Genomic DNA, 139,118 nt, shown 5'->3' on the forward strand with positions numbered 1-139,118 from the left:
CAAAAGACCTTATTCGTACCAGGCATCAGATTACAAAGTTTTATGCTCTCAAGTCACAGCTGCAAGGAGTATCTCTTCGAATTCAGGTAGATATCTGTTTATTATCTCTGGTGTAGTGTAACTGTTGTCGAAGTTGGGTTAGCCACTAGATGATTTTGCAGGGGGATATGTGTGCAAAAGCACATACTGTTTTAGACAATCGAGAACAGATGAAGCTGTGAGAGATTTTCTCAGCAGACCAAATTTTCCAATTGCCATCAACCTCAGCAACTAATTAGTATTTCTCACAGACTTTGAAATCGACCCAAGCGATGGGAGAAGCCATGAAAGGAGTCACTAAGGCGATGGCCCAGATGAACAGGCAGCTGAATCTGCCTGCACTGCAGAAGATAATGCAAGAATTTGAACGGCAAAATGAGAAAATGGAAATGGTCAGCGAGGTGATGGGAGATGCTATAGACGATGCCTTGGAAGGAGACGAGGAAGAAGAAGAAACGGAAGAACTCGTGAGCCAGGTGCTCGATGAAATTGGGATCGACGTTAATTCAGAGGTACCTTTTTCTAAGATAAATTTAATCACCTTCCTGTTTTCTATCAAACAGTTTGGTCGGGGACGATGAGGGGCTTGTTTATTCCCGTTATTTGCAAAACGCGATGAAAGAAAAGTTTCAGATGCCCCATGCATAAAAATTAGTTATTCCCGCAGAATCCGTCCCCTAACCAAACAGCGCAGGAACTACATGCTTTGCTTTTACTGTTATGCATCAGAGAACTGAGAACCTTTCATTTTCTGTGCTAATAAAACACGCAGCTTGTCAAGGCCCCTTCGTCGGCGGTGGCTAAACCAGTTGCAGCTGGGAAGGTTGCTCAAGCGGAAGGAGCCGCGGGCGAAGACACCGGAATAGACGATGATTTACAGGCAAGGCTAGATAATTTGAGGAAAATGTAATCTTTATGTACTCATCTGACTCGTCCGATGAAACAAGCCAATAAACTTAGCTTCATGTACCATAGCCATCACGAATTATTTCTCATAATATTACTCCCATGCTTGCTATTTTAAGATGCGTGTACGAAGTTTTTCACTTGGAATTCTCTCATTGATCGCATTTTCTTTTTATTTGTTTCTCGTGTGGGATGTTCTATTCAGTTTTGATGTGCAGGGTACAGTTTGAACTTTGAAGGCATGTTAATTAGTGTGTGAACCAGTTGTATATGTACAATAGCATGCTCACAGAATTGGTTTCTTGCTTTAGAGATACAACTAAGGCACCTAAATATAACTTCCCCTCTCTCTTTCTCTCTCTAGAAGTTCAACTGAAACGCTTGCGATCGGCTAGCGTAGTAAAACTGCGCCCCCTGTCGACCCTGTGCCTCCAAATCTGAATGGCGACTCGATGCTGCTGCTCCGGTGAAGGAGCAGTTCCGAGCCACTGGGTAGACGGGAGCTCGACAAAGCGGGCAGTTCACGTGAGAGAAGAGCCACATGTCGATGCAAGCTGCATGGAACAAGTGCTTACACCGCGGCATCCGCCTGACATCTTCTCCATCTGCAAAAGCCGACAGGCAAACCGAGCACTCGCCGTTCGAGTCATTATCGCAGCAAACCCCGCACTCACCGGCACAGCCGTTTGAGGCATTATCGCAGGGCCGATCAATCCGATACTTCATCGCGGGAATTCCGTGCGTGATTTCGATCTCACGCGCTTCGCCGGTCGAGCCGTCGGCGAACCCCAGGCGGCGTCGGAGGCTTTGCATTGTCGGATGAGAGGTGGAACAGCAAGCGAATGCGACGATGTTCGACAGTATGAGGAGGACGGCTACCGCGCAGATTGTGATCGTGAAGTAGTAGTAGATGGGGGATGAGTCCCCTGAAGAAGTTGAAGAGGCCATTGAATCTTACGTTTAGAGAGAGAGAGAGAGAGAGAGAGAGAGAGAGAGAGAGAGAGAGAGAGAGAGTATCGCATATATGTAGGTAAGGAGAGAGGGGAGTGGGAAAAACGTGAAGGGTACGCTGATTGCAACTGAGCAGTGGGGACACGAACAGTAGATTGATACGGCTTCTTACGGTGTTTATATCGCATTTTTTGAGTACTTATCCGTGCTATAACAATGGTGTGAGAATCACGGGGCCCTTGAATTAGGGCCATTTATTCACAGGCAAATTAAATTTGCTGGTCTAAGTAGATATCATAATAAGCTAAATTAGAGCTTTTGCCGTAACAGAAATCATAAAATGTACGTTACATACGTTAAAGTTGTCTACGCTAGAGATTCGATAAAAATAGTATTATTAGAGAATCCGTAACTTACTACGCTTATTTTTTATTAATCTTCTGGCGTATATAATGTAAAAGCTTTTTATTCATTTTATAAACTATTATTTAAAATATAATATGAACTTGTCTACACATCAATAACTTCTAAGCGAGTCTTTGTGGGGGTCCAAAAAATAATTAAATACAGAGTGGAGCAAAAATGTGAATTCGTAAATGGTTTACCTATTTTCAAATTCACCATGCTCATACACGTTGTGTATGCATTAGAGCGTTGGAACAGAAGCTAATTAATTATGTACGTAGATCTGTTATCTTAACTTTTCCTCAAATGCATGTAACTCCCTCACTTTATTGGCAAATAAGTAATAACATCCTTTGAAATGTAAAAAAGCTCTCTAATTATGCACATAATAATATAGCATGTGGAAAGATATGAAGAGGGAAAAGAGAGAGAGAGAGAGAGAGAGAGAGAGAGAGAGAGAGAGAGAATTGTGTATTGGAAGGGCATGCATTGTATTTTGTACGTACGTAGGTTGCGTTGAAACTAATTAAGGCAAGTCCAAGGAGTTTCGTGCATGTAATATAAATTTTACTGCTTCTTCTGTGAGTAGTACGTATAATGTCAGTGATTGAAATTAAAGAAACTGGTAAAATGCATGTACGGACGGCCTCTTTACATTTTTATGTAAGCGTTAACTTGCACTTTGGTCGTCCATTAATTACTTTTTAAATAAAACGAATAATTAATAATAATATAGGACTCCTATGTAGACCTTAGAAACTAATGCACTGTATCCTTAGAAATAGATGCCTTTAATTATGAGTTGAGAAGGTGATCAAGTGATGTATTGATAAATTCATGTAGCATTTTTTGCATAAATATTGACTTGTACTTGTATTTGCATGTTGAATTCCTAGTAAATAAGAGTTGAGATTACATGTACAACAGCCAGAGGAAACTTAATTTCTCTCCAAATTATAAAATAAAATAAAAGAGAAATTCATCAAAAATGGAGGAACTAAAAGAGAAAGTTAATTCAGTTTGTACCTAATAAGGTAATTGTACTCCGCATCACTTAAACATTATCAATTAAGAATATATATATATATAGAGAGAGAGAGAGAGTTGAGCTGGAATGCTATTAGTAGCAAATGGACTCCGTTGTCATCCATTTGTTTTCGGTAATCGAGTCTCCAAATTGACGATCGACACCGTTGAATATGATCTATACTACTTGGAGCATGTAGAAACTAAATTTTAAATTTTTTTTTGCATCATTGGCCTAATGATCAAAGTGTTTCAAAATTTATAATTTTAACGATTGATACGTGACGTTTCTCATTTAATGGTGTAAAGATATTTAAATGAGTTGAATTTTGGTTAGAAAATTCTTTAAACTATAAGATTTATACTCTTGATCTTGATTACAAGACTCCTATCATCACTTTTTAAAGAATATTCATTTTCGATCATTCATTTTTATGTCCACTTGATAGATAAGAGAATAATATCGAAAAGTATAAAATTTGATTTTTAAATATTTCAAGTGGTATAAATCATGTTCAACGATATCGATCGTCGATTTAGAGACTCGGTCGTCGAAAACAAATGAGTGGCAATGGAGTCTTTTTACTACCGATAGTATTTCAGCTCAACTCTCTCTTTCTATATATAGAATTAACAAATGAAATATGATCGAGCGTTAGATTTAATGATAGAAAATTTGACAGTATCAATCACTTGGTATTATCGACAGTATAGTAACCTAACTTATATAGATGTATATAACCAAAATTGAGCGTGCTATAGGATGGCGGCCGGAGGCGGCATGCGGTGCGGCAGCGAATCGCCGCGGGCCACATGGCAGGCGCGCAGCGGCGGAGGGGCTATCTCGGCGCGGCACACGGGGCAGCTGGTGCGCGCGCGGAGCCACGCGTCGATGCACGCCACGTGGAAGCAGTGCGCGCACTCCGGGAGCACCCGCACGGCCTCGCCCTCCTCGAAGTCCGCGAGGCACACCGCGCACGTGCCATCCCCCTCCCCTTCCCCCTCGCCTCCCCGGCTCTTCTCGTAAGGCACCGCCGCCGCGGGAATCAGCTGCGCGGCGCTGCTGCTGCTGCAGCTGCATGGGATCTGCTGCTGCTGCTGCTGCTGCTGCATGGGACGCTGCGCGGGGGCCGGAACGCGGCTGCGGCTGCGGCTGCGGCGGCCGTTGGGGCAGCACGTGGCGAGGAGGCATCGGCAGAGGGCGAGGACGATGCCGACCGACATGAAGCAGAGGAAGGTGATCAACACCGGGGCCACGTACTTTGGGTTCGCGCGGTGGTCGCGATCGCCGCGGTGGTGGTCCATTTCGGTTGCAACGGCGGTGCCGCCGAAACGGAGACTGATGTATCAGAGCTAGCTATTTATCTTTCAATGAACTCTATATACGATGAACTAATAGGGGAGGATATTTTTTTTTGTTTTCAATTTTTCTGAAGTAACTTTGTATATATTTTGTCTCATTCTATTAGGGATGGTTCGGAAACAAAAACAAACAAGAAACAAAGGCCGAGACAAAGAATAGAACGTTGTTTGCGAGGTTTTCGGGGTTTTCAAACCGTGTTTTGTGTTGGAACGGTTTGCTTTGGCTTTTGCGTGAGCTTCATATGGAGTATTAGAGGAAGCTCCAGTGAGTTATTTTTAGAATTGCATAGCTTACTAATCTTGGACTCTGGGATACTTTCAAATCAAGTAAAAACAAATTTGAAAGTGTATGATCATACCAGAGTGTCCATATAAATGGAGACATAAGATTTTGGCCACTTCTATGTAGAGTTGAGATTTTACCTTTTTTTTTTTTTTGAGAGATAGGTAGCACGCTATCCGTTTCGTTTATTTTATTTAGAAATAAACTTAGCAAGAAATGTGAATCAACTAGGATTCGAACTTGGGACTCGATCGGATACCAACCACCAAATCTTTTGCCACTTGCTCTAAGGACGGTTGGTAGCTTTTTCAATTATAGGACAAGAAAAACTTTACAGATACCCCTGTTTAATCAAAAAAGAAAAACTTTACAGATTTATTGGTTGATTTGCTTATTAATTAATTTTATTTTCTTTCATATATCTTGTGTAGAGAAAATGTTCTGAAATGCTGCGCTATTGAGTAGGAGGGTTATGTACACTACTTACTTACTGGGCTTTACAAAATTTATCTGTGTAGTTCTCTCTCTCTCTCTCTCTCTCTCTCTCTCTCTCTCTCTCTTGTTTTTTAAGGATTATAAATGGTGGCCAAGATCACCATTATATAACATGCTCCATTAGGTGGTGACATGTCTATTTTGTTTGCGCATTGTTCACTCGTGATGAACTCAATCTTAAGCTTCTAAATATTTTAGATATGGAAGGCTAAAATATGAAATTAAAGTAATATAGATAGAGCAATGAATGATGACTAAATTGTTGGTGGATGATCTGATAGGAAAGAAATAATATAATTTTAAAAACCAATTATTTGATCTTTTTTGACCATTAAATAAATTCGGAACGTGAGCAGGAATTGGATTAAATTTTGCAGCTCTTAGTGACTTGGATTTGAGTGAGAAGTTAATAGAGTTAGTAATTTTTCCACGATTTTTCTTTTTTATTTTTATTTGCCTTTTTTATTTTGATTGCCTTGAACATTTTTTAAGGCCGCGTTGCCTCAACCCATATAGCTAAATTCATTTGCTAAATAAATGAAGCATGCTATCCTTTTCTAAAAAAAATAATTGATGAGCAAATTCAATACATTTGTTTTCTCTTACATATTATGAGAATTTGACATTTTCTTTTATATACTTAATTAATATAATGCAGCGTGCATGCTTATGCACCCATAATCTTTTAGTGCAATAATTTAGGGTTAATAATGTCTTAATTAATAATGCTTCATAACATGTTCACTTTTACAATGAGGGGGTGATGGTGGTTAAAGGAAGGGGCAATTATAAGCCTATTTAATGAATAAAATTTATGAACCATTGATGTCTTTAATTAGGAGTGGATGGTGTGTCATTATGTCCAATCCCGTTATGGATTATTAATTGTCCATAGACTTGTTAAAAAAAACAAAATCTTAATAACAATTATTTTATACAAGACTACTAAAATTAATAAATATATGAAAAATATCAAACAATATATTATTGTATTATTTTTAACCAAATGTTTGGCTTTGTTGTCTTGTAGACATATAATATACAATACATTACAATATGTAATATTTCACAAATGGTGGCACATGTCATGGTACAATTATTCACTTATGATGATAAGTGAATAATAATTATTAATACCGTTGCGAAGAAAAAAGATTAGAGTAATATCAATCGTAAAAAAATAACATTTATTATATCTAATTTATAATAGATGAATGTTTTGACTATAGTAACGGTGCGGCGAATAGTAGTATAAATAATTTAAAGGGTAAAAACTACGTGGAATGGTTCGAAAATTTTCGTTTTGTTTTTTTTTTTTTTTGTCAATATTAAAAACAGCAAGATTTTTTTTTTATTTTTTATTTTTAGCTAGAACATCTTGCGTAACCCGGTTTCCGTCCTGTCGCCGTTAATTAACGGCGAAATTAGTCTAATTGCGCAGTTCTTAAATCGACGGCGTCGTCGTACGTTCGTTCCTTCTCCTTTCCCTCACCTCTCTCTCTCGTCCTTATTGTGGATGGGTGGAGAAGCCATAGTCGAAGCTCACGAAGCACAATTCCCTTGTCGTTTTTGATCCTGCTTCGAAAGGTAATCCCCCTAATTAGCACCAATTCGTTTCTTGGCAATAACTAGGTTTTGATCTTTCCGACCTCCTTTTTCGCTTTCGATTTTGATTTGGGTTACTGGTTTTGATCCATACGTATCTCCTCAATTCGAACCCCTTTTAGCGAATTGGAGCCGTTTCGGGGGTTTCTATTGTTACAACGATCTTGCCCCTTTGTAATCGGTTGAGAAATCGAGGGTTTTCGGGGGTTGTTGGATGCAAAGATCACTTTTTTAGTGTTTGTTTTGGGATTAACTTGGGCTGGGACCAATTGGGTATCTTCTGTTTGTATCATCAGTCTTGCCCTTTTCGAGTCAGCTGAGGAAACTAGGGTTCCAGGATTTGCTGTGCTATTTTTAGGGTTTATTTGACCTGGGATCAATTGGGTTTCTTCTAGTTTCACAATTTGGTTGATTGATTGATTAATTTGATCTGTGAATGTTGGTTCTAGGGTTTTTGTAGTTAAAAAAAAAAGGTTCCTTTCTGCTGGGTCTGATCTGGGGATTCGGTTGGATTTGGGGGCTATTGGGGTTTTCCATTGATCTGTTGGAAATTTGATGGTTGGATTTATGGAATGGGCCTGTGAGTGCCTCCTGTGGGATGCGTTCATCGAATGCGGCGGCATCCGAAACCCGCCGATTAGATAGCGCAAAGAGAAAGGAGGCGGAGGAGGAGGAGGAGGAGGTGAATAGAGAGTTCGCGCTGTTTCGAGACAGAGTGATGGGAGAAGATCTCCTCACCACTTTATCCATGGATAACCACCACCATCCCTCCACCCTCCTCTCCATAGAACCTTCCGGAAACCCATCATCGTCTTCCTCCCACGAGGATGTCGACCACCGTGAACCCATGATCCACCACCGCCCCCCCGCGACTCTATCTGGCCCCCCTGATATAAACCTTCCCTTTTCGGATGAAATCTCTCCGCCACACCACTCATGGAACTCGGATGCTTGCGATAATATATTCGACATCAGCACAGGCCCCCAGCTTTATGACCCAGATTCTATGCTCAACCTCCCAAAGATTACCAACCGCAAATTTGCCAAAAGAGGAGATAGCATTTGGGGTGCGTGGTTCTTCTTCAATAACTACTTCAAACCTACATTAACTGATAAATCAAAGAATAAGGCCGGCGTTAGGGATGCGAACTTCGATAAGTCGGATTTGAGGCTCGATGTCTTCTTTGTCCAGCACGACATGGAGAACATGTACATGTGGGTTTTCAAGGAGAGGCCTGAGAATGCCCTAGGCAAGATGCAGTTAAGGAGCTTCATGAATGGCCATTCACGGCTTGGCGAACCGCAGTTCCCGTTCAGCGCCGATAAGGGTTTTGTCCGGTCCCACCGAATGCAGCGCAAGCAGTACCGTGGTCTGTCCAACCCTCAGTGTATCCATGGAATTGAGATCGTGAGATCGCCTAATCTTGCCCTAATTCCTGAAAGCGACCTCAAGAAATGGGTGGAATTAACAGGAAGGGAGCTTAATTTCCCAATCCCGCCTGAAGCTAGTGATTTTTGTTCATGGAGGAATCTTAATTCTGCTGATTTCGAGCTTGAAAGACCAAAGCTGTTGAATGGGTCGGGCTTAAATCTATTGTCGCAAGCAAATCATTCTATTGGTAATGGATTGGATCATTCTTCACTATGCAATAAACGCAGAATCGATGAGGAGTGCTTCTTGCCACTAAATTCTACTTCAGAGAGAGCCCAAGATGTGGAGATGAATAACCCAATTGAACCTTTGTGGGCAAATGAATTTAACGGTGTAATGAGACACGCAAGTGGCCCCGTGACCGCATCGAAAACTATTTATGAGGATGAGGGGGGGTATCTTATATTGGTTAGCTTACCTTTTGTGGATCGTCAAAGGGTGAAAGTTTCATGGAGGAATACTCTCACTCATGGGATAGTTAAAATACTTTGTGTTAGTACTGCAAGGATGTCGAATATAAAGAGGCATGGTAGGACCTTTAAGTTAATGGATCCTTTTCCTGAACATTGCCCGATGGGGGAATTCACGAGAGAGATACCGCTTGCTACAAGGATTCCAGAAGATGCTAAGCTTGAAGCCTATTATGATGAGAGTGGTGCAGTACTCGAGATTATGGTCCCAAAACATAGTTCCGGGCCAGAAGAACACGAAGTTAGGGTCTGCATGCGGCCCTCTCAACTTGGAGGTAGTGATCTTATGCTAACATAAGTATTTTGATTGTAGTGTGGAATTAATATTTGTTTGGTTGCGTTAGTGTCTGCCGAAGAACGTGGCCTTTCCATAGTATGGTTGGGTTATTAGTAGAACTACTGCGAGTTTGCTTGTTAGAAGGTTTTGGAGAGATGGTGGTCATGTCTAACTATCTATTTGAGTCGAATAAAATCTTGCTTGTATTTGTGTTGGCTCTTTTAAATAACATAGGTAATGGAATTGTAGTTTTTGAGAACATCTTTTGTGCGCTTTGTAGCTCATAAGTGCAATGACTTGGCCTTTTGGCTTTTCTCTGTGAAGTTACTGTAATTTCTTATGTTCCTTTTTCATTGTGGTGAAAAATTGTCATCGATTGTGGGATCTGCATCATCTCATTTGCGTCTTTAGCACTCTCTTATGTTTCTTTAGCAAGATCTCGTATGACTCAGAGAAAAGGACAGGTTCTTTATCAAAAGTTAAAACAAATTATTCTGCTCCATTTCAAACCTTTCTTTTCCTTGGGTGCATAAGTTTTCTGTCTCTTGATAGCGACTACACCATTTTGATTGTAGTAGTCATGCCCCAATAATGAAGGCTATTAAATTCATTGCACATAATCTTCTTACATATGATAGGCTTTCGTGTTAGTGCCTGAGAATGATTTATTTATTTGCATATGTTTCTTGTGGATGGGTGGGTTTTGTTCTTTTAGCCACGACAAGACATATATTTCAATTTTAGATGAAAATTAGCTGTTTTAAAATGCCTATTTGGTTTAGCTTTTACAAGGACTTCTCCAGGGATGACTTTTCGCCCTTTGTTTTTAACTCAACTGTACTTGGAAATTAAGAGAGGAGCTTGGTGAAGCTTCTAGTTGCTATGTTTGGGTAAATTTTAAACAAAGTTGTTAGGCTGCTTCAGTTCTGAGTTTCAACATGTACAAATTGCGGATGCTTTTCGTCTGGTGCAGCTGAACAAGAAATTCATGTTCATGCAGGTAGAAAACTTGAAGAAGAAATGGAAATGGTTTGTAAATAGATGTTTTGATATTACTTGATCTATGATGCTAATTAGTTTATTATTTCTCTGCTGCTTTGCTAGCTGTTTCTCGTAATGAAACTGAGCAGGATTTTGAAGTCATTATCTATTTCCTGAAGTGTAGGATATGCAATGTCAATTCAACTACTCTAAACAGTGTTGGTGCTACTAGTTTAAAAATCTTATATTTGAACAATTACAGTACTATCACCGCGCCTCGGTGAAACTGGGCTCTGAATTGTTTGATCCTTTGAGGCCCAATTGTGTCCCAGCCCAAAAAAGGCCCAAAACATTGGATGGACCTCTACCCACTCCCTCTCCCAACTTTAACCCCGCACGCATTCCGAGTCCTTACCTTTTTCATTCCATGGGATCACCCTTTCTTAATCCTTAAGAAACAACGCAACCAATATTTAATAACCAATAATATTTTGTCTATTTTACCTTGAATTTGAACTTATATTTTGCACGAGGAGTATTATTTTTATATGTTTAAACTAATTTTTCTATAACTTATTGTTAAATATAAAAATATTTAAATATCGTTCTCTAATAGTATAAGCTTTTAAAGTGTAACGGTTGTTTTACATGACATCAGAGCAGGAGGTTCTGAGTTCGAGTTATGTCAGGTTTCTAACATTTTATTCTTCCATTTAATTCAAGCTCACGTCATGGATCAACTAAAAAATTTCAAGCCAAGATGTAAAGGAGAGTGTTAAAAGTTTAACAGTTTAAGTTTTTAGAGTACACCGATGTGAAAATATATTGTTGCTGTAGTGCAGGAGTTAGAGATTGATCTGGAGCATATAAGAGTCAAATGTTTTCTAATTCTCACATTTCGAACATAAGCGAGGCAACCTAGTTTAAGTATAGCAAAGAACATTTCGGCTTGAAATGGACTTCTAAACTAAATTTAAGACAGGTAAAAGAACTAAAAATGAGCCTAGTTTTGAGTTAAGTTCATTTGGAGCCTAAATTGAAACCTACTATTCAAACTTAAATTCAAAAAGTTCATTAGCCCGTCATCATTAACTGACACATACTGTAAACTCACCTTACTAGCCACTGTGGATCTTTAAATTTTGGGTTACTTGAAAACATCTGGAGATGCCACAACACACAGAGAACCCAGGAGGTGGCGGAGCTCCTGGACAAAATTTTGGGGGCATCTGTTCGCAAACAATTTATTTAGAAACGGAACCGATGGGCGCCGCGTGGTGTACAGGCGCCCATCACAACCACCCACTTTCCACCACAGGCTCCCCCCCCNTTTTTTCAGTTTCCGAGGGTTGCGACCCATCAGCTCTGCCCCAAATAAGTTGTTTGGGGGCGGATGCCCACCAAATTTTTATCCCGAGCTCCTGAATCCAAAAGAATAGCTACTGGACAGTAAAAAAGAGTCACTGGATTTTCAAATAATAACAATAATTTATTTAAAATTATACAAATTTTTTTTAAAATCGTAATTTTGCTATCTAATTTTTTAATCTATTTAATTGGAATCAATCAATAATATTTTTAATTTAAAATTAAAATATATTATTTATTTTTGCATATTTTATTAATATAATTTATATAATTCTCATAATTATAAATTGATTAAAATTATATTTTAATTAATTCAAATTAAAATAAATTCAATAGTTGGATAATAAAATGAAAGTTTTTGAAAAATTAGATAGTCCATTTAAAATGATCATACTTTTAAATAAATTTGATATTATTTTTATATAAAAAAATATAACAAAAAAAATGAACCGAGTACGGAAACGTTCTACCATAATAAAACGACAACACAACCCCACCTACCTCAAAATTCGAGCCCAAGTCGCCACGCTCATCCTCCTATACATATCTAGTTACCTACACTCTAATATAAAAAGAGAAAAAGTTGAAGAATTGTACTATTAGCCCCTCTTAAGTTTAGTAAATTTTCAATAGGGCCTTACACCATCCCATCTCGCTGCCACGTAGGCGAAACGCCTAAACATTAACCTCCTCCGCAGTAACAAGTAACAAGTAACAACAAACCCAACATGTACAAAAACACTCCCTCTCTCTCTCTCTCTCCTCTATAAAATAGAGAGAGAAACTAACCCCCCACACCCTCACCTCACGCCATTGTTGACGAGTACCAGCCACTCCGTCACCCTCCGAAACCATGACGATGGCCTCTAGACCTGCTGAGCCTGCTGCTAAGCTCTTCTTCCTCTCGCTGGTGGCGTGCGCCGCCGCGGCGTTGGCGGCGGCGGCGGGGGCTGCAGGCGCGCGCGGGGATCAGTACGCGGCGATGACGCTGACGGTGGTGAACAACTGCCCGTTCACGGTGTGGCCGGCGGTGGCGCCGAGCTCCGGCGGGGAGGTGGTGGCGGGCGGGGGGTTCGAGCTGCCGACGCTGTCGCACCGCTCCTTCCCCGCGCCCGCCCGCCCCTGGAGCGGCCGCATCTGGGCCCGCACCGCCTGCTACCCCGGCCCCAACGGCGCCCTCCACTGCGCCACCGGCGACTGCGCCGGCCGCCTCCAGTGCGCCGGACTCGCCGGCAAACCCCCCGCCACCCTCATCCAGGTTAGTCAACACGCCCAACTTTATTTATTTATGGAATCAATCCTTGGAGCTAACTGACTATTAATTCCAACAAAAGCTCGGATCATCTTAACATATAATCTGCGTTAAACTTCAAATATCATCCTTGGTTTTTCCACTTTCTTGCTTTTGTATCGTATCGTATAGTTTAAAGTGTATAAATTTAGTATCCCGTGGGTTTTTCCTCGTCAGCTTTAACTTTTCGTTAAATAATGTATAAAAAAAATTATAGATATCATATCTATAGTTTATCAAATATTTACTTTAATAATTATTAATTTTAACTTTGTCACTCGTCTAATGAAAAAAATTAGTAAAATATAATAAAAAAAAAATAAAATTATAAAGTATTAAAATAATATATTTTAAATTATAGAATATTAAAATGAGAAAGTATGAAATTATAAGAATAATATTTAAATTTTTTTCTAAAATATATATATTTGTACAAACGTTTTTAGATCTCGATTTGTGATTTGGCCTAAAAGCTCGAGCTATATTGTCTATGCAGTGAAACAACGGACACTGCAGAAAAATATGTTGTAACTGAATTAACTCATTATAGTTTTTTTTTTTTTTTTATCGCGTATATCTGTAATTTGAAAAAAAACCTAAAATTTTTTTTTTTTTTAATGCCATGTAGAATGTGTGAATAGTCATTACCATATCAAATATTGCAACTTAGTTCTTGTAATAATAATCTTTTTTTTTATATTTTATTCCCGAAGTTTGATATGGCATCAACAAAATTATTTTAACCACATGTGAAAAGTTAATTTATTTTTTTTTAATAATGCCATTTTGAAATCTGTTTTAAAAATTTTAATACGTGAAACAACAACCGATCACTCTGAAAAAAAAAAAACAAAAAACAAAAAAAACAAAATCGGTTTGCCTGTAAAATTCATGCATATAAGAAATTTCTATTTCTATATACACGATGATTCTCTTTGTTGCTCGATCATCTACGGTAAAATGCATACGAATGGTAATTTATTGTTTATAGTTATTTCTGTAGTTTAGAGGTGACAACCCTGAGATTATTGTGTTTTCTGTTTCATATCTAGTTTAATTTTTCTTTTGGTATATTTACATATGCATAAGTTTGATGTTTTTGATGATCTATTGAAAAAGAGAAATAACAATTGACTAGAGTTGTGATTATTATGAATAATAAAAAGGTGACGCTGCACCACGGGGGGGAGCGGGACCAGACGTCGTACGGGGTGAGCGTGGTGGACGGGTTCAACGTGGGGGCGAGCGTGACGCCGCACGAGGGGCGCGGGGTGTGCCCCGTGCTGGGGTGCCGCGAGGACCTGACGGCGACGTGCCCGGGCGAGCTGCAGCTGCGGGCGCCGCAGGGCGGCGGCGGCGGCGTGCTCGGCTGCAAGAGCGGCTGCGAGGCGTTCGGCACCGACGAGCTCTGCTGCCGCAACATGTACGCCTCCCCCCGCACCTGCCGCGCCTCCAACTACTCCCTTTTCTTCAAGCGCGCCTGCCCCCAGGCCCTCACCTACGCTCACGACAGCTCCTCCCTCCCCCACGACTGCGCCGCCCCCCGCGAGCTCAAGGTCATCTTCTGCCACTAGCTTCCTCTTCCTTCCTTTCTTCGTCTCTGATTCGTATCCGGGACTCTCTCAAACTCTAAAGCTGGTTTAAAGTAATGATAATAATCTACTAGCTAGTTATTTGCTTATTAGGACGGACTGCGTAATGAACTAAGGTTTAGTTTCTCCTTCTCAATTCCGTGCTTTTTCTGTTTTTTATATATATCTCGAGTGTGCTGGTGTTTTAGTAGACTTTGTTTTACTTTATTGTGATGTTTACTTTGTGCGTGGCTTTGTGTTGCTGTTACTCTGTAATGATTCTGAGATAGTTCCGGTGATCTTTTTATAAGAAGAGAAGGTGTTTCTAGCTAAAGGGTTCTCTTTTTTGTATTCCTTTGCTATTCTTCTTCTGGTTGTCTTCTCGAACTCGGAACGCTCTCGAACTCGTAAGCTGGTTTATCGAGGAATATGATATAATAATTTAGGAGTTATTGCTTATTAGGATGGGCCGTGGAATTTTTTTTTTTGAGAAAAAATAGCATGCTACCGCTTCATTTATAAAAAGGGTGAACTAAGCAACATACTGAGACAACAAGGCATCGAAAAAAAAAAAAAAACTAAGTACAGTGCTTCATCCACAAGTGTCTTAAGTTCACGGGCCTACCACGGCAATTGGCTTGAGTTACGTCTTTTTTGCTCGAACACTCACATTTCGTTCCAACCAAACAGTGCACCACAGGGTGGCGATACTAGTAAGCTCCGAACATCCTATAACACCACCTATGAGTCTGCTGCACCCCCAAAGTTCAGCCACCGAAGCGCAGTTAACTAAAGAATTTTGTGCGTGGAATTAACTAAGGTTTAGTCTCTCTTTTTCCATTTTGTGCGTTTTCTTTTTTATCTGGGTGCTGGTGTTTTAGCAGGCTTTGTTTTACTTTATTGGAATGTTTACTTTGTGCGTGGCTTTGTGTTGCTGTTACTCTGTAATGCTTCTGAGATAGTTCCGGTGATCTTTTTTATATTTTTTGTATTTTTGGGGATTCTTCTCCTAGCCACCTCAGTGATCTGAACTCAGGAATCTCTCGAACTCACTGGAAAGCTGGTTTATCAAAGAATGTAATGATTTAGTACATAGTTATTGCTTATGAGGAGGGACTGCATAATTAACTAAGGTTTAGCTTCTCTTTTTCACTTTTGTGCTTTTTCTTTTTTATATATGTCTCGAGTGTTGGTGTTTTAGTAGGCTTTGTTTTATTTTATTGTAATATTTACTTTGTACGTGGCTTTGTGTTGTTGTAACTGGTAACGCTTACACTTCCGTGATAGTTCCAGTCATCTCAAAAAGATAAGGTGTTTCAAAGTGCTCCCTTTTTTTTTTTGTATTTTTTGGGATTCTTCTCCTGGCCAAAGATATGCCATCAAAAATAACTAATTTGAGAAAAAAATATCTTTTAAACTATTTAACGAAAGTTTACAAAATTAATCATTTAACTTAAAATAGTTTAGATGCTATTAAATTGTTCTAAAAAAAAAACACATTTTTCCTATATTTATATAGAAGCTCAATCGAAAGAATGACTAGGTATTTTAATGCTGCATGAGCAGTAATTTGGTGGTAAAAGTTACTATTTATCACTATTATTAGTATAGCTAATTTTTTGTTATAAAAATTCAATTCTATCATTCAATAATTTATATTTATTTCATTAACTAACCTTATTATTTTTTCTATTATTAAAATTTTAAAAGATGTTAAATTCTTAAAAATATAATTAAAACTCTTAAATTAAAAAAAGTTTTAATCCTGTGGACCTGTGGTACGACTATGGGAGGGACATGTATTCGGTTTCATCATGGAATTGGAGGAAAGGTGCCGTTTACGTGGAAAGAAGAGAAAGGTTGCGTGGTGTGGACGAGCAAAAGCAAAAAAAAAAAAAAAAAAGTTAAGGAAAAGAGGTTTTAAAAGAATTAATAAGTACAGTAAAAGTCTAAAAAAGTTACCAAGAACGTAAAGTTAAAGTTTTTTTTTTTAAGAAAAAATTTTAAATGCCATTCTTATAGTTTCACATTTTTTTATTTTAGTATTATGTGATTTAAAGCATATTAATTTAGTGTACTGTGATTTCATTTTTATCTTTTTATTATCGATTTCACTAATTTTTTTCGTTAAATCAGTGACAAATTTAAAACTAAAAAGTACTAAAGTGAATATTCGATAAATCTAGATAAGGTATTTAAAATTTTTCATATATAATTTAACGAAATATTAATAGAAAAATTGACGAAAAGATAACAATAAAATTACATGGCACTAACATGATACACTTTAAACCACATGATATTAAAGTGTGAAACTACAGGGGTGATATTTGATTTTTTTTTTTTTTAAGTTAAATTGTTATTGTCCCGGTAGTCCATCGAAATTAGGGATAAAACCTTAAACTACGCTGCAATTTGAACTAAAAAAAAGAGTTTATTGAAGAAAAGCAGGAGTGTACTGTAAATAGAAGTTGGTGTACATAAACTAATATTAGACCCAAACACAAGACACGTGATGTCACTGATTTAAATTAAGTTCTCTGATTCCACCAAACCAGGCTTAGAGTAGCATATTATTATATTCACTTAGATCCTATCAATTTGTTTTTAACTGTTTCTGAACAGTGAGTAATGGTTGATTTTAAACCGTATAATTATTATATATAATACGGGCAATACTAATCCGAACATCCCACTTTTAGGTATACATTTTATACTCAAGTAAAATTTTTCTTATTATACTGCATACATTTAATCGAAAAATAATGAATTGAGATAAATGTGTAAAAACACGCTTTTTACCTAGCCACAAACCCAAACAGAACCCTAGATTTTGTGTATTTTGTTTGATATTTGACGCAAATGGCTCTAGATATATACAGCATTAGATTATAAAAAGATTGCTGTAGTCCACTGGAGTGCACACATGGGTGACGTAAATTAAATATGGGATGAGGCATGCTTAATAACAATGTGAAACATGGTGTCTATATAATACAAACGCTCACTATTCCCCATTAGAAAGTATTTTTATACACTGGGGAATGCAAAGATTTGAATTTTGGATTTATATTCAAATTCCTCATTGAAGATTTCTAATCTCTAAACTATTTTTTCTATATATTTTTATTTTTTTGTTTTATCTTGGGCAGCAGTATTTTTTTACTTGCGTTGGGAACGGTCGGTGTCAGCAGCATTGTCTGTGTGGTCGAGTATCAAAGCCTTGGGCTGGTCCTGAGTTGGCCCCAAAAAGTTTATTGGGCTTGTTTTACTCTAAATTTGTTAAACCCCAAAGTTCGTTTGGTTCAGACTAAGTTTTGCAAAGAAAATTAGTTCCAAGATGGACTAGATCTTTTTGTTTACTACTTTACACCTTGTTTGGCTCAGTTCAAGTTCTGCAGATGTGCTATTTGAGTGTAACATTTTACAGAAACTAAATGATATTTCATTACCTTAGACCCATCTCGGATCTCAAAAACTCTTTTTATTTAGTATCATATCATAATTATACATTAATTATCTTAGAAATAATGATTTTGTATGCCGCGATAATTTTATTTTTTTTCTATAAGAGACAAAAATCCAACAGTAGGATTAGTATTAAATGAAAGCTTAGGGACCAAAAATGAAACCGAAACTCTCATAGTTTAGAAACTAACGAAATCGCGGAATTAGATTTAATTAAGAGGAATTTGACTCCATTTCTCTCATTCAATCTTTTCTCCTTTGATATCAATAAAACTCAATAATTTAAGCCAGAATATAAGAGGTATGAAAAGATGAAAAAAGAACAAAATTTGGGTGTTTGTTGGACCGGTAATGAATAAAAAGATCTTAATCATTCGCGTGTGGTTCACAACTCATTCGTGGTTTGAGACGGACCCAACATGATTGGGCTCATACCATTCAAGGGAAATTAATGAACCCAAACCAGTAAAAAGTGAACAGGGACATTTTAGGGAAAACAATGGTGGGTCACGTATGGGATATGGTGTTTACAACTTGGAGGGGAAAAGTTAAAACAAGGTGTGATTTGGGGAGCCCCTCAAAGTCATAATTCAAATAATAATAATAATAAAAAGAATACCGACCAACTGGACTATTGATTATGAACAAATCAGATGCTTGATACTTGCCTTTGCAATCTACTTCGAGCCAAGTTATTTCCCCTTCTATTGGTTTGTCGGAGAATTTTCTCGGTTCCACTGATGTGGTAAGTGCAACAAATAAAACTTATAATTTTCAGATTCAAACTTTATTTCCACTTTCCAATACATCAAAAGATTTAATATCTTTTTTGTTTTTTTTTTTTTTGTAATGATTTACAAAGTTTTTGTCACCAATCCATGATCCTATGGATTAAAATTTAAACCACACAATTTTAGAAATTAGGCCCAACAAGAACTAAGGCCCATCAGCCCAACCTCCTTTAGAAGTGGTGGTATTGGGCCCTCCACGTAAGAAACAAAGGTTTCTTATGGACCGGGTTCACCAGGTAATCCACGAACCTAGAGGTGATCGCGGATGGTTGATGTACGGTCCACGAATTTTTGGTGCACCAGGTTCATTATTATATTGCTAATACGAAGCGCATTATTATCGTTCGTCGCTTCCTTAGTTACATCCTGTCACCCACTTCCACCCCCCATATGTATATAAATAAATATAATAAATATAAATATAAATATAAATAAATTCTTTAAATTAATTTGTGCATCCCCTTCCCCTTCTCTTTCCTCCGCCCCTAATCCCCTTCCCCAATCTCCGCTTCCTCCTCTCCTTCGCCATTAATGGCGGCGACGAGCCAAGCGAGCCTACTGCTCCAGAAGCAGCTCAAAGGTAACGGATCCGATCTCGGCTTTGCGGCCGCAATTAGGGATTTTTTCGATATCTCTCGGTCGATTTGTTTGGGGGGATTGTTATTATTGGATTAGTTGTGGTGGATCGGTTGGTGGTTGCGATGATCTTTGTTGTTGCTGTTGTTGCTTTTTGGATTTAGATCTGACGAGGAATCCCGTGGATGGATTCTCGGCTGGGTTGGTCGATGATAGTAATGTGTTCGAGTGGAACGTGACGATCATCGGGCCTCCTGATACGCTCTAGTGAGGATTCACATCTCCCGATCGCGTAATATTTGTCTAATTTGTTGGCGATTCATGGTTTTCTCTATAATTACCTTCTTATTTGCTTATTTCATGTTGGATTGTGGAATTGCTGTATTTAGATTGATTTAATTCGTAGTGTTTTGTATATGTCATGCATGGTTTAGGATTTGTAGTTGGAGAGGTAATAATGTACAGGGACACTCCCTCAACGTTTAATTTTTTTTGTTTTTGTTTTCTTTTTCGGATTTCAGCTATTTTCAGCAATTAAATTGGAAACTTTGTTAAATTTAGTGGTGAATCTGAGAAATTGAACTGTTGTGAATGCCTTTTCAACTGATGGAATTGCTGATATAGTTAAGTTTTGATGATGGAATTTCAGATATGTGAGTTGTGCTACATTCACGAACAAAACATTGCGTCAAATTGTTCATCTACAAGTTTGTGCGGAGTTCTTAACTTTTATATGTTTCTAATTTCGATTTGCATCAAATCACTGCAGTGAAGGTGGCTATTTTAATGCAATTATGAGCTTTCCACCCAACTATCCTAATAGTCCTCCAACTGTCAGATTTACGTCAGAGATGTGGCACCCGAATGGTCAGCTATCAAATTCTTCCGATTTCATTTATGTTGTCGTTAAATCTACCTTGTGGAAAAGCATCTTGAACTATCTTCTCTGTTATATCATATTCAGTATATCCTGATGGGCGTGTTTGCATTTCAATTCTTCATCCGCCTGGCGATGACCCTAATGGCTATGAACTTGCAAGTGAGCGGTGGACGCCTGTTCATACGGTGCAACTTTTACACACTTTTTATACCTTTTATACCTTTTTATACATTTTCTCCTTCTAGTCTAGGGCATGATTTTACTACTTAATTGACGCTGTTTATATTGATTGGAATTTCTATTGGTGCGTTTGTGTCTCTCTTGATTTTTGCTATTGTGTTGATAAACTGACTCATCCAAGTCCTGTACGAGCCAGAATTTTATCGACCATACTTTTCGGATGGGCTAACTTAACTATACAGTTGATCTTCTTTTATGTTAGAAGCTTAGTAGGAACTTTAACTATTCGAGGAATATTGCTCATGAGATCTCCTTTACTCCTTGTTTGGGCTGTTATTGTATAGTTTTGCTCTTTACGTGCTTTCTTTTCATCAAAATGTCTAAGGGATTCACATGTTTGTTGTTTACATGATTGGGGCATCATATATTTTAACATATTCAACTTTCTAAAAAAGACCAAAATGGTGAATAGGCTTGTCTGCACTGGCGGCTATTTCTGTGTTATGTGGTTACAATTAAGTTCTGTAGATACTTGTTAAATGGTCGCAAATACTGTTATGTCTTAAGATCTCTTTTGTAGTTTTCTCTCGAATGGTATTGGTATGACATTCATTCTTTGGACATCGACATAACTTTCTAACTCTAGGGAGAGAGTAGGGTACAGTTCTAGAATATTGGCAACAAGGCTTTGTCCACCACTGAGCTATTATCTATGCATGCAATATTTAGCTAAATTATTTAGTAGCGGATCTAACTGTCTGAAAAGGGCTAGTCATGAGTTTGCTATGCGTAAGGACATAAATACTCTGTTAGTTTTCAATAACAATGGTTAAACGCGGTTGCTAAAATTTGCAGGTCGAGAGTATTGTTTTGAGTATAATATCTATGCTTTCAAGTCCCAATGATGAATCCCCAGCAAATGTTGAAGCAGCTGTAAGTAAAGAATGGCAAATACTATCCACTATTGTTTGTTTGAAACTTACTTTTTTATTCTAGTTTAAATTTTCTTTTATTTATCTTTTATTGTACTTTGTCTCCATGCAATAGCAAAATTAGTAATTCAGGGTGTTAGATGGTGATTTATGCATTGAATGTTAAACTTTGTTGTTTGTGTTTGGCCTGCTACTTAGATGTCCTTCTGTCATACTTTGATGAAGTGCACAATATTTCCTGATACTCATCTTCACTCATCTAATATTGAAACAATCCAATATTGAAATACTTCATTTTATTTCTTGTGCTTTCCAAGAGTCAAATTCATGCTAAAATTAGAGGTTTGATGATCTATTAATACTTGCACCAGTAGCAAAATAATACATTTTTCTACGAAAGTAAATTAATTGCACAATTATTAGAACTTTTGTGGACAAAATATGCTTACGTCTTGTCTTCTGTGATTTATCTTCATCATTATTATGTTCTATAACAAGCCACCAAGTGTGAAGAAACTCTTCTTGCGTTAACAAACTTCGGTAAAAGTAGATCAGTTCTTTTTTCTGTAATCTGTACAATTTTTGTGCAATCGAAAATCTGTTCTGCTAATATAGTATGCACATCAACTTAGCCTTTAGCATAACCTAGTTTTACTTACTCTTATCCTGTTGTGACCTCTTAATGCTAATCAACCTTAGTTTCGATAATACCACTTATCCGTAGGGCATCTTCTTCATAATTATTTGATGTTAAGTAATGAACTTTCGGAACTCTTTGCTGGATCTAACCTGATGTGAAGCAACAAACCTTCACTTTGCTGCAGAAGGATTGGAGAGATCGGAGAGAAGAATTCAAGAAGAAAGTACGCCGCATCGTGAGAAAATCCCAAGAAATGCTGTGAAAATCCTCGAAAAGCTTGTAGCTGAGCAAATCTTTGCTTCTCTCTGTAACAGTATGGGGGATTTTAATTGTTTGTACCGATCACTTTCACAGCCTGTACATATTTCCCCTTCTGTGTCTCGCAACAGTTGTCGGTGGTCTCCTTTCTATTTTCTTCATTTTTTTTTTTTTTAATCTCGGGGTCTGAAGAACGGTATTCGGACATTTTGCTTATTTTGGATGTGGGTTTGTTGAGTGGCTTGAACTGTTGATCACTGAGGTCAAAGCTTGCTACTCCAACCCTATATTTATCACAGGTCTTGTTCTTGTGTGGCTCGGGTGTGTAAGATCCTAGTAATTTTTGAGCTTTCGAAAAATATAGACCTAGTCTAATATGGTGGCTGAAAGTACTATTTTAGTATTTATACTTTGGAATTTGGATGAATCAATAAATTTAAGTGTTTTTAATCTTCCTTCTAATACTATAAACTTGCTGTGGTCCTTTTCATACTATCGGTAACAGTTGCCGACACAATTTTATAGCGTTGGATTAGGAATGATTGAAATAGGAATGTTAGAAAGTGCTTTTAGAATTAGATTTAGGTTTTTTTTTCCTTTAGCCTTTGAAAGGTATTTTGCAGTGCTTTTAGTATTTACCACCAAACTATGCCTTTAAGAGGCAAATATGATCTGTTTTCATCGATTATCCATATGTGTTCTTAGTCTGTTGGTTTTTTTTTTTTTTCGCTAGATTTTGCTGCATTCGTTTTAACAATCAGCAGGCAAAATATTTTTGACATGATCCCACTGGACCAATTTATGTCCAGCGACATTGGCATCCAGTTTCATTCAACTTTTCATTTGTCTATATTTTATGTGGAATTGTGTCCTTAGAAAGAGAGTAATTTGCATATGCGGGCGCCGTAAAAAGCATTATTTTTAATATCTGCTTTATCCAAGAGAAGAAAACTTTATCTTGCTAGTTCCTCGTAGAATGGTAATTTCAACATCAGCAGCCGAGTCACGATCTTCGCGGTCGGTCTTTCCCCGCCCTGTACGAAAGAAGAAGATCCTAGCTTACTTAAGTCGAAAGACGACCACGAATCCATTCGGTCAATGACTAACCATTTCCGTAGATACGGGACTAGTCGGTGGTAAATATAAAGACTTGTTGTGGTAAATATAAAGACTTGTTTGGTTGATGTAGCGGTGGAATTATGATCTCACCACGGATTACCACCCCCAACTAAAATATAGTGAAAAGAACACTTAGCACCCGTTTGGTTCGGAATTAAGGGATGGAATAACCTCTTTAATCTCGAAGTTATTTCCAAACACCCAATTTAGGAGGTGGGGTTAGCTAATCCCATCCAAATGGGTTATCCCGGGACATAGCTCATTTGGAGGGTGGAGTTAGCTAACCCCAGCTAACCCCACCCCACCCCACTACTCCAATCAAATAAAATACTATTTTATTCACTATCTTTTTTATCCCACATATTTCAACCAAATATTATTTTATTTATATCTGGACTAAACCTAATTTTCAATCAAACACAAAATTACTCTAACCCCACCTTAATCCTGAACTTAACTCTATCACTGAAATAATAAGTTTTTACTTAATCCCGAACCAAACGGTGGCTTGGAATTGTGCATCTCCCCAGTAACCTAAGTTTCAGTGTTTGCTAACTACGAAGTTTGTTCATTTTGGTAAAGCAAAATTCCTCGGTACTTAAAAGTTAAAACTAGAAACTGTAAACTTTCTTTTGATTTATGGCTTCCTTACCATATGAAACTTAAGCTTGGTCACAAACTCACAGTCCACCCATTTCCTAGAATTGCTGTAAGATTCGTGCCCTTAAAAGTTGAAAGCACCGGGAAAAGGTGAGTCAATTCGCAGGCGTGGGTCGAATCCGCACCAGGTAAAGTTCGTGTGAGGTTCGTCTCAAAGTTCCCTGGTATAAAGGCCATGGAAAAAGAAGCAATTAAAAAGTTGACATGCTATACAAAGACAACTATCAGTTTCCTCTTTTGGCATAAATATTATTACCTAGTCGTAGTCTAGGTCGTCTTTTTGAGTCGCCTCTGGACTCACAAACCATATAAAATTCCTTAAAAAAATATGTATATAAAGCACAAATTTGCGCTCCATTGCTTTGGAAATATGTTAAGATATCTGATAGATTAGTGAATTTTGGTAGATTAGAAATATCTTAATCTTATATTTCCATGCAGTATAATAAAGGCTTTTTTCCTTTTTCTTTTCCAGAAACTAATGTTTTTGAAAGTACAGGAATGCGTTTCCAATTTTAATATTGCAAAATGTTGTACCTTGTCCTTTTTCCCAAAGGAGAGTGAAAAGGAAAGAAGTGTCTTGATCTAATTTGATTAATTGTAAGGGTATCTGTGAGAAATTTCCTATCTTGTGCATTTCCTTCCTTCTAGGAGCTTCTCGAGAAATTTAGGTTCTGATTGGGCTTTTCCTACTCCAAACTTCCCGCTATCCGGTTTGCGAGTAAGTTACAAGTGGTAGGCCAAAGAAGGAAAAATGTAGATGGTGACGTTACAATTTTTCTATTGTATGAGATAGTGTGTACATCTTACAAAGATGGGGGATAGGAATAGAAATAGGGATAACCCCTTATCCCCTTTATACTCAAACGCTAATTTTTTATTCGAGAATAGTAATTTTCGGTTACTGGATATAGCTATCCCCACTAACATCTTCATTTTCTATATAAAATTACCCACTAATTTTCTTATTTCATATTATCTATCCAAATGTTATTTTTCTTATCCCCGGAACAATCCAATTTTCATCAAAATGCTATTTTTTTTATTCTCATACTTGTATCTATTCCTGTAATAACAATTTCTTGTTTATACCCGAACCAAACGATACCTTTAGGTCTTGGGATTTAAAAAAATTATACTTTCTAATTAAGAAAAATTGATAAAACAAATTAGAGCATCCTAGGCTCCTAGCCATGAAAAGGCTAAAATATAAGATTTACACCCAGCATTACTTTTTTTTCTATGTTATTTTCAATTGGAGATCCCAATAATATTATCAAGAACTATCCATACATTCTCTAGGTCAAGCAATAAAAGGTCATGATTTAATGTCCCACCATCATCATTTTTTTCATTAATCATTCGTGTATATGACATGATTTATCTTATATTTATTGAACATATAAATAACTCTATTAAGAGCTTTCTGGTTATCATTGAAGTGTATAGATTGTTTGAATGCACATGATACTATAATTTCTCAACCAATAACTATTTTCCTTATGACTGCGTATGGACGATGTTTTAGTTTTCAAATTTTAAGTAATAATAATTTATTGTCCAAACTTTTTAAATCATTATAATTAAGTCTTAAAATCTAATTTGGTTGAATAATAATATAATTGTGATGTGGCATTCTAACTATTGTTATATTATTAGTCAACTAAATTATACCATAGTAATTAAGACTAATTTGTCACTTGTTAGCCTCATAATTTGATGATAAAAAGTGTATTCTAGCATTTTTTTTTTCTCTTTATTTTTTTTTCTATATTCAAGTGAGAAATGGACACTCCCAGCTCCCTCCCTTGGCTCTCCCTCCCTCTTTTCTGTAAGATGCTGTTTGATTCCACATAAAACTTTTTTAAAAAAAATTTAGTTTCGATTTAAAATAAATTTTACCTCGTTAAAAAATTACTCCTATACTATATATTATATATTATTAATATATAATATTGTTAGCATATTATATACATTTTTATTATAAATAAACATTTTTAAAGTATATTATAAAATATTTTTAAAATATATAATGTAATATAATATAACATTATATATTTAATACTAGGCCAATTTGCATAAAAAATCCACTTATTTTGAGCTTTTGCAAAATCGGGCCATCTTTTTGGCTTTTGCAGATTCGGTCCGCTTTTTCAGCAAACTGACCAAAATACCCTTATACCTTTTTCTCTTTCCTCTTTCTCTCTCCTTTTTTTTTCTCTCGTTCTTTTTTCTTTTTCTTCCCAGAGAGCGGCGAAGACGGAGCGGAGGTGCCCTTATACCTTTTACTTTTCTCTTTTTCTCTCGTTCTTTTTTTTCTTTCTCTTCCCAGAGAGCGGCGAAGACAGAGCGACGTCGCCGCCGACGCCCCCACCTTCCTCGCCTCCGATCCCCCTAAGGTCGGCGCTGATTGACTTTTTTTTTTTGCATTTTTCTTTCTTTTCTTCTCTGCTCTCCTCCACAGTTTTTCGACGACGGCGCCTCTCTCGCATCTTCCCTGCCCTTCCCGTCTCTCTTTCTCCCTCCTTTCTCTGCTGCCTCCAACGACGATCATCTTGCCGACTGTACCCGACCCACACCGTGGAGTCACTGCGGCCGCTGCAGCTCGGAGTGGGGGGGTACTAGCGCGCCGTGCACCGACACCGTGGCTATTCGACAGAGAGGGTGACAAAAAAAAAAAACAGTAAAAAATAAAATAAAAGAATTAATAAAAATAAAGGATGAAGATTGAAATTGTATCGTTACACTATAAAAAATTACAAGTTGCCACTACTTAGAATGTTAACTCACCTTTAAAATAAAAATTACGCTTTTAATATGAAAATACACATCTTGAAAGATACTTTACACTGTTTCTCTTCTTATTCGACTCTTAATCAATCATAACGCCGCACCTACTAAGATAACAATTACACTCTTTAAATGAAAGTTTGCACGTTCTCCTCTTGTTGCGCACCGTTTCTCCTTTGTGCCATCATTTCTCTCTCTTGTTAAATCGTTTTTTATTCTTTAATGCACCATTTAAGAGATATTAATAACTGCTTCTCCCTTGTTGCGCATTGTTCTATCTCTCTTGTTGTAACACTGTTTCTTCTTTTTAACAGAGCGAGAAACAATCCAAGCCAAGAGGATAAAACAGTGCACACAGGGAGGAGAAAGCATATAAATATCTGTAAAGATGTGTAGTTAAAATAAAAATAATGTGAATAAGGAGGAGAAATGTGCAACAAAAAAAAACTGGCACCCATTTTATCTTAAACTGCACTCATTTAAGATATATTATAACTCTTCTCCTCTTGTTGGCAGCTGTTTTCTCTCCTCTTGTTGCAATGTTTTCACTCTTTAAAGAGGAGAAAACGTGCATCAAGAGAAAACAGCTTACAACAAGAGGAGAAGCAGTATAATAATCTGTTAAAAAGTGTGCAGTTTTAAAATAAAAAACAGTCCGCCCCGTCGCCCCGGCCGCTGCCGCTGCGCGACGGCGAATCGGCTGGGGTCCGCGGCGGACGCGGGCGGTCTAAACGTCGTCGTGGGAGAAGCAGAGGCGCTGGTCGGCGGCTTCTGCGCGGCGGCGGGAGGAGGGGCAGCGCCGACGGAGAAGAACACGCGCGGCGCTGGTGCCGGCGCCGGTTGCGCTTCCGCCTCCCCCTCCTGCGCCCTGTCGCTTGGCCTCCCCTTCTTCTTCTTCGCCGTTGTCTTCTTCTCCGCATCCAGCCCGACCCCGTTCGCCGCGGCCGCTGCCGCCACGGCGACGGGATCGGGCTCGGGGTCCGCGGCGGCGGAGGAGAGGAGGAGGGGGTCGCGGGCGGTGGAGAGGAGGGTGAGGAGGGAGGCGACGGTGAAGAATAAGGCGACGGTCCGCCTTTTTTTTTCGGCGAGAAAAAAAAAAAAAAGAACGACAGAAACAAAGAGGAGAGAGAAAGAGGAAAGAGAAAAAGTAATAAGGGTATTTTGGTCAGTTTGCTGAAAAAGCGGACCGAATCTGCAGAAACGAAAAAGGTGACCCGGTTTTGCAAAAGCCCAAAATAAGTGAATTTTTTATGCAAAAAGGCCTTAATACTATAAAGTAAATTACCTATATATTTATAAATAAAATATTATACATAATATTTTATTTATATAAAAATAAAATATTCTATATATACACTCTTACATTATGAGAGAGAGAGAGAGAGAGAGAGCGGGGTCCACATTGTGTGAACCTCGTAAACCGCATGACGAAACACCTCAAAAATGCCGCATTTTTTCAAGCCAAATTTTTATTTTTCGCTCGAAATGAGCTGAAAATAAACACTTATTTTTTTTATTTTTTTTCCGTGGAATCTGTAAAAAAAAAATTTTCAAAATATTTTTTTATGAATAATCACTCATCAAAAAAATAAATTTTCAATAAATTTTTTTTTTAATTACAAGTATCCAAACACACAGTAAAGTAGCCTAATAACCCGAAAAAGGCCCCACCCCATCCCCTCGCCCCGTCTCGTGATTCCAACGGCTCCCTTAAACCAAAAGGACTCTCTCTCTCTCTCTCTCTCTCTTAAACCCCTCTTAAAAATCGACTCCTCTCTCCTCCCGTCTCTGCCCAGTTTCTCTCTCCTCTCTCTCTCTCTCTATGACTCGTTCCCTTCTCCCCACACCATGCCCTCACCTTTCCCCAATGGCGCCGATCCCTCCCCGCACCACCACCGCTTCCACTCCACCGTGTCGGAGACGAAGCTCCGCCGCCTCAACTCCCTCATCCTCCTCCTCCGCCTCGCCTCCTTCTGCTTCGCCCTCGCCGCAGCCGTGTTCATGGTCACCAACTCCTCGCGCTCCCCCGGCTCCCCCTCCTGGATCGACTCCGAACCCTTCAGGTTTTGCCCTTGAACCCTAACCCCTAACCCTAGGTCCGCTAACGATCCGCGGCGAAATCCCTAACAGGTTGGTGTTCGCGGCGAACGCGATCGTCGCCGTGTACTCCCTCTTCGAGATGGGCGCGTCGATCTGGGAGATCCTGAAGGGGTCCACGCCCCTCCCCGAGCCGATGCAGCTGTGGTTCGACTTCGCGCACGATCAGGTGCGATCCCCCGATCTTCGAACCGAAACCCTAGCTAGCTAGTTCTCGTTTTCTACAGAGATCGTGAGGGTTTTTAGGGTTTGTAGGTGTTCGCGTACCTCGCGGCGGCGGCTGGGGCGGCTGGGGCGGCGGAGGCCCGGGGTATGCGGGGCTCGGGCGCGTGCGCCTCGGAGAGCGCGTTCTGCGTCCAGGGCGACATCGCGGTGGCGCTAGGGTTCGCCGCGTTCGCCTTCGTCGCCCTCGCCGCGCTCGCCTCCGGGTTCCGCCTCGTCTCCTTCCTCGTCACCGGCTCTCGCTTCCCCCTCTCTTAAATAGTACCTCTCTCTCTCTCTCTCTCTCTCTCTCTCGCTCTCTCTCTATTTGATATTTAAAATGTTTAGGATATATGTGATTTTTGTAGAGCTGTTTTGTGTGTGTGTATGTATATTTATGCTTGCTTTTGATCCTGTGGTTTACAAAGAAAAACCAGAGGACGAGTAATTTTGAGTTTGTCATGAATAAATGTTTCTTAGTTTATTTTACTAGGTTGGGCTCTTAAAATTTCGTTTTCAGTTTATTTAACTAACCGTGGATTCATTAGAGAAAGAATACTATGTTGTTTACTAATTTTGTATTATCCAAAATTATTTAATATTTATCCAGTTCAATGTTGGAACAATGAAATATCCCGTTCAATATTATAACTTACTTTACTTGTGTGATTGATAAATAAATAAATAATGTTTTGAAGCTTATTTGGTTAAGGTTGTGGCTACAAACACTCTGCTGTAATCACCCCTTGTGAGCCAGAGGTGATATAGCTCGGAATAATTGTTATTTTTTTTGTTGAGAATTTTTAGTTTTTTTTTTTTTTTTAATCTCTGTTTGTTTAATAGAAAGTCAATTAAATATTTAAGAGGAGGAAAGAAAACTACAATGTTTAATTTTTTAATTATTATTTTTTCTATCACTTTTTCTTCCATAGTTGATTTTGTTACTGTTCATTCAAAGTCAATAACTTCGTTTTGGAAAAATAAAGTTATGGATGATCAAACAGTAGGAAGGCATTTAAGATCCAAAACGATTTGGTAAAATAAATATGCTTTTGCCAAACACTTTATTGTAGGGGTGATTCGTGCAAAATTACTTTTTCTGTGCATTAAAAGCACGAATAAACAAAATTACTTTTGTGCATCAAAAGCACAAATAAGCAAGTAATTATTAGCCGAATGATAAAATAAGCTTTACAGTAGCCTTAATAAACTTTAAATATAATCCGTATTATTCATGTGCAGTATGAAAAATTCTTATATTTTCTTCTCCTCTATTAATTTTTTATATCTCTCATATACCAATACGAAAGTAGTGTACGGCGAATTCGTGACACCCACACGAGGACAACGATTCGGTCTCACTCGAACCCAACGTAAAACTCGCCCGAGTGTTTTCCGTGCGCTCGTGCCCGGGTCCGTTCCACATCGGGAACCAAACAACGGGCACGGGTGGGATCGAGCCCGCTTAATTTAAACGGGTTTGCGTACCCGCGCCTGTACGGATGTTGGGCTCCACCCGAACACGGTTCGAGTCCGAGAGGAGCTCCCCCGCACGGCAACTCCTTTTTGTGGCTTTTAAAGCCCGGTGGGCCCCACGACACAGCTGATCATATGACTTTACAACGCCCCCCACTGATTATTTTTTGTTATTATTATTCTGGGAGGTGGAGACTAATTAAGCCCCAATCTGAAAGCATGAACTATTTTAAGATATGTTGAAATGTATGAGTATTTTTTTGTATATATTTTTTAAATTTATTGAAGAAGTATATAATTTTTAGTAGACGAACTGCCTAAATAAGTGCTCAAATTAGTTTTTTCGGAATAAATAAGTTATCTAATTAAGGCTTTTAAGTAGTATCATTCCAAAGATAATTTATTCCGACACCAAAAGAGGATCTAAAATGGCTAGTAGAAGCAAAGAATGCAGTATGAGCTTTTGAAAATGTCGATGACATGCATGCAAGAAGAACATTCTGGAGAATGCAGGTCGTTGTCCATTAGAAAATTAAAAGGTATTATTTAACTAATTAGATTTATAAAATTTAGTCAATGCTCGCACGTTTTTGTTGATCGTATTAGTTAAATATCTTCTTCTTTTTTTTTTCTTATTTTTTTGAAAGAAATAGGTAGCACGCTACCCGTTTTATTTATTTCATTTAGAAATAAGCTTAGCTGAAAATGTGAATCAACTAGGATTCGAACTTGGGTCTGGAGTACGAACCACCAAGCCCTTTGCCACTTGCTCTAGAAACGGTCGGTGTATTAGTTAAATATCACAACCTACTAATATAAGCCTCAAATATTATTTCTGCTTTTGAGGTTGTGGAACTCGTTCTAACTCTCTTTAAAGCGTTTTTCAAAGTAAAGAAATTGTTCCATACCTTGGTGCAAATGTGCGCTAATTTTTGAAAAAAATTTAAGCTGGTTCACATTCTTTTGAACAAAGAGAAATGGAGAAAAGTTTGTGTGTTAGGTACAGATCACTGTTGTTAAGTTCAGCTCAAATTTGAAAACAAACTTATCTTTCCCACTTACAAGGTGCTTGTTTTATATGTGTGTATATATATATATATATATATATATATTTATGATGTGAGGAGAATTAGTCATTGTTTAGGTACGGAGTTAACCAACCCTTTGAAGGACGAGCTTTGATCAGTGCCAACTGGTCGGATTGTTGTAGGCTCCATAATCCAACTCTCACACGAGAATTCGAGATCTATTCCCTACCTTGGAAAATAACCCCTGCTAAAAATCACTAAAGTGAGCAATGGTTCTTAATGTTAAATATAAAAATACATAATCATGTGAAACAATCGTTGTACGCTAAAAGTTTAAGTATGTTAGGAGCCTGACATGACTCGAACTTAGAATCTCCTGCTCTGATACCATATGAAACAATTATTGTACTCTAAAAGTTTGATCTGTTAGAGAACGGTGTTGATATATTTTTATATTTAACACTTAAACGCTACAGTTTATACGCAATCGACCACTGCAGACCAAGTTGACTAAACCGTAGCTTGACTGGCTAAAACGGGACTCGAACTCGATGCGCGCCCACAACCCGACCACCCAATAGAAAGAAACTTGGGCTCTGGGCCAGGCCCAGTACGTCCCTTGTCGTTGTGTGGGCCATTCAGTGGGGGTTTCGCGTGTCCGTGTAGGTTTCGGCGGTTAGGGAAAGCCACGGGACTCTCGTGGGCTTTGGAGATGCATCGACTACGAAAGCGACACGTGCCAGACTAGCGGGGCCCACCACGCCCTCTTTCACGTGCAACTCAGGCCCCGCCATGGCGCAGCTGGAGCTGGTTCCGTGTCTTGTGCGAAGAAATTATTGCATGGACCGGGTGCTCTATAGACCGGTCTAATAGACCTAAATGTTGATGATATTTGTAATTTATTTTGGAGAAAACTTCAAATACCACATCCGTGGTTCCATATTTTCTCACTTTGGTACCCTGTGGTTTAAAGTATATCGATTTAGTACTCCGTAGTTTTATTTTTCTCTTTTTATTATTATTTTCATTTTTTTTTGGTTAAATCAAGATAGAGTTAAAACTAAAAGATAGTAAAATAAATATTCGATAAACCTAGATAATATACCTCAAGTTCTTTTGTATATAATTTAACGAAATGTTAAAGGATGAGCTGACAAAAAAATAAATAAATAAAATCACAATGCACTAAATTGATATATTTTAAACCACATAATACTAAAGTGAGAAAGTGCGAGACCACGGGAATGGTATTTGAAGTTTGCCCTTTATTTTACATTGTTTTCTACCAGAATAGTAGGAGCTTGGTTCCACATTTTTTATATTTTCAACTCTTTTTTTTAATAAAGTTTGGCTACAATTTGGTTAGCTCAATTATACCGATCTAATTTCTGCAGCTTCTCGACCAACATTGTTGAGTTATTTTATTTTATTTTCTTATTTATATATAATTATGTTGCGTTCATGTTGCATATATGAAGCCAAAAGATGTTACAAAATTATGCTAAAAATATTAATTTTATTTTTAGTAAAAAATAGAAATTTGTGCTTTATATGATGTTAAATGTGATCTAAAATACTTTTCCATCTGTTAACTAGAATTTAAATTAGTTTCGAACCTCTTAATCTTACATAAAAGTCTACCCAGCTCCCATTATTTTAAAATATTTTTTGCTGATTTATATTTTTGAAGTTTCTCATTATATTTTTTTGAGATAGATTTTTTTAAATGATTACATCTTATAATTAGATTAAAAAAATTTCATAACTGCAAAATGTGTTCTAACCATAACCTAAGTGCATAATATAAAAAATAATCAAAAGTTTTTGAACACTTGTTATGCCCAGAACATGTATTAGTGACCGGGAAATAGATTTTACTAAAACCTAAAACAGTTTTTTGTGATTGGCACTAAAAATTGGACCTGGTCCGATTTGACGTGGTGCACCAGGTCCAGTGATATTTCTGTTGAGAACGGGCCAAATATTTGCCCTCGACAGAGTGAGCGGCAAAAAATCTCCCGCCGTCCGTTAATTTTTATTAATAATTAATAATTTATTTATTTATTTATTTATATTTCCTCCCCTCCTTAATTTTCCACGTTCTTCTTCTCGCCAGATCCACCGATCTGCAAGCTTCTGGAGGAATCGATCTTTCTCGCTCTTCGCGACAGGTAGGTAGAGCGAAACCCTCTCCATTTCAATTCTATGCGATGGTTAGTGTAACCGATCGATCGATCTCTTATTGAACTGTTAGATTGAGATGATCGCCTAGGGATTTGTTGTTGAATCCGTGTTTCTCTTGTTTAATTTCTCTTCGATCCGTATATTAGTCGTAGTTTGATGCGAAATGAGAAGCGGAGTGATGTTCCTGGTTCGAAAACTAGGGTTTGAATGCTTCGGATGGAGTTACCTTTTTGTGGAGCTACGGAAATTTTCCGGAGAAGTAAAGCAATTGTAAAATAATTTTGAGGCGGAAAGTGGTGGAGTGCTGTTTTCGATCGCTGAATAATCAAGAGTTTGCCACCAGAGAGAGAGAGAGAGAGTTCGATTGAATAGTTTGAAGGTAATTTTTAATGGATGATTGAGCGGAAGATGTTTTACATTGTTCACTTTACAAGAAAAGTTCTTGATGAGATGAAATTGAAGGAACTTCATCGAACTCATCATTTCCTGAAGTATAAATGCGATACAACATGCTGAAACGATAATTTCTTTGTGAAAATGAGATGCTAGTTTCTGTCCATTTCATTTTGATTATGACATAGGTTATTACAGATGATTTTTCTCTCTCTTTTTTTTTTTCTTTTTTATCGCCTATGCATAGTTACTTGGTTAATATGTTTAATACTTTTATCCATCCTCGTATGGTTTAATACTCTGAAGTTTACTTTTAGGGCGCGTTTGGTTCGTACTATGAAATATTACTAGGAGTAAAAAGATATCGGAGAATCTTATTTCTATTCATCCTATCACTAAGAATGTAGTATTTCGGTGTTTGGTTCATACGGTCATATTATTTAGTCATATTATTTAAAATTACGAAAAATATACAATTAATTAATTAATTAATTAATTAATTTTAAATAATACTATAAAAAATTTCAACATCGTTTTTAGAAAAAAGAGAGAGAAAATATAGGTTAGAAAGAGAGAGCATAATTAAAGAAATAGGANAAAATTTCAACATCGTTTTTAGAAAAAAGAGAGAGAAAATATAGGTTAGAAAGAGAGAGCATAATTAAAGAAATAGGAAGAGAAATAGAGTTGAGATTAGAGAAAATGAGAGGGTTGAGATTTTAGAAAAAGGGGAAGAAACAACTTAATTTAGAGAGAGAAAAAATGTTGAAGTTTAGAGAGAAAAAGATAAGTCTAGAGTGAGATACGAGGTTAAAGTGTAAAAAAAATAATAACAACTAGCCGGCGGGTGGGAAAAAAAAAAGAGATCAGACATATTATAATTACTCCAATCCATTAATATAAGGATACCCACCCTCCCTCAAAGGAATGACATTAGTACTTTGGGATGCATCTTATTCCCAAGTAAATCCAGTATTACCAACTAGATTATTTAGTGCGTTTAGCCAAACACCGTCATATTTTTTTATTCTTATTAGATTATTAGGAATCTTAAAAAGATAGCGCGAACCAAACGCACCCTTATGGTTGTTTAGACTAGATTGTTTTAGACTAGAAACTTCTAACTCTTTTTCTTAGTAGGCAGAGGGAGGTGAAAGTGATCTCTGACAAATTTTTTATTGATAAATGAGTTGGTTATTTATGAGAGATGGCTTGATTAAGGATATAACTGCACCTGTAGCAAGAGCAAATCTTATAGGGTGAACCAATGAATGATAGCTTTTGGTGAAAGTATTTTATTTTTATGCTATATAGTGTTGTCTTACTTTTAGTTCTGTCTTTTGGCTTGTTTTACATTGACTTCAGTACAATGAAGAATACTAGTTTCTTGTCCCTCATATTACAGGTAATTGGTTCAAGCTAACTTTACTTGCTTTACTTAGCTATACATTGAGGAGATGGTGACCGTATCCTTCGGGGGCCTATGAAGTTGATAGTCCAAAATGATTATCAGTATGCAGCTTGCTTCATGATATCTGCTGTGAAATGCTGGAACCTGAGGATTGGACCTGAAATCCATGCTTTCAGCTGACAGTAGACGTGAATCTTAAAGCTTTTCATTGACGTCTGTTCATTCTGACCTCTATAAAAATGTCTGATTCAAACAACAACGTTCATTCGGTGAGCACTCTTTCTGGTGGAAAGACAAGCAAAAACACTCTAGTGGCTTCTTCCCCAGGAAGCATTTCACCAAAGACCTTCAAGCACATGATACCTTCAAAGCATATAATAAGGCTGAGAAAGGGATCAGCAAGTCATACAATATCTTTTCTACTCAAAGTTGTGGCTCTAGAAGCAGTTAGAAGAATCTCAAAAGCGAGGTGTCCATTTATATGGCGTGCCATTCAAGCATTGCAAGTTTTTGGATATCCTCCATTCAAATGGATTCAACGATGGGAACCTCTCAAATTTATTGTCAAAGGTGTTCAGGTTGTTAATCTTTTAGCGCTGTCATTTCTCCTTTCCATTCGAGTGGCAATTTTTAATGATTTCACATCTAGAGATCCAGTGCCTGTCTTTTCAAATAATCAGTGGCATTGGCAAGTAAAACTAACTCATTTTAACTTCAAATCATTTATATAGCTTCCATTCGCTATTTCTCATCACTGTGCAAGATATCCAAGCTATCACTTAATTTCGTCACCGCTTTTGTGGTTTCTAGATTGTATCTTCTTACAACTTAGTTCTCATGCCATTTTATATTTATATGCAGAATTTTTCGCGACCATTATTATTTCTCTCCGTCACCACAGCGTTATCTGAGCACTTTGAAAGTTGTAATAAAACCGACGATACTTCAGATGATTCTCAACCACATCCCGAATCACCTAGAAGATCATCAACTTCCGAAATAAGGTAGGTAAATCACTCTGAAGAAATACGCCTGTTGTTATACTTGAAAGATCTCATAATGTATGTTTCTGTTTCAGTTATGCCGTATATTTCTCTGCCAAATATACATGATTTTGGATATCATTTTTGAGTTGTACTTCTAGCTTGTAACCACGTTAATTTTAGTTCCTTTGTTTAGTCCTCAGTCATCAATAGATTTTCCCTCATATAATACAAAGAATTTTGTTTGCAGCCTGCATCAATTTAGTTTCTCTCTTTGCAGAACCAATTCTTTTGGGTTCTGACTGTAAAATATGGAAAAACAAGTTGATGTACTTGCAGATTAACGGAGAAGAGAAGTTAAAAGACTAGAGAACTGGTTGTCAAAATATCTTGAAGCGGTCCTAAGATTGTTTTTTCTTTTTAGTGATAATCTATCCTCTATGTAAGTTTTTGAAAGCAGACTCCAAATAATAAAGCCTTTGCTTTTAGGCTAGTTCTACCGTTTGTGCATTAGTTATTCAGGTGTGTTGAGGAGCTACATGTCCTGTTGGAATGGTAACTTGTCAACATTCTTTTGTAGAAACGTTAATACGAAATGTATCTAAAGCAAAGTGAGATTGACTTTTTCTATCTTTAAAAATCAGATTATTTTTTAGGCAAATAACATGACGTTGGATCTGTTAAATATTGTGGCCCTATTGATAATTATTTATATTTTTTGCTCCAGGTGTTCTGATGAGATTGTTAAGGATACTGCAACAGAAAATTGGTTGGTGCAACTTTTTGGGGAACTGGAGAAACAGGGAATCAATTTGCCTGAGAGGTACCTTTTTGATTCTCCAGGAGCTTTTCTTTTATATTTTGTGGCTGTTTACGTAAATTTCCGTAATTATGTTCCTAATAACTTCATGATTTAATTGTTTGAGACTTATAAATGATTTCAATATGGCTTCAACCATTTAGAAGATGCCAAGTGAAGGAAATTGGGAAGGTAGAGTTAATCTTTAAACTGTGATGAATCTACTTAAGTAACAGTGCACATTCCCACACACATGCGCAAAAATAAAAAAAAAATTAACACTGCCACTTTGAGGTATTCTTTTATGTTCTTGATTGTTAGTTGTTTCAAATAGGTCACTGTAGTATAGAATACAACATTGCTGAACTCCGCAATCTCTAACTCTCTATTATGAATTTCATACGTTTTATTGGTAAACCCTCGTCTTTCTTGTACTTGATGTTTGGGGTTCCAATGTATACATGCAGGATCAATGAGGATGAACTTCGCAGATTCTATGGTGCAGCGAATGGCGATCTTTCATGCTTGCTCTCATCACTTAAGAAGACCATTCGTTGGAGGGAAACTTTTCATATACTTACATTGCAAGAGCTTGAGACATGGTCCCATTTAGTGTTTTGGCATGGATTTGATGTATTGCTTCGTCCTTGTCTAGTCATCCGCCTTGGACATGCGTGCTCTAATCTAGTTCCGCATGATAGGCCTCGATTTGCTCAGGCAATTGGTATAACTTTGTATGACTTGGTCTTTTTAATTAATATATATATATATATTTTCCATCCAAAATTGGCGATTAATATTCAGGTGGCAGTCTTTGCCAACAATTCAAAGGATGAAAAACCTGCAAAGATTTGCAAGGGGCTCTTATTATTGTGGCAGTGGTGTCAAATTCATCTCATATTTATGATCATAATGCTGCTCTAACACCTAAAGATGTATTTCAATGTTGCAGTCAGGATCCATTTTATGTGAATAAAAATGTTTTCAAATAAATATTGTCGAAGTTGATTAATATGCATCCAATATGTAGAAATCAATCTAATCATGTTGTCATTCTATTTTATAGTAGACTTAAACGCATCATTTTGGATCTAATTTACACAGTGCTAAATGTTTTATCTGATTTTGGATCCGAACTCAGACTACTCCATGCCTTATCTGGTGTATAGTAATGTAATGGTCAGTTTACCCTTCATTTCAAAATGCATTTAACTATTATTGTTACATGTGTATGTTTGGCTATGTTTGGATTTTATTCAACTGCAAATTGGTAAGAGATAAGAATCATCAAACCTTTTCTTATGCGTTATTTGCTGGTAATTGATTTTTTTACTATTTACAAAAGCATGAGCCTTTTGGTTTCTAAGTAGGACTTCTGAGAACAAAGGGTTGTTTCATAACTTATCTGTTGAAAAGCCAGTGAACTAAATGCCCACTATTATTTTGGTATTATTGCAGTTTCTCAAATTGAACACGGTGTCCTGCATTTGGTCAATGAAGAGGACCCACGTATTACGGTTGTGATGGATTGTCAAGGACTCTCTCCATTCAGATTTCCCATGCAGATGATGAGGTCATTCTCTGCTATTGTTCAAGATCATTATCCGAATCGTCTAGGTACTCTATTCGTCGTACGTCTTCCACCGGTTGTCAGAGTTATTGCCCAAACATTTATTCAAGTAAGACTTCGGTTTTGAATGTTCCATATACTCGTTATCTTACTATGAATTTCTTTGTTTCAGATTTTTAAATTGCTAGTGGGCTCTTCGTATCATTTCCATCCTTCATAAGCCATTTAAATTGGTCCCCCTTTTCTTCCCTTACTTTTGAGTGGTCTCATTGAGATAGTTTGACAGTGTTTGCTTTTATGATCAGAATTTGAGATACTTGCTATTATTGTTGATTACTATGTATCTAATTTTGATATCACTAAGGGCCAAAGCACTAGATGAAGTTTCTCTAAAGCTGCTGTTTGATTAGAAGTGCTCAAAGAAGCACTAACAACTTTGTCTCTTCAATATCTGCAACAACTTAGTGCTACGGCAGAAGCAGAAGATCCAAACTAAAACTTCTGCCTTTGGGCTCGAAAAGATCATTTCATATCTCCAACCTTCATCACACTTTTTATTGAGCCAAATAATCGCCAATAGTTCATTGCATTTTCATGCATCCATCACTCAAATGGAATGTGCAAATCATTTTATTCCTTGTTCAAAATATTAAAATTTTGTGATGTGAGCATCCATTCAGTGCTCCATGCAATTTATGCTAAGAAATTCAAAACCGACCGTTTACCATGCCATGTTTATCATTTTTAGCACTGTATAGTTATGGTACTTATTCAAATTTCAAAAACTGAACTATGAGAACTTTGAATCACTAGGTTCTGAAGCCAACAACAAAGCAAAAAATGCGTTTTGAGGGAGAAGCATATCAAAAGGCATTAAATGATTTCCTCCAGATTGTTCCAGCTTTTCTCGGTGGTAAATGCAGTTGCTCGCAATGCAGTCAGATTCTTTCTGCCAAAGTAAAAATTCAGGCAAATGAGACTAGCAAAAGCCAGCATGGCCAGAATGATGACATGGATGAGGAGTCAGCAGGTACTAGCCTGACTCAATCTGATATTCCCTTGAATAATAACTGCGAAAATGTATTAAGGGCTGCCATCGTAGCTTTCCTCATGCTGTGGATATTCATTGCATTTCTTGCTGGGATGAGTGATGGAGAATCTCTTTCCTCTCAGTAGTAGTGTTAAGATTTTCCGCAATTAGTTCATGTTATGTGGCATCTTACTTTATCGTATGTGTTGGTGCTTAGCCGTTCATAGGTTAAGTGTTCACATCGGATGTCATGTTAGTTGTGGTCAGGGTTCGCAAGTGCTATTGCATCTACTGGATCATGCATGTAAATGCTGGTTTTTTCCTCTCATTTTTCATTTGATATTTTGGTCCTCCTATCCCATAGATGTATTTATCTTATTTGGTTAGTTACAGCTATATTTTCACAATATGCTGAAATTCCCTGTACTTCATGTTACCATATCTGCTGGACCATGCTTTGTATTAATTGCATCGGAAGCATCAAAACTACCTAGTGTACTTTCAGTGAGGTAAAACGAAAGGGCAGCCCAGTACTCTCTGAATATTGCAACTTTATCGCCAAAACACAAATGTTTACATGTATTGCACTTTAGTGCCTAGCCAGGGAAAAAAAAAAAAATCTAAACTCTCTTTGTAAATAACCTTTTCGTCAGGAATTAGAGTGTAATATCTGTGAAAGTTTTAGACCTTAAGCATTCGACTAGAGTGAGCAATGTGCAACATTGTGGGCTAGTACAGGAATGATCTACACATTTTACCCTTTCCAATGAGCTGATTTCTGCAGAGAGGTGTATTTGATCTGTTCCTGAGCTCAACAATCTGTCTGACAGTCTCTCTTATTCTGTTATGATAATTTCTTTTAAGTTCGTAGATTAGTGTGTCACAATATTTTATTTTTCCTTAGGGAAGAAAATGTTAGCAAGAAATTCTCTGTTTTTAGTGAACCAACCCACCTTGATTCAGAGAATCTGTTTGGAAACCTTACCCATCTTTCAACTTGGCTTGCTGATTGTCGGGAGTGCAGAGTGCCTGAACTGCCAACAGCTGTTTTCAACTCAAAGCCTACCAATGAGTAGTCACAAGTCTAGGGTAAAATGTATGGATAGTCTCTTTACTATTGTGATATTGTGACTTGTTCCACGCACTCTCCACGTCGATACTTCAGGTTTTGAACTTTCACATGTTGTGCGCCCTAGTCTGTGGCAGGTAAGGAAATGTGACATTTGTCGTAAAATAATCTTGTAACCATTTTTCATGTTACTGAAATAAGTCATTTTATAGGTAAAGATCTCAAATGGCTATTTGAGAAAGTTTTTTGGCAGTTAGGGAATGCAATACAATGTATGTGTAAAATTTTGCTATACAATGCTTTTGTAAAATTTTGCCCACTTGGGTGTTTAAGTGAAAAGCACAATAATGGTTGCCTTTTGGAGGCGATAGCCGATCCGCGTGCTCAAATCCAGGAAGGACCAAGTTGCTTCAGGGTCTGGTTGAGGCCAGGTAGGGGAAGTGAACCTGCCCAACCCACTTAAGCTCCCAACTTGCACTCTTCGGTTCATTGGTGCTATTACTTCGTAATGTCTTTTCCTCGTGTATGGTTTTGTTTTCAAGAATTTGGACCAGTGCCACTGTACCACTCACCTAAGAAGCAGAGCAGTGCTTTGTATCTGGCCCAAGCAGAGTTACCCAATAAATTGGGTCCGTACTATAGGATCATCATCATTTGAATGTACTTGGGATAAGGTGTAGCGCCATATGAATCGACGTGATGCCTGATGTTATGCTTGAAGAAAAATCTTCTGCGGATGGTAATGTGATCCGAAATCCACTTCGGATCTTGTAATAGTGGTAGTTTTGTTAACACGTTGATAACTATGCAAAACAACTAACAACCAAATGCTAACAGTAGGACTTGTTGCTGGCCGCTCTAATATAAGTGGCAAAAAGTTTGATAGTTAGTACTTAATGTCTCAAAATTTAGTTATTTGAATTCTTTTTAAGAAAAATGAAGAAGCATACTATTTTTTCTCAAAAAAAATAAAATAGATTAGAACTTGTTTGGCTAGGTTAGATTAGGGGTATTTAGAAGTGCTTTCCGTTAATAGGCTAAGTTTTCGCTTCTTTCGGAAGTGCTTTTAGGGCTAGGTGTTGGATGTGTGAAGCTGTTGAAGAAGTTGTAACACTTCCTTTGTAGTTTAGATTTGCTCATTACCTTTACCTCAAAATCAGAACTACTTCCCAGGGGTCTAGAAACTCAGCTCGGCGCCGAAATAAACAAGTTGGATGCGCAACAAACATGTCTAGACCCAAACATAGCTCAAGACGAATGAAGCAAGAGGACTTCTTGTGCTAGAAGCTGCTCCTTGGTTTTTTCCGAAAGAGTGTTGTTCAATTCCTCCAGTTACAAAAGAAGATGTTCTTTTGTTTGTAGCAATGTTGGCCAATTAAGATCACCATCATCCCTATGTCCTAATTACATTGCCCAGGGGGCACCAAATTCTGACCTTAACACCCATCAACTCCTGCTTGTGCAGAAGAAGTGCTTCTCCCAGTAGAATTTTCCTAAACAAGGTTAGCTTCTCCCTAACACACAAAGGCTATGTCTCTTAACTGGTGCAACTTGATCTCATGCAGCATATTACTCTTATCTAGGGGGCCTATGTGGCCGCTTTACCCACCTCTCCTCTCCCTTTGACGATGCCTAACGTAATGTGAGATTGACTGGGCATACATTCATCTTATCACCATCTTAAAAAATGATTTATCCTAACTGTAATCAGATAAGTAGGCATCTTATTAAGCATATATAAAAAATGATTTATTCTAACTATACTCAGATAAGTAGGCATCTTATATTAAGCATATTTATGGAATAGAGATACGTTGGAACATGGTTAGAATTCGTAATCAAACTGTTACTAGCTTTGGATGGATTCAAATAAATACTTCAATTGGCCTCTTTTCTCCTAAGAGCTGAAGATTTGTCCATATGGTGCAAAATCAACATACATTAGATTTAACAGTGTAAAATCAAATGCCCATTCCACTCCCCGCTTTCGCTTTTCCTTTTAGTTGTGGTCATCTCTATCAAAGCATTTTGCAAGTAGAAAATTTAAAATTTCTGTTGCCATGTAAAATTTAAAATAGATTTTACGCTATAAAAAAGTAAAAAAACCAAAATTTGATCCCTTTCGTTTTGTTGGAGAGAGATTCTAGTATAGTATATCTTCAGCCCCACTATCATAATACTAAGGCCTAGTTCGATAATATGTTGGCTAACAACACTATTTTTTTTTTTTTAACTATATAGAGTCTAAAATTTTAGAAGTGCTTTCAATTTTTCATTCTTTTATACGGTAAAATTGTCGATTACAACTGCCACCGAGAAAACATGTGATTATATGCTTTTTTTGGTAATAGTTGCAATTGCAATTTTAAAGTATTAGGAGAGGAAAGATTATGAATGTTTTAAATTTTTTGGACACTTTATAGCGTAAAAATAGTAATTTTTCCAAAGTAGGCCTAAAAAAGTGAAACTATATCTTATAGCTGGGCCAAACAAGTTCACAGTACGAAGGCAATTGGTTATGACTTAAGGAAGTGTTGGTACTTAGAGCATTATGCTAAAACCAAAAAGCTGATAAGATAATAGATCAAGTAGCTAGGGTACAAGATTACATATGTGTGGTTTTGTTGCTAGCTAAGGGAGAGGAATTTGAGGGCATGCATGAGCTCTTCTTCTTCCCAAATGTAGTGTTCTAGAATAGTCTAATAATTAAGTCCACGGCGATGGCCCACCACAAAATGTACCAACTTGGAAATCTTGCATTGGAGCGCACTTTTGTAGTAGATGGTGACAAAGAGGGCGCGGAGAGGGGTTTGGTGTGCAATATAGATCCTCCCAAAGATGTGGCTCTTTGCTTTTGCTCCTCATAGTCCTAATTCTTTGCCTATCCACTCATTAATGTACAAAAAAGTTCTTCGTAGTAAGGCCACTACTCCTACACCAATCAACTGGTAAAAACTTTTTCTTTTCCTCTCTCTTTTAATAAAATAGAGTGGAAGTTTGAGAGGTGGTGTGGATATAGCTACTAGAAAAGCAAATTTATGTACGCAGTACCTGTTTGGCTTGGTTTGTCTAATAGATTTTACGTATGTTTCCTAACTTTAAACAAAAAAACGACTTGAGACAAATGCAGTACGTTTATGGGTAGCAATATGATTAATAATTAAGAACATTAATCTAAGATCGACATATAAAAAAACATCAATAATTTTTCTTCTGTTACTTATCAACTATTCCCGATTTTGCTTTACGGTATAACATTTACTTAGAAAATTGTAGTTACTTGTACAAATAAAACTGAACGAGAGATCCATGAGGAAAAAGAAAAATAAAAAATGTATTATATATAGTGAGAAGGGGACAGGGCCTAGAGGTGGCACTTTGATTATGCTCGTGCGAGGAAACACGGCGCTCGTCTTTAACGAACTTGGGCACAATCGCGAATTAGGTACGAGCGCCATCAACATATACCCATTCTGACTCTTCCATGTCTCAAGGATCAAAGCATACATATATATTTTATATAAATATTTTATGTAGGGATAAAATATATAATTATAATTATCGCCTATGCCCCGTGTATGCATGGATCCATAGATCTCCTACACCACACAGCACTCAGTATTTAATTAATGGTTAATATTTTAAAATTAAAATCATTTTTTTAATAAAAAACTCTATAAAAATTATAAATTTTTAAGAATTATTATTAAGAAATCGAAAGGTGTATGTATAAAATTTATAATTTTTTGAACGTAGGCCTTCTAAGTGCCGCAGAATTAATCCTACATGAGTTAAGTTCTAATTTTAAGGCTTTCACATGTAGTAGAGTTTTAGGATGCGGCATGTAGTGGTCAGTGTGCATAACGTAAGTTTACAATGCAGAGAGGGAGACTTTATTATGTCATTGAGCATTTTATTTGCGAGCAATGCTAGGTGTAGACTTAAAGGTTGGTGTAGACCTTACACCCATCTCATTCAAGGGTGGGGTTCATTTTACGAATCACATCATATGACTAGTAAATGATTCTCTACCCTTGGATGGATGCAAAAGTAGGATGTACGTACACCCATTTTTAAGTGTACACGTAGCTTTTTCCTTTATTTGCTGCATAATTGCCGTACATTTTTTTATCCTCTACTAGGCTTAGCTTTATGAGGCTTTATAAAGTTAAGAAAGGCGACGAATGGATTAGTACCTGTGTACCGACACACATATAGTGGTCTGCGTGTCATATTATATACCAAGTCACATAAATATATATGTGTGGACATATTTTAATATAAAAGTAATTATTTTTTTACATTAATATATTCTAATTACTTAATATACATTTTCATTAATTTTTTTTATATTTTATTAAAATAACTATTTATTATTATTTTTTAAAAAAATAAGTTTTTTAGCCATACATGCTATTAGTACGAGAGTCGTATCATGCCAATATCTTATCGACATAGTATAGTACTATAGGCGCGATACGTTTCAATGAGCATTTAAAGTTTTTTCTTCGCATTCAAAATATTTATTTGACAGGTAAATAAAATTACAATGATGCTAAACGAAACCTAAATGTTTGCTGATAAGATTCCCAATTTTGTGACCACCTTACTTAAGGGAGGAACAAAAAAAAAAGAAAAAGAGAGAGAGAGAAAAAGAACAAACAAATTAATGAAACAACACATTAATGAGAAGATATAAATAATTAATAAAACAAATTTTATTGAAAGCTTTTTCAAGCAGCTCTACTCAAATATAAGGATGCAGATAGGGCAGATTCGTGAACGGGAGGACTCTCCCACCTTTAAATTTATTTTCTATCAGGTCAAGACAAATTCGAGACTGGTTAAGCATATTTATCCCCCTCACTTATCACTCTATTCCAAGCAGATTAGAACAAGAGCGAATTATTGACAGATTGTGATGAATCAAAAGAAGAAAGTGGTCTTTTACTTCCCACTTTATTTACTTAGTAGATTGGAACGGATTTCGGACGAGTCATATTTTTTTTTATATTTTTGGTTTTTGCTTACTGTCCCATTCAGGGTGTAGGGGAGCTCCACAAATTTGGATCTATTTGCATCCCTAATCAAATAGCATATTTGGAAAGATTTCAGCTTAACTAAAGAAGCTCTCGGATAGTTTTACTTTTTTTTTTAATTTTATTACTTCCTTTATTTTATTTTATTTTTTCTATGTTTTTTTTTATTATTTATTTTTATATTATTTTTATTTTTATTTTTATTTTTTAGTACGGTAGTCTGTATCTTATTCGAGGCCGAGTTGGCTCAACTTCTGTATCTAAATTTATTTTCTATATCAATAAAACAAATAGCATGCTAACTTTCTCTGAAAAAAAAAAAAAAAAAAAAACTCTCGGATATTTAGTTTAAGAGTACTATTTTTTTTTTTTTCTCCAAAGAAACTAAGGAAAAGGGGTACTTTCGTGTAACCCTCCTACTAACTGATATGCGTTTCAAGTGACGAAAAGCCAAGAATGTTATATCATATATAAACTTTGTGCATGACCCAATTGCATTGAAAAAGACATTTTTAGTGTTGCTCCATGACTTCTATCTTTCACACTACCTCTAAATCGTCATCTGTCTGAGTGCTGATAATAGCCTATGAGACATTTTAGGGCCTTTTTACGACACTAAAAAGTTAAAGGTGGAATGCTTTAGATTGAGCACCAAGCATGCAATATAAAAAATAAAATAAGGGAGGAAAAGAAAGGAAAAATAAAATAAAAAATGTTCGGTACTGGTCATGTACACATGCTTATCTAGAAATCTTAGGACACCCTAATGAGGCATTAGAGATTATTTCATTTGTTTTAGAACTTAACTAAGATGTGAAGAGCCAAAAGTTAAAAGGGATGGTGCACTTGTGTGAGGCATGATTCTTTCAATGCCATATTTTCACATAACTAGTTAGGAAACGACTTATTCTCATATGATTCAAGTCAATCTACATACGATTCATAACCTATGACTAAGTTAAGATAAAGTTTCAAATCCGAATAGCAACCAGAACTAACTCTTATTATGAAGTTAACTAGGCTTCGAATTTTGCATCTCGAGTATCAACTACTAAATTTTTTGTCACTTGCGCTAGAAACGGTCAATGATAAAAAGTTTGTTAACTTCTCTTTTGGTAACAGTCCCATTCGAATGATTTATACTGAAACTCCAGTAAAACCAAACATATCCTTACTATGCCAACATTAGTTCATTCCATTTGCTTTTTAAGATCCTCCATTTTATTTGGTATTTGTTGCAAAGCAACCTACAAAAACTGTGCAAATTGCTAGGCCTAATTATCAATTGCATGGACCCATGAACCCCACGTAACAAACCACAATAACATTACATATATATCAATTTCGTACTTTGCATGCATCGGAATTGGCTCATCTCATACAAATAGTTTTTAATTAAAGATTAAAATTAAAATCAAACATAAACTAAGCAACTCAATCAGATACTTCACATGGAATTGAGTAGTTATAGAATAAATCACACGTCAATTGATATCAAATCTTTATCTATCTCCGTAATGGGAGTGGCATGCATCTAAAGAATGGCCACCAATGCCCCAGAATATATATGTCTCCGATCTCGACCAACTAGCTCGCTCTTGCAAGAGTGGTCCCTCTACTTTCCTATTTTACAACTTCGTCCTTATCTACTCTTCATTTAAACATCATATATAGCCCTTGAGCTTCTACACAATTTATCTAATTAATTTGCCATTAAGAAAATATATTTTTTTATTGTAATATCATTTCCAACTTTATCTCGAGTAGATCAAAATAAGCTAACTTAATAATACCATAGGCTTTACCTCCAATTCTCTTAATCCGCAATTCAGATACTAAGCAATTGTACTGAAAAATAATAAATAGTTTTCTTTTGAGTAAACAGGGATATACCCTATTTGTGGTTAGAAAAACTGCGACATAAACCCGATCGGGTACAGCTTAAACGAAACGAAGAATAGCATCGCACACACAAAAGAAGGAAAGATAACTCAACAACTGAGAAGAAAGAAAGAAAAACACAATCCTTCACCCTTCACGTTCTTAGAGCACATTGCCACAGAGCAACAGCGTCTATCACTTTCTTTTCAATTTCGTCGCTTCTAAATAATTGGTTGTCGAAAATACGTCTGTTTCGTTCCTTCCACAATTCCCAGCAAGTGCATTCGCCTACAAAAGTACTAAAATTCAAATGGTACCAAATGCATGCGCGTAAAAAAATACTAAAATTCAAACGGTAGCAAATGCGTGCGCCTAAAAAGTATAGCAATAGGAAAAATTTAGAAACTATAATATTGCAATGTGGATATCCAGTTGCAATACTAGAACTTTCCACCGCCTAATCTCTTGCCTCTCCTCCCCTTTTTCCGGCGACTACAGCAAGCCGGGAAGGGGACATCCTCCTTCTCCTCTCTCCTTTTTTGTTTCTCATCGCTGTCTTCTATTCTCTGTTGCTGTCTTTTTTTATCTTGCACCAGCCCTTCGAAACTAGTGAGTAGAGATAAGCTCAGCATGTCTGTCTTTTTCTATGCCACTTGTCATGGTGTTCTTTCTCCGGTCGAAGTTCCAGGACACCTTGCTGGTCTTTTTACGCAACTCGCGACCCTTATAGTTCTCTGAAATTGCCTGTAATCACCTGATTCTTTTTTGATCGGTTGGTATACTTCTGAACCACTAGTTTTCTTACTCAACCAAGATCAATTGGTCATGCTTTTATTGGGGTCGCATTCGGGATTTATTGAATCATATATCCGCATTCATAGATTTCTCCAATATTTTAGGATATTCTTCTCTACAATTTATTTTCTGTCAATAAGTTACTTTTGTCCTTCTATTTTCTTTACTTTATATCTTTAAATACTGATCAATTAGTACAACCTTACAGTAGTTTTTCGAAAGAAAATTTAGTTACCTATTGGCTCGAATCTTAAAGCTTGATTGTCGTGTCTGGCCCGCAAGGTGCACACAACAAAATCTTATAAATAGAAGAAATAAAAAAAGAAAATCTGTGGGCCCCAACGTGTGGGTCAACGTGTCGTCTTCTTCCCGGCCACCGCTCGGGTTCCCTATTTAAACACCCCCTCCCTCTCACCTCCTCTCCCATGCTCGTAACTCACAACATCACTGTGTGATTACTACACCCCTCTCTCTCTCTCTCTCTCTCTCTCTCTCTCTCTCTCTCTCTCTCACCATGAGTAGTGGTATTAGTCCTAGTCCCAGTAACAACACTGCACCACCACCACCACCACCACCACCACCATCACCATTGTCAACCAACCATGGCCTCTCGCTGTGGCGCTCCCGCCTCGGCCCCGCGCTGCGCACGGCTCTCGCCTGCGCCCTCGTCGGCGCAGCCACCGTCTATGGGCCCGCAGCGGCGCGGCGCCACCTCGCGTTCCCGGCGTTCTCGTACGTGACCACCGTGCTCGTCGCCGGCGACGCGCGCTCCCTCGGCGATCCCCTCCACGGCGCCGCGTGCGCGCTCTACGGGACTCTCCTCGGCGCCCTCCCCGCCGTGCTCGCGCTCCTCCTCATCCGCCCCGCCGCGCTCTCCGCTCTCGGCGCCGCGCTCGCCGTCGCGCTCGGCGCCTTCGTCGTCGCGCTCCCCGCCGAGCCCGCCTCCCCCGCGTCGACCCTCGTCGCCAAGCGCGTCGCGCTCGGCCAAATAGTGATCATCTACGTGGCCACGTTCACCGAGGAGGATATCACGCATGGGCACGCCATGCTGCGCCCTGTTCACGTGGCAGCGAGCACGGCTCTCGGGGCTGCGGCCTCCATTCTCGCGTTGGTGCTCCCTTATCCTAAGCTTGCAACGTCCGAGGTAACTATATATAAAACTCGCTACCATTTGTAATGCATGCATAGCTTAGTGGCGTTATTAACACAGCTGATTTTTACTTAAAAAATTGAAAATATAATATTGTTTTCCGCCTATTTTCAGAAGTTAGCTTAGTGAGCCTACTTGGGCAAAGCCGAGCTAAACTTCGCTGTATCAACCTGTACTCTCTTTATCAAATAGGGTATATTCCTATTTAATCAAAAAAAATATTGTTTTCCACCTTAATTTCGGACATTCACGGTGTGCAAACAAAATATCTAAAATTTTTTTTGTGGTAGAAAATTAAAATGATGAGTTTTAACTCAAAACAAAAGCTACGTGCACTACGGAGCTTATGTTGTAAGAAAATATATATAGTTTTCAAAATTTTAATAAAAATGCTATTGATTTATTTTTTTAGTATATTTTACGTTCAAGCTTCAGCTAAGCCGACGAGCCCTTAATAAGATAGCTACACTTATGATCGAGATCCTTTTCACTATATATAAAATATATTTCAACTTATATTATTCCCTACGAAGTCAAGTTTTAATTAGAAAAAAAAAATGTTATATATGTTACATGATGATTAGCTGGTAAATATATATTTTCTTGATAGTTAATATTATATGCTCATTAATTTGATCATAATTTTCTTTGTATTTTTTTTTTTGGTGGTGGTTGTTGACATATGCATGTAGGTAAGAGAGAAGAGTAGGCTATACACCGAGATTGCGACGGAACGAGTGAGGCTTTTGGTGGAAGCTTTTTGTGCGGAGAACATCTCTCGCATGGCTTCATTAATCTCCCAAGCTAGATGCTTTGGTGCATCAAGCACTAAGCTCCTCCATAATATTAAGCTCCACCAAGTAAGATTTAATTAGTGTATTCTCACCTTTATTATTATTTCTAAACAAAGATTCATTAGTTCTCAGAATATATAGCTTTAGTTGGGCTCAGGTAAAGAGTGTGCAAGTAACAATCTATTCATGTATTACTATGTTATTACTAATCTATAATTGTAATATCATGGGTAATAGATCATGCAAGGCTAAAAATGAGATACGTTAAGCTCCATATATAGCACAGGTGAATATAAAAAATATAATTGATCCCTCACTTGAATCAGTTAAAAATTGGTGGAAAGTAATTAATTGAAAGAGACTCATGCAGCATAAACTAATTCCATCCACTATATATGGCTGTGAGTAGAGGTTATAAGTAGAATAAATTGATAATCAAAAAAAAAAAAATGGTGGAAAGTAATTAATTGAAAGAGACTCATGCAACATAAACTAATTCCATCCACTATATATGGCTGTGAGTAGAGGTTATAAGTAGAATAAATTTATATAGCATAAGTTGCATTACAATTATCCAATATAAAAAGGTGTAATGGATCCACATCATGTGGGACCCGTTAAGGGGGAATCCGGAACGTACGAAACCGGAATCCTCGCCAGCTTCGAGCTGACGTTGACCAATTTGGTACTTATAAATATTTATTTAATCATTTATTTATAAAGTATATGGGAAAACTTTAAAAACTCCCCTGTGGTTTCGTGCATTCTCACTTTGCTACCCTGTGGTTTAAAACGTATCAATTTACCCCCCTGTGGTTTCATTTTTATCTTTTCGGAAGCTTTTTCGTTAATATTTCGTTAAATTATATACAAAAAACTTCAGATAACCATCTATATTTATCGAATAGTCACTTTAGTATCCTTTAATTTTAACTTTGTCACTGATTTTAAAAAAAAATAATAATAAAATTGATAACAAAAAGATAAAAACGAAACCACAGGGGGGCAAATTGATACGTTTTAAACCACAGGATAGCAAAGTGAGAATGCACGAAACCACAGGGGGCGTTTTTGAAGTTTTCCCTAAAGTATACTACTTAGTTTAGCTCCCACTACAAAGTGGGAGGAGTATATAGGAATGTAATAGAAATGACTTGTACCTACTTAATGATTTGGCAAGGCAAATTTTTTTTTTTTTTTTTTTTTTTATAGAGATAGATAGCACGCTATCCGTTTCGTTTATTTTATTTAAAAATAAATTTAGCTGAAAATATGAATCAAGTAAGATTCGAACTTAGGACCCCGAGTACCAACCACCAAGTCCTTTGCCACTTGCTCTAGGAACGGCCGGTGGCAAGGCAAAATTCACAAAAAGTAAAACCGTGATAAACAATTGTAGTAGCATCAATTATGAATAAGTATATGCCTTACATGATCTCTCTTTTAATCTTTCTCATGTTTGTATCATCTATCCATTTTATTGCAGGGGAATTTAAACTGGGAGAGGCCACCACTCAAATTCTTACCATCTAAATATATAGTAAGGAACCCATTAGATAGATTACAAGACATAGAAATGCCCTTGAAAGGAATGGAAATTGCTATAATATCCACAACATCAGTTCCTACTAAATCATTTGATCAAATTCTCAAACCCAATCTCCTCACTCTAAGAGACCAAATAAGCCTCAGGCTACTAATGCAAAGCCACTTCACAAGCAAAAAAGAGCTTGGAGATAGAGCCCTTCAATTACCATTAAGTGCTTTTCCTGAAAGTAGCAAGGACCTTCCTTCATTCTTCTTCCTTTTCTGCATGAACCTGCTTCATAATGAACCTTCAAACAAGCAACTACTAGATTCTGCAAAGGAGAAGAAGGTTACGCCGACTACCGAACAATCCGAAGAATCATGCACAGAAGAGCCCCAGCAAAGAACACAAATGAAGCCCAAAGCCACATTTTCGTTGAACTTGACTAGCGAAAGGCTCACCGCCGTGCTAAAGTGTTCCCTCTCCTTAGCCCTCGCTGTTTTGTTCGGGGTTCTCTTCAGCCGAGATAACGGGTACTGGTCCGGACTCACCGTGGCCATCACCATGACGCCACATAGAGAATCCACATTCAAGTTGGCGAATCTACGGGCTCAAGGAACTGCTTTAGGATCGGTTTACGGAGTTCTGGGCGCGATCATATCGCAAAATTTGATGGAGCTGAGGTTCTTGACTCTCCTACCTTGGATCATCTTCACAAGCTTTCTACGCAACAGTCGAATGTACGCGCAAGCGGGAGGCATGGCGGCAATAATCTCCGCGCTGATAATACTGGGAAGGAGAGACTATGGTTCGCCAACGGCTTTTGCTATCACTAGACTCACCGAAACCTTCATCGGGTTTTCCTGTTCCATCTTCGTCGAGGTACTCGTGCAGCCGACGCGGGCATCGACTTTGGCTAGAAACCAACTTCATCAAAGCCTCAAAACAGTAAGGGAATGCAAAGATTGTGTACTAAATCCTGGAGCATTAAAAGAGAAGGAGAGGAGGCTAAAAGGACAAGTGAATAAACTAAAGAAGTACATAAATGAAGCCGACGCCGAGCCAAACCTCTGGTTTTCACCTTTCCCCACTGCTTGCTATTACAAACTCTATGGCTCACTGAACAAGATTGTGGAGATGGTATACTTTGTAACTCAATCCATGGAGCTTCTCTTCGAAGTGTCGCGTGGACCTGCTTGTGAAAAGCTCATTCAAGAGAGCATGAGTGGAGATGTGGAGCAGTTCAAGAAGTTGGTGGCTTCTTCATTGAAGTGCTTTGAGGAGGTCACTCAGTTGAGGAAGCCATTGACAAAATTGGAAAAGAAACTACAGAGGAAGTGCACTTCAGATGATGATATTGAGCTTGGGAAACAGCAAGAAATATGTGGACATGGTAACATATGTGCTAGTGAAGAGGAGTGTGATAAGATTATAACATCTTTTGTTAATAATGCAAAGGAAGTGATAGAAAAGCTTGATGGGGACAATAATAATAATAATATAAGTGGGGAACTAAAAAGCCAAGTTATTCTTTGCATGGCCTCATTTGGGTTTTGCATTAAAAGTTGGATGAAAGAGGTGAGGGAGATGGAGAGAGGGATCCTGGAGCTGGTCCAGTGGGAGAACCCTGGAAAACACATTGATTTGAATGAGATTTATTGTGAAGTTAAAAAGATATCTACTTCATAGATCTAGCTTTTAATTGTTGTACCTTTTGTTATTAATGGCAAATGCTAGACAAATGAGGGTTGTATTTTGCTCTGATTTAAGGATTGAATGAATGTATTTTTCATGATTCAATAAAATGTGGAATTAATTAGACAAGCAATGTTATTACATTGAATAAATATTTTAGTGTCGGCGCAAAATGCTTTTATGTTTATGAAAGTTTTTATTAGAAAAATACAATAATAATAAAGGTATCATAGTAACTCAATGTCACTAATTTTTCATGCCAAATGTAGCATCAACCTGTCCAACATTATTGGAGGCATTCGCTGAATCACAAGGCAAGAGCAAACTTTGGTCTTAAAAGGAAAATATAAAAATATTTCTACACCTGCTACTGTACAAACCCCTGATATTGAGCATTATTTCATAAATTCATGTTCAAACAAAATTAAGTAATGTTGATCCATCTTTTTAAGAGGAAAAAAAAAACATAATTGAATTGAACATGGTCCAAAATAACTCTGATTTTCCATTTATTTTCCCTATTTAAGAAAGAAAGAGCAAATTCTTGTCAGAAAAAGAGAGCGAAAAAAAAGAAGAGAAATATGACTACTACTTATTCATCAGGGCGCCAGTATCTATTATAGATCCACGCAGAATCGCCAACTTCTTTAATTCCATCACTATTGCGGTGCCACGAGTAATACGCGTGAGTCCTGTTCTTTATTTCGAGAGTCGCGTGCCCGAAGCTTGCTTCTCTGTATGCTGAGTAGTTCGGCTGTGGCTCGGTGAAGCTGCGAAATTGAATTTGTGTTAAAGTATGAAAATAGTTACAAGAATAATTCAGTAAATCATGTAGATAACTTGATAGATCAGTAATGTGTCTTACTTATTCGCAAGTCCTTCGATGTTTCCTCCGTCGCCTATTGTTATGTAGACTGGTGCTGACGGATCCGGAATTGGAGTGCACTCCTTGTTAGTTATGTTGTACGCTATGTTCGAGATGCGCTCCTAAAGCAAGAATAGAGACACATCACTAAAGAACAAAAAGAGACGAAAAGAAAAGATAACAATTTTGGAATGATAAAGTACCGATCTTTCGTACGCGTGAACATGGCCAGAAAAGACGAGATCAACTTTGTTCTGCACAAACCATGACTCGAAAATGACCCTCATGGTCTCGCCTTCCATGTAGTGGTAGTTGTTGCTGTTGTACCATGGCGAATGGACCAAAACAATCAACCATGGTGTCTCAGATCGGTTCACCTTAGTAAATTCATTCTGAAGCCATTCATACTGCGGTGTGTATTTCGCTGTCAATGAACCAAAAAAAAAGTTAGAACTCTTACTATTGTCTACGGGGAACTTTTGTAGGACTAGTATAAGCAATCAAAAGCAAGTCTCACCGTACGCGGAGTATGAAGAGAGAACAATGATGTGTGCTGATGCGCGCTTTATCGAGTACCAAAGAGGGGAGGTGCTACCGGAAGCTTTGAATGGCGCGTGGTACCGATGGATGTAAGGCTTGAACGGCGTAGTCTCGTGCTGCGAACATATGTTTCAAGGGAATACTTAGGAGAGAGGAGAGAACAACTCAACTATATGGATTGTTTAACTACAAAAATTTGTACAGATTCCGTTGTTGTCAGAAAATAATCTGGTTCAATCAGAACTAAATATCCCTCTCTAAATTTGTACATATTCCTTGAAACAATAACAACCTAAGAAAAATATCGACGACTGCCGCAACTTTATCAATATCAATTAGCTCTTCATTTGAGTGCGCACGGCATTTTGCTTCGGACCAACTTAAAACTGTGCCTCTTTCTTTTTTCCTTTGGGATTGTAAATAACGTTTTGAACTTACAATTTCAGGAACGGTGTCGATCTCGTGATTTCCAGCCGTCAGAATCCAAGGCTGGTAAGCAGCAACTCTCTCTACGAACCGACCCCATGAATCCCACCTCCTGTTATCATGGAGGGGGTAATGGTCTGCATAAGACAGGTCTCCCACAAAAAGCAGTGCTTTCGCAAGCTCGTTCGACGCATAATGGCCGAGTGTTTGATTCGAGTCAAATGTCTGCCCAAGATCCCCTGCAGCAAAAGTAAAAAAAAGAAAAAACAAAGTACATTACAGCTAGATATTATCAGGTAAACATGCTTATAATCTTTAGTTTATATATACCTATAATGCCGAATGTGTATGGAACATCTGGACCAACTTCTGGAGGAGTAGTGAAGGAGAACTCACGGCTGGAGTTCCCGATCCCGACTCTGTAGTAGTACAAGGTGTTGTACTGCATGGAATCAAGAAAAGTTATCCATACATATGAAACTTTGCGAGAGATTTAAATTCACAGGAACCTGCTGCAAAACTATTTTTTCTGAGTCAATGTAAAATGCTTACATTACTTGATCAGCAGTATGATGTTCTTATTAGGTCAAATCAAAGCTTTGTTGATAGCTAATGCTGTAAAATCATATTCTAGACGACGAAAAAGCCACGGCACAATTCAGTAATAGTTTTCACGAGGAAAAAGAATCCAAATACGAAGAATTACTATCGATGCATATAATCTAATAATTAGAATGTATGTTGTATAGATTAAGTGTCTCACATTTAGAGATTGAATCTATAATCAGAAAGAACTATATATCACCAGTTTTTGTTTCTGTTTTGAGTATGCTTAAACCAAGACTTGTTAGAACACATATTTTTAGATGAAGAGATACGAGAATCATGCATGCTTACATCCAAGTTTTTGAGCTTGCAATGGTGGATGTAACCCGAAGTGTAGTTTCCGAACTTGTAGGTGGTGAGCCTGGCATGAGCCTGGTACTTGCTCTTGTTGGATGCCGGACCGTAGAGAACCAGATCGGAGCCCGGTTCGACCGGAGTAACCCACGACACTATCACGCCCCTTCCTACGTAATCTCCTTGCGTAATGTGAACCTGAATTACAGTAACCATAAGGTATCATACTTCAAATGATTCACGGAACAAGTTTTTAAGATCATAATATGATCTTCTTTACAATTATATATTGAAATCTTGGAGATGGAGAAGAAACCAACCTGCTCGGGTGCATTGTAACCGGGTGGACGACGAAAAACATCGCTATTGAGAGGCATGTCGACAGAGGCTTCGAGCTTTCGCCGGTACGAACTCGTGACACCGCCACGGCATCGCGACACCAAGTGCAGGATCACCAAAGCTATGGCAAGCATCATGGTGACCTTTCCCATTATCACAAACCTTAATTTTCTCCCTCTCTGTTACCTATCACAAAGGAATCAATAGATCACCTATAAGATGAGGGACGAACACAAACTCTACAGGAGGTAATATCGTAGAAAAAAAATTATTAATTTTCTTTTGAAAGGGAACAAAGATATACATTAACATTATTCGTGTTTTGACAAAAATATTTTCAAAAAAATCGTTTAGAACTTATAACTATTATTCCGAAAAAAATTCAAAATCTTAACAACCAATATCTCGATGCCTGTTATTATTACACGCGTACGTTCCCTTTTTTTCTTTTTTTTTTGAAAAAAGAGGCAAAAATATCTCACCCATGGCCATGGGATTTAAACGACCAACCACCCGCCAAAGCTCTGATTAGGCGCGTTTATCGAAGCAAATCACAGTTTAATGTTATACAAATACCGGAAAATACAGATAAATAAATAATTTAGATCCATGTAAATTTTAATAATTTTATTTTAATTAAATTAAGTATCTAATTTAAATTTCTATCAACACATGAATAATAATACACGACAGAAGAAGAAAAATATAACAATTGGTTTCGAAATTTTTATTTTTATTTGTATTTTAAGTACTTTTAAAATTATTTTATTATATATGACAGTGTGCCAATAGTTATTAGATATAAGACGGAGATTTGAGCCCAATGATTGATTTTACGCTCAATTATACTCTACGTGTTATTTTAATTAACTATATTGTATTTTTCTGTTCAAAGACACTATTATATTATTATATTTTATCAAACTATATTTTAAATTTAATTTTCCTTTTCTATGTTGTACTATATATATATATATATATATATATATATATATATATATATATATATATCNGCCACGGCAAAGTGCCGTGCCAACACACTATTTTTTTTTTTTTTGCTTATGGGTTTCTTATTACTGTTAGCAAATTTATTATTTTCATATAAATATCACTAAATAATGGTCTGGGCGCCGCGTGTAGCCCGATCCGAAACGGCCGAGTTTAAGCCCAATTTGCTGAGCAAGGGTAAATTGGTCATTTAAATGAAGGCCCAGCTCAAAGCCTATGAAGCCTTAACAGAATAGGCCGGGCCCGTTGGAACTGCAAGCGTACTCAGCCCAACTCTGAAAGTGATAAAGGCCAGCGTAAAACGGTCATTTCCCATGCCAATGTATTAATCCCCTTCTCTACGGCTTCTCGTCTCCGACCGTGTAACCGTCGTCTTCTTCCTCCCGACCCGCGGCGTAGGGTTTGGGCGGCGAAGGAGGAGATCTCGGCCATGGCGGCGAAGCGCGACCGCACCAAAGCCTTCGCCTCCACGGCCGCGTCGGGAAACCCTAATCCTTCGGCAGAGTCGAAAGAGGACAAATCCCGCGAGGAGGGGGAGATCTCCTCCGGTGACGAAGACGCGGTGGGTTTTATACCCCCTCACATCGTAATTTGGAGCTCCTTGATGCTTTAATCGCCTGTGTAACTGCTTTTCGATTCGTTTTGTTTCGGTTATCTCTTCCCTCGATTTGCCACCTTCGATTTCGTTTGCTGTTGATCCATAGTGGACGAGTCTTAGTTCGAATCTTCCTTTTGATTCCTGTTTTTGACCAATTCATTAGGTTTCGATTACTGAGGAAATAGGTATATGTATTTTATCAACGTCTCTGTTGTATCTTATGCACTGTAGGTTTAGCTCGAATGCGAATGAAGCATGGACATATAGATGGAATCACATTAAAAACTCTAGTCGCATGTAATATATAGACAATATATGTGAAATTTCAGGCCAAAAATTTGTTTCTTCTCTTTTACTTTATGATTGGTTCTTTGTATTGGTCTTTTTTAGGGATGTGTCCTCGTTCTCTTTAATTAGGTATTAACAATGGATTGGTTACTACCGACCGTCCCTAGAGCAAGTAGCAAAGGGCTTGGTGGTTGGTACCCGAGACCCAAGTTCGAATCCTAGTTGATTCACATTTCCAGCTAAGTTTATTTCTAAATGAAATAAACGAAGTGGGTAGCGTGCTACCTATCTCTCTCAAAAAAAAAAATAAAATAATGGATTGGTTACTGTTTGTCATATATTTCGTCATAACTTGTTTGTAGCTAATCGCCATCTAGAATTTCTCAAGAAGAGATTTGAATGCAATCGAAGGTAATAATGTGAGTGTTTGAGACGATGAGATCTAAGTACTGGTTCAGCAGTCACTATTATGTATGAGCATGAAGTCAGTGCCAACTTTATGAAGTCAAACAAGTGAAATGGAATTTTATTTTCAAAATCTGCGGTCGAAAGGTATTCTGTGGAAGAAAGAACAAAACATGTCTTGTTTTAAGTAGCTCTAGATTTTTCTTTTTTCTTTAAAGGTTGAAAAACAATCAGCTTAGTCACAGTAGTTATAGCTGTAGCTTGCTTTGTAAGGAATACATTTCTTTCCCTTTGTTTTTTTGGGCAATTTTATCCTTTTCTCCTTCAGTAATAGTGCCATGAAACCAATAACTTTGCATGATGGATACTCTGCTTCCTTTAGTTGTTTACATATGAAAGTGCTTTACATATTACGTTCTGCTCTTTTTATTTTCCATAGCTTCTGAATTTTCTTGCTGTCGTTTGCAATAGGTGCTGATTGGTTCGCATGGTCCCAGTGTTAGCACAACATCCACAGAACCCAGTCGTATCACCTTGGGCTACAGCTTGTCTAAAACTATCAAAATAGGTTGGCTCATGGTTGCTCTCTTATCAGGATATCGTATTTTGTTTGATGCACAATCAAGTACTTCATGATGAAAATTATTGCCATTTGCTTTAATTTATATGCTTTTTCTTTATAGCTGTGACGTGTTGATAGTTTGCAATTTCTTTTTATTTGTTTCATACTTATGCTCAATTTGGTGTTCTTAGTTGTTTCTTTTTCCAGGAAATAATTCCACTGTTGGTAATGTGCCTCTTCAGAAGCAGAGCTACAGTAGAAACTTTAGAATGAAGCAAACCCCATTTAAGGGTACCAACAATCGAAGTCTTTGTTGGCAGAAGAAAAGCACAGATGATGACCTTGTAATTAGTTTTTCAGATGATGACAGTGGGAGTGACTCTGGAAAATTGAAGCCTAAGACGGAGCCAACCATACAAAAGAAAGACATTGCAACCAGGGCAGGTACACACATCTTTCCTATGATATCAGCACAGGAGAAAACCAAGGTAGCAAGACAAGAAGCAGGTCATAACATAAGTCAGATATCAAAAAGTGGTTTTGCAAGCCAAGCATACATTTCATCTATCCCTAGAAATGCAGGGACCAATACTGTGGGAACTTCAAAGGATCCTCATATTATTAAAAAGAATACTGCTGCCATAAAGACATCAACAAACCAAGTAAATGAGAATGCTTGCCATGCAAATTCTGCAGAAAACAGATTGGAAAGTTTGCGCCATGAAATTGCTCAACGAGAAAATGAATTGAGAGTTCAGAAGAAATCTTTGGCAACTAGTGCGGAAAGGAATTCATATTCACCTACCAAGCTGTCAGGGCAGTGTATGGATAAGGCTGTAGAATTGCCACCTAGTGGTCAACCAATGAAACGCCAGAAGCTTGAACCGCAGCATTACAATATTCAAAGCTTAAAGTTGACTTCCACCACTTCTCTATCCAAGAACAATGAACAACATATGCAAAAAAGTAGCTATCTTGAGGAAGATGGGTGCTTAGTGAGAACAAACTCAAAAGGTGACTGCCAAGGTAATGAAACAACTAAAAATCATACGGTATTATCCAAAGTGCAGCATGCAGGAGAAGATAATGGCACTTGGCTGCCTACCAAGGATTTTGTCTCTTCTGTATCTGATGGTTTGCTGTCTAAGCAGCAGAATAGTAGTGTGGTTGCTGGCAAATGTGTTCATTCCAGGAAGGATGTTGTGCTACCTGATTCTTCCAAGCTGTTAAATCAAAGTCAATGCTTGATGAAAATGGCATCTGGTTTGGAGGTTGGTTGCTTGTAGTTCTTCCAAAAACACTGTGTTTTGATTTTTTTTGGTTTTTTTGTTTTTGTTTTTGGTTGCCATGCGTTATTTTATAAAACTGATTCATTCTCAGTTTTTAGAGGTTTGAATTTTGATACCTGGTTATACTATTCTTTTCACAAATAGCTGATTAATATATACAAAATAACAGAAGTAAGATAGTAGTAAGTTTATCTTGAAGACGTGGAAGTTATAATCTCTCTAGATGTGTTCATATTATGGAACAATTTCTCCTCACAAAACGACATTCATGACAGTTATGTTCAGATAGGTGGTTTACCTCATATTCTTAGCTAATGACTTACCAAAGTAATATGGTCGAAAGTCAAATAATCATGCAAGGGCCAGTTGATTAATCAATACTTCAGATGCTAAATTTTAGCAGTTCATGGTGTTAAGGCAACTTGGTTAGAGTAGTGAATTCATTTATGCTTCACCATATTTATCATCAATCGCACATTCATTTATCGTGACAGAAAAAAAAAGATTTAGAGTTAAAGTGCTTCTATGATTTAACAACATCAATTGGAGCTTTTGCTTCTCTGGCTCAAAAGTTTCATTTCAGCTTCCTGCAGTAGCAAAAGCTTTAGACATTTTGTTTGCCAAATGCTGTACAAAAGGTGGCTGTAGCCGAGTAACAGGGCCAAACAAGCACTTAGGGGCTGTTTGGTTCAAGGTTTGTAATAACCTGAGAATGTTGTATATTTTATATTTGGAATGGGAAGCTTGTTACTAACTTATCAAGCCACTTGGTTTGGGAGATTGTTAAGAACTAGTTTATTCTTATTAATAGACTACTAATGATTCCCATCAAGCATAGAAATGAGAAAACCTCCTAACTCATGATAATTTTATATACCTATCAACAAAGAATCTACAATGATTCCACTACTTCATTAACATTTTTTACAATTATCCAACTTGAGTTGCATGATAATGATTTGAATAATTTTCAATAGAAAATATGGAGGATTACTGGAATATTACAAACCATGAACCAAACGGGTTCTGAGTATAGTTGGCATTACCTCTCCAGCATGTCTTTAATTTGTGCAAGGATTGCTACAGAGTGCAGATCTCTTGACTTGTACTGATCAGGGAGACATCCCTCTTGAGGGGACTATACAATCTTTAATGGACTTGGAGGAACTTCAAGACAGGGAGTTGGAAGAGGCTCAGGAGCATCGGCGCAGGTGCGAACTTGAAGAAAGACGAGCACTTAAAGCCTATCGTAATGCGCAAAGAGCTTTAATCAAAGCCAGTGAGAGATGTGGCATTCTCTATAGGAATAGAGAACTATTTTCCGGCAGGCTTCATGGCTTAATAATGGAGAACTTTTGGCAGAACCACAGAGAAACTATGTTGGAACCCTTAAAGTATGTTCCCAAAGATAGCCATGATTTTCTATCTATGTTGAGTGAGAAGATACCTGGGGAGCAAATGTTAGAACGGTTGAGTAAAAAGTCTAACATTCAATGCTCTGATACTCTTCCTCAACAACGGAACGGACATGAGTCTACGTCTGACCAGTGCTGTGAGCCTGATGCTAGTACATCAGATCCTAAGGATGATGAAGAAAACTTTACTTCGGATAGAATTGAATCAAGAACAACCAGTCATGGCAATTTTGAAAATCATGTAGACGAAATTGTGGATGTGGCTTGTGAAGAAAATGAGCTTCTGGAAGCTGCCTTGAGGTCCGAACTAGTAGCACGGATGGGTAATAGAAAATCATCTGAAGTTACTAATGTAAGCAACATCAAATGCCCTATTGATAAAGCAACAGGGACTGAACAGGAAAGGCCTGCTGCTTTGCTTGAACAGCAGTTTCTGGGGGAAGAGGAAAATGACATGACAGCATGTGAAGGTACTTCTAAATTCCCATTTCAGAACTTTCTTTTGAGAATACTCAACGTAGTTTGATCAGTGAAAGTTTATGCTGCCATTGGTTTTAGTTCTGGTCATGTCTACTGGTCAGAACTAAAGGGATTTTTTTTTCCTGCTAGTATGGCCTCACGATTTTGTTTACTGGAAGGGCTTGTGGATGAAGGGTCATGCAATTTTACTAGTAAGTAATAGCATAACACTTGAATTTACAGTAGAATCTTGGACTCCCACCCTGGATAATTCCTGACGAATTGCTTTTAACTCTACATTCACATTATTGAAAGCATGTATATCTTGAATTAAGTTCCTCACCAAGATTATGAGACAAATTAAAAAAGAGGTAAAATTCCTTTTGAAGTACCCTTAGGTTGGTCAGTTAGCCAGCATCGGCAAACTTTTGTTTGTCGTTTGAGAGGAAGATAATCACTTGAGAGGAAGGTTTTCTTTTTCTTTTCTTTGCACATCAGCCCCACTTTACAGGTTGCGTTGTGAACTTCCACTTGAGCTCTTTTGGGTCTATGAAACTTAGAACCGAATTTTTTTTTAATTTCCTTTATCATGTGTGTATGCCTGTGTACTGCCCAAGAATCTTTGTGTTTGCCTTCCAAAGTTCAATGAAATTCTCTGCTTCTATACCCCTTCTTTCTTTGCAGAATAAAGAAACATTCTTCTGTTTCAGCATTTCGTGTACACAGCTTTCTGTTTCATCTTCTTCTCACATTGTAATTTAAAGCTGTTGATTTTTTGCTCCTATATGTAAAATTACACAAGATTTTTTCTGCAATATTGTCTAGGTACATCAATGCCTGTAAGAACCATTAACCAGATATCTGCACAGCTACATAGCCATTCTCCTGGCAATGTTACCTCCGGTAATGGCATCAGTAAAGTTATAGAAACTGAAGATAATAGCTCCTCCGTGAAAGGTATTTGCAAGAACTGTTTCATATTAATTTCTTCAGTTCTACAAAATGTCTGTGGCCATATATATCCAACCTTTCCAATCTAAAAGAAACAATCAACATGCTTCCTGGATTTTGCAATAGATATTCCACATCTAACAGTAAGTTTTACATTTTACCAGATGTGCCTGATGTTACACAAGATTGTACAGGAGCATTTAACCCAAGATGCTCTCTAAAAACTCAAATGGATTGTAATACATTTGACCCTAAAATTGATCCATTCTGGCCCTTCTGCATTTATGAACTTCGAGGAAAATGTTATGATGAAGAATGTCCTTGGCAGCATGCCAAAAGCTATTCTTGGAGAAAGTCAAAAACAGAAGGTAATTTTAATCACCTCTTGTTCAGTTTTTTTTTTTTTTTTCCGGCTTTTGCGACCTTTAAGCTTGTTTATTAACTGCTGGAAGATCTAATAATGCAGGCCAGATTTCTTGTGGTCTATTTCAGCATCTTATGCCTGTACCTATATATCATGTTGGTTCAAATCTTATAAAAGATGATTCATACTTATCATGCTCCATGCTGGCTCGCAGTATCTGGCAATATTGGCAAAGGGGGTTTTGCGCTTCCTTTCCTTTACCCTTTTCTGTTCTAAGAATTCTTCCACCAGATGCACCATTCTTACCAATTGGTGATGGTTCCATTGCAGATTATGATAGAAACAGGCAGTTGTTCAATTTCCGAGGTCAGGGTGGTAATATGGTATGTTGAGATTAGAAATACACACTCTTATCTTGATCAACACTTTACAGGTTTTTCTTTTCCCAATGTTATATGATATATTGGTCCTGATGTGCCCCATGAAAGTCTATGATCCTATTGTGCATTGCTAGTTGGAGATATAATATATTTCTTATTCCATGTACATAGTTGATACACTTTGGATTATGCATATCCTCTGGATTACTACTACATTTACGTGGGAGCCTTTTTGTATTCCAATTTGCGTTTATCAGTTTCCTGGCTCTTCTCATGGTTGATACCTTATGCCATCAATAAGTGCTAGCTTTTCTCCATCTCTTCTTTTGCATTCTTGTCTCACTGTTATAAAATAGATGATTATCCCTGACTGAATATTGTAATTTCCTTCCCGTAGAAGAAACCCATGCAAGGGTTACCTTCATCTATTCCCTGACTGAATATTGAAATTTTCTTCCCGTAGAAGAAACCCACACAAAGGTTACCTGATTCTGAACAATCCTTGGAGCTGGCACTTGATTTTTCTTGTGGAAAGGTCTATAAAGCAGACAGGAAGAAGGTGATGTTTTGATTACTTTCTTGTCAGTTTATGGGGAATTTAGCTTTCTAGTTTTTTTTTTTTTCATAAAAATCACTCTTGCAGGCTCTTTCACAGATATCACGAGCTATTGAGGCTGATCCTCATTCTGCTGTTCTGTGGATTGTCTATCTGCACATTTACTATCAAAAAGAGAGAGAAATTGGGAACGACGATATGTTTCTGCATGCGGTACCTTACTGTTATTTCTCCTATGATTGTTGCATAATGAACATTGAAATTTTTATATATTAGTTTTTTGTTGCTTTTACTGCGCTGGATAACATATCTTGTTCCCAATTTTATCGTCTTTGGTACCTTTAGGTGGGCTGAGTTTGTTGAATTGAACCAAAAATTACCATCTGCTATGAATCTACTGCTATTTCCTGATCATAGATTCCAGCTTTATTGGGAATATAAATGATAGTTTGAACATCATTGAAATTTCGTTTGTTCTTGTCGATTTCTGCCACCACAGCGCACAGGTCATGATATTCTCTTAAGTTATTATGAGGCTCTTGCCTGGTGGAAAGATATGGCTAGCTGGATTTTCTGCATCTCTTTAACTTGTCATTCACTTTTACTAAATATTTTTGAAACAAGCTTCTTTTTCCCCCCTGAAACTTAAACATTTCTCTTGCCTAAACCTTGAACCCTTAAATTCTTATATCCATCATATCGTTATCCTGTTGTATTTTCTCTTTTTTTTTTTTTTTTTCAAAAAAATTGTTATTTTGTTTGATGAGTGTGTCATGGGGTCTCTGGGACTGGTGGTTGTGGCTTGCTTTGGAGTCGCAAGACTATATTTTCTTTTGATTGCATATACATTGAATTCCGGCCTTGTACATTAGCCTGTTAGTTCATGCATTATCTTTGGAATATATGCAAAAAGGCACTTATGTTTTCTTCATTGAATGAGGTAACTGTTTCTATATTTTGCTTTTAGGTGCAAAACTGTGGATCTTCCTACGAGCTGTGGCTTATGTATATAAACAGTCGGGTAAATTTTGATGACCGTCTGAATGCTTATAATGGTGCTTTGAGTGCACTCTGTTCTATGAAAGTGACCTGCAACACAGAAATCAAAGATAGAAGTGCTGTCGTCTTAGACGTTTTCTTGCAGATGGTTGATTTCTTATGCATGAGTGGCAGAGTAGAGAAAGCCATTTCTCGAATCCACAGATTTATTCCAGGGAAAAATTCTGAATATTCTGGTGAGAAATATCTAACAGATTTCCTCTCTTGCTTGCTAATCTCTGACAAGTGTATATTCTGGGTTTGTTGTACATACCTATTGATATACCAGAAACTCCCAGAAAGAATTTTAGAACAGCTTGAGTTAGAGAAAGAACTGTCTTTCAAGATAGAATGGCCTTCTGCTGAAATAGCGCCAGATAAGATAGACCAGGCGATAGAACTGTTCAGACATGCATTTGATCAGGTAGCTTTAGAAATTGATTCGAATTCATCCAAAGAAGAATCATCTTCTGTGAGGGCAATTCATTTTCTTGCTATTAGTCACATTAATTGTGTGGCCGCACTACAAGGTATACACTCTGCAGCCGGTTTGTTGGTTAACTACATGGGTTTGTACCCAAATTGTGCTGAAATTTTTCTTCTTTCAGTTCAATTTGGGGAGAATTATAGAGGAGATGTCGTGTTGGGAGGGTTTGAAGAGGTTATCTCTAATTGGCCTAGAGAAGTACAAGGTATTCAATATCTTTGGAATCAATATGCTGAACATGTTTTGGCAAACAAAGGAATTGATTTTGCCGAAAAATTGATGACAGAGTGGTTTCGGTTATTTGGAGAAGTTACAAATCCTCAATATAGGAGCGCAGGAAGTGGAGAAGATAGCTTAGTAGAGTCTGAAAATGATTATCCGACCAATGCTGGAGACGATTTCTTTTGGTTTCTAAATCTTTTTCTGTACAAAAGCCTGCAGAAGAATTCATCAGAAGCTCAACTTGCTATCGATAGAGCCCTACATATGGCAGGTCAGAAATACTATAAACACTGTTTAAGAGAGCATGCTGCATTATATTTTCTAAAAGAAAAGGAATCCCCAAACCCTGATTCAGTTTGCGCCGTATTGAATCTTCTTAGTGGATACCTCAGAGATCGACGAACTTTGCCTGTAAAAGAACCACTGTCAAGAAGATTCTACCAAAATATTAAGAAGCTTAGGGTAAAGCAGTTGATGGATGCCACTCTGGGTCCAGTTTCGCCAGATTGTTCTTTGATAAACACTGTTCTAGGAGCATGTCATGGCCCGTCACTCCTCCCGCAGAAGTTAAATGAGCCAAAGGACCTGGTCGATTTTGTTGAGTCCATCATGGGAGTTGCTCCGTCAAACTATAAATTAGCTTTGTCAGTGTACAGATTCACAGCTAGAAATTTCACTGGTGAGGGCCTTATGTTTTGGGCAGGCTCTATTTTGGTTAATTCGATACTTCAGGTTGTGCCAGTAGCTCCAGAATCAGTGTGGTTACAAGCAGCTAATTTGTTAGGAAATCTAGGGGTTTCAGAGATTTCCAGAAGGTTTTATCAGCAGGCGACGTCGGTCTATCCTTTCTCTCGCAAGTTGTGGCAGTCATATTTGAGTCTCTCTAAGACTGCTGGAAATGGAGATAGTATTATGGAAGCAGCAAGAGAAAGAGGGGTTGAACTCTCGACCTAATGCCATCCTAAGTTAGGCAATACCGGTAAAAAACGTTTTAGCTTAAAACTGATTTATGTTGTATTAGGAGAAGCTTAGAGATATCCATACAGTAGTTTTCATCATAATACACAGTTTTGGGTGGTACAGCGGTGGTGACTCTCGAGTGGACGGCTGTGAAACAGGGAATTTGTACAGGAAGCAAACGTCAGGTAGTAATTACAATCTTCATAGATTACAGACATTTTATACACATCTTGCAGCAAGTTTTTGGAGGGAATTGGTTGCCCCATTTGTATTTTCCTTTTTCGGATCAATGTAGATGGTAAACTTCGTTGTATGTTTCATTTTCAGAGAAGAGATTGCTACTCAATTATCACGGAAAGTTAAAAACACCAGCAGCTTGTGTTGTTATAAGCCTGTTCATGAATCTATTCTTATGTAACTGGTTTGAGTTTGATATCTGAATTGGCGTTTTTTCACGCGTTTAACCCGTGAAGTTGAAAGCTTCCACTTCGGGTAAAAACACGAGAAAGTCCAAAACTATGACTCATCCATTATGAAGGGCGTGGCCCACGAAATGCCCAGCCCAAAGTTCTACGGCCTGGTCCAAACAAAACATCAGGCCAAATACATGTACGGCCTTTAGTGGGCCCAAATAGGCCTTGGAGCGGCCCATGCACGACTCCTCCCCAAGCCTATTTTTGGAGTATTTCGTTTATCCTATAAATAGAATCTCTTTTTCAGTTTCTGATATGGCGAATCCTCGAGGAGGATGAATGGGAGAGTAATTAATACTGGCAACAAATTCTTCATCTTCTCCGTTTTCTGATTCCTATTATTTATTAAACAAAAGAGTTAGTCATACATCTTCACAATGGGCGTAAATCATACACCTTTACCCCCAAAGAGAATACGAATTTATGGATAGCATTTTCCTTAACAAAATGAAATCTGAACTTACCTAAATTTTCAATCCAATTAGTTGCGAATTTTTTTATTTGACACAAATGGCTTTCATACAAAGCTTTAATAACTTGTTATACCTGGGGAAAAGAAAGCCCAAATGAAGGTTGCTAGCTTTTACATCATGGCTACAATTCTCCACTCTCTCTGTTTCTTACACAAACATAATAGCTAATCCCAGAAACAGCATTTTGTATTACAGATATCTATAGCAACAGAACCAAATAAACAATGCGAAACTTTTAGATCTACTTTTCCAGGTGGAGAAGAGATACTGAACAAATCATCCTAAACACCAAAAAAATTATCAAGATTATCAAGTGTCAACATGAGAAAGAAAGGAACACTTCGTATGCTCCGAATCAATAAGAGCAAAAAAGGAAGAAAGAAAAAACTAACCTTCTCAAAGAAAACCACTGTCGGACCAAGCCGAGTCGGATTTTCGACTGTGGTCGGCATGCTTGTTAGATGAGTTTTCGTAGTTCTCGTAGCCATCATCTTTTGCGATATCCCATCCGCCCCAGCTGTCTCTGCCATGAATCCCTTCCTCTTCCTTTTTGTCGTTCGAATCCCAGTCATCCCATGAATCTCGAGATGACGAATGCTGTCCGGGAGAGTCCGAACTCTTATTCTCTGGGCCGAGCTCTTTGCTACGGCATCCATTTCTCTCGCTCTCATTTCGCGGCCAATCTTCCTCCTTCCAACTTACGCCTTCTCTAGCATACTCCTCAACCTTTTGTGAAGCTATTGCCACGACTCCTTTCATCATGTCCCACGTCTTCTGACCTATTTCAGTAGTTTTTGTGGCGACCACATTCACTGTTTCATTCACCCTATGTTCGTAGCCTCCCTCTAACACCTGCAAAAGCAGTCTACTTAGCTGATGAAACTAATATTAAACCATGACTAATTTATTCCTCTCATCAATTCATAGGTTTCTTAACAGGTAGCAAGTAATAGGATGGCAACAAAAGCAAAGAACATTACAAACATGTCTTCTTACTTCTAAAGATCAGTTTTACATAGAGGACATAAAGTCAGTTCCAGTTGCGACTAAGATGTTCCAAATAAGAGTGGAGAGATGAGGATATCATTAGCCGAGATTTAGTTGCATCTTTTAATCTGGTTTATGACTAGCTGAATAAAGAAAATATAGGTACCTTTGAAGTAAGCTCTTTTGTCCCTGCTTGGACTACATTAGCAGCAGATTGTGCTGCAGAAGCTGCAACCATGGAGAGTAGGCCAAAACCCTAACACAAAAAGAAGGGAATATTATGTCTCACTAAGATAGTCTGTGAAAAGCTTAAAATAATAAAGTGTATGAAATGAAAGTATGCGACTACATATGAAATGCTAATAAAATGGTATTTTTTAAGCTCAACCTTTTAAAGGTTGCTTCAATAATCAATATAAATCAAACAAACAGAACACTACATTTTCTATTTTTACCACATAATACTGGTTAATGTATACTACTATGCAAAAGCATTTAAAAATTTAGAAGGAAAAAATAATTTGAATGAGATACAACATCTCATTTAATAAATTAGAAGCAAGTAAGCAACTCATTTCAAAGGCCTAGCATAAGATGGAAAGGTCTATGATGCACAGTAACTCAGAGGCCTAGACCAATTTTCTTGCAAGTAGTAGTCCTAGGCCAATTATCAAAAAATAATAGCGCAATTAAAAAGCATGGAGCATAGATTAGGTGATTTAGTTGTTTACAGTAGAGAATCGCTAGCAAACTGCCTACCACTTCTAGTTAACTTCCGAATTGATCATCAAAGATCTTTCCAAAAGCAATCGGTGTATACCTCAACATCGCCCAATATTTTCTTCATAATAAAAGATTGGAAGCCCCACCATCCGAATGAAAACAACCTTAGTAGCTTAACCAAGGAATAATTAAATACAAAGTAAAGGTTATCATCCAACTATGATCCCAACAAAATACTGTCTTAGGAGAAAGAATTTTAAGATGCTTTCATACTGGTTACTTTTAACATCGAGTTGAATAATGTTATCACCCACCAACAATTTACGAACAATCTACAACCGTACGGATTTCGACAATGACATGGGCCGCACTATGGGTGTAATGTTTTTCTATCAACTAAACCCTATAGTTAACACCAATGAAACAGATTAAAAAGATTATTATTGGGGATTGTTCCTTTCTCCATTCAAATGATTTTAATGCAACTTCCTCAGACATTAGATTAATGTGTCCATTCATCTGCAGCAACTTCAAAGACGACATAGAATGTACCGATTATTAATTAAATACAGCATAAATGAAACATCACAACAACAATAAGAATCAGAAAAAAAGCAACACATTCGTAGAGGAATAATCCATTTATTACCTGAGAAACGGCCGAAACCGTATCTCTGAGCACGTCCCCCTGCGAACTGCTTCGCGGCATCGCGGGGCTCGACCCAAACCCTACGTACCTCCCCCCCTGAGAGGGTGGGATCCCTTCCGGTCTCGCCGCGTTCTCGGTTACCCTCCTCGAGAAGAAGCTCTCCTTGTTCGCCGCCGATGCCTCGATCCGAGCCCTAGCGTGGAGATCCTCCGTCGATCTCGACCTCGACTCGATCCCCATACCTCCTCCCCCTCCTCCTGCTTTAAGATTCCCCACCGATTGATGCCGCCGCAGATCCGCGGCCGATCGGGAGTTCGCGTCATCGTCCCAGCCCCCCCAACACTCGGTCCCTAGCGTTTCCTCCGCGATCAGAGGCGGATCTCGCCATTGGCGACCATCGGCTAGGGTTTGGACGCGGTCGCGGTAGAGGGCGGCGGCGGCGGAGTTGTACTTGGCCGGAATGGGGGTTTCCTTGGGGACGCCGCGGGCGGCGAGGAAGGCGTTGAAGGGGTCGTTCCCCCCACCGGCCTCCATCTTCCGGATCTGGAGCTCGGACCACGAGTCCATGGTGACGGAGCGGACGAAGCTCACGTGGACGCCGAGGCCGCGGTGCTTGCCGGAGCACTCGAGGCACATGAAGACGCCGTGGGGTACGGAGGCCCACTGGGGGTTCTTCTGGGCGCAGTCGACGCACGTCCTGTTGCCGGGGAGGGATTGGAGCTCGCGGAGCCGCTGAGAGGCAGCGGCGGAGGAGGAGGAGGACGCCATTAATGGCGGCGGAGAGAGGGAGCCCTTGATGAGGGGGGATCAGCGAGGAGAGAGAGATGGAGAGAGAGGAGAGGAGAGATGGGAAAGGGTTCGGAGAGGAGAATGAGGGGAGGGTGGGGGGAGTCTCCGCCTCGTTCTCGCGCGCACGCTCGTCGCACCGATCTCTCCGGGGGTGACAGGAGGGGACGAACGAGGCGAAATGGCGCTGTATTTATAGCACCGCATGGGTTTCGGGTGAAAGAGTTGTTATGGATCCGATAAGTTGGGCTGGTTTTGGATTATTGGGTTATCGGGTATAATTGTGACTCTAATAAGTTACACGGAAAATTCGGAATGTGTTGATATTATTATATAGGAATCTATTGAGTGCATGATTGTACTTTGTGTGGCGAAAATAAAAGCAAGTGCATAATGCATTTCACGTAGAACACATTCTATGAATGAATATATATGTCATGAAGTAGGGTGAAAGCCACATTTAAGGTGTATATATTCAAAATGAAAAAAAAAAAGTGGGTGACGTGCTATCTATCTGTTAAAAAAAAAAAAAAAAGAAAAAAAAAGAAGAGGTGTATATATTCTGGTAAAATGTTTTGGCCACACCAAAAAAATTTATGTGAATTATAATATTTTAGCAAATTAACATAATAATTCTATGCCAATCAACTAAATTCCTTCACATTAATGACTACCAATATATTAACAATTTATAAAATAAGCATTACTTACCGTAGCATCTAAAAAGTCTCTCCTAATTCTGCAGCAGCAACAACAACAACAACAAAAAAGGCAAAATTATTTTCTTTGACAATATTTGAGGATACATCTTATGTAGGGTACATTTTGAGGATGCATCCAAATCTTTACAACTAGATGAGCATTTAAAATTTTCTTTTTTTGTAAGAGAAAAGTGGTATGTTATTTGCTTTGTTCATTTTTTTAAAAAGTAAATTTAGTTGAAAATATAAATCAATTAGAATTCAAATTTGAGATCTCGGATGCCAACCACTAAGCTTTTTGTCACTTACTCTTTAGCATTTAGAAATTTCATTATCTAGTTTTCAAAGCCTTACTAAAGTGATTACCAATCTCAACCCATACGACCAAGCAAGAGTACTGGGCCTTATTGGGCCTACGTACTTGAAGAAATTTATTGGCCGCTAACTATCTACTGAAACAACAGGAGTTAGGCCGAAAATGGCCCATGTAAATTATTGGGCTTACGAGAGCACAACAAGCACTAACCTGGGCCCAACCCAAATCGCATATCATGTCCAGCATTTTGCTACAGATAATGAACATCCATTCCCAATATCTGAGTATATACGCAAGTAATTCAGAAATTATTTGCAAATTTTCTCACATTCCACCACAAGCAAGCACAAATATAGTATTGCAGTAGTAGTAACATTACCCTATATTTTTATTAGGATAGAATGTATTTATCCTGGCCTTGTAACATCCGATAACATCTCTTTTCAATTGTTTTCAAACAACACTTTATATTTGAATATATTCAGAACAAGATCAGCAGATCATTTTAGATTAAAAATCAGATTATTCTTAACATTCCAAGCACTAACATGTGTGATATCAGGATAGTCCAGGGACTTTTCATACAATTGGCCCTTTTCCTTTTCTTATTTCATTCTATTGTAACACTGCGATTTCCTTTTTTTTTTTTCTTTTTAAATTTCTTGTGCACAGGGAAACTATATGCATCTCCGTTCGAACCTCGACGGAGCTTCGTATGGAGTTCACTCGAACACGCTCTCCTCGTACTCCCACAGGCCCATGGCGCGGACGAAGAACGCGGAGGCGCCCACCACGAGCGCGGCGAAGAGCGGCGGCATGAGCGCGTCGAGCCTCGACCTGCCGAAGAGCCGTGCCGGGACGCACACCACCTCCAACGCGGGCCCCTCCGTCGGAACCCTAACCCTAGCCCCGCCGCCGCCGCGGGAGAACGCCGAGGCCGGGGACACGGCCCAGACGAACGCGGCCTCGGGCGCGAACGACGCCACGGCCACGGACGTCGTGAGGAGCGCCGTCCACGCGGCGGCGTGGAGGAGGAGCGGCCGCGGGTGGAGGAGCGCCGCGCGGATCGCGGCGGGGACGAAGATGATGTTCATGTGTTTGGTCGGCGACAGTGGTGAGGAAATTAGGGTTAGGGGTTTGAGATTGGGTGAGAAAGAGTTGGGAGATTGAGATGCATATAAGGAGGGAGCGAGCGATGAGTAGGTGAGCGACGGCGAGAAGAAGGGAAGAGCGTCGATTATAAGGGTTTGAAAATAGTAATAGGACGCTGTTCGAGTTACGGTACGAAATGACGAAAATGGCCTTGCGGAGTACACGTGGCAGATGTATGGCGGTTTCGAGCTTTCGTGTTTTTATGCGTGGGTTGAAGAGTTGGCGACGGTTGGAGCATGGGGAAGAGTGCGCGCGTGTGGGAGAAAGTGAAATGTCCGATTTGCTCCTCGTGCACATTGTGCAGCGATTAGCTCGGTTAGTGTAGACTATTAACTTAATTTGAACATTTTCGTTTTAGTAGTATTTAGTTAGATATAAGATTTGCATTTCCATTTGGGCTTATTGAAAATATCTGAATACATGACTTATTCTGACAAAACGATATTTTCTAATCCTTGTTTAAGAATTGAAATAAGAGCGTTATTTTACGGGAAGAAGAATAAATTGGTTATTTTGGAGAAAAACACTTTTAAGAGTTTCTTTGATGGTTAGAAACAGAGTTGCAAAAGTCTAGAAACTAGTTAGATATCAAGTCACAACATTGGGCAAATATAGTGTGTATATTATATGCTACACCTCAATAGTTTTACATTGAATAATATAAAAAAGTATGAAAACTTACATACGATGAATACACTAATACTAATAACTGAACTCAAGTGTTTTAGATCGATAGTTTGGACCCAACAAATTATTATAGAGCAAAACTCATCTGAGGATATTTTTCTCACACTCAAATCCATACTCGAACTGGTTTTAAGATCAAACTCCAATAAATTCTAGTTGTAGAACCGCGCAGTTATCAGAATATATAGATACAAAGACACGCCTACATAGGTAGATGAATAGGTGGACAAACTATAAGATTCACAAGGAGAGATCATAGGTAGGTGAATAATTAATAAATACATTATTAAAAAAACAAACATTTACCTAGATGTTCAACTAGAAAACTACCTACTAACAAAGCCGTTGCCACTAATAATATCTAAGTAATTGTCCTCTGTAAGATCACTGTGTTAAATCTCATATACCCTGATTATAGTTTCCGAGCCTTCCTTAGTGGAGTGTAAAAATAAGGGGACAGATAATAAATTTGGGAAGATTTAGAAGCTTAAACAAGTTGGTGCTCTATAATCTCACACAACAATTTAAGATATTAAACATAAATTACTATACATTGACATTTGAAAAGGTTGAATCGAACAACATGTTCTTTTTTCTTTTTTCTTTTTTTTTGAAGAGGAGCAATCAGTGACCAAATTGAATAGTTTTGTGTTGAATGACTTCAGCCGGCACCGGTCAAGATTTAGGTGCGAAGGATCTCTCGACCACAATAGTAAGAAAGAGAAAACCAGCAACCGAAACGCAAAGCACGGCGACCATCAGAATCAGCATCGCTTGTAACGTGATGTACGGACTGAGGAAGAAAATGACTGCAATAGAAGCCGATTGCCACACCTTCAGTTGCGCAAAAGCCGCTTCCTGTTCAATGTTTCATTACAAGCTTTCAGTGGACATGGTTCCAAATGATTTCTTTCTACTAGCACTGTTCTTATGTATATAGCCAGAAAGCACCAAAACAGCAATATAAACTAGCAAGGGAAATCAAATTAAATGTCAATATTTGTCATTGAAGTACCGACCTTGTCATTCTTGAATAGCAGTCCTAATAAAGCACTCAGCTGTGTGTTCAACACTCCATCGCCAATACCCAATATGGCACCCATAAGCAGCGGATATACAGAGCCAAGCACTCCAGTACTTGTACTGAATGTTGGAGCAACAAAATACAAGCATATTACAGAAGTCAATTCTAACAAAAAATAAGGATACATTAGGAAAACACAAAATGATTAATAATTTGAAAAAAAGAAAAGAAAATTGAACCTATAGCCCAGAAGAAGCCAAAACAGGACAAGAGCCTGAAGAAAAACTCCCCCGGAGACAATGAAAGTAATGGACTGGACTCCAGATGTGAACCGTCCGGCAACCAGTGAACACTAACAAGTGTGATAACACGAAAATAGAAGAATGAAGTAAGAAAATAGCTATCTTACTAAATATTGCATTTTCAGAAGCCAATAAGAGAGGAGAATTGATGTTTCATGCTAACATAGACAAAAAATGAAGATCAACTTCTACCTTTCAAGTCAAATTCACGCAATAGATCATGAGGAGCAATGGTACTCAACATTAAAGAAATGAACAATTTCATAGAAAAGAAAAGATGAATAAATAATAAGAGTTCATATTTATCAAGTAACATACAACAGCATCAGCAGCCCCATACACAGCCATGGCACCACCAACGCCCGAAATACCTAGTGCAGGTGTTACAATCTCCTTCGTATATTCAGCCCTGAGTTGAGCAATCATTGCATTATATTTAATATCTCAATATCTGCTAATGGAATGTTTATTAGCAAAACTGCAAAAAACTCCGTGAAGAAAGTATTATTTGCACGTTGGCCCCCTGGAATATAAAACCTACATTTAACCCAGTAAATCTATTCAGCACGCCAGCACTTACATCCATCATGATACATTTTTCTTTAAGGAATTGCTAGGCAGTCAAACTATGCTTTGACATAACCATTAAACCCCCTTTAAGAATTGATTAGATCATTTTTTAAGACTACCAAACAGTTTCTAAATGGAAAATGTAACAATAGGGCGGTTAAATTGTTAATGGTTAAATATTAAGGGGGGTAAATGTAGGTCTTTTATATTCAAGAGGGTGCTATTTTTCTGGAGAGCTTCTGCATTTCAGCCATGTTAATTTGTTTATGAAATACTGTTCTTACCACACAAATGCTTGTTGTAGACCTGAATATACAATTAGAGGAATAATAAGGAGCATCCGTATGTCCAACAAAGGAGAAATAATATACTTCAACAAAGATCCCAGTGATGAGTGCTTTGGATTATCATCTGCCTTCTCATTTCTTTCGGATAAGAAACACATAAGAATTATACCAACAACCATGCACCCAAGGAACACAGTGAACAAGAGAGTTTTTCCTGTCACACTATCCCCTTCCTGCAGTTATGTAATAGTACATTATTATGCAAGCTGATTAAACTACAAAAATTTATTAATCACTGAAGGGATCTCTTTCATTGCATATATCTAGCTGAAATTGCAGGAAAGGTTTGAAATTTAATTGGTAGAGTCAAAAGTGTTCTACGTCATCATCAGTCAACATATCAAAGACTACATGTATCCAGTTATAAACTTGTAGTGCTCTAGCTAAGTATAAGCAACCAGGATAAGGGCTTTTCAACAAAATGAGAATAGAATAGAAGAAATAAAACATTAAAGTCAAATAGTCAACAAATATAGCCACTAGCAATGATTAGTCAAGTTAATACTACAAGTTCATAAAAATGAACAAATGCCCAAGAGAGTTATGAGACTATGATGTAAGAAACCTCACTTTTCCATCTCTCAACAAGGCAAGTGATATCAAATTTCCAATGACCTGCATAGAAGAAATTTGGATTAGTCAATATCATCTAAACAGCTACTAATGCATGAGCGAGTAAGTGGATACTGCATGCAAGGAAAATTACTCATATAATAGAAAAGATGGATTAATTAAGTAAATCATCTTATGCTAGCAGAAGCTACTTCTGGTAACATAAGAAAAAAGGAAAGGAATTTTATACCTGGTGGCTAGCAAACATTCCCCAAAATTCTCCATTGAAGTTCCCTATAATGGCCCCTTCATGCAAACTATTATCTTTTGCATGGCTGAGTGCAGCAGAAGTGAGGTAAGTACCCTGGAAAGGTAGTGTATATAGATAAGGTTCTCATAAAGTTGGAAGAAGATGATTCATCATGTATGAATTCTCACCTGCCCAACCCAGATTATAGATGCAGTAAAGCCTAGATAGAGTGAAGCAGGTACCATTGTATACCTACAATGATGGCTCCATCATATAACCACATACAGATAAAAAGCATAAGTGAATTCTAAAAGAGAAGAACAAGTCAATACCACTATACACTAAACACATCTCACACAGCAGCATATTTTGTTAGATTACAGAGTGTCTCGCCAAAAATGTTATTATGAATCCCATCAAGTTCAAATCAAACACAATGTAAAATTACATAGTAAAATCAAAATTGTCGAAGTACATGAGCCCTAAACTTTAGGCACGGATGTACCCGAACTAAGCTTTTTTTTCTTTACTAAATTTCATTAAGGTCATCGATTTTGAGTCAGTGAACCAATCAACTGATGACATTCACTAAGCAAATGATGAGCAATCATCTAGCAAGGCATTAAACCAAAGTCACAAGATATATGCGAAAAGAATTAGGATATTATTCAAAATGCTCACCAAGACGGTTTCAAATTGGACGCGATGAACAACAAGTAGCCACTGGTGCCAAGCACGAGCGCTCTCTTCGACCCCAAAACCCTAACCACAGCAGAGGCCACAACCGAGAACAGAGTGAACGAGAGGTACAGAATCCCCAGAGAAATCGTTCCCAGATCCTCCTCCTACACAGGACACCCAACTACACACATCAACAACAACAACGAATCCATTTGGAAACCCTAAGAGAGGCGAGAAGAGCGCTCACGGTGTTGACGGTGGTCTCCAGATTCTGGGCGGCGCCATAGGCGGAGAAGACGAAGAGGAAAGCGGAGCTGAGTATGTGCACATCCCGGGCGTGGTTCCGTCGAATTGTCGCCCTAGACGAGGATCCCGCCTCGTTCTCCACGTCGACGACCAAGGGCGCGGCCTCCTCCGCCATGGCTCCACCTCGGAGAGCTCCCTCTGTCTCCCTCAAGCTTCCTCCTCCTTGGGATCTCAGAGATGGAGAGGCGAGGAGAGAGGAGGAGGAGGAGGAGGAGGAAGAGATAGAGATGGAAATGGAATCTGGAGGGATCTCATGGGAGTTGTTAAATTTAGCGGGGAAATAGTGAGGAGCGATCGAAGCTCCTCTCTCTCTGAAAGGAACAAAAAAAAGAAAAAAAAAAAAAAAAAAAAAAAAAAACTGAAAATGAGTTTCAACAGAGTAAGCCAAGTGAAAAACGACAAGCTACAGAATACAGATACAGCCAAAGAAATGCTCTCTAAATTAGCAATTAAAAAATTAAAAAAATCAAAATAAAATGTAATGAGGAAGATTCTGTTTACTGTGCTACTGCCAACTCAGCATTCCTCAAAAAAAAAAAAGCACAATTTTATAAACAAATTTTTATAATTTCTCAACCAGCTATAATTATATTTAATTATATATATGATTAATGCTACTTTACATTTACCCAAAAATTAAGATGAACTGGTTTAAGATGCCTGCATTATTTTACAAACTAAATTATTGTTCACGATATTTATTCAATTTAAATACTCTATAATATTACAATTTATTAAATATTATAAAAAATATAAATAAATATAGCATTATCTTTTTCAATTCAGTACAATTAATTTCTTTTCTTATTTTATTCAGTGCATTAACAAACGTCTAAATTGTATATCTAAAAAATCTATTTGGCAGCATAAGAGTTCTAAAAAGGTGCGATTTAAACAGAGCAATGTGAAAAAGAAAATGTCCAAAAAAAACTTCTAATCACAACAGTACTCCAACTTCTTAAACACGCGGGATATTTTATTTGCCAAATATTTAACTATTTTCTTGTTAAAAAATATATTTAAAAGACGGGACAAACAAGCACTATCGATAAATACTAAACAAAAAACCCATCCTTATGAAATAATTGTATTCAATATGTTATTAGATGCGAGCATATGAACACCCAATTAGTTATACTAATTCACAATTGGATTAAAGGATTCACCGAAGGATAAACTGAAAAACACTGCAAGCAGCCAAGCACTGCTCTCATAAAATTGAAGCAACAAAATATCGAGGAAATTTGACAAACCATCAATAAAATGCACAAAACCAAGTTTTGACAAAAAAAAAAAAAAAAAAAAAAAAAAAATGTTTGGCTTCAGAGGTGCTATAAATCATATTTTTAGTCAAAAAAAGTCATAACAAAGATTAAGTTACTATACTATTAATAGTACCAAACACTTACTACTATACTATTAATAGTACCAACCACTTTGTATTATTACATTTTTGATCCTTGGATAAAGGAATGTACAGTTAAGATGATAGTATCTCTTAAGGTCGAATAGGTGTTTAGTTAAATACGGATAAAAATGGTCAAAAAGATAGATCTAACGGTGATAAACTCAATAGCAACGAGTGCTTGATATTATCGATAGTGTAGTAATCAAAATCCCATACAATGCAATTATCTAAAGATCCGCCAAAAACAATTAGAGCGATAGAAGAGACTCCATATGTAAAGTGCCCAGCAACCAACGAACACTAGAAAACGTAGGATAAAACCTCAAAAATTAGCACCAACCCAGCAACAATTGCACCATATAAAATCACGATCGTTTTGTCTTCAGGTTATCAAAGAATATGTCACGAGTTATAACATAGTGGAGGACAATAGAATGCAAACAAGAATTAAAGTAATTCAACAATAAAAGGTTGTATACTGAGGACAATTATGCAGGAGACCTACAATTGCACCTGCAGCACCATATACAGCCATTGCACCACCAAAAAACAAAAAGAAGTAATGGTTAATACCAGCTATAAACCCGAGAACAAAATCTCGACTTTAAAAAGAAATAAGCTTAGGGTGATATGTTTCTTTGCCATACAAATGCTTGCTGTAAACCTGAATATGCCAAAGGAGGAAGCAAGAGCACCATACAGATGTCAAAGAGTGGAGAAATGATAGAAACAAAGAATAAATCCAAGGGATGAATGTATTATAATATCAGGCGCTTTTTCATCTTCATTAGAAAGGAAACACATCAGTGCGATACCAATGACTGTGATCCCTACAAAAATAATAAACAGTAGAATTTCCCTATAGTTATGTGATAGTTCATCCAAGTGAGTTAACAGAGAAATACAATCACCATAGGAAATATATATATATATATATATATATATATGGAAACTATAATAGAAGTACAACAGGATGAAATTGAAATCCTGACGAAAACTTAAAAAAACACAAGTAGGAATAGTTACATAACAGGAAAAAGAGGGAAAGACGACTAACTTTTCCACCTCTCAAGAAGACAAGTGAAATCAAATTGCCAATAACCTGCAAATTTATGGGAGCATAGAGAACATTATGGGGCCATTAATTTGATGCGATTGTAAATGTTGTGTAATTCAAGATATACACAGTTGGAATTGTTTCAATGATAGTTGCTCTTATCTTGTTTGGCTATGGGCCATTGACACTAATGCAACTATTTTTTTCTCGCTTGGTAGCATGCATCTGAAAGCTGTACTTGTTAGATCCTATTACTTCATATGAGGGGTGGTCAGATGAAGGTGGATGAGTGAATTTATATCCAATGTTAAATTACTCTTCCTTACTATTGCATTCCCGTCCACATCCAATCTATACTTAGATACAACTATAACTAAATCAACAAGATATGTAGGCTCTCACAGAGTCAAACATGCAATGCAGTCGAAGTTGCAGCATACATACAGCGCGTGATATAATGCAAACACGCATTGTAGAATGATGCAATCCAGTGGTTCTGTAATGAAGTTCTATGACTAAGAAAACTGTGACTGATATTAACAGAAAATTTTTCAAGAGAACAGAAAAACAGATCTCAATTTGATCGTAAAAATTCTGATATGCTGTCAACACAGTGAGCTGCCTCATTGAGTAAACAGAAATCCAAGAAGCACTTATTGAATAAAAAATGATTCACCATATGATTGCCCAAAGATGAGACAAGTGACACCCAAATTCAACAATCTAATCTTTCACCAACCATCTAAAGATCTAGAAGTCATATAGTAGAAGAACTGCTCTTAAGAGGAACATACCCAAGTTACTAACTCAGAGAACAAAACTGCTCTTAGTCAACCAAGAGATTACTTCTTTCTAACAAAACTCAAGCAAGAGCTTAGATGAAGAAAAATTGAGAAATTAAAATAACTCAAAAATTACTACTCTAAGAAGTTTAAAAAAGAGAATAATCACATAATTGAGAGCTCATGAACCACATACTAGACTCAATGCCACAATGCCCCTTTCAATACCATCATTTATAAACATTATATATTGCAGGGCTGTAGTACTTTGAAACAGTCACACTCTTATACTTAGTAATCGTAATTAGTGCTACAAAAAGCAAAATTTAAAACTAATACTTGTTAATTCAGGATAGACTTAAGAGATATATTACATCGAAAACCAAAATAGAGACCTTCCAAACTAAAAGGAGGACCGAGAGATTAGACGAGGAATATCCACAAATCCAAAACCCTAACCCTACTCTCCGATCGCTTCAAGAGCTAGTAAACTTGGTCACTGCCTTGGTGCCCTCGGAGACGGCGTGCTTGGCGAGCTCGCCGGGGAGTACGAGGCGCACCGAGGTCTGGATCTCGCGGGAGGTGATGGTGGGCTTCTTGTTGTATCGGGCGAGTCGAGAAGCTTCTTGCGCGAGCTTCTCGAAGATGTCGTTGATGAAGGAGTTCATGATGCTCATCGCCTTGCTCGAGATCCCGATGTCGGGGTGAACCTGCTTCAGAACCTTGAAGATGTAGATCTTATACGTCTCCGAGCTCCTCTTCGCCTTCTTCTTCTTCCTGTTGCTCGCCTTGTCCCCGTCCTTGGACGCGGGGAGGCGCTTCTCGGCCCTCGGCTTCTTCTCCGCCGCCGCGGCGGAGGGCTTCTTCTCCTTCTCCTCCGGCGCCTTCTCCGCCGCCTCCGACGAGGGCTTCTTCTCCGCCGGGGGCTTCTTCTCCGCCTTGGGCGCCATTGGAGAGCGAAAATGGAGCTCGGGTACGAGGGTTTTGAAGCAAGCGAAAGGAGGGAGCGATTTGGCCGATGATCGTGGGGACAGGAAAAGGTGGCGAAAGAACATATTATATATAGGGAGGAAAGGGAGAAGATGATTGGTTGACGCTTTGATCTCGCGGATCGATGAGTTGGGTGCCGATTTGGCCGTGGGATAAGGGATCCGGTTGAATATATTGAACGGTGCGGATTCAGCGGGTTTAAATTATACCAAGCAGATTGGTGACGTGGCAATACGATGGCGAAAGAAGTAGTTGGGCCTGAAAGAAGGCCCAAGTCCGATCCACTTGTAATTTGGGCCGAGTTTTTATTTGAATAAAGGTTTTTTTATATTAATTTAAAAAAAAAATCTACTAGACAATTTTCGAATTTGGATTGGTTTAAATTTTGCTTTTGTGGAGCTTTGTCTTTTTTTTATTATGATCCCTCAGATCAATGCAGAAATTTATAATACTGCTACAATTGTTAATTCGTTTTATCTACAACTAAATTTCAACAGTCCCTTGAAAAACTATCTTCAACCACAAAATTGAAAAAAAAAAAAAAAAAAAAAAAANGCACGAACACACGCGCATATATATTCCAGTACATCCAGAAACAGTTCATGTTCGGATTGATCTCACGCGATCCATCGGAACAAAAATTTGGCGCTGACCTTTTCCAACGTGTGAAACTACTTTATCTACCATTCACCACGTGAATAGTATAATAAATTTTAATTTTAAAGTTGCATGAACAGCAAAATTCGGAGAACACCAAAATTTTCTTTGGATCCATATCAACTAATTCAGAGGAGATAAGATTAAACAACCTTCATTCTTATCGACAAATATTCCCTAATTCAAAAACCTTAATATATCATCCATATGAATGAATGAATAAAATTCTTGAAAAGAGTATACTACAAAATTGTTTTATTACTGGAATTAGTAGTGGATCGCAATATAGAATAAGATAAGATACGTTCATGGAGTGGTTCAAAAGACGAGGGGTTACCCAGGTATACGAGTCCAAGACCCCCGTGTTCACCGTATCCACGCCATCGACGCCCGAACTCGGCATCGACTTCCAAACCCCGCCGACGCCNTCGGCATCGACTTCCAAAACCCGCCGACGCCTTCGCGACTCCGCTCCCTCGTTGGAGCATTCCGTCGAACACGTCGAGCGCACCCCCGCGCCCAACCTCAACCTCTACCCTCCTCCCTCGGCTCCATCGTGGTCGCCACCGTGTTCGGCCTCCGTGTCCCCGGCGCCCGCATCCACCTCGCGATCCAACCCCACCCCAGATCCCCGCCCCTCGCCGTGATCGAGCTTGCCACCACCACGGGCGCGTTCATGGCCGACATCGCGTCGGGGCCCCTCAACTTCGTGCTCCAGTGCGCCACGCGCGGCGGCACGGACGCGCCGCCGCTGTGGGAGGAGGCGCGGTGGGCGCAGTTCTGCAACGGGTGCGTGTCCGGCTCGGCGCGGCGGCGCGGCGGCGGGGATGCGGACGCGGTTGATCTGAGGGTGATCGATATGCTCGAGCACGTCTCGTTCGGGGCCGGGATACTCCCCGATTACTTCGTGGGGACGGGGACGGGGACGGGGACGGGGACGGGGCCGGTGGATCTCGTGTACATGCGCGCGCGGTACGAGCGCGTTGTTCGATCCAAGGACGCGGAGGTGCTCTCCATGTTGGGTTCCGAGGTAAAGGGTTATCCCGAGATTAGCTTTAACTTAATTAGGGTTTAGTATGGAGAGATTACGAAATTTTTCTTTTTCTTTTAACTTATAAAGCACAAGTACTATCTTGTGCAATTTGTTAATGANATTTTTTTTTTCCCTTCTTTCTTTGATTGAGGCCTATTCAACTTTTTTACCCCTTTCTAACCCACCTGCCTCGCTTTTTTTGTTTTCTTTTTTTTTTTTTTTTTTTTTTTTTTTTTGTTGAAGTTTGATACACAGCGAAGTCCAAAATTAAAATAGATTATTATATTATTTCGCTTATTCAATTTTAAGTAGGTTTATTTAATATTTTGACTTTGCTGGAGTTTGTGTTAACTTTGCATGGAGAGTGTGGGTAAAGTTTAATGCGTGCAATAGTAAGATAAGTTTGTTATGACTATCTTTAAGAAACGATTTTAAGTGCTAAAGGTTGTTGTGTTAATATATACCAAATGGAAAAAGTTAATGCGAGAATTAGCAATTGGAACTTAAAGACTCCGTTATTATACAACTTGTTTCTGATGAACGATTTTGTTATCTTTCTTTTCTGAGTTTGGGATTAGATTTGTACCAAAGAAAATAGAGCAAACTGCATAAATATGTTTCTTGATGTATGGTAATAATCATATCTTAATCAACTTAATTCATTTTTCAGTTTTTAATTGAATCAAAATAATCGTATCCTAACTATTTTCCGAATGGGATCACAATAACTTAACAGACTCAATAATCATATCCTTGCATTCAATTATTTACAAAAACAAGCTATATAGCTTAACTGACTTCAACAACATTCGGACGGTATGCAACAAAAATATACCTTGCATTCAATTTACCCTATTGCTTTTCCGCCCAGCACATGGTTGATTTTTATGCAGATCCAACTTCTCACACTGATGCAGACGCAAAAAAGGTTGTTCCTTTCGCCGAAAGTGAAATTTAGATTGAAATGAATAAAAGGTTATAACTCAAATTCAAGTAAAAATTATTTCTTTCTCGCTATTTGTTTTCATAGTTATAAATGTAAAATTTGGCAAGCTCTAAAGCTTGCTCGGCAGAAAATGAATAAAGTAAAAATTATAATTTATATATTACATAATAAATAACCTAATTAATAATAAATTTAAAAAATAATATAATTGTACTTTTTATATAATTAAAACATGTAATCTAAAACAACCAAATTTATTCTTTTTTATACATAAATTATAATAATACACCAATAAAATTATAAAGTAAAAAAATTATTAATATTCAACTAACCAATTTTTATTATATTATAAACGTGCAAATCAAATGAAAAAAATATTAAAACCTATTTAAACAACTTCACCCCTCTCCACTTTCACCCAAACAAACCCTCCACTTTCACTCAAACAAACAAACTCTACCTCGGGCTCGAGTTTTGAACTCAGCCAGGCCAAATTGGAGGCCTTGTTTACTGCTAAAATAGTAATAAACTCTCATATGAGATATGTTAATATGGACACTGGAGATAAAATCATGTTAGCAGGGCCTATTTGATCATTTTAACATGGATATTTAACATTAAAAATTTAGTTTTTTTCCAATTTCAGCCTAACAATTATAGGCTTTGTTTGAATGAAAATTTTATTCAATGTATACTTCTTTTATTTACTTTAAGAATATGTATTATATTTGGAAGATGAGAAGTGTGATCAAATAATATAGAATGGATATCTCTTTCGCAATGGATATCACTTTCGCACTTCAAGATAATACTTTCAGAATTTTATCTTACAGATTAAATATATGCTATTTTATCGAATCATGCACATCAGGATACATCTAAGGAGCAACACACTTGAATTCTTTAATTCTCAATTTTGTACTTAAAAAAAATTGCATACCAAATAAGTTGCTAGTGGATATTTTATTAATCCAAGCAGGTCCTACTCGTTCTAATCTACTCTCTTATGTGAGATAAAATAGAGAGAACACTCCATTAATATCCAACACTACAGGACCATAATAAATTGTGCAATTATAGTTGAGACCTTAAAAACCACCTTAACCACCTTAACCACATACCAATTATGTAGAAAACCATGGCTTTTCTTTTTATCCTTGGCTCGGAAATGAATTAGGATTCATGATAATATATATCATCAAAGCAATCAATTTAGCTTTAGGAGAAGATTAAAAAAACGAAGTTAAGTTAAATTTATTCATCAGAGAAAAGAAAAGGCAAAAGGAAAAAAAGAAAAAAAAAAAAGAAGAAGCATCTTGATCACATCTACAAGGAGAGAAGCTCTCCTTCCCCCCCTCCACCTCCACTTCCACCTCCACCCACGAGATCGAAGCAGAGAATTAGAAACCCTAATTAAGCGCCAAATTACATACAAAATACATAACAACAACACAGTAGAAGTAGAAGTAGCAGTAGAAGCAGTACCAGTGAACAACAACAACATGGGGGGTGAGGGGCCGCGCACATTACGCCTTTTTGGGCGATTTGGTGGGCTTGGGAGTCGGCGACTTGGGCTCCTTGCTCGCCGACTTCTTGGGGAGGAGCACGGGGTTGATGTTGGGGAGCACCCCGCCGTGCGCGATCGTGACCCCGGCGAGGAGCTTCCCCAGCTCCTCGTCGTTCCGCACGGCGAGCAACACGTGCCGCGGTATGATCCGGTTCTTCTTGTTGTCCCTCGCCGCGTTCCCCGCGAGCTCCAGCACCTGGATCGCACGGATCCACCAGGGTTAGGGTTGTGTGCTCGAGGGTTTGGGGCTAGGGTTAGGGTTAGGGTTTACCTCGGCGGCGAGGTACTCGAGGACGGCGGCGAGGTAGACGGGGGCGCCGGTGCCGACGCGCTGGGAGTAGCGGCCCTTCTTCAGGTAGCGCCCGATCCGGCCCACGGGGAACTGGAGCCCCGCTTTCACGGATCTCGACACCGGCTTCTTCTTCGGGCCGCCCCCCTTTCGCCCCGCCGCCCCCTTCTTCACCTTCCCTCCCCCGTCCATGGCGATCTTCCTCTCTCTCTCTCTCTCTCTTCCTTTCTCTCTCTAGCTCTCTCTCCCTCTCTCTCTCTCTCTGTAGCTCTCCACTTTTCTCTCTACGGTTCGGGACGATGACGATCGGGCAAAAGGGGTGGGAGAGGAGATTGGTTGTGTTTTTGGTATGGGGGAGTCCGGGCCGTTGGATCGAGGTTGATCTACGGAAGAGGGGGTGAGGAAACGGTGATCCGTGGGACTCGGGATTGACCAGTGAGGAGAAGGCGCGGGGACTTAAATTCGGTTGCACGCGAGGACATGATGAAAGTTGACTCGACATGTGACTCGAGTTTAAATTATCTGTTGGACGAATTGACGATTGAATCACTTTATCGCATGGACCGGGTGTATACGTATATCTTATATAAATATAAATAAATATAATATATTTGTTAAAAAAATAATTAAAGTATCAAATAATGATTTATTATATTATTTAATAAGCTTGGGCAAAATACATATAAAAATATAAATTTTGGTTATTCATTTCTTACAAATCAAATAATAATTTTTCTCTACTTTTTATTATTGAGTATTTATTTTAGGTTGTATGTGGAGATTAATTTATATTGTACGTAACTAATTTATAGTTTATTTGGATGAATAGAAAAGAAGAAAAATAAAGAAAATAAAATTTTTCCTTAATTTTCAATTTCTCTTTATTAAAATAAAATTAATGTAAAGTAATCAATATAGTTTCAAAACAAAAAAGCATTCACTTAATAAAATAGTATAAGTTTTTTTTATTGAAACATTTCGTAAAATTTTTTTTACAATTATATTCATTTTTATCGTACCACCATACAATTATTGCACCATAAATAACCAAACGAAAACTCATGTTGCATGGTATCTAACTAATAAAATTTTAAATTATATAATATTTTATGCATAAGCCCATTATAGTATAAAACAAATTTCTCGAATTAGATTTTTACCGTAGGATATTAATAAAGAAAATTAGGGGCGGGACATGCGGCGTATATAGATACACCAGGTGCAAGCACTAGTTTGTCCATGGTGGGGTCATGAGGTGGAGGGTTGGGTCACATGTTGGGTGAGTTTTGTGGGTTCCTTTGTTAATTAGTGTATGCACGGTTGTCGAGGATAAGCAAAATGGATTAGCGACTTAGCGTGCGTGTTTTTTTGCATCTTTCCCCTTGCAATCTTTCAATATTGCGAGTAACTCTCTCATCCGTAGATTTGGATAACTTTATTATTTTTAAAAAATTATTTATTTACTTAATAAAATATTCTAAAATAGATAATTGTAGTATACTCTATACTAAATAATACGTTTTCTATTTAATAGTCTTTGACAATTGGAAACATTATTAATATTAATATCAATATTGCCTAATTTGAAATTTATTTCCAAATTTCTATCATAAAATAGGGATAATGAAATTAATTTGACTTATAAAAAATTTAAAGTACTATAAATCAAGTTTAATAATATCGCACGTCGAATCAAATATTTTATTATTGAAGACATAATAGTGGCTTGTAGGCTTCTTATTTTCGAGAATATCTAACTCGACTTTATAAAAGTAATGCAGAAATAAAATTAATCGCTTGGAATATATTGTGTTTTATATTTAACTTCTCAACATTAAATGCTAATTCTCTACTATTAAGAGAGGCTAGGACAAAAGAAAAGAAAAAAAAATAGTATATTGGGAACAAAGAATAAAAAAAATAAAAGAATTTAAGAAAGAAAAAAAAAAAAAACATAAAAGCTATTACTATCTTCGATCATTAACTTGCACATCTTCTGATATAAACAAAATAAAACTTTTACTCCAATAAAAATGGGGTACAAAAAAATTGTAATTGAAAGACATTAGTTAGATGCTCGTTTCATATTTAATAAACTTGTCAAATTGGCAAAAATTGCATCCAATTTCACAATTCAGTGAGTCTATTTGGCGTGTCGAATTAGTAAAAATAACATGATTCAAAAAACTAAGAGACAGTAATGATGTTCATATCATGGATCTTCATTATTGTACTTGCATAAATTAGAGGTAAGTTAACATAATCTCAAAAAACAACTACATTTCACCAGATAACACTGGATCTTAATTATTTGTGAATTACATGAATATTAAAAGATGACATACTTGACAAATGAGGCGAAGTAAACTGGCATTAATTATTGCCTTATCTTGTTATTAGTCAACATTATATATATATATATTATGTAGTCATTAGTGATAAATTAAGCACATCTTGCAATGCAGAAGCAGAAACCATATATACAACATTCATGGTTTCATTATGCAGGAACTACATGCATTAGCCACATGCTCAGATCCAATATTATCGTAACACGTTGAATTAATTAGAAAAAAATATATACTAGCTAGATTTGTTACATTATAGGTCACGAAACTTACGATGAAATAAATATTCGTAGGATCAAAATCATGTGTTAACCATTTATTTTAAACGAAGCAAACACAAACACAAACAAGGGATTATCCTTTGCGAATATTGTATAGTAATTGATAATAATTAATTATAAGCATTCCGTTGACAGGAGGAAACTGTGAGGAACAAGCAAAGGCTCCAATTCAACTCTCAGCGCATGTGAAATAATTACTGTAACCGGAGAATCTCCCCCCAAAAAATAATCGTAGATGTGGAGTTAGTGACTCCATAAATATTATTGGTATATATTAATATTAATATTAGGTTGCAGATTAATAGCCTATAAAAATGATATTTTAAATGTATACGTTGATCGGAGCTAGAAATGGACGGTCCAAACGCATTTCAACTCAAATAAATAGTAATTTTTTCAACATGTAATTATTTTTAAAAAAATTAAACTTATGTTTCTGAGTCTATTATTTTGGAGATGGAAATATTATTTTCCGAAAAATGATTCTTTTATTAATGCTCTCACGTGGAACGGGCTCCCTCCCAAGCGTTGCTTCATTTTCCTTGTACTCCTCTTTGGAGACAAAGGCCTAAAATTTATATTTTTATTTCTTTTAGAAAAAACTTTAAATACCTCCCTTATAGTTTCATTCTTTTTCACTTTAGTACACTATAATTTAAAGTGTATCAAGTTTGTACCCGTGGTTTTGCACTTTTTTACTTTAATACCCTATGGTTTAAAGTGTATCGAGTTAGTATCATGTGGTTTTGCACTTTCTCACTTTAGTACCCTGTAGTTTAAAAATCACAGGATACTAACTTGATACAAAAATAAAATCAAAGAGTACTAACTTGATACACTTTAAATTATAGGATACTAAAGTGAGAAAGTGTGAAACCGTATGGTACTAACTTGATACATTTTAAATCATAGAGTACTAAAAGAAAAAGTGCGAAGCTACAGGGAGGTTTTTGAAGTTTTTCCTTTCTTTTATTTATAAATTTTAAATTTTTAATTATTTGATTGTCAGAAAAGTCAACTTGGTCATTCACCAGCTAATTTACCTAAAACACCCTCGAATTAATGTAAAAAAAACGACCTATATTATGTTTAGTTTAATCTCTCTTTATATTAAAAAAATATTTAAAGAAATAATATTTCTGCACATGTTTTAGTCAGGCCAAATAAACTGTAATTGTCACACAAATTTTTGATAAAATAGGTCATGTTATGATCCTATAAATATGATACAAATTAAGTTTAGTAACAGTAGCAATTTTTTTTTGCTAGTTAGACTTAGTTTGGTATTGAGGTCTATCAAACGTTATTAGATAAAATGGAGTTAAGGAAAAAGTATATAGGGATATGTTTCTGCGTTCTCCGGTGGGACCGCAGAAAATATATCGTAACCAACTCATCGCGATATGCGGAACGCAATATTACGTACGAAAACAAATATGATATTTTTCCAACGTACTTTTCCACCGGACGTAACGTAATCTCTCCGCAATCCCAAACGAAGCCTTAGTATCACATGTACAATCATATGCAACTTATCACAATTTTCATATAATTATCTCATTGGGCATTTTGGTAAACAAAGGGTGTAAACAATGTAATAGCAAATGAGATGTACTAATTTAACATCACTTCAATTATTATGTATCTTTCCCCTCCACGTTCTCACAATATTAAAGTCACCAGTAATTTTATCTAATTTAATAGTTTTAATCATATTTTTAATAAATAAAAAAGAAACAAAATAACGGCTAATAGCTACTAGATTTATTAAATTTAATAAAATTTTTAATTTAACTAACTAAAATCTCAAATAAGAAAATTAAAAGTTAAGATCTCACGTGGCATTCTTGCATTCTTTTTATTTTTTAAAAAAATCTTTGTGGAAATATATATATTTTTTATTATTATGGTCAGTTAATTTATAATATATCTCTGCCAAGTAACAGTGATAATTTTTTTAAAAAAGTTTAAACATAAAAAATATTTTTAATTCTAATTTTTGTTATTAGATAAAATACGTTAAATATAAAGATTGTAAGTAATTCATTATTCTCACTTATGCTATTTCATATATTCTTTTTAAAATTAGAAAATTACGGAGATATCAACGAAGACCAAAAATTATTTCAATCATAAAATTAACAAGTTGACGACCTGGTCCATAAATAGCCTACATTTGAGGGAATCTCCATATATACATTTTAACCATCTATTTAGAAAATTTAGTTTTTTTTTTTTTTTTTTAAGAGAAAGGTAACATCCTACCCGTTTCGTTTATTTTATTTAGAAATAAACTTAGCTGGAAATATGAATCAATTAGGATTTGAATTTGGGTCTCGGGTATCAACCACCAAGCCCTGTTCCACTTACTCTAGGGACGGTCGGTAACTTTTGATGCTTTTTTTTTTGAAAATTTTATATCATAAAATTTTTTGAAATTCTTATATTTAGAGTACGTCTTCCGTGCTTTCGAAAGTACGGAGGCCTCCGTACTTGTAAGTTGTTTTCGATGATCGGATATTCAATTCGACGATCGGTTCTGTTAGGTATAATCTATGCTATTGGAACTATCTAGAAATCAAATTTTATAATTTTTCGACATCATTTACCAAGCGATCACAGGGTCTAAAAAATGACTATTTTAACGGCCGATGTGGCACGTTTTTAAGTTCAACGGTGTAGAAGTATCAAAATTACATGAAACTTTAATAAAAAATTCTACTTAACATCAATAGTAAGAACAATACTTTCGATTTGAAATTCGAGTCATTTATCACTATTTTTTATGATATTTTTATTTTCAGTCGTTCATTGTGAGGCTACTCATTCACTAGGCAAACGAAGTCAAAAAATTATAAGATTTGGTTTCTAGATAGTTCCAATAATATAGATCATGTTTAACGGAACCGATCGCCGAATTGGACGTCCCATCATTAAAAATAACTTACAAGTACGGAGGTTCCCGTACTTTCGAAAGCATAGGAGCCTAGCTCCTTATATTTATAAAAAAAACGATAAGATAAGTAATAACTTTTGGTGCTTTTTTTGGGAGTGAGATGAATAGCATGCTACCTGCTTCGTTTATTTTATTTAAAAATAAATTTAGTTAAAAATATGAATCAATTAGAATTCAAATTGAAAATCTCGAGTATCAGTCAGCAAATCTTTTGTCAATTAAGCTAAGGACGGTGGGTAACTTTTGGTGCTTGTTGGACACTCCCTTTTGAAGTATACCGTAGTAGCGCTGCTCACTATTTATTACCATCTATTTATAGTTGAAGGGTCTCCATACATTTTCCATATTACTCTCTCTCCCTCTCTCTCTCTCTCTCTCTCTCTCCTCTTCCTCTCATTTTCCCTCTTTCTCTCTTGTTCTTAAGCCTCTCTCCTCTTCCTCTCATTTTCCCTCTTTCTCTCTTGTTCTTGAGCTAAATTTGTTGGTAAAGAGAGATTAACAAAAAAAAAAGGAAAAAAAAATGTCGCAGAGGCCGAACAGACACCAACGAAGAGCGTCGCAAAGCGTCTTCGTTCTCCCCGACAACTTCGCCACCACCGAATCCCCTCCGCTAGAAGAAGTCGGCGCCCAGGAGAAAACGGCGCCGACTTCAACCCAACCCCCGCAGGAGATCCCCCACCCTTTGCATCCCTTGACGACTTTGCCCGAGCAGGAGATCAAGGTCGAAGGTTCCGGAAAGAAGATCCAAGTTTAATACTCTTTTCTCTTTTTTTTTCTCTTTTTTTTTACCCCTTTTTTTTAATCTCTCCCCCTCTCTCTCTCTCTTTCTCTCGCATTTTAGAAGTTAATTAGTGTTGGCATTTTGATAGGAAAGAAATAAATGAGAGACATTGGATGGTAGTTGACAATGTTTCATCCCCGCCCCCTTAAGTAATGTGGCATTAATGTTTGTTATATTTTGTAGTACTTTTTTGTTGTTGTTGTTAAATGCATGGTAAAATATGTTCTTCAGAATCTAAGATGCTTAATTACCTTTTTTTTTTTTTTTATCATGCTTCCTTTAAATCTAACATCTGGTAGTCTGGTACGTTGTTAAGATTCGAACTTAAAACTTTTAAATCAAAACATATTAAATTCATATGCAAGATAAGTCACATCATTGATTACTAAACTGTATTAACGAGATCTCGATGAGGAGCTCTTCCGCGAAGCGGCTTTGTTAGTGTGGGATGTTTTTACCATTTGTTCTTTTTATTATTATTATTACTGTTTTGAATTTTCTCTCTTGTTCTCTGCTCACGCTGTAGTTTGATCAATCTCGGTGAATTAAAAGAGAGCATAAGTCGCATTTTTCCGGGCTCAGTTCATAGATAAAGAACTAGAGCTTCTTTGCGTATCAGTCACAACTTAGCCAAACAATGCTTACATAAGGTCGATTCGATCGAATCCTACTCGTCGACCGTTGATAGATCATCGTGATCTCATCATAGAATCTACTAGACCTTCCCATGCACTATAAGAAGCTAAGATCCCATTCTCGATCATGCGGTTCAAGTACTTGTTCGATTCCTCGATCGCTCCATCCTCATATAACCTCCTCACAATGGCACTATACAAACGAACATCTGCCCTAATTTTCTTCTTCGTCATTTCATCGAGAAGGGCAATCGCGGCGGTAGTATCACCCTTATTCAGAAGGCCGAATATCATCAACTCGTAAGTCGAAGAATCGGGCCTAGCAAAATCGCCACATTTCCCGCGCCTCAATTCATCGAACAGATTTTGCGCATCGTGCACTCTCCCTTCCTCACAAAACCTCTCGACGATCCGATTCCAAACCCTAGCGGTCGGAAAAAACCGGCCGTCGACTATCTCATAAAGAAGTTGTAAGCCCTCGCCCGCTCTACCAACATTACAAAGACCCATTATCAGTGCCACTGCAATTCCCTTACCATCTATTCCACGCTTATTTTTATGAGCTTCAAAAAAGTTCATAGCATCTTCTACTCTACCCGCATCGAACAAAGCTTCGACAAATGATGCATAAACGCAAACATCCGGCACAGTATTCTGCATAACCCTATCTTTTAAGAGCCTTTCGGCTTCCTCCACCCTCCCTGTGCCGCAGAGCGCTCGGAAGTAGGCCTCGAACGCCATTTTCTCGGAAACGGGGTGTGGCGAACCCAATTGGAAGATGACCCGCCTTCCGGGTTTCAACACGGGAACAACCTCGGTATTCGCCGTAAAGCTCCGATCTTTCTTTGACATTTTGTCGAACAGTTTACGTGCTTCTCTCAGCTTCCCAGATTTGCATAACCCATACAGGAAATCTCCGTAGATCAAAACATCTGCTTTGTACTTCTTCCTCTCTACCAGTATCCTCAGAATCGAATCGGCCTCTAACGGATTCCCAATTCGACAGAAGGATCGAAACAGAGCAATGTAGGTGAGCTCATCCGCTTCGAAACCCTTCTCCTCCATCTCCCTCAAAACATGTCGCCCCAAAACAGGATTAGGGTTTTCTCCCTTACACAACGCACCGATCAAAGCCGAATAAGCTCGCGGGGTTAAACCCGATCGGGTCGACGAAACCCGGCGGAAGACCCCCTCGATCTCTGCGGCGTTCGCACTGCGGCGAGCGAGATGCACAACGAAATCGGAAGCATTGAAGGGTTTGTGGGGAGGATCTTTCACTACCTCGCTCCAGACGAGTTCGATGTCGCGGATTGGGCCGAGGGGGACGAGGCACTGGAGGACCAAGCTGTAGAGGAAGGGGACGGGGACAGCAGATCGCGCGGAGAGGGCGGAGAGGAGGGTTTTTGCGCGCACGAGCTTGCGCCATTGGGCGAGGCGGCGGAGGACGAGGAGGGAGGTGGCGGGGTCGAGGAGGTGGGACGCGGCGAGCATGGTGTCGAGGGCGCAGAGGAGATCGGTGTTTCGCGGGCACCGGGCGAGGCGGCGCGAGAGCACGGAGAAGGCGCCGGCAAAGCCGAGGTTAGAGAATGGCGGCGCCGCGGCCGCCGCCTCCGCCGCGGCGGCGGCGGCGGTGGCGAGGGAGTTGGAGAGGGAGAAGGGGAAGGGGAAGGGTTTCATTGTGTGCTATGTGAGTGGATCCCAGTGAGTGTTTGGTGTTTGTTGCGGTGGAGGGAGATTTGAATTCGGGGTTTTATACAGGAGTGGGGTTCGACCAAATTGGGCTGTTTCGGGTTTGGTTATTAGACCGATCCGGATCCGGCCCGGCCTGGGGGAGTATGTTTGGGCTCTATGACGAACTACCTACCTTTGTCCTTTTTTGAATTTAATTTAATTTTCATTTTTTTTTTCATTCCTTATGAAAAGTGATCATACGTTTCTTTGTTTGTTTTTTATTTTTTTATTTTTTTGAGAGAGAGAGAGATAGGTAGCACGCTACTCGCTTCGTTTATTTCATTTAGAAATAAACTTAGCTAAAAATGTGAATCAACTAGGATTCGAACTTGGGTCTCGGATACCAATCACCAAGCCCTTTGCCACTTGTTCTGGGGACGGTCGGTGATCATATGTCTTGTTGATATGTTAATTCTACTAAGATATAATGTTTATGATCTCACTGAAAATAGAAAATTAGTACAACTAACAAAATCTAAGCCCCAACTATTGCATCTTGGATACTGACCGTCCCTAGAGTAAGTGGCAAAGGGCTTGCTGGTTGGTACCCGAGATCCAAGTTCGAATCCTAGTTGATTCACATTTCTAACTAAGTTTATTTCTAAAATGAAATAAACGAAGCAGTTAGCGTGCTACCTATCTCTCAAAAAAACTATTGCATCTTGGATGCTATAGTATTTTGAAATATGTTTATATGAAAACGCAGATTTGTAGGGGTTGATACATTCAAAGCAACTTTTGATATATAGTCAGAGCCGATGCGTTGTATTTAGTTTTGATTTGAACTCTATTGTTCTGATAATGGTATAATTTTTTTTGGATATCAATTTTCTAAATTCCCACAAAATCTGATCCCCCACAAGGCACTTCACAGTTATACACACACCACCTCACCCTTTAAACCGCATCCAAATTGTTTAACCATGTGTTGCAGTAAACAACACTACAAGTCTACAAGTTTGGTTTGCCACTTTAATAATGTATCCCACTCAAGTACTCAACCAATTAATGAATGCTAGTTGTCCGTTTCATAATTTTATATATTACGAATTTTAATTAATTCATATTTGCATTTTAAATTATCATACGAAGTAATCCACACATTCATAATATGTACAGAATCATTTGAGAACCCTATGCTTGAACTTCGCTTGTAATTTTTTTTTTAAAAAAAGTAAATTTGGAAAAATAAAAAAAGTGATATTATTTTGATTATTTCTTTTTTTTTTTTGTTTACCTAAACTAGGCGTCTCTGAAAATAAAGATCAAATCACAGAATAACTCGCATTAGAAAAAAAAAAAAAAAAAAAAAAAAAAAACTTCATCATCTCAAATCTCTATTCATATCATCTCTCTACAACAATCTTTTGTGAGATATCCACAACCATCTCTAAAAAGAGAGACCTAAGAACATAATTGCCAAAGAGTTTTACGTTGCCCTTCGCAGGCACCATGCATCAATCACCGTGCGTCTCGGCGACCTCCGCCACCGCCGTCGACGGCCATTACCGGAGAATCCGAGAGAAGGTCTCCGAATTCCGACGAGGAGAGAGAGAGAAAGAGGACGTACTCCCCACAAGAAGAGATGAGAAATTGAGTGCTAAGCTTTAATGGTGGGGTGTGTCTTTTGTAGCCTAAGTTTGAAGGGATCTTCTCCGTATATGCTTCATGCACATCTGTTTTGCTTTTTCCATTTTAGCTTTTGCTGCATTATTGGCCATGGCAATTGTGGGATATGCATCAGCTTTTCGTTTCTTTATTAAGCTTTTTATTTATCTATTCATAAGTGGTTTGCACCTTTTTTGATTGGTTGAGTGGAGTAATTAATTAGCTTTGATGACTCAAGTAGTGATTAAAAGCATTAAAACTATGTTAATCTCTTTAAATGGATAAATCTCAATCGTTGGACACTTATATTTGTATAATAGTTCACATATTATTCGCATATAAAGTGGTATACTTTAATTCGGAGACACTTATTATTCATATATTTATGCATATCAGATTTATTCTGAGTTGATGTGCATACATAAATAACAATCTTAAATGTCCATTTTAAGGAGTGTGTCATTAAGATGATCGTGACTTATGATAATCTCAAAGCCAATCTGATCAATGGGCGAGAGAAACTTGAGGCGCAAATTATTGCTCCTTTGAAATTATTTTAGCTCAAAAAATTGACTAGTTTCCGAGTAAAATATATATATATATATATTTTTTTTTTTTGAAATTTCCGAAGGCATTTTAAATATGATGCATTCAACTTTTTCCTTAATGAGGTTTACGTAGGATTATTATAAGTTATCATTAGTTGGAATACCCATGCTATATATGAATATAATAACAACTGTATTAAGAAGCTCTTAAATATTGAAGCCCCACAATATTTTATTTCCAGGGAAAAAGATCCAACAGAAGAGTCAGAGGCAATGTGTCAAACCATGCTTTGGCATCTTTGAACCCTTCTTTATTAGTTCTTCCTACTAAATCATATGAAGAATAATTAAATTTTATGAAAAACCCTTAGATTTGATAACCAAAAAAAAAAGATTTAGCTTTTATAGTACAGTGCTAGCTAGCTAGTTTTAATTACAATGACTACGTTCACACTTATTTTTATATTTCTGAAATATTCATTCCAAACATTGAGTCACATTTTTATCTCAAATAGGTCTAAAAAAAGTTTAAATTATTAATTTGAATGTAAGCTTCACATAAATGTATTGGCACGTAACATATGTTTGTCTCCAAATGTCTATTTAAATTGAAATATGAATATTATGGAAAGGTTGAGTTTATTACAAGTAAAGGAAACAATCACAAATACATCATCAAGTTTAAAAATTGCTTAAATAAGTAGTTATACAGGTTGTATTCGGTGTAAGCTGCTTTTCCATATATAGATAATATATAAATAAACTAAGAATTAATATCTAATTAATTTGTGATTTGAATAATTAATGAATACAAAGTCAAATGTGAGTGTAATTGCTGGATATCCTATTCTACCTAGGGCTAACATGGCCCATTCAGACCGTGTGGATAAAAAAAAAAAAGAGAGATTAAATTATAAAAAAAATCTAATTACCCTTTATATGAAACGCATAAATAATGCAATAATTTACTATAATCTTAAATCTATTAAACTATATGAATCCTCAATGTTTGTTGCCACGTGGCAAGTTTTTCTTCACCCTCACTAATGTAACTCTTCTTCTTTCTATCACTAAATTTTCAATATGCATTTTAATGGTCCCATTAACCAAACTTCCCATTACCTTCCCTCCACTATATTTTTAATTAATATAAATGGTTCCACTACCAAACTTTTAATTAGTATATTTAAATGGTCCTACTACTATTTACGATCCTAATCTCTTTATGTTCAATTATTCATCATGTTCACTAAATTTTTAATATACATTTTAACGGTCTCATTAATCAAACTTTCAATTAGTGTATTTAAATGGTCCCACTACCTTCCCTCTACTGTACTTTTAATTAATGTAAATGGTTCCACTACCAAACTTTTAATTAATATATTTAAATGGTCCTACTACTATCTACGATTCTAACCTCTATCTCTAATTATTCATTATGGCCCATTTTCCTCCTTCCACCGAACTTTCAATTCTTTATCTTCGATTTGTTCATCAATTCTTTATTTCTCATCTTTAGCTATACACCATCGTCTCCTTTCCTCACTCCCTCTCTCTCTCACTAATGTGCACCCAATTCCTTCTTCCGCCGCGGTCGGAGAGATCGTCGTCGCCGTCACTATCACCATCGCCGGAGAAGGCATCGTCGGGTTCATATCTGCCGCCTGCAGTGAGATATTTTCGGTAGATGTACCAAATAAGATACACAAGAGAATATTTAATATTTTATTATTATTAATTACTATTAAGATTTTTATCCGCTGCAAAGCGCGGGTCTCTACACTAGTAAGCCTTGAATTTGAAAAAATTATAAAGCTTGGTATAGGACTTTGATGATGTTGTACTAATTTCAATAAACCCATGCAGTGGAGAGAAGATGATAATTTACCTAATTTGAACTTAGTTATTTTGGGAAAAAAGAGTGTTTAACTAGATACAGAACTCCTCAAATGTGTCATTTCTACATTTTTTTTATTTAATTAACAAATATTTTATTTTATTTTTTAATTATATTTAGGAGTATTTATTTTATTTTTAACTATTAAATATCTAAATGGACGAGTGATATAATTAATTAACTACTTAATTATTTTAAATTGAAATATATAAAATGTTTAATGTCATCTATTTAGCATTTGATTGGTCTTAAATTAATAATTTTTAATAGTTAGTAATAACTATTTGATGATTTTGAAAATGGGAAGCTGCGGTGCATGGATGACGTGGTGAACTACGTGCAGGAAATAATTTGATGGTGATTTGTGTTTAAGCTGAAAAAAGCGAAAAAAATCGTAAGACCCCCTCCCTTTCTCTTTCTCTCTCTTCGAACACCTCAACGGCCGACCCCACGGCCTTAGAGAGAGAGAGAGAGAGAGAGAGAGAGAGAGGAGAGAGAGAGAGAGAAAGAGAAAGAGAGAGAGCCTCTTCTCCCTCCTCCCCCCTCCGCGATCCATCGCACTAGATCCGCCTCTCCGCGTCGATCTCACCAAAATCCGGTATCGATTTCGCCCTCTCCATGTTTCGATCCCCATTTCTCCTCTCGATCTCTCGCTTAATCGCTCGTTTTTTATCTCTATTTTATGGTCCGAGATTAGGGATTTGGGATCGACGATTTGGTTCTGTCGTTGTTGTTGTTGTGGTGGTTGTTGATCGGACGCTTTTGCTATGGCTGCTCCACCTGCTAGGGCTCGGGCGGATTATGATTACCTCATAAAGCTCCTCCTGATCGGCGACAGCGGTGAGGGTTTCGATCCGTTTCTCTCTTCAAGTTGTGGATTTGATCTGTTTTTTTTGATGATTTGGGATTGAAACGTGTGTCGATTTGCTCCTACTTTTTATGTTTGATGTATTTGGGTGTTAAGCCTTTTGGCTGAGTAGGATCTGATTGAGCTCCCTTTATTATCTCGGGATCAAAAAGGGTTCACTTTTAGATCTTGTGAAATGTGAACGATGGCCCTAATAGTAATTACTCTGTAGAACAAATGACAATCTTCTCTGATCGTTTTGTTCTTATGTAAAAAGGGCCAACTTTGACTATTATGTTACTGTCGGTGTCCTGTGTGTTGGGAAAAAGGAGTGGTGTGGTTTTGGATTTGATTGCTCGTCACATCTCTCATCGAGGGCAATTTTAGTGTTTAATTGTGTCGATTTTATTCAGGTTTCCTATCCCTCATGCTTGGATATTAGTACACTTTCCTGTTGACCTGTTAGTGTTCAGATATTAGTACGCTTCCTGTTAACATGCTGGTGCCCTTAAATTTCATGAAAATGGCAAGCAATATAGTGCATTTGGAGTCTCAGAGGAGTGTTAAGTCAGGGTATATAGAATCGCATGATACTTGCTTCCCTCTCTTTCGGATCTAGCTTTTCAAGGTGCCCCTCTCACTTTTGTTTCATCCATTTCTCTGTTCATTTTTGTTCTTTTTGAGTGCTCTTTGCATTGCGAGTTCTAGACATCTTTTTTTTTTTTTTTATAGTCAATTTCTTCCACTGGCCCTCTTGCTTATTCCTTTTGTTAGCTTAAATGTCCATTATTGACATCGTGTTATTGCTTGTAATAATTATACCTTTCAATGTAGAAGCAAGAAGAAATGAATTACATGAAAAGCGGAATATGAGTGACAATTTTGGTAATGCTTTCTATGGTGACTGTGTTAATGTAGCAAAGGAAGTAACTTGTTATCCTCCGCAATGACTAGAAATTGGAAGACACAGATTTTTTGGGTGCACCCAGGAATTGGAGTCATATCTCTGATTAATTCTTTGAAACCTATGAGATAGTGTTTGACATTTGGTTGCTCAATCATGATTGTTTTTGTGTGATGCTGGGCTACTTGCGAAGTCATCTGACAATTAGTTTAGTTCCTGGTTTATGAAGTAGATAGATTGGATCGTGTTTCAAAATTCAGGCTTGACCTGCTACATACATGTCTTCTTGAACTTTTCAAATTTCAACATCTAATCTCGTAGAACAATTTGATCATTTCCTGCTGGTTGAACTCCTATGAGTCAATTTTTTGTTTTGCTTGAGAGTTGAGACATGATTGCTAGTGTGTGTTTGTGTTTATGACGCATCTCTGTAGCCCTTGCCTATTAATTCAACTCCCTAATCAGGAATTCCATTTGCCTAAGAAACAATCAGGAATCTCACTCCTTTTTTTTGTTGTCGGATCAGTGTTCATTTACTTGTTGGTAAGATGAGCATCGACTGGTACCCTGGCTGTTTGGCCGGTGTTCATTTATTGATATTCTTTTCCCTTTTTGGATTATTAACTTTTTTACTTCTAGATATATGAAATAGGAAGCACATGTAACCTTGATCATGTGCTTCTCACTGAAGATTCCACTGACTGATTCCTAAATATGTGGGCCTACTATCTCATCTGTTGCCAATATTTAATTTCTCACCTATAAATTATACATTCTGGATCGACGTCAAAGTACCAAAGTAATATAAATAAGTCAAGTTTCTTTATGTACTAGCATTTGGCCTTCATTGTCACATCTGTCATTGGGATGATCTCTCAGATTTGTTGTTATATCATTGTTAAATTTTCAGTTAATCAAGTTATAAAGGCTTCAACAAACCATGAATTACTTCACCAAGTTGCCTGAGCCCTCAACTGAAGCCCCACCCCAAGTTCGAGTCATGTTGATAGGTCTAGATACAAGCCTACAAGGTTTTGGGCCATGCCAAATCCTGTGAACTTTGTGTTGGGCTCAACCTATGAAAGTGCATGCCTATCGCTAGCATTATATCAAAAGGAAGCATCCAGCCTCTTACATCCAGTTGCGGATAAGAGCTATGTTGATTCTGTTTGTAATGGCAGAACTTCATACTTAGTGAACTTATAAATGTTTTTTTCTTGATTTTGTTGATTATACCTAAATTATATCTTTCTTGATTGTGATGACTAAATTTTTTATGTAGTGGCTGTGAATTAAGAGACAGTGTCTAATCTGTTCAGAATCTTCAGATAGTTTCTTGAGGGAATTTGATGATTGATGTGCCACATATAAGTTTTAACATAGTAAATTTGCCACACTTCAAGCGACTTAACATGAATATCTGCTTTCATAGGTGTTGGGAAGAGTTGTCTCCTCCTGAGGTTCTCTGATGGCTCCTTTACTACTAGTTTCATTACCACAATTGGGTAAGTAATGTTTTGCACGTCAGTTTTATTCCTAAGTTTTATTTTTCCCCAATTTTAGACATCCTATTGCTGTTTTTCTCAATTTGGTTTTTTTTTCCATAGTATTGACTTCAAGATCAGAACGATTGAGCTGGATGGTAAGCGGATCAAATTGCAAATTTGGGACACAGCTGGTCAGGAACGCTTTCGAACTATTACAACTGGTAGGGTTGGTTCTTCGTTAGGTGTTTTAACCAATGGGCTGTTTTCTTTATTTATTTATTTTTGGTATTATAATTTGCTGAAATGGATTTCCAACTCTCTCACTGCAGCATACTATCGAGGAGCCATGGGCATTTTGCTTGTTTATGATGTCACCGATGAGTCGTCCTTCAATAGTATCTGCTTCTTGCTGTTCTTTCCCTCCTTAATATAACTTTATGTCTATTTTCCTATTTAATTATTGTTTCTCTTGGTTCCTGCAACCTGTAGACATAAGGAACTGGATTAGGAATATCGAACAACATGCTTCCGATAATGTGAACAAGATTTTGGTGGGCAACAAAGCTGACATGGATGAGAGCAAAAGGGTATATATATATTGCTCTTACTAATGTAAAATTTCTTGGCTTTATTTACTTCTGCCTCTTTGCAAATCCTTCTCCATTTTTTTTTTCCTGTTTAAATTGCATTCATCCAGGCTGTGCCTACGGCAAAGGGGCAAGCACTTGCTGATGAATATGGCATCAAGTTTTTCGAAACTGTGAGTATGAATTCCCTGTTTTTTGCCCCCCTTTTTTTTGAGGATTTATACGAAAGGCTTTTTTTTTTCCCTTTTTTTCCTCTATTTTTTAACCAAATATCAACTACCCAGAGTGCAAAGACGAACCTAAATGTTGAACAAGTGTTCTTCTCAATAGCTCGAGATATCAAGCAAAGGCTTGCTGAAACTGATTCCAAACCGGAGGTAGAATTAGTCATTTTGCAGATAAACTACCTGTTTTCTTTGCGAATGAAGCTTAACAGTTTGTTTTTGCTTTAGGACCGTACGATTAAGATCAACAAGCCGGACCAGGCGGCTTCTGTGAGTGCAGAAGCACCAAGATCAGCCTGCTGCGGTACCTCCTGAGTAAATAAATGGCTTTCTGGTGGTGGCGGTAGCGATCCCATGGATGTTGACTGTTGCGGGAACTAATTCTCTTTTTATAGATGAATGCTTTCATGAAGATGATGATGATGATGATATGGTGATGCATGTATTATTACCTTTCCATTCTTTTGCAAACCTTCTTTTTAGTGCACAATATAGTTATCAGAATTGTCGGAACTTTTTGTTCGTGTGCTTGGTTGGAATCAGTGGCACAGTTCACATGCTACATGCGTAGCTACATTGGTAATGATTGTTTTGGATCTTTCTCGCAGCTCGTAATTCTCTTATAAAATGTGCATAGATGTCGAACTAATGAATTGCTTGATTTTTACTCTTTTCTCATGTTGGACCTTGTTTAATTTCCTATGGAGCACAGCTTTTAAAGTTTGGTATACAAGATCTATGTATGATATATGTATATATTTTTTTCCCGCTGATTATATCGAGCTCTGTTTCTGAACAAAACCGTTTTCTTTTATAGTTTTCGCCTTCTTCTATGGCATGTTGCTTGGGTTTTTCTTCTGAAGGTTGTTTTAAGTACTCCCAAAATGCACTTGTCCTTCCCAGACACACGTAACAGCTTTTAGAAAATTATTGGTGGTTTTTTTATTTTTTCTCTAATCCAATATAAGATGCTTGTAGGGTGTGACACACCCATCCATTCAATGTATGAGGCGAGATTCCAAGTCAACTGCTTTAATTACATAAATTACATAGCAGTGGTTGTTAGTTAACATTGTTACATGAACTCTCTTATGTAGTAAAAGATATTATATATTAACATCAATATTAACTGCCACTCATATAAAAATAATTATTTTAGAAACTGGGCCAAACATGCGCTAACCGAGTTATATGGAACAGTAATGTTTGATGCAGTGTTTTTTTTTCTCTTTAAAGTAGTGTTATTAAGAGAAACGCCACGAGATTCGAGCAAAGGCTAGCCGAGAAACTGGGCCGGACCCAAATTTATCGGGCCTTTATCCGTAAGGCCCATATCGGCATAGTCATACAAAGTCAAACTTTATCCGTAAGGCCCATATCGGCCTAGTCATACAAAGTCAAACTTTATCCGTAAGGCCCATATCGGCCTAGTCATACCAAGTAGAAAATCACCACTGTAAACATAGAATTTAATAGCTAGGGAGCACATTCGCTACAACCTATGCGCATGGGGCGATTTCGCCGTTCGTTCGATTGATGGAGTACTATATCCTACTATCGATCTGATGTGATCTAACGAATGAGTTACATCTTGCCATTGGATTAATGATGAGTTACTTTAAATTAGATCTACGTGAAAAAAAAACTTAACGGAAATGAATTAGTAGATGATATATATCTTAATTTATACTGAAAAAGAATCATATGCAGTGAATCAATTAATTATCCAACTAATGATAAATTTTGAAGCAGTTTAATTAAAATATAGAGCAGTAATTTTAGAAATTAAGAACAGAAAGTATATATAGGGTTAGTTTTGTAATACATGACCCAAAAAGGTCGTGGCTGAGAAAGTACGACTTCTACAGTTTTTTTTTTTATTTTTTTTTTATTCTTCAAGCAAATTTATAACCAAAATTTAATTTCCGCCCAGGAGAACTGCATGTATTGTAAAATAATCTCTTCTTTTTGCATGGAACTAATAGTAATGATATACAACACTCTTGAAAAGGAGAAATAATCTTTTATTATATTATGTACACCAAAAGCAAGCCAAAAAGAGAGTGAATTATTACCAGGAGATATAATCTCCATATTCCACCCAATATCACATATTGGTTCGTAATAATTAGTGCCAGAGAAATGGTCTCCTATGGTGATTATTTGGCCCCAAAACATCATTAGCCACTCCCACAAAAAAGAGTAGGCCAAAGCAATAAAAAAGGTAAAAGAGAATCATCAATTAGAAGATATAATTAGCATATATAAATATATATAAACCCCCTCCTCCTTCTCCCTAACTATATGGTTTTTTTTTTAAAAAAAAATTAATAGAAAAAAAAACCCTTAATGCAAACAACCCACCATAGGAATGTTATCTACAATCTTAAGCCCCAAATTAATTTTCCTACACTCCATATCATTCTCCAGGGGAGTAAGGTTTAAGTCAACCCACAGCATCCTCCTCCTCTCCTCCGGCTTCTTCTCCGCCTCCGCCTCCGCCTCTGCCGCCCCCACCGCGCGGTGCCGCCGCATGTGGCCGCCGAGGGCCTGCCCGATGGCGAACTCGAGCCCGCAGATCGAGCACTCATGCACCCGCGCCTTTGCGGGCGCGTTAGGCCCGTTGGCGGGTCCAATAGCGTCGGTCGCGGGCCGCGGCTTTTTGTGGCTGGCCCGGTGCCCGCCGAGGGCCTGGAAGGACGGAAATTTGCGGCTACACGTCTTGCACTCAAACACCCGCGACGCCTGCGCAGCCGCAGCCGCCACCGCCGCCGCCGCCGCTGGCGAAAAAGCGTCAGTTTCTTCGCCGCCGCCCCGCGAAAGGAGCATCAGCACGTTGGCCGTGGTGATGCTATCCACGGCCTCCACTCGCTCTTCGTCTCCGAACCTAATCCTCTTCATGTTCTCAACACAAATTCGCTATTTGTATATATATGTATATGTATATTTTTGTTCCTAAATAGAATGAATATATATATTCACACATATAATGAAGAGTAAAAGAAACGCGTGGGGGGTGTAATATATATAGTCGCGCGTGAGGTGTTAATTTGTATGTGTGGCAGCAGGCCGAACCACACGCGCGACTCGGCTAGACCGTTGGACGTACGTCAGCATGAGGGTACGATGACGTCAGCACTATGGATAGCCATAGAGAGGAAACTACACTGTTATTGGCTGCACCCGGTGTACCCAAACGTATCACGCACCACACGCTAAATTAGTGTTCAAAATTTTTATCTTTTAAAAAATGTCGCACGCAATTAATATTTATTCATAGAGATGCGGTGTATGAGATGTGCTTAGACGCAGAGTGCACGCAATAATTTCTCCACAGAGGGAGTAGTGGGTTTCTAGAATTGGAAATTTTTGTTTATTTAGTCTAAGGAGTTGAAGAGAGAGAGAGAGAGAGAGAGAGAGAGAGAGAGGGAGAGTCAAAATAAGGGTGTTGTGGTAGTTATTGATAGTGAGAGATAAGTAGTAGTAGTAGTAGTAGTAGTAGTTAATAAATGGTAGGAGAGGACGTAGTGCAAGGGAAACGTGTAAGCGGTGGTGTCCAAGTTTTACTAGTAAAGTAGCAAGTACTATTCTTATTTTGTTGCCTCTCTAACTCTCTCAACTTATTTATTTGTTCACACTTAAAAAAGGAGGAGATATTATTGCTTGCACCCTGTCTATTTGTACATCTGTGCACCGCCATTCTCTAATTTCTTTTTTTTTTTTGAGAGAGAGAGAGAAATAGATAGCATGCTATCTACTTCGTTTATTTCATTTAGAAATAAACTTAGCTAGAAATGTGAATCATTTAGGATTCAAACTTGAGATCTCGGGTACCAACCACTAACCCTTTTGTCACTTGCGCCATTCTCTAATTTCAATCTGTGTGGGATGGTATAGTAAGTAGTTGCCATCTCTATCTCTCTCACTCTGGCTTGTCTCTCTCTTGTGGTTGGCTTTGTACTGCTCTTTGCTAGCATAGTTGATAAATTAATTATCCTCTTGTGTGAGGTCGCAATTTTGAATTTTGCTCTCCACAATTATAGTGTTGTGCTTGCCCTTTTTCATATATAGATCTCTAAAGTGCATTATGTCCTTGCAAAATGTAATAGAATAGGTGGATAGTATATTTTACCATGATGTTGATAAAATTTTAAATGATCGATCCACCACTAGTTATAATAATGCTTTAAATATTTTGGTTGATATTAGGGATATTCTAACTCAAAGTGTGCATGATTTTTTAACATATGTTTGTGAGCCAAACGTATGTGTTCAAGTTTGGCTCGATTAATCGTGAATTAATCTGAGATAGATTGTGTTTAACTCGAGTGTGAGCTCGACTTGACTCGTTATGAGAATCGTGTAATGACAATTTCTTTTTCTTTTCTTTTTGTGCATTAATTCCAATCAATTAATGTAACTACAATGAGTTAGCTACACTAAACGTTCTTGATTGATCGATCAATTGGTGAATTTTCTAGCTTTAACTACCTAATCAAGGACAAATTGATCATTTGGGAGGGACAATTAATCGATCGATGAAAAACAACGTTTGGCTAGTGTTGATCCACGACTAGCTTTCTATTTGATTCATCGTGTTAGGTGTGGAAAATGTGCATCAATCTCATGCTCTAATAAATCTTAACCTGTTAAATATGTCTCGAATTCTAGTACCGCAAGGTTTTCTAACCCTATTCTGTTTTAATTATCCCATTAAGTTAAGTTTAGATTATGCCTAATTTATTGAGATATTCCTAATCTTAGTGGATTTGTATTCCTAGTTGTATTAGGATTTAACCATTATTATAAATATACCCTTTATTCCTTTAGTTTAGTGCGGAAGATGAGAGAGGGAATATGGGTGTATTTTTGGGATTAGGGTTTTATGAGAGAGGCATATTTTGTACACCACTTTGATTATAATGAAGATCTCCGCTCCGTCTTCGCCCGTGGACGTAGGCCGTTGGCCGAACCACGTAAATATTGTGTGCTTTATGTTTCTTCTCTCTTTCTCGGATCTCTTTTGGTATTTTCGCATCCGACGAACTAGATCTTCTCGGTTTTAGTTCTAACAAACTGGTATCAGAGCCGGAGTGTTTGTTTGGGTGTTTAAGACGTCGACGAATTTGAGATCGAGAAGTTTGATCGCTCCAGCAGTTTCGCTCTACGACAAGTTGTCGTTCTGATGCAACAGAGGTTGCAAAAGGCGTAGTTGGAGATGAGAAGATTGGCACTTCAGAGAATCCCGCGGATTTGCTCATTAAGTTTTTAGGCGATCAAGGTCAAGTATTCCGTAAACTTGTTCGCATGTGCAGTAGCACTTCAGGAGCTCTTGGGATTTTGGTGGAGAAGACATAGAATTCAAGCCAAGGTGGAGATTGTTAAATATGTCTCGAATTCTAGTACCGCAAGGTTTTCTAACCCTATTCTGTTTTAATTATCCCATTAAGTTAAGTTTAGATTATGCCTAATTTATTGAGATATTCCTAATCTTAGTGGATTTGTATTCCTAGTTGTATTAGGATTTAACCACTATTATAAATATACCCTTTATTCCTTTAGTTTAGTGCGGAAGATGAGAGAGGGAATATGGGTGTATTTTTTGGGATTAGGGTTTTGTGAGAGAGGCATATTTTGTACACCACTTTGATTATAATGAAGATCTCCGCTCCGTCTTCGCCCGTGGACGTAGGCCGTTGGCCGAACCACGTAAATATTGTGTGCTTTATGTTTCTTCTCTCTTTCTCGGATCTCTTTTGGTATTTTCGCATCCGACGAACTAGATCTTCTCGGTTTTAGTTCTAACATAACCTAGCTTAAATTAACCACTCATGAAAGTATATTGTGGCATTGGCATATATTGCACTCTATTTAGCTTTTAGTGAGGTTTTCACCTTCAAGTTTCGTACTTTGAAGTCCAAAAGATCGTTTTGAGAGAAAACATAGCTGATCAGCAATATACTTAATTAACACTTTGAAGATGTCATCATTATTTCTTTATTATTATTATTATTATTATTATTATTATTATTATTATTATTACTACTACTTTTTTGGTATTTTATAGTAGAGATGACGCCATATATGAATACCCGGCCCTAATATTAGTGAGTGCAATCCAATGTGCATATATAAGTCACATATATATCACAGTAGATAAAACTTTTGGTTTGATGAAGAAGCTAAAATAGGTTTTCACATGGATAAAAGGAGTTCTAATTTGTTAAGATATTACATACATAAGCACATAGCTTTTATAGATAGTTAGCGACTCATTTTTTGTAATTGTGATAAAATTTTGAATGAATAGTCCCTGCAATCTGGATATTGCAACTTGATTTCTCTGCCTATTGTTCTTAGTTCTTACTATTAAAAAAAAAAAGTTGACTTTACTGCACTTAATTAATTTCCATGAAAATAAACTGAGAAATGACTCATTTGAGATAGAATATGTTTGTTGGCTAGGGACTAGAGTAAATATATGCAAAAATTTAGAGACTTAAAGTATTTGAGTGAAGTGCATGAATCAAGCTACAGCAGCTGGATTGTATAACGAATGTTACTCATTCATATATTTTACCTCTTTTCTAAAAAAAAATCTCTAACCATGTGAAACATGGATGAAGATGTTACTATTCTTTGATAGCTCAAGCTTTTAGAGACAATAATTTTTCTTATTCTTTAATATGGTATCATACTAGAAGGCCCTGAATACGAGTCATGCTAAGTCCATACTGGGATATATTGAATTTAATTTCTCTCAGTATCTCCATATATACACGTTATCAACGATTGTTTCATAGTACTTCAAAATTAAGCCGCCACGTGTCTTCTAAATTATTTGATGGCCACCAAAACTTGCTTGTGGAATCTAAATAATTGCATGGCCATTCATCTGGTGGCAAATCTCTGTGACTCACCAGTGTGATTAATATAATGAAAGAGGTGCTATTCATAATGAGAACGTAGGTTTTGTATTTTTATTATTTTTTCCCTCTTGATATACTGTACCATATACCAATCCTTTTATATGTCTATCCTATTGGGTAGTTAGTGAAGAATTTTTTTTCACATACTTTGACTTTTAATAAGCTAAAATTACGCAAAATTATTAGGTTGGTGGCAAGTATTAGCCCTTCACAAAACCCATTCAAAGTTTACTACTAGCGTTTAGAATATCCGCGTGATATATATTTATTCATGCATTATTTATATATTTTGACTAGAATTACTAGGGGAAATTTCATAAAATATTGACAAGTCCAAATAATGCAACAGTTATTTATGCTATATAATTGAAGATCACACTAATACATGGTCACTCCTCAAATATGTCTATTCGGTCCCCATCATTGGTGGCGCTCACACAGGGCACCCTGGGATATATATATTTATATATGTGTGTGTGTGTGTATACAACACGTTGCCACGTTTTAGGTTAAGTAGATAGGTTGGTGGAATAGCTTAGCTCTATCTCTATCCCCTCTCTCTCTCTCTCTCTCTCTCTCTCTCTCTCTCTCTCTCTCTCTCTCTCTCTATGCATCTCTTTGTTTACACATATGTAATTAAGTTTGAGACTAGTTTTAGTCTAAAGTGGAGATGTCAACCCATTATTCTAAGTTAGTTTCGTGTGGAGTTGTGGTTCAGTTGTTCTGGAAACAGAAAGACCAATATTGTTTTCTGACTCGTGCATGCTTCTCTAATATTTACTCTTTAGGAGAAATTATTGTTTAGACCTGGTCTATAGACCAGGCAACATAAATGGGCTTCGACGTTATGAAGTATATAGCTATTAATAACTTGTATTCAAGCTATATATACGACCCCACAAGCCGCAGGATGTTCCCACACCATATGAAATGATTCAACCCGCACTCTCATATTAGCAATCTGCTAGGCCGGGTCTAAAGCAGCGACTCAAAATATTTAACTCCAAGTTAATTACTTGTACTATCAGGCAGTGTTTGGTTAGGAGATTGTGATAGGGATAGGCCCATATTCTCTCCTTTATATCTAAACGCTAATTTTTTATTCGAGAATAGTAGTTCTCGGTTATTCCCACCAACACCTTCATTTTCTATATAAAACTATCTAATATTTTTCTTATCACCGGAAACAACCTAATTTTCATCTAAATACTATTTTTCTTATCCCCATGCTTGTACCTATCCCTGTAATAGCTAGTTTTTACTTATACTCGAACCAAACAATACCTCAGAGTATCATTGTAGACATCATTGATGAATAGATAAGTTAAAGGTGTCTAATTAGGAGTATATGTATTATATTTTTACTATATATATAGAGAGAGGGAGAGAGAGAGAATTCAGCTACTATACTATCGATAGTAACAAGTTCTTGGTACTCAACCCTAGAGGACCACTATATATATATATATAATGTGGTAGGCCACTTTGGTAAGAGATCACCACACGTAATACTAGGGTTGGCTCCCATCCGTTTCAAAATATCTGTACACATCTCTCAGCATCAATAGGCTTTTCATAGGCTTTACACACACCCCTTTTAGTTTTCTTTTTAAAAAGGTACGTTCACACCTTTTGAACTGGAAACGAGTAAGTCGAATGCATACACAAGCTATTGCACTAACAAAGCTAGCTAGCTAGGAACTGCATGAAAAGTATGCACCAAAGTAGACGCATACATATCATGTATATATGTTCTCAATCTTCATCTAATTTTTTGTTTATTACCTAATTATATATGGCGAAAAAGAGAATAGTTTTTTTTAAGAAAAAAATTACTACAAATTGTTGCTCGACATGATCACAACATTCCTATTCACTGGATTACCATTTATGACACATCCTAAACGAGTCATTTGGTCCACTCTGTTTAGTGTTCTGCAATAGTTTTCGACTGTATATAATTGAATTTTATTTTCACGGATTCAAATAACTTATATAGTTTACGGGCAGTTTATAGCCGTTGACTTTTAAATGTAACCATATTTAAGCTCCACTTGGAGAGTACTACAATAGTTTATGGAGGAGACATGCATTAAGTTACTACTCAAAGCTCACTACTTCAAATATTATAGTGTTTGTTCTTTTTAAATAAGAAAAAAAAATCCAAATAGTACTTAATTGCTACGATAAAGCAAATAACGTCAGGGGTGACATAATTCAAATTAATTTTCTATTAATAACAACCAGTTTGCACAAGAAAATTGTATTTGTTGCATATATCTTTTTGGGCACGATGCTGTAGTGATTCATGCATGCATTTGTTTTGAGTTCTTCCTATAAATAATGTTCATCCTTTCACGTCGCAATATTACGTCAATAAGTATGTGAAAAAATCATTAAAAATTATGTGAACGAATTTATACATGAAACTGAAATTAATTAAACCATGTCCTCAAAGCCATGGATTTTGCTTGTTTACTAATTGATGGAGTTGAAATTTATAGATATTGTTCATTCATACCAATTAATGGAATGAAAAAATTTATTTACTTTTGCCTCATAAACTCTTACCGACCTACCATAGTCTCTCTATTAAATGTTTCTTAACAGGTACCATAAGAGCACTTGTTACTTGTTAGAAAAAAAAACATTTAAGTTATAACAAGCAATTCACATCTATGAAAATAAGAATTGCGAATTCAAAATCGATGGTATTTATTTTCTTTGTTAGATGTGTAACCATCGATCATAGATGGTTCCGATGATCATCGCCTTACGTCATTTAGCATGCGCTTATAATAAATTTGTTCACACCGTATATAACACTACTACACCAACTAGCACAAGCTAGTAAGCATTAAGAAAATGTTTTAATTAACTTAATTGAGTTAGGTGTTCCCTGATCCATAGTGCTTAATTACTTAAGGACTTAGATAACAGCTAGTAGTTTTCGCAAGTTATAGCCTAATTCAGAAAATACTCTTCCACTAAAATTAGGAGACTTTGGATAATTAAATGAACAAAAGATTTTTCTTTCTTTTTTTTAAGGGGAGAAAATGACCGAAAATATAAAAAAAATTAGAATTTAGGGGTGCTAATTACATGGTTTGCAATAGTGGTCCATTCTTAGAGGAAATTAGAACTCAGCCAAATTAAAGTAATCAAATGTTCAAAACAACTTTTGAAAAAATAAAAGTTAATTATTAGTGCTAAAAAGGAAACCAACAGGATCATCATTTTTGTGTCATTTCCCTTTGTCTTTTCTAAATATCTCTATTTCTGAAGCAAAAGTCCAACTACTTTTGGTGTGATAGAAAGCCAAAAATATTTTTAATAAAATCTTTTGTGAGATATTTCCTAGCAACACGCATTCTTTTCTACCGTCGAATAACATCGATGACGCTCTAGATTTGAAAAAGCACTATCTTATGGTAGGAGAAGATGCATCGAAGACTCAAAACTTGTTTGATACATAAACCTTTTTACCTTTTACTTTTTAGGAAAAGGAAAAGATATTCTTTGCCCTTTTTATTCCGTAGGAACAAGTATAAAATGCCTCATCTCAACAAGGAAGATATAGTGGATAAGCATTAAAGTCAAAAGATTGAGTAGTTACATGGCAAAGTCACAAACTACAACGTGCTAAAACTGCACCAAGAGGGGGTTTAATTACAAGTTAGGTGTGGGAAGCTACTTGAAGAAGTCCAAACAATTAAAGGATCGTGGAGGGAGTTATACTTAGCTTGCACACATCCTGTTGTACTTCTCAATCATCATTCATCATCATCATCAACTCATCACCCATTCATCATTATCAACTCAATCAATTGCTTACTTGGTTTTGTTGCTTGAGGGGTAAGAACTGCTTACTCACTGTCCTTCCCCCCCAAAAGTGCTTTTCGCAATCAATCACAGTGAAAGAGACCGCAGTTTTGAGTAACTGGAGGAATGTATGCGTTCCAGGGGGTACTTTAGTGAATTAGTAGTAGTTTATGTTTTGCCGCCACGTGGAGCTCGTGCCGACGACTTTTTCCTTTTTTTTTTTTCCAAATTTTATGTGCATAATGTTTTTTAGGCCATCGTTTGGTTCGGAGTTAAGAAAAAATAGCTATTCCAGAAATATGAATAAGTTCAGAGTTAAAATGGTGTTAAAATTTTTTTGTGTTTGGTTGGAGGTTGGAGTTAGTCTAGGATAGTGAAAAAAAGTGTTTGGTTGGAGTAGATGGGATAAGAAGATAATGATTGATAAAGAAGAAAAAGGTGAGGGATCGGAATGCGTGCGGGGTTAAAGTTGGGAGGGGAGTGGGGTTAATGATTGATAAAGAAGAAAAAGGTGAGGGCTCGAAATGTGTGCGGGGTTAAAATTGGGAGGGGGAGTGGGGTTAGTAAACCCCACTAACCTGGTTTGGGGTGGGGTTTACTAACCCCACCCCTTAAGAGTGGTGTTTGGGTATAAATTGGGGGTTAAGGGGTTATTCCACCCCTTAACCCCCAACTAAACGGTGGCTAGCTGAATAGTTATTTTATGTAAGAATGAAATCAAGTCAATTTTACTGTAAAAAATCAAAATGTAAATGTCACATCAATGTCTATAACTGTTGTAAGTAAGTAGAAGTTATGATAAAAAGATAGATTTGACTGCAAAGATAACATATACTTGATTGACTTGTTATTGACTTTTTGATAAAATAATTATTACGGTAATTGGTTTTTGAACTCTTTTTGGAGAATTTCTATTTGGATCCCATGTAATAAAGCAGTAAGTAATTAAAAATTTTCTGCTCAATGGAGATACAAAAAATTTGATCATATGTTCCTTCAGCCAATTTCTCTAATACCGGAGCGTAAGATAATATTGAAATTTTGGGTAAATTACACAAATAGTTCGAACTCTTTTCTGATTTTTTAACTGAGTCTCCAATTTATTGTTTTGTCGGTCAAATTTTCAAAATGCAGAAGTTTTTTCAATTGGTTTTCTATCGTGAATCTTCCGTTATAATTGATGGAAGATGACATATAATTAATGTGACATATAATGTGAGCACTGACTCGACACTACGTTGTCATAGTTTTTTGAGTTAGTAACACAACTGTTACCCAAACTTTTTACGACTTTTCAATTGGGTCTCTAATTATTTCTTTTGTCGATCGAGTCCTCAACCTTTTTTCAATTTTACTAACTACAACAGTCACTACAATAAAAACGGTCTATAGCGACACTTTTAAATATAGGTACATGTCAAAAAAGTGCTGTTAACTAAAATTACCGACACTTTTAAAAAGTGTTGCTATATGTAGGGTCGCTAGGTATATAGTGACAGTTAAAGAGTGTCGCTATAACCTAAAAAAATGCTGCTAATTTACCAACACTTATTTAAGCATTTAGCAACTGCCGAAACTCTATCTCGTTAGCTGCGGTGGCGGAGGAGGACGACAGGAATGGCTCTTCGTCTAGAATTTCAGTGGATTGAGTGAAGAGAGAAGAAAATATGCTAATTGATTTTTCTTTTTTTTTTCTTTTCTATTTGTAATCGGGCCAAATGGACTGGATGTGGTGGGTTGAGTAGAGAAATCTTTTATTTTTGGTTGGATTGGAGTTTATATTTAGGCATTAGTAGATGTTTTTTTAAGTTTTAGCATAAATGGGACACTTACTCAAAAGTGTCCCAAACATGTGTACCTATAACCTAATTCTGTTGTAGTGAGTACCATTCTCTAGGCTTCGTTTGGTTCGGATATAAGTAAGAACTGTCTATTTCAGAGATAAGCTTTGTTTGGTTCAGATATATGCAAGAATTGTCTATTCCAGAAATATGTATAATTAAGTTTGGTTATAAGTTTGGAATAGACCAATTGTATGTTTGGATGAAAATTGAATTGTTTCCGGGAATAAGAAAAATAGCTTTTAGATAGATAAAATAGAATAAAAAGAATAGTGAGTAATTATAAATAGAAAATAATGATATTGCCCCTTATATTATATTTAAATTTAAATTTTTAAAATTTAAATTTTAAATTTTAATATATAACTTTTAAAATTGAAAAAATAAAAAAATTAAATTGAAAATTTTAAATCTCAAATTTAAAAATTTAAAGTTTTAAAATTTAAATTTAAGATCAAATTTAAATTTAAAAATATAAAATTTTAAATTTTAAATTTAAAAAATTTAAAATAATAATTTAAAATTATAAATATTAATTTTAAAATTACAATTTAGAATTTTTTTAATTTAAATTTAAATTTTAAATTTAAAAATTAAATTTGAGTAAGATTAGTTAATCCCACCCTAATTCCAATGTAGGGGGCGGGGATTGTTCCCTACTCCTAACGGGTTAAATAACCATGTTAAGGGTACCGTGGGATTAACAATTCCCACCCCAGAAATTGTGTTTGGGGATAAAGAGTGTTTGGGGATAAAGGGGGATAATACCTTATCCGCCGCCCCCCAAACCAAACGCAAGTGTCAAACTCAAACAATGTAAGCATATTTTTGTCCCATGTATTGATCTTGGCAAGTTTCCCAACTGAGGAATATTATGATTTATGACTTTAGGTTTCAAAAAAAAGAAAAGAAGAGAAAAAAAGGGAACATTATGACTTCATGAAACAAGAGAATTAGAGAGACACTTAACTATCATGTAAATTACATGCATCATTTTATAACTATGTATCTCCATGGTATATATACATGTTTTGTTGCCTGAATTCATGAATAGCTTTTCTACTCTGAACAGCAGTTTACAGAAATTTGAGGAACAAACATTGAAGTTCTCAAAAAGTTGAAATGAATACGTTGCTTTTGTTTACCATAAAACTTTTTGCTTTGTCTTCGCCCATGAATGGTTGAATACTAAAGTTATACTACATGTCTTTTTTTTCTTTTTTTCTTTTCCCTCTATTCTCACTGCTCCATCGTACTCGACAAATTAGGAACTTTTATTCTTTGTCGCAACTTAGTGAAGAGTTATTTGAGAATTTTATTTCTAGTTATTGTTATTTCTAGTAACTCCATTTGAAAATTAAGTAGATTTTTCGTAGTAGTAAACCTTTCTTGCATCCCATGTGCTAGCTAGTGAGGGTCACTTTTAATTCAAAGCAGTTCACAATTTGAGTTTGGATTCAAAAAGCTATGGAGAGAGTACTACCAAATTCTAAACCCAAAATAGAGGCTAAAAGTTTTTATATGATCACCTCTACACACAAAACCAGGTCTAATAATCTGTATGAACGGAGCTGATTTTGTTGGAATTTTGATTTGACTTGGTTGGTTGGTTCATCCGTTGAATCCAAATTTTAATAAAGACCTCTTTTGAAAACTTAAAAAAAAAAAGGAATTTGGCTATAACAAAACTTAATTTTTGCTTTAGTTATCTAAAAATACTTTTAATGCTAGAAAAAGCAACTTAAAATTTAAAAAAGCCAGAAAAATTTCAAGGTGTAATAATACTAAAGTAGTTGGCATCTAAATTTTTTTTTTTTAAAAAAAAAAAAAACTAAAATCCAGTGACTTTGGTAGATTTATAAGTAAATGGATTTAAACAACTCAACCACCAGTTTAGTTGCGAAGCTTCTTCATCACACACCAAGTCAAAGAAAAAAAGGTACAAAAATTATTTTTAATTACTAAGAAGTTAAAAACAACCATGTGCTTAGCCTTAGCCATTGAAATTGACTACGTATATGCTGAAACTTCCTATTCAAATGAATTCTCTCGTGCTTCCAAAAGCATCTCTAATGCATTAATTTGTTAGTTTACTTTTATTATTTTTCGTTAAAAAGGTCATTGATGACATCAAAATACATGATGAGATAATGGCGTGTGAAATGGGTCTTAAACTCTTCAAAGTCCTAAATTGTAAGTCATGGTCTTTCTTTTACTCTTCTAGAAACACGAGTAGCTAATTTTTAAATTGATAGAGAGAAAAAAAGCCTTTTCCACAAGTTTTTTTTCGTAGAGAGAATTTTGGTTGACATTGAGGGCTTGTTTGATTCAAGGGTGAAATTAGAATGGATAATGGAATTGAAATGAATTAGAATGGTAATTAGATTGGCCCACTCCCCCAAAACGTTTGGCTCATTTGTGGATTGGAAATTGAAATGAGTTATTCCTATTTCATTGTTTAGTTCATATAAACTAAAAAATTATAGGATACCATAATAATAATAATTTAACTCTCAAATATAATTTTATATTATTTAAAATTTATGAAAAACATAATACTATTCTCTAATGAGTTTTCCAAAAAAAAAAATTCAGATTTATTTTTAAAAATTTTTATGCAAGAAAAAAAATTATAAAAAATTATAGGATAGGTTTTTTTTAGGGGTAAGAGGGGTGAGGGATAGGGTTTTTTTTTTTTTTGATGAGAGAGGGGTGAGAGATCGTATACAGAGAGAGGAGGGTGAGATGGTCTCATGGGCTTCGGGAATGAAATCTCAATCCGGGCGGGGAGACCGGAATCAAGTTAAAGGCTGATGGGCCATTCCCATTTCAGTCCGGAATAGAAATCCCAAACCGATTCCTGCGAACCAAAATAAAATTAATCGGATTTGATCAAACCGATTTCCATTCCATATTCAAAATGGATGAATTTTGCCGTGGATTCGGACCAAACAAGCCCTGAGTTCAGATTTGATTTGTTTCGAGCTTCTAAGTTTCGAATTTTGCCGTGGATTCGGACCCGAAACAAACCCAATTTTCTAATGATTGGGCCAAACCAGGCCTTTTTGGGCCCAAATTAAGGGTTGGAATTTGCATGCTAATGTGAATGAGGGTGTAAGCATTTATGAGTCTACTAAGGAACTCCGTTCAAGTCCGAGTGGCCATTTAGGAGACAATTACCCCATGAAAGCCATCTAGATGTGAAAGTTCCCAGTAAGGAATAATTAAAGAAAGAAAGAAAACCATTAAAACAAAACAAGATGCGTAAGATTCTACAAAAGTGCTACTTAGAAAAAAAAACAGTTCAAAAAATCCAAAATCTTTCAATTAGCTTAACATATTTTGGCCAAAATTAGAAGTATAAAACTCTAAATTGAAGCAATTGTGAACAATGGGGCTTAGCTCAGCTACAGTTAGCCATTATACAAACTCACATATAGCCCTTGTTTGGAAAACCGAATAAGAATTATACCGATCTTACGATTTAGAGTAATAAGATATGACAGTGCATTTCCCTCTCCATGAAGCAAAAACCTTGTTTATACTTCCACTACAATTTACTTTCACCAAATCTAAAATCTATATTGAGAAAAATGAAAATGAGTGCAAAGAAGCGGAGTATCCATATCTAAGTCGGCAAATTTTCGTTCAAGTACCGAGATACCGCATCTCTCAGTGTAACTCCATTCTTATCCGCCGAATCGCAAAACTGTTGGTTATAACTCACATCATGGTGTTGCGATAATGGCACTTCGTCCTTCGCTTTATCCTCGATGTCTATTATTATATTATGCAGCAAACAGCAAACAAGAATTATTCTCGGCAATCGGTGCTTATCGGGCCGCCACATCTCCCCCTGAAGGAACTTCCACATTTCTTTGAATCTTGCCAAGGCTTTTCGAGCCACCATTCCTGTCGCCTTAAGCCGCTCATTGAAACCGTGTTTGGCTTCTGACGTAAGCTCTCTCCCTCTGTAGGGAGTCAGAAGCCAAGGAAGAAGTGGGTACCCTTCATCTCCAGCAATGTACTCTCTTACTTCAGCTCCTGAGATTTCCATGCCTTTTCCGTTAAGCCTCATACCTTTTTCACATAGTTTATAAAAGCCCGAGCTTTTTAAAACCACCGGCTTATTCATGCTGCCAGGCCAGCCGGTCACTACATCTCTGAACCTCATGGAGGGGTCCACAACGGCTTGCAAAATCATACTGTGGTTCTTTTCGTAATCGAGCCACACTTTGCTATTGGGTTCTGCCGAAGGCAAGCACATTACAATGTGCGTGGTGTCAATGGCTCCGCAGCAGTTTGGGAGGCCGCGGATTTTTTCGAATTCGGATTTTATGTTTTCCATTTCTTGAACATTGGGCCACTTGAGGTGGTGGAGACCGCGCTGCTCCATGGATTCGATGAACCGCCAGGTTAGTTGTGAGACGGTCGAGTGGTTCAAACCGAATGATGAGCCGACATTGACCAGCGATGAACCTGAGCTTAGCCTTGTTAGGGCAACGGCTACTTGGTCGCTTATTGAGAGGGGCTTGCCATCGCCGAAGGTAAAGTGTGATGTTTTTGCGATTAAGTCCTCCTTTACTAGTGAGCATATGTAGTCAAATGTCTTTCTTGAGAATCTGAAGAGACACTCAAAGTGTTGCTTGTCCTTTGATGAAAATAAGGGTCCTAGGCATACAAGAGAGATAAGAGATTTAGTATTCAAATATAGATGGCAATCATGTGTAGAAGAACTACACTGAAGTTAGGAAAGTGACATTAACTAAAAGAGAAAAAGGTATGATTCTTTGTCATTCTAGAAGCTGATGGCTAGTGCCTACACTGAACTGCTATGAAGACAAAGTGGATGGTTTGGATCCCTAATTTGCATCTATAGTGATTTCATGGTTAGATAATCAGAAAAATGAATTCATGGTTTGACATATTCAACGTGAAGTGTTCGTTTCAAGATATTCTTCACAGAAAGCTTGTGAAATTGTTATCAGTGACTACTGCACAGAAACAATGTACACCATATATAGGTCATTTTTTACTGCTTTTTTTTTGAGAAAAATCATTTTTTACTGCTAAAGATAGAAATATAGGACCTACTTCGAAATAATTGTACATTCAATCACCTCTCACCTTGCATTTTGTTGCATAGAAACAGTGTCCTTACAATGTATGCAAGTATTTCAGATTAGAAAAAAGGAAACGGAAAATAGTCATATTAGTAAGAGAGACTTCATTTTCTCTTTCTGAATACAAAAATAAGCAGCAGCTGGATAAGGGCTTGATGGTTGGTACTCGAGATCACACGTTTGGAGCCTATTTATTTTACATTTCTAGCTGAGCTCATTTCTAGAAAAATGAACGAAGCGGATAACATACTATCTTTCTCCCAAAAAAAATATAGTAACATAAAATAAAAATAAGCAGCATAACAAGTTGTATTGATAGTTTCAGAAAGGAGAACTAAAGATGTCAAAATGAGGGCCCAGAATAAGTTGGTCACAACCCAAGGACATTACGGTCCTTGGGTTTCATAGAATGCTACCGGGAAAGATCAAGGGAAAAGTTAAAGCAATCAAACTTGGGATTCTTTCACAGGAGGTGTTTTCAACTGCATTACAGATTCAACTGCATGAGAGCCCAAAAAGCTTCTTTGGCACATTGCAATTTTATCCAGAGAGAGCGGTTGGCATTATAGATAAGGCCTAGCTGTTGCGTCTCTACCTATGCGCAAGTTGAATGCAGGTGAAAATACAATAGTTAAGGAGAGCCATCCTACATGGGGAATAATCACCACCAGCCCACCTATCAAAAAACAAGGAAAAATTTATCTACATTGGAGATAATCTCATCACCTTATGTATAACATGACAATGTCTATAGATACATTGGAGATAATCTCATCGCCCAACGTATAACATGACAAGATTTATAGATGCAACTTCCGCCTGCATCCACCCAAATAGAAAAATTATAGCTGCGCCAGTCTCAACTATATATAACCAAGCCTAGAGGGTGTAATTGTAACTGCTGCATGTCCAATATTATGCATCTCTAATTAGACAACATTTATAATTATATCTAACCGAACAACCCCTTGGTGATGGTATGAACATTCAGGCGGTAGAGATACCCCACGATCCAATATCTGTGCTGGAAAACAATATCGTATAATAACAAGCATAATCTTGTTTAACTCCTAGAATGCCATCATATTTTCTACATGTTGCCTTATGACTACACAAGTACAATTATAATATGCGAATGTTTACTCTTGTAGGTTCTGATTTTAACTTACAGTCAGAACCTATAATAAGTGATACTGGCTTCCATTCGTCAGTCAACTTTGCCGTCATCTCAGGGATTTCTTTTTTTTATTTAAATCATTGCAATTTTTTACAGTGGGCAAGAAGAAACACTTACGTAATCAGATCAGCAAAATATGCAATTGCATTTCAGCTGTTTTATAGTAAGTCAATTGTCTACCAAATTAACTTCTACTCTAAATGTGTGTTTGGCTTGGTTGGAGTTATGTAGTTTGAGTAGGGCTGTTATAAAAAACACAAAAGAATTTTTCATTGGAAATTTCTCCAATTGCTTATTTAACTTTCCACCACGGAAGATTTTTATATTCTGTTTGCCAAAGGGTTGGCTACTATTTATTTACATAGAGAAGCCATTCTTACTGATCCCTAAGAGTCCACCTATAAGGTCATAGATATCTCCAAGTGCACACCTAAAAAGTGAAAACTTTATCTACATGAACAATCAACACTTAACCTTTTGACTCAATTATCCTTGTGACTAGTGGTGAAACAAAATTTCTATTTGACTAAGATTGGAAGACATTCACTTCGTCCTTAAGAAGGCAATTTGGTTCACCAAAATAGAGACCAAGAACAACTAGGAGTACTACTATGAAGGTTCAATATGGGCTTACTTAGCTTGAAATAGCAGTTTGATGATGTCAAAAATGGAATAATCAATTACAAAAGGCTGCAAAACCACCATGGAACAAGCGCTTTGAGATCTAGTTTGACTGGAACAAAGCTATGGAGTAACTAATCGTAGATGAAGTGATACTCTTATTCTAGTGTTCCCTATCTGGCTAATCTTTTTTACTTAAAAAATTATATATATATTCTCTTATTGCAGGCAGAAGTGTGCTAGCTAGTGTTTCCTGACTAGATAAAAGCATAATAGTTTCAGATGTTCTGTAGTGAGATATGACATTACACATCATATACAGAGGATCAATCAACAAAATCACCATATCAGCCAACTTTAATATAAGAAGAAATTTACAACTTTGACATGGAAGGAAAGAGATCATATTGAATCATCGCTGACTAATACTAGAGAGCATTCAAAGAGCCTTATCCATTTGGACATTGTTAAACCATTCTTATGGCAAAAAATGAAAAGGAACTGCTTTACATTAAAATGTAGGATAAAAAATGGGGCTTGTTGTCAGTTTTTACAACTTAAATTGAGCCATATAAGAGAATAAGCAGAATAAGCAGTCTGTTGATCAAGTTGTCTGCTTTTACTATGATAAATTAAAGAGCAAAGACCATCAGAGTTTAAGCCAAGAATTCAATAAACCAAATATAAACAAAGGTTCAAAATATTGCTTTTGGTTATGGTTTCTGGTATTCAGGCAATGAGTGCTTTAATTGCAGTCTTGGGTTTCGATTCCCGATTTCGTTAGAAGATTCAAATTTCCGCAAGGACCAAAAGAAATATAGATAATTGGGTCAGCGTAACAAACATATTTTCGCAGCATTTTGATATGCTAAAGGGATCAGTAATGCCTCTCTTACTTAGTTACGGAGAACATGGCTAACTTGCATTCCGTTGTTTATTAAAATATCATGTATGAAAAAAATATAAGATATCTACAAATAGATAAAGACCGGCATGTGTAAGCTACTTTTGGCCAATTATGGCCTACATACAAAAAATAAAGCCCTCTTTAGAGTTACTTTCCTTTTATTGATTGATAGACAACTCTTGACACCAAAAGGAGTTGGTTTTGGACTTTCATTGCATAAATCACTGTTTCTAGAAGCAATGGCAAATGAATTGAGACGATCATAATGATATCATCAGCAAAAGAAGTAAAAAATTGTAATGCTAGAAAAGAACCACTGTAAGTGTTTTATTATGAAAAGAAAACAGATCCCTCCATCAATTGGAAGTAAATAAAAGCTAATGGTGGCTTCTCTAGGAATACATTGCTTCTGGGGAGAGTCAAAAAAAATACCTACATGTTATCTATTTGTACTTAAGAATTCCCTGGAGCATAAGAGCTACTCTAAAGAAACCGAATTAATCCTAAATAGTATCCACCAATCTATGTCATCTATAAGTGTTTTCCATTTTCAACCTGACAATTTATTGCTGATAAAAAAGATACAGATTGAGACTCGAATTCTTTTTATACCCGAAATTTTTTGGAAAGATCAGCATATTCAATACATTAAGTAAACTCGCAGAAGTCTATAGTGTTTATATAGACAATGAGCAAACTGTTTAAAATACATCGTTACGTCATCATCAACTAGCAATGTACTGATCACCTGTTCATACTACATGATTATTGTAAACTTCAACACATTTATACGCCACAAACTACGAAACCCAAATCAGAAAGGAAAATAAAATTCTTCTTCTTTTTACCTTTCTCTTCTCATCAGTAAAGTCCAGTAATATAGGACATTATCACGCAATCAAATGCACAGACAAGGCATTATAAGCAAGGCAAATTGTGGCGCGAAATGTCCACAAGTTCACAGCTTTAATTCGGAAAAATGACAGGCGTCTCAATTGACTGTAATGCAACAAAAATAGCGGAAACTATCAGTTTGAAACAACTTACCGTTCACCGTAAAGACCTTAGAAACCCTATAAGTAGATGTGATTGGCCATCTCAAACACACAAGTGACCCAAAACCTGCACTTTCCTAATCTGCATAGGAATTATGCCCTAGATACCTCTCTTAATCACTAATACATGATCAGCTCCAATTAAACGTTCTCAACAACAGAGAAGCACGAATGGCGCACGTAAACACTGACCCCCTCCATTCTATAAAAGCGATTTTGGCAAAACTAAGCTACATTAAGTAAGGATCCGATTTTGATATATAAATTGGTAATAGAAAAGGCAAAATCGTAGACGGTAATTTGTATTCTAGTTCGCAGATGTAAAACCAGTATCATTACGTTTCCTAACCAATAAATTGTAATTAGTTTAATTTCCGACTAGAAGCCTTTATGATAATCATTATGCCCAATCCATCGTATTTCCAACATACACAAAGCAACACAAATTACATTCTCACATGTAAACAAATGTAAGAAGCTGCTTATACCAACTAATTCCATTAACCCAGAGTAAACAGTAATGAAACAGAATCATACAACTCTAGAGAGAGAACATGAATCACAAGAGATGGAGAGAGAGAGAGAGAGAGAGACCTGTGATCCTCTTCGAGAAGGAGTCCCACCAATCACCACTCTCCGGGCCCGACGACATCGGCGGGGCATCGGCGGCGGCGGAGGCGAAGGCGCTTCTCCTCTCGGGCTTCTTCTCCGCCCTCTTCCTCTTCTTGGAGCCTCTCACAGGCCCCATGATCGCAGCTCCCACCACCAACAACGACAGGGAGAAGCAAATGGCCCGATTCAGAGCTCAAAGAGAGGAGAGATCGAAGAACACGACCCGGGAACCACAAGGCGAAGAGGAGAACCACGGGACCCAAAAGTCCCCTGCTTGGATTAGCATGCGCGAGGAGAGGAGTGTGGTGAGAAGAGGCATGCAAGAGTATGCTCCCTGGGTAGAGAGAGAAAGAAGAAAGAGAGGGAGGGGAGGGGTTGGTAGAGAGAGAATGTTGTAGTGAGGAGGAGATAGAGAGGGAGAGAGAGAGAGAGAGAGAATGCTTGTAGTATTATTATGAGCATGCAAGGAGGTGTTTTTTCATGGATGGATTGTGGATTTGAGATGGCTACAAAGGGAGGAGAGATGCAGCAAGAGAAGAGAGAGAGAGACAGAGAGAGAGAGAGAGAGATAGAAAGAGAGAGAGAGTGTGTGTCTTTTAGGGGCAATTTAGCAAATAAAACGGAGTTTGTGTATAATGGGAGACTTAACTGTTCGGCCCTGCTGCACAGTACAGTATTATTTCATAAAATTTCATAAAAATTTAGTCTAATTGTTATTATTAAAACTAGTTATAAAATACTTAAAACTTTATATTGGCCAACTATCATATCACCGGACTACAATAGTTATGAGGACAGATATTCGAACCTCAGAGTGCACCAAAATTTAAGATTTGAGCCCCAGCTTTGAATTTAGCATATATTAAGGTTTAAGAAAGAGTATAAAAATGATAAGATTAAGAACAACTTCAATATAAAAAAGAATAATTATTATAAATGAAAAAACAAAAAGCAAAATAGAGTCAAATAGATTTTTTAATATTTTCCATAAAAGTGTACAAAAACAAAAACATCCTCTCAACATGCAATTAGCATAATGCCCCTATTGAGACTCTTTTTTATCTCATTATGCACAATATATATCATTGATTTGGGATAAAACCTGAGTGGCGTACCAGCTATGACAAAACTTTTTTTTTTGAAAAATTAAAGAACTTGTATTCTACTTTGGTTTATATTATATGATAGCATAGTTGGATTACTGAGGGGAGAAGATCTAGCTAAACCACCTTCATGTTGATATATGACAATGAGTAGATCAATGTCTCTATTTATGGATTTGTATATAATTTTCTCTATTTTCTTGATGCTTTCTTGAAGATCTAAATTTTATAAGAATATATAGATATGATCTATCTTAGGTGACAGTATATATTTTCCTTTTTGGTAATTTATGCCCTAAGTTGGTAATTTTCAGAGAATTGACCCCTTAATGATTCTTATATGTAGACTTGAGGAATGTGGAAGGTGAGATAAGTTGAACTAGTCCTTGCGTTGAACAATGGGTCACAATGTATCAGTTTTGGATTATTAGTAGATTATTTTGCATCTGAATCAATTTAGTTCATCAATTTTGACTTGAGTTTAATTTCGTCTTAAAAGCTCCAATTCCGCCAATTCAGCCTCACATGTTATGGCCCTAATATTAATTCGGAAAAAGTACGTCGAGCTTTTCTGAACTTTAGTACGATTACGCTTTACCATGTAAATATTAAAAATGCTAAGAAATTTACACAAGCACAGGAACTACACTGACAAAATCAAAATATGAGAATTTCGGCATTAAATACGCAATTAATCCTTCTAATGTTTACATGGTTATCACATGGGGACATTGATGAGAGTTTTCAAAGTATTTCGCTGCAGATCATCACAAATCAACTTTTGATGCCGTTTAATGTTAGAGATGTAAATATACTCAATGGATCAACTAGCAATTAATCTGAATCTAATTAACCCAAAGCATTGGGTCCAGCACCCTAATAAGAGATTCTAAGCTTATCAATTTGAGTTTGGATTTTAAATTTGATTTAATTTTTGCATTGCATTTGTCCAAAAGTTAAACCATGTTAGATTTGTATCCAGGACAAGCCCACTGGGCCTCATTTCGACCAGAGTTTTGGACGCACAATTGGCTCATTGGACTCTAGTTGGGCCTTCATGTATAAGCCTTAAAAAATTCCATTGCTGCCTCAGTTTAGACAATATTGTACATTCCAAGGTTCTATTTGTCTCCTTCATGGAGAGTGTAGTATTATTTGATATAATTATCCTTTTTCTAGTGTTATTATTATTAAAAAAAAGAGTGTTACTTCAAATTCCAATATTCAGCGCCACGGCTCGATTTGCTTATCTCAATGCCTTTAGATGAAGGAGTTATACGAGAAACTATCTAACCTGTGTTAAAAATAGGTTCTCGGGAGGGTCTTAAGGTGAGGGAACTGTAGCCAACTTCAAACAGTAAAAAAATAAAAAATAAAAAATAAAATTTGTACCATCATAGTATATAAAGAAGTTTTACATCTTTTGTTTTTAAAATTTGTCAACTTACAAGGGGTTTTTCGTAAAGTTACAAATCCAAACCAAGTGGAACATGCATGTCACGTGCGAGCGGGTGGTAATCATCTTGGGCGGCTGTTTCGAAGTAGTTCAGCAACGGGGATTTAATGCAGGAGGGGGGATTAAAGTCATGGTCCATCCACTGTACAATCAGATATATGAACGAAGAGTTAGCTGCCACGTGTCCCGATATTTCCGTATCAGCCTATCAACTGCTCGTCGAGTTCGTATATCCTGTGTTCTTGGGAAGCTATTGCCTGGACCTGGTCCACCACGTAATCTGTAGGCCGCGTCGTCATTCGCGAACTAATTATCTTTGCCTTCAAATTATACCTTACTTTTTTTTCCCTAGTAAATTGTAACTACCAACCAATTAAATACTTTAGTTATCGTATCAGAAAAATAGTATAAAAATTGTAAGCTCGTATATCATTACTTAGAGGAATTTATTTTTTTCGAAGGGTAAAAGTGGTGTATGATAGATACTTTGCGCAGTCCATGGTTGATGTGGTGGACCAGGTTTAAGAGTACAATTGGGCCCACTAATGGGCCCTGCCGAACACATAGGGTTGTCATGGTTTTGGGCTTTTCTCTCTGCGGCTGATGTGGAAAAATATAGGTATTTATAATGGACATTAAGAATTAAAAATAAATCTCGTATCTGTACTTTCAATTCAGCAGTCGAATTAACTTCATCAGAAATAAATTTCTAAATAAAGAAAAGGCTATGACTTCTCCTTTAACTCGGACTTTTTTTTTGGGCTGGGGTTGGCCAAGTCAATTTTCACTTGCTCTGATACATTTTCAGCGTAGTTAATCATATTATTTTAATCCCAATTCATATTCAAAATAAAATACTACTGGATTTTTCCTGGATGAAATAAGTCGAAAGTGAGATTAGTTGGGTCAGGGTGGAGCTGTGTCCATTATGTCCAATTTGGAATTAACATATAAACAGTGTAAAAAATTTAGATCGAGCAAGAACGTTACTGTTAGGGAATGCTTTGCTAGTGAAGGATGGAGTTGAAGGAAAATGTTAAAGAGGATTGATTCAGCGATTCTAGTTTGTAACACGGCAATACATGAACTAAAGCTTAAGCTTGTGGAGAAAAGCACCACAAACAACTAGACGAGATCTTACGGCGATGGAATGAGGGGCACAAGTTCTCAGTCAAATTCATATATAGGATGCTTTGCAACGGGAGTATTAGAGATGTTTTATCACTTAAGAACTGGGGGCTGCAAAATTTCATTGAAAGTGAAGATCTTTTTTATAGTTAGCACTTAAGAAAAGATTCGTCACAGTAGACAATCTACTTAAGAGAGGGCGGATAGGGACCAAGCTTGTGTACTCTCTGTTGACACTTGCCAGACAGTTCACCATCTATTTTTCAGATGTGTGTATAGTAGCTTTTTACTGGCCTCGATATTCGAGCGGTCTTGACGATGTGTGGCTTCTTTGGGAGAAGTTGGTACGAAGAGGAAACTCTCTAACTTATGGATTGAACGTGTTCACGCTGACGGCAATCTGGTGAACAATTTGGCTAGAAAGAAACAATATAATGTTTGCTCAAACCCTGTGACGATCATTGCGAGAATCAAGAACCTTGCAAGATTTTTTTTTTTTTTTTGGAGAAAAAAATAGCATGTTATCTGTTTCATTCAAAAGGAAAATAAATTTAGCTACAAAATATGGAGACAGCTAAGGCCTCAATAAATAAGAACGTGAAACACACGCGCGCACACACACGCACGCAAAAAAAAAAAAANAAAAAAAAAAAAGAAAAAGAAAAACTAGACACCTTGCAAGATTTTGAAAAACATTTTGTTGACCTTTAGTTTTTTATTTTTATTTTTAGAAAACTAGTTGTCATATATCTATAGCCAAGTTCATTATTATCAAACAATGAAGTTGGTAGCGTGTTACCTTATTATTTTTTTTTAAAAAAAATCAGGCAATATAACTTTGGTGGTCCACAGCTGACGTGGCAGTCCTATTTCACGTAAAAGTTTCTCCTTAACTACGCTCACCTTACACGTCATTCTCCCAGTTTCTCCTTAACTACGCTCACCTTACACGTCATTCTCCCGAGTCAACACCTAGAAGCCCAGGGGTAAGCATCGTGACGAACTGCATGGAGTCTATCCATATTTTCTATATTTACGCGCGGCGCCGCGTGGGAAAAGAAAAATCCCGTGCGCGGCACCGCACGACGGCACGAGCCACCCAAACGCCGTTTACGAACCTTCCGTCGCGAATCTCCACGTAAATCCAACGGTCATATCACATCCCACGCGTCCGACTCGCGACCGTTCCCCTGTGTCCGCGTTTCCTCTGGTGCTAAGCAATGACTCATCCTCCGAAGGTCACGCGAAGCTCCACTGTGAAACCGAAAAAAAGTGCGCCCAAATACCAACCGAGTTTCGTGTGGGCCCCACCGAATATTTCTTACGTGTCACTCTCTGATTGGGCCTCGCCTTTTACTTGTTCTCCAAGTCGAGCTAGTTCGATACCTATATAAAGGGAACACTTGCATAGAGTGTGACACAAACACTGCAAGATATTGAGCTCTAATGAAACCTTATAACGACTTCAAAATAGAAGAAGAAGAAGAAGAAGAGAAGAAGCATAAATATATGGATACAATGAAAACGGCGAATCTCCTTCTATCCCTTTCATTGGGGTCGCATGTGATCGGAAAGCCGCGCAATAAGACAAAGAGATCGAGCACTGCAGCCGCCGCCGCCGACGGTGTCTTCGAGTGCAAGACCTGCAGCCGCCGCTTCGCGACGTTCCAGGCCCTCGGTGGCCACCGCACGAGCCACAACCGCGCTCGGTCCCGACCCGACGGTTTGAGCCTGAGCCCGCGAGACGCGTCCAAGGCGAGGGTCCATGCGTGCGCGCTTTGCGGTGCCGGGTTTGCGATGGGGCAGGCGCTCGGCGGGCACATGCGCCGTCACCGGGCGACCGAAGTGGCAGATCTTATCGGAAAAAATAGTGCTATGGAGAAGGTTGTGAACTTGAATGAGAGTTCTTTGGAGGCTGGTTGTAGCGGGGGCTCCGAGTATCGCTTGTTGGAGTTGTTCGTGTAGTAAAATCATTAGCTAGTGTTTTAGTTTCTGCATATATGAAACATAGAGATTTGTTGATTCTTTCTTCGTGATATATTTTCAGATTTTGTTTTTTTATATGCATTATCTTTTAGTATGGTTCACGGTGTAAGTATTGATCTCATTATAGATGTTGATTAATAGTTATGAGCTTTTTTTAAGATTGGTGTGTGTATATATATATATATATATATATATATATATATATATATATATATNTAAAAGAAATAGTTAAACCTGTCCAAAAAATTGAAAGCTAGCTAAATTAACTAAATTAATTAATCATAGAAGTAGAAATATTATGTTTTGAATTTCCTTTACCCAATTGCAATATATTCTATATTCAAATCGAGCTCAAAATCAGCCATGTATAGAAGGACGTACACTTTACTAATTATGAATCTTGACGATTTGTGTGTGTATATATATATATATATATATATATATATATATATATATATATATATATATATATGTGAACACGTATTTGAGTATAGTAATTAAAGTCAGCCTCTAGGCATAAGCATTACAGTAATCAGATTCAATAAATTTATTTAAATCAACTCTATTAAGTAGTAATATCAGTTATGTAATTACAGTTGATTCACAACAAACAAATTAATTAATGTTGAACTCAATCTTGATAATTCATTAAACTTAACGCTATTATCGTAATTTGTATGAACTACATGTGAATTTCATGCGCTTATATTAAAAGAGCGACGTTTGCAGTAGTTTTGAATGAAAATGTGATTGGATATATAAAAGATTTAGACACTAGTAATAATAATTGGATTTAAGTATTTTGAGTTGGTGTTTGGGCCTAACGAGTTATTGTTGCTAGTGGGCTGGATCGTTACATTTGGTATTAGAGCCGATTCATCAGCCAGAAAATGTGTGGCAAGTTTCGGCTAAGTCAGGATTTGAAAGACAAAATAATAGACGATGTCGGAGTGTGAATGACAAAATGACTGGCTATGTCTGGGTTTTGATGATAAGGCTAGCGAGACGAGTCTCACATCGCTTGATGATCTTAGGCTGTTTGTGTGTTTGGACTGACGAAGACGTAAGGACCTATGTGTGATGGCTCTCGACTGAGTCAGAGTCTAAAAGATAAGATGATAAGCGATGTCGGAGTCTAAATGACAAAATGACCAACTATGTAAAGGTCTGAATGGCAAAACTAGTGAGACGAGTCTCACATCGCACGATGATCTTGGGTTTAGGATCTTAACGGAGGAGTCTGTCACATCCCAATAATCTCACATCGAACAGAAATAAAAATTTGATTGGATGTATAAGAGATTTAGACATTAGTAATAATAATGGGTTTAAACATTTTAGGTCGGTGTCAGCCGGTCAACTTTCTTATGTGAACAAAGAAGATTTGGTGACTTGTATTCGTGCCTGTACATCACTTAAACACGCTTCCAGGTCAGTAGTGGCCTCCAACCGCTTTGTCTAAGTCGACAGTTATGTGGATGTTTCCTTACAAGTCTTAGGCTCTAATTTAAGACCATCTGAAAAGTGGGTGGCTTACGTACAGTTATTTTTCTAATAAAAATAAAACTTTCGCAAAATCTTGCTGCCTAAGCTATTCATCTCCAGAAATTCGGATGACATATCTTAGCTTTAAATTTTAATTTATCACCCAAACTTTCAGAATTGATACTATTAAGTTTCACCATCTAATTTAGATTACTAAATATTGATACATCGTTGGCGTAAAAATAATGCAACATTATAATTATTGAGATAGCATCAATTAACTCATTTTTTGGTTAGCAGTACTTCAATGATTAGTCAATTAATTAAATTAGATTCTAAACACGCACTTTATCCTAATTTAAATTCAAATATCAAAATCTCTCATTTTTTTAAGAAAATGGTAACATTCTACCGCTTGGTTATTGTTTTCTAAAATTAAATTTAACTGAAAATATGAAGCAAGTAAGTTTGAAATTTGAAAACTTGAATAATAATTTTCAAATTGCTTGCCACTTGCACTAGAAATGGACGTTTGGTATCAAAATATCTGTGCTTGAAAAATTGTGGGTTGGTTCTTGGGTGAAGGTGTGGACCCGGTTCACCGAATGAAAACAGTCGTCGGCCACCGCGGCGCGAACCGCGTAACGCAATATTTCTGCGGTGTGAAAACGCTGAACCCGCGGAAAATGACCACGAAGCAAATTAACCCATCTACACGTTTGAAACCTTCTTGTGGGCTCACATTACCCCGATGTCACATGTCTCGTCCTGATTGGACAAATTCTCCAACTTCCTCCCCAAAAGACTGGTCCACGAACAACGTGGCACGTCCTAATTGGTGGAGTTCCCTTGCTTCCTTTCCATGCAAAAAAAAGTCTAAAATACACCAATTATATTACTGATAATACGATTAATCTTTTTGGATTCACTTTGTTCCATCATGGTTATTAGAATTTTTTTTTATTATATTTTTCTCTCAAGTAGAGAAATATGATTGATTTGTTATTGATAATATAGTGTAAGTGTTACATTGTAAGTTTTCTTAACTACAACATGCATGTAGTTATTGAGAACTGAGGAACCAAATACAAATGTGCATGTATATCAACCCCTTTCTTTTGAGTAATAATAATATGTTTAGAGCTCGATTTGAATCACAGGATTCACAGCAGAGGAGAAAAGGAAGAGAAAAGAGCAGTTTGAAACAAACATTCGTGAATATCGCTTGCTGGAGCAGTTTCTATAGGAGTTTGATGCGATGCAAATTCTTTTATAATTAATTAGATTTGTTGTTTTGATCCTTCGTTTTGTCGCTCGAGTTCTAAAAGTTTGATGTGATAAAACATGAACTCAAGGAATAGATATAGAAACCGTGAAGTACAGCGTAAAATCAGCTTTACTCTCGCGTTTTATCTATCTATATCTATATATAAAAAAGCAATTAATAGGATGAAAAATGATGTAGAGAAAATCTCAGAACAGGGTGCAAGAATTTAATAACAATTATCAAAACATGTTAATTTGATGATGGATGTAGAGCTACTAAAATCAACAAATTAAGGAATATATATATATATATATATATATATATATACACAGCATGAAATAGATTTCTCTCTCCGATCTTCTTTTCGCGTTCCCTTTCAATTTCTTAAATATCATGAACGCATCAACTGATTCAGTATATGGAATCTCAGATAATAATATTTCAGACAACATTGTAAAACTGCGAAAAAACATGAACTTATAGAATCTCACTGAAATTCAATTACGCAAGGCTAAAAGAAGCATGCATGATGCATCTGCTTCATACAGATAGTTAACTCATCCAACATTTCCAATCTAGTTAGTATTCGGTGTTGCGCTTTCACTCTCAAATAGCTCAAATTTTCTTTATTGTTTCGCCTTTTCCTGTCATTTAAAAATTTTCAGCTACCTAGTGAATCTCTCGCCCACATTTGCGCTGCGCGCGATGGGAATGTACCCTTCTTTCGTCGTCCTCGGCTTTCGCGGCATGCATCCAGCATCTGCACCCTCAGTTCCCTTACAAAACTCAAGTTTCACCCCACTGCTATGCAGAATTTTGTGAAGAAGTGGTCGGTTTGATTAACTTAAACAACAAAAACAGAAAAAGAATAGTTTCCGCGCCAACTCTTTATTCGGAGTACTCCATCATCTTATTCATGCAATTTTTGTCTCTCATTTCTAATCTCATCTTCCTCAAGTGCGTTACTTTGAGAACAAACACACTGCAGGTTCATCAAAAGTAAATTGAACGGCGAAACAAATGCCGAAAGAAACAGAGAGAGCTTGAACTTTACCTATTGACATTGCAAGACGATGATCTCTTCAACAGTGAGAGTTCTCCTGCACCATTTTCTCCGATGCTCTTCGCCTCAATCGAGCTCCCACCGTAGTACTCCACAGAAGAAGCAGGAATGTTATTTACTGCTTCTTTCACCGACACTGAGCTGCAGGGGATCAGATTCATTAGGACCGTCGAAGCCCTGAACCTGCCGCTCAAGCAACCGCCTGCCGTCCGATCCCCGTCGACCCGCGCAGTCGACGAGGCTGTTTTGAGGGGCGGTGGAAGCGCCTCCGGGCTCGACGACAAGCACGGCGGCGGCGAGATCTCCTCCCTCCGGAGCTCCGCTCGACAGTTAGAGTAGTCGGCAATGCAATCCTCTCGCGCTCTCCACGGCGGTCTCTCCTCCGTCTGCGTCGACGCGTCGGCCGATCCGACAGCCGTCTCCGCCGTTAGCCCACGAGAGTTCGGCACTGTATCGGTTTTTCGCGAATTGTGGAAGCCGAGATCGCCTCTGATGGATTTGGATGCGTCGAGAGGCTTCTCCGAGCTGGACGAAGAGGAAGCGGTCGCGGTGACCGAAGACGAGGCGGCGGTGGGAACGAGCTCCGTCCCCTTGAGCACGTACTCGTTGCTGTGGATCGGAGGGATCAAATCGTCGTCGGAGAGGTCGTGCCACACATATCCGTTCTTGTAGGCTCTGAATCAAACAGTTGGAGATCATCAACGAAGCAAGGGAGATAAGAACTTCATGTGTAAAGATCTTCTCAAACATTTTTCTATTTTGACATGCCTCCTCAACTTTGATTTTTTTAAAAAAAATTTAATTGACATTTTCTATTGATATCGTTTTTCCATTTCAAAATGGCAAATAATTAATAGTTTAGAGAGTGTTGATTTTTATTAATTAATCAATCCAGCAGTTAATTAACCAGTCAATTAATTAAGTAATTAATTAATTAATGTTACCGTTTGGAAGACCAGGAGTACATTGCCCCCAACCACTGTCCCCTGAGAACGTTGAGTCGGTTGATAAAATCTGAGGAGAGAAATGTAATTAACTAAGGAATTAGTGACAAAAAAAAAATTAATAGCTAATTTTTTTTTAAAAAAATGGAACTTTTTTTTTTTTGTTGTTCCAAATTTGGTGATTAATGTTTAATACCTCTGAGAAAGAGACCTTCGTCGGAGGAGTAGGTGACTTCCATGTAGTGGGGATGCTCCAAGTGATTGTTCCTTGAGAGGTAGTAGACGACGGCCGCGACCGCCACGGCTTTTTTCTTATCCGATGATCTCCGCGGCGGCTTCGGCTCGATCCACACCTTCGCCCTCTCCGGGCTCGCCTCCGCCCGCTCCCTCTGATCACCGGGGAGCTCCGCGCTTCCCCGAGAAGCAGAAGCAGAAGCCATGGAAATTAAGAGAGAAAGAGAACAAGTTGTTAGTAGAAGAAGAGCGAGTGAAATAGGATTATAGGGGGTGGGGGAACATTCAAATCGGGAGGGGGCGGGACAAACCGAAACTATTGCATGAACCCGGTGCGCCGTGCTCCGTACTTGTGAAACCTTATCGTAAAGGTTTTAGAACTTTGTATTTAGTTTATTTGATGTGTTATATGATATTCGAAAGATAAATTTACCAGAAAAGTGTAAATTTTAAACATCATTTCTCATCCAACAAACAACTTTTTTTTTATCGTTAATTTCCAAAGCAATTTAATGCCTGAATGATAGTCTTCTAGGCACCGTTTGGTTCGGATATAAGTAAGAACTAGTTATTATAGGGATAGGTACAAGTATGGGAATAAGAAAAATAACGTTTGGATGAAAATTGGATTGTTTACGGTGATAAAAAAAAAATAACGTTTAGATAGATAATATAAAATAAGAAAAATAGTGAATAATTATATATAGAAAATAGAGGTGTTGATGGGGATAATTATACCTGATTATTATAGGTAACCGAAAATTACTATTCTCGAATAAAAAATTAGCGTTTGGATATAAAAGGAAAATAAGGAGTTATTCCATCATTATCTCCAATCCAAACGCAACCCTATCTTTTTGTACGCATGTTCTTTACATGTTAATGTTTATATTTTGACAGGTGCTTTACTAATCTTAACGCTTTTAACTTATTTTAAGATGCTTATTATCTAACATTGCGTGTGGTTCATGAATAATCATGGGTACGTACACCTGGTGTTTTTCAAACTTTCTATTATTCCGATTAAAAAAAAGGGTAAAGTTAAAAAGGGCGAGAATGGAATGGATCAAATGATAGTGTTGCAGGGAGCATGATATTTTTGTATGACTTTATATCATCCTAATACTTTTTAATTTAACTATTACTAACTCCAACGGTCTAGTGAGTTTGAGTTTGACTGAGGATAAGAAGGGGGAGGAGAAAAAGGGCGGGCCACATTTTCAAACAAACTGTAGCTGTTTGGTAAAGTGGATTAGAGATGGAGTTGTACCTCACAACATTAGTTTGATTTTGGACATCAATAACAGTGCCTCGTTGTTGGAGCCCAAAAGTCAAAATGTACAGAAACCCAACCACTCCAAAATTAGTACACCACTACAGTATTGACCTCGAACCTCTCATAAAACATTACTGATACACTGACCTGCACATAGAATATGCAGTAACTATTTTTTACGTGGGACAATTGCTTATGTATTTCTGAAAAATTTTCGACTTTTCGATTTGCACCTCTTAGAAGACTAATATTGAAAAAAAATTTTCTTCGTTCCAACCTATTTCTAATATACTCTTATAGTTAAAATCTGTTAATTAAGTCTGTTATCTCTGTAAAATTATTATTTTATCCTTTCAAATATGTTTTTCCACCGTCATTGACTTTTTTATTTACCCTTAAAGTCAGGGATATAAAAAGTATTTTGACTTTTGATCTTTTCTAATGTACTCCTCTACCGTCACCAATATTTCTTATTTGCCCTTAAGTTAAGTGTAAAATTGACATTTTAATTTTTTTAAACCGTGGTAGATATTTAACTCACGTTTAACCCAAGTTAACTTAACAGGAGATAACTTCGGGGGTATTTTGCAATAACGGTGGAATATATGAGGGG

The 139,118-nt window shown here is 37.3% G+C and overlaps 23 protein-coding genes across 34 annotated transcripts in view; 11 read left to right on the top strand and 12 right to left on the bottom strand.

Moving 5' to 3' along the window:
• The window catches only part of LOC109719647 (vacuolar protein sorting-associated protein 2 homolog 1), a 3,030-nt gene extending 1,945 nt beyond the window's left edge, over positions 1-1,085 (top strand). The window contains exons 3-5 of the mRNA XM_020246430.1: positions 1-86; positions 291-551; positions 812-1,085. The exon at positions 1-86 is cut by the window's left edge and continues 19 nt beyond it. Of these exons, the coding sequence (XP_020102019.1) occupies positions 1-86; positions 291-551; positions 812-949 (485 nt within the window). The 3' untranslated portion in view covers positions 950-1,085. The remainder of the gene's footprint in view (positions 87-290; positions 552-811) is intronic.
• Positions 1,306-1,893, bottom strand: LOC109719657 (probable E3 ubiquitin-protein ligase ATL45). The gene has a single exon (XM_020246440.1). It carries the CDS (start codon positions 1,891-1,893, stop codon positions 1,306-1,308), a length of 588 nt encoding a protein of 195 aa, XP_020102029.1.
• On the bottom strand, positions 4,084-4,632 carry LOC109719658 (probable E3 ubiquitin-protein ligase ATL45). The gene is made up of 2 exons (XM_020246441.1): positions 4,505-4,632; positions 4,084-4,402 (listed from the first exon to the last, which is right to left on the bottom strand). Exons 1-2 carry the CDS (start codon positions 4,630-4,632, stop codon positions 4,084-4,086), a joined length of 447 nt encoding a protein of 148 aa, XP_020102030.1.
• Positions 6,919-9,596, top strand: LOC109719400. Its single transcript, XM_020246051.1, has 2 exons — positions 6,919-7,054; positions 7,522-9,596. The coding sequence occupies exon 2, from the start codon at positions 7,671-7,673 to the stop codon at positions 9,270-9,272; it is 1,602 nt and encodes a 533-aa protein (XP_020101640.1). The 5' UTR covers positions 6,919-7,054; positions 7,522-7,670; the 3' UTR covers positions 9,273-9,596.
• On the top strand, positions 12,326-14,796 carry LOC109719401 (osmotin-like protein). Its single transcript, XM_020246052.1, has 2 exons — positions 12,326-12,858; positions 14,058-14,796. The coding sequence occupies exons 1-2, from the start codon at positions 12,454-12,456 to the stop codon at positions 14,463-14,465; spliced, it is 813 nt and encodes a 270-aa protein (XP_020101641.1). The 5' UTR covers positions 12,326-12,453; the 3' UTR covers positions 14,466-14,796.
• Positions 19,140-22,642, top strand: LOC109719585 (ubiquitin-conjugating enzyme E2 7). 2 transcript variants are annotated; one of them, XM_020246353.1, is made up of 6 exons: positions 19,141-19,301; positions 19,462-19,564; positions 20,067-20,164; positions 20,262-20,362; positions 21,213-21,290; positions 22,114-22,642. In XM_020246353.1, exons 1-6 carry the CDS (start codon positions 19,253-19,255, stop codon positions 22,189-22,191), a joined length of 507 nt encoding a protein of 168 aa, XP_020101942.1. In that variant the 5' UTR covers positions 19,141-19,252; the 3' UTR covers positions 22,192-22,642. The 2 variants fall into 2 exon arrangements, with proteins under 2 accessions (XP_020101943.1, XP_020101942.1); XM_020246354.1 differs by lacking the exon at positions 21,213-21,290 and having other exon boundaries at positions 19,140-19,301.
• On the top strand, positions 28,449-29,546 carry LOC109719189 (CASP-like protein 4C1). The gene is made up of 3 exons (XM_020245733.1): positions 28,449-28,819; positions 28,887-29,022; positions 29,109-29,546. Exons 1-3 carry the CDS (start codon positions 28,605-28,607, stop codon positions 29,331-29,333), a joined length of 576 nt encoding a protein of 191 aa, XP_020101322.1. The 5' UTR covers positions 28,449-28,604; the 3' UTR covers positions 29,334-29,546.
• Positions 33,588-40,394, top strand: LOC109719500. 3 transcript variants are annotated; one of them, XM_020246231.1, is made up of 7 exons: positions 33,588-33,729; positions 35,541-36,124; positions 36,408-36,550; positions 37,257-37,352; positions 37,796-38,052; positions 38,787-39,007; positions 39,712-40,394. In XM_020246231.1, exons 2-7 carry the CDS (start codon positions 35,786-35,788, stop codon positions 40,072-40,074), a joined length of 1,419 nt encoding a protein of 472 aa, XP_020101820.1. In that variant the 5' UTR covers positions 33,588-33,729; positions 35,541-35,785; the 3' UTR covers positions 40,075-40,394. The 3 variants fall into 3 exon arrangements, with proteins under 3 accessions (XP_020101820.1, XP_020101821.1, XP_020101822.1); XM_020246232.1 differs by having other exon boundaries at positions 33,620-33,729; positions 35,578-36,124; XM_020246233.1 differs by lacking the exon at positions 33,588-33,729 and having other exon boundaries at positions 35,525-36,124.
• Positions 49,227-54,003, top strand: LOC109719659. Its single transcript, XM_020246442.1, has 3 exons — positions 49,227-49,856; positions 50,555-50,722; positions 52,143-54,003. Exons 1-3 carry the CDS (start codon positions 49,227-49,229, stop codon positions 53,871-53,873), a joined length of 2,529 nt encoding a protein of 842 aa, XP_020102031.1. The 3' UTR covers positions 53,874-54,003.
• LOC109719329 (purple acid phosphatase 2-like) lies at positions 54,402-57,101 on the bottom strand. The gene is made up of 8 exons (XM_020245923.1): positions 56,931-57,101; positions 56,608-56,808; positions 56,041-56,152; positions 55,723-55,949; positions 55,262-55,400; positions 54,948-55,168; positions 54,745-54,866; positions 54,402-54,649 (listed from the first exon to the last, which is right to left on the bottom strand). Exons 1-8 carry the CDS (start codon positions 57,099-57,101, stop codon positions 54,472-54,474), a joined length of 1,371 nt encoding a protein of 456 aa, XP_020101512.1. The 3' UTR covers positions 54,402-54,471.
• LOC109719330 lies at positions 58,280-68,324 on the top strand. 6 transcript variants are annotated; one of them, XM_020245925.1, is made up of 11 exons: positions 58,280-58,543; positions 59,720-59,816; positions 60,018-61,081; positions 62,186-62,984; positions 63,799-63,930; positions 64,089-64,292; positions 64,391-64,671; positions 65,132-65,227; positions 65,312-65,437; positions 66,192-67,950; positions 68,055-68,324. In XM_020245925.1, the coding sequence occupies exons 1-10, from the start codon at positions 58,388-58,390 to the stop codon at positions 67,923-67,925; spliced, it is 4,689 nt and encodes a 1,562-aa protein (XP_020101514.1). In that variant the 5' UTR covers positions 58,280-58,387; the 3' UTR covers positions 67,926-67,950; positions 68,055-68,324. The 6 variants fall into 6 exon arrangements, with proteins under 6 accessions (XP_020101514.1, XP_020101513.1, XP_020101515.1 ...); XM_020245924.1 differs by having other exon boundaries at positions 66,192-68,324; XM_020245926.1 differs by having other exon boundaries at positions 65,324-65,437; positions 66,192-68,324.
• LOC109719331 (probable ADP-ribosylation factor GTPase-activating protein AGD6) lies at positions 68,920-72,169 on the bottom strand. Its single transcript, XM_020245931.1, has 4 exons — positions 71,237-72,169; positions 70,031-70,120; positions 69,270-69,729; positions 68,920-69,158 (listed from the first exon to the last, which is right to left on the bottom strand). Exons 1-3 carry the CDS (start codon positions 72,002-72,004, stop codon positions 69,274-69,276), a joined length of 1,314 nt encoding a protein of 437 aa, XP_020101520.1. The 5' UTR covers positions 72,005-72,169; the 3' UTR covers positions 68,920-69,158; positions 69,270-69,273.
• Positions 73,458-74,269, bottom strand: LOC109719332. The gene has a single exon (XM_020245932.1). It carries the CDS (start codon positions 74,131-74,133, stop codon positions 73,762-73,764), a length of 372 nt encoding a protein of 123 aa, XP_020101521.1. The 5' UTR covers positions 74,134-74,269; the 3' UTR covers positions 73,458-73,761.
• LOC109719333 (UNC93-like protein 3) lies at positions 75,239-79,234 on the bottom strand. The gene is made up of 10 exons (XM_020245933.1): positions 78,852-79,234; positions 78,605-78,768; positions 78,112-78,175; positions 77,924-78,037; positions 77,692-77,736; positions 77,059-77,294; positions 76,523-76,613; positions 76,142-76,254; positions 75,898-76,021; positions 75,239-75,736 (listed from the first exon to the last, which is right to left on the bottom strand). Exons 1-10 carry the CDS (start codon positions 79,023-79,025, stop codon positions 75,554-75,556), a joined length of 1,308 nt encoding a protein of 435 aa, XP_020101522.1. The 5' UTR covers positions 79,026-79,234; the 3' UTR covers positions 75,239-75,553.
• LOC109719123 (histone H2B.4-like) lies at positions 82,354-83,316 on the bottom strand. Its single transcript, XM_020245657.1, has one exon. The coding sequence runs from the start codon at positions 83,210-83,212 to the stop codon at positions 82,634-82,636; it is 579 nt and encodes a 192-aa protein (XP_020101246.1). The 5' UTR covers positions 83,213-83,316; the 3' UTR covers positions 82,354-82,633.
• LOC109719122 (protein MIZU-KUSSEI 1-like) lies at positions 83,705-84,940 on the top strand. The gene is made up of 2 exons (XM_020245656.1): positions 83,705-84,219; positions 84,252-84,940. Exons 1-2 carry the CDS (start codon positions 84,113-84,115, stop codon positions 84,877-84,879), a joined length of 735 nt encoding a protein of 244 aa, XP_020101245.1. The 5' UTR covers positions 83,705-84,112; the 3' UTR covers positions 84,880-84,940.
• Positions 87,020-87,974, bottom strand: LOC109719026 (probable histone H2A.2). Its single transcript, XM_020245517.1, has 2 exons — positions 87,622-87,974; positions 87,020-87,546 (listed from the first exon to the last, which is right to left on the bottom strand). Exons 1-2 carry the CDS (start codon positions 87,829-87,831, stop codon positions 87,310-87,312), a joined length of 447 nt encoding a protein of 148 aa, XP_020101106.1. The 5' UTR covers positions 87,832-87,974; the 3' UTR covers positions 87,020-87,309.
• On the bottom strand, positions 94,695-96,131 carry LOC109719660 (pentatricopeptide repeat-containing protein At1g12775, mitochondrial-like). Its single transcript, XM_020246443.1, has one exon. It carries the CDS (start codon positions 96,129-96,131, stop codon positions 94,695-94,697), a length of 1,437 nt encoding a protein of 478 aa, XP_020102032.1.
• On the top strand, positions 100,825-105,154 carry LOC109719624 (ras-related protein RABE1c-like). The gene is made up of 9 exons (XM_020246398.1): positions 100,825-101,025; positions 101,125-101,267; positions 103,611-103,683; positions 103,786-103,886; positions 103,995-104,060; positions 104,155-104,252; positions 104,363-104,425; positions 104,537-104,629; positions 104,705-105,154. The coding sequence occupies exons 2-9, from the start codon at positions 101,195-101,197 to the stop codon at positions 104,789-104,791; spliced, it is 654 nt and encodes a 217-aa protein (XP_020101987.1). The 5' UTR covers positions 100,825-101,025; positions 101,125-101,194; the 3' UTR covers positions 104,792-105,154.
• Positions 106,480-107,453, bottom strand: LOC109719625 (zinc finger protein ZAT12-like). Its single transcript, XM_020246399.1, has one exon. The coding sequence runs from the start codon at positions 107,375-107,377 to the stop codon at positions 106,823-106,825; it is 555 nt and encodes a 184-aa protein (XP_020101988.1). The 5' UTR covers positions 107,378-107,453; the 3' UTR covers positions 106,480-106,822.
• LOC109719097 (protein ALP1-like) lies at positions 120,515-127,153 on the bottom strand. The gene is made up of 2 exons (XM_020245626.1): positions 126,546-127,153; positions 120,515-121,739 (listed from the first exon to the last, which is right to left on the bottom strand). Exons 1-2 carry the CDS (start codon positions 126,697-126,699, stop codon positions 120,697-120,699), a joined length of 1,197 nt encoding a protein of 398 aa, XP_020101215.1. The 5' UTR covers positions 126,700-127,153; the 3' UTR covers positions 120,515-120,696.
• LOC109719530 (zinc finger protein ZAT11-like) lies at positions 131,676-132,394 on the top strand. The gene has a single exon (XM_020246273.1). It carries the CDS (start codon positions 131,697-131,699, stop codon positions 132,213-132,215), a length of 519 nt encoding a protein of 172 aa, XP_020101862.1. The 5' UTR covers positions 131,676-131,696; the 3' UTR covers positions 132,216-132,394.
• On the bottom strand, positions 135,420-137,469 carry LOC109719638 (protein UPSTREAM OF FLC-like). 4 transcript variants are annotated; one of them, XM_020246413.1, is made up of 4 exons: positions 137,192-137,469; positions 136,996-137,065; positions 136,043-136,726; positions 135,420-135,764 (listed from the first exon to the last, which is right to left on the bottom strand). In XM_020246413.1, exons 1-4 carry the CDS (start codon positions 137,433-137,435, stop codon positions 135,650-135,652), a joined length of 1,113 nt encoding a protein of 370 aa, XP_020102002.1. In that variant the 5' UTR covers positions 137,436-137,469; the 3' UTR covers positions 135,420-135,649. The 4 variants fall into 4 exon arrangements, with proteins under 4 accessions (XP_020102002.1, XP_020102000.1, XP_020101999.1 ...); XM_020246411.1 differs by having other exon boundaries at positions 135,420-135,789; XM_020246410.1 differs by having other exon boundaries at positions 135,420-135,792.

This window comes from Ananas comosus, linkage group 13 (genome assembly GCF_001540865.1).
Source record: "Ananas comosus cultivar F153 linkage group 13, ASM154086v1, whole genome shotgun sequence".
NCBI classification, from domain to species: domain Eukaryota; kingdom Viridiplantae; phylum Streptophyta; class Magnoliopsida; order Poales; family Bromeliaceae; genus Ananas; species Ananas comosus.

Bases quoted from the DNA above. Each gene is read 5' to 3' on its own strand.
- LOC109719659 (XM_020246442.1), top strand. From the start codon at position 49,227: ATGAGTAGTGGTATTAGTCCTAGTCCCAGTAACAACACTGCACCACCA. The intron at 49,857-50,554 runs GTAACTATATAT...ATATGCATGTAG, and splicing joins CTAAGCTTGCAACGTCCGAG to GTAAGAGAGAAGAGTAGGCT. The intron at 50,723-52,142 runs GTAAGATTTAAT...ATTTTATTGCAG, and splicing joins ATAATATTAAGCTCCACCAA to GGGAATTTAAACTGGGAGAG.
- LOC109719530 (XM_020246273.1), top strand. From the start codon at position 131,697: ATGAAACCTTATAACGACTTCAAAATAGAAGAAGAAGAAGAAGAAGAG.
- LOC109719189 (XM_020245733.1), top strand. From the start codon at position 28,605: ATGCCCTCACCTTTCCCCAATGGCGCCGATCCCTCCCCGCACCACCAC. The intron at 28,820-28,886 runs GTTTTGCCCTTG...AATCCCTAACAG, and splicing joins ATCGACTCCGAACCCTTCAG to GTTGGTGTTCGCGGCGAACG. The intron at 29,023-29,108 runs GTGCGATCCCCC...TAGGGTTTGTAG, and splicing joins TCGACTTCGCGCACGATCAG to GTGTTCGCGTACCTCGCGGC.
- LOC109719123 (XM_020245657.1), bottom strand. From the start codon at position 83,212: ATGTTCTTTCGCCACCTTTTCCTGTCCCCACGATCATCGGCCAAATCG.
- LOC109719638 (XM_020246410.1), bottom strand. From the start codon at position 137,435: ATGGCTTCTGCTTCTGCTTCTCGGGGAAGCGCGGAGCTCCCCGGTGAT. The intron at 136,727-136,995 runs GTAACATTAATT...TGTTTGATTCAG, and splicing joins TACTCCTGGTCTTCCAAACG to AGCCTACAAGAACGGATATG. The intron at 135,793-136,042 runs GTAAAGTTCAAG...AATTCTGCATAG, and splicing joins TCGTCTTGCAATGTCAATAG to CAGTGGGGTGAAACTTGAGT.
- LOC109719625 (XM_020246399.1), bottom strand. From the start codon at position 107,377: ATGAAGAGGATTAGGTTCGGAGACGAAGAGCGAGTGGAGGCCGTGGAT.
- LOC109719097 (XM_020245626.1), bottom strand. From the start codon at position 126,699: ATGGGGCCTGTGAGAGGCTCCAAGAAGAGGAAGAGGGCGGAGAAGAAG. The intron at 121,740-126,545 runs GTCTCTCTCTCT...TTGTATGCCTAG, and splicing joins CTTCTCGAAGAGGATCACAG to GACCCTTATTTTCATCAAAG.
- LOC109719660 (XM_020246443.1), bottom strand. From the start codon at position 96,131: ATGCTCGCCGCGTCCCACCTCCTCGACCCCGCCACCTCCCTCCTCGTC.
- LOC109719401 (XM_020246052.1), top strand. From the start codon at position 12,454: ATGACGATGGCCTCTAGACCTGCTGAGCCTGCTGCTAAGCTCTTCTTC. The intron at 12,859-14,057 runs GTTAGTCAACAC...AATAATAAAAAG, and splicing joins CCCCCGCCACCCTCATCCAG to GTGACGCTGCACCACGGGGG.
- LOC109719329 (XM_020245923.1), bottom strand. From the start codon at position 57,101: ATGGGAAAGGTCACCATGATGCTTGCCATAGCTTTGGTGATCCTGCAC. The intron at 55,950-56,040 runs GTATATATAAAC...CTTTTGCTGCAG, and splicing joins ATACACATTCGGCATTATAG to GGGATCTTGGGCAGACATTT. The intron at 54,650-54,744 runs GTAAGACACATT...TCAATTTCGCAG, and splicing joins ATCGAAGGACTTGCGAATAA to CTTCACCGAGCCACAGCCGA.
- LOC109719657 (XM_020246440.1), bottom strand. From the start codon at position 1,893: ATGGCCTCTTCAACTTCTTCAGGGGACTCATCCCCCATCTACTACTAC.
- LOC109719333 (XM_020245933.1), bottom strand. From the start codon at position 79,025: ATGGCGGAGGAGGCCGCGCCCTTGGTCGTCGACGTGGAGAACGAGGCG. The intron at 76,022-76,141 runs GTTCAATTTTCT...TCCAACATTCAG, and splicing joins TGGCTTCTTCTGGGCTATAG to TACAAGTACTGGAGTGCTTG. The intron at 75,737-75,897 runs GTCGGTACTTCA...AACATTGAACAG, and splicing joins TGCTATTCAAGAATGACAAG to GAAGCGGCTTTTGCGCAACT.
- LOC109719624 (XM_020246398.1), top strand. From the start codon at position 101,195: ATGGCTGCTCCACCTGCTAGGGCTCGGGCGGATTATGATTACCTCATA. The intron at 103,684-103,785 runs GTAAGTAATGTT...TTTTTTCCATAG, and splicing joins AGTTTCATTACCACAATTGG to TATTGACTTCAAGATCAGAA. The intron at 104,630-104,704 runs GTAGAATTAGTC...TTTTTGCTTTAG, and splicing joins AAACTGATTCCAAACCGGAG to GACCGTACGATTAAGATCAA.
- LOC109719658 (XM_020246441.1), bottom strand. From the start codon at position 4,632: ATGGACCACCACCGCGGCGATCGCGACCACCGCGCGAACCCAAAGTAC. The intron at 4,403-4,504 runs GTGCTGCCCCAA...GATCCCATGCAG, and splicing joins TGCCGATGCCTCCTCGCCAC to CTGCAGCAGCAGCAGCGCCG.
- LOC109719331 (XM_020245931.1), bottom strand. From the start codon at position 72,004: ATGGCGTCCTCCTCCTCCTCCGCCGCTGCCTCTCAGCGGCTCCGCGAG. The intron at 70,121-71,236 runs GTAATAAATGGA...TTTTTGTGTTAG, and splicing joins CGGTTTCGGCCGTTTCTCAG to GGTTTTGGCCTACTCTCCAT. The intron at 69,730-70,030 runs GTACCTATATTT...CTGCTTTTGCAG, and splicing joins CAAAAGAGCTTACTTCAAAG to GTGTTAGAGGGAGGCTACGA.
- LOC109719330 (XM_020245924.1), top strand. From the start codon at position 58,388: ATGGCGGCGAAGCGCGACCGCACCAAAGCCTTCGCCTCCACGGCCGCG. The intron at 64,293-64,390 runs GTAATTTTAATC...CTAATAATGCAG, and splicing joins GAGAAAGTCAAAAACAGAAG to GCCAGATTTCTTGTGGTCTA. The intron at 65,228-65,311 runs GTGATGTTTTGA...TCACTCTTGCAG, and splicing joins ATAAAGCAGACAGGAAGAAG to GCTCTTTCACAGATATCACG.
- LOC109719122 (XM_020245656.1), top strand. From the start codon at position 84,113: ATGGAGTGGTTCAAAAGACGAGGGGTTACCCAGGTATACGAGTCCAAG. The intron at 84,220-84,251 runs CCCGCCGACGCC...CGACTTCCAAAA, and splicing joins CTCGGCATCGACTTCCAAAC to CCCGCCGACGCCTTCGCGAC.
- LOC109719400 (XM_020246051.1), top strand. From the start codon at position 7,671: ATGCGTTCATCGAATGCGGCGGCATCCGAAACCCGCCGATTAGATAGC.
- LOC109719500 (XM_020246231.1), top strand. From the start codon at position 35,786: ATGTCTGATTCAAACAACAACGTTCATTCGGTGAGCACTCTTTCTGGT. The intron at 36,125-36,407 runs GTTGTTAATCTT...ATTTATATGCAG, and splicing joins TTATTGTCAAAGGTGTTCAG to AATTTTTCGCGACCATTATT. The intron at 37,353-37,795 runs GTACCTTTTTGA...GTATACATGCAG, and splicing joins GGAATCAATTTGCCTGAGAG to GATCAATGAGGATGAACTTC.
- LOC109719585 (XM_020246353.1), top strand. From the start codon at position 19,253: ATGGCGGCGACGAGCCAAGCGAGCCTACTGCTCCAGAAGCAGCTCAAA. The intron at 20,165-20,261 runs GTCAGCTATCAA...TATCATATTCAG, and splicing joins AGAGATGTGGCACCCGAATG to TATATCCTGATGGGCGTGTT. The intron at 21,291-22,113 runs GTAAGTAAAGAA...ACTTTGCTGCAG, and splicing joins CAGCAAATGTTGAAGCAGCT to AAGGATTGGAGAGATCGGAG.
- LOC109719026 (XM_020245517.1), bottom strand. From the start codon at position 87,831: ATGGACGGGGGAGGGAAGGTGAAGAAGGGGGCGGCGGGGCGAAAGGGG. The intron at 87,547-87,621 runs GTAAACCCTAAC...CGTGCGATCCAG, and splicing joins TCGAGTACCTCGCCGCCGAG to GTGCTGGAGCTCGCGGGGAA.
- LOC109719332 (XM_020245932.1), bottom strand. From the start codon at position 74,133: ATGAACATCATCTTCGTCCCCGCCGCGATCCGCGCGGCGCTCCTCCAC.